The following is a 144,179-nucleotide window of genomic DNA, read 5'->3' as shown; positions in this document are numbered from 1 at the left end:
AAAGCCTGAAAACATCCCAGGTTTCTAAACTACAGCTTCTATCAGAGCTCTGTCTTGAAGCGACAGACCTTTGGATGTGGTTGTCTTTGCTCAGCCCTGCTTGCAGTGACAAGGCCAGTCCACTGTGTCCTGACTGGGTGGTGCCAAATTGAAGAGGTGGGGATACAGCATTTGCTAATTTGGGGTTGCATCTGAGGTAACTCTCTGCTTATTTTCCCTCTAAGGTGCTTGTGAAACATGCATTTGTGCAATATCTAAGCATCATACAGCTGTAATTATTTCTATTGGTTCCCCCTATCTCTTGCATTTAGTGCACTGGAATTTTCTCTTAATTTTGTCAGATATTTCTGGAAATTGCTTAGCTAAATTTGAATTCATTAAAGACAGCAATCATCATTATTTGATAAATAGCATCATTAAATCCATTACACAATAAAATATTGCAAATAAGAGTACAAGTAAATATTTGCAAGAGTATTCACACTGTATTTCCTCTCCTGGCATTCTGAAAAGCTCTTTTATTGTCTCACAACAGAATTGCCAAGTAGCTACAAATGCTCATGCATCATCTGCAAGCAAGGGAGAAAGAAGGCTGCTGTTTAATAAAATTTGATTCATCCAATCAGGGAAGGGGGGGAGAAACGTATGATGTGGAGAGCCAATTGGGTAGCATGTGCTCAGATGATTAACACCAGCCAATTTGTTAACGAGACACAAAGAATAATCTGTAATCAAAAATAATTCAAAGTGACTGAGGTGAATAAACACACTTACTTGAACTGTGACCTGTTCTTTACTTCATTGGCATGAAAAGAATGGGCTGAGGGTATTGGGTGAAGGACTCAGTCAGCTTGGTTTCTGGATATTTAGAAATTTGGAGAATGGCTGGGAAGCACCCCAGGAGAGGCAGGGTGATTCTGGGCAAGGAGGGGAAGAGCACCTGCCTGAGAGTCTTGGGGTCATATGGAGAGGACCTCATGGGACCCCACTGAGGTAGGTCCTCACCTCCAGAGTGCTCTTCTACTGCCAGCTCCCCACTGCCCCTCTGAAAAGGAAGCAGAGAAGATGAAAAGTGCCTGCACCTCCAAGGAGGGCTCAAGGACAGCAGTGGTTCCGTGGCCCTTTGTCCAGCTGCCCGTTTGTGGTGCCCCATACTCCATGTGCTCTGCTGCTGCTGCCCCAGGGGCACGCACCCACCTGCAGGGACATCCAGATGCCTGCAAAGAGAGGTGGGAAGGCAGTGTCAGGATTTTATAGCTTATTTCAGCCAAACAGCCACACTTTGGAGCTGAGGCACTAGTAACAGTGAGCAGCCAGGACACTTCCCTAACGCTTAACAAGTCAAGTTCCATGGCGCTGGAACCGAGTCAAGGAGGCAGGAACCATTTAATTAGACCAAAGCAACTGACAGCCACTGTGCTGTAAATCTTCCCTTGCTGCCTTTGAGGTGTCTGGTCCTCTGTGTCTTAATAGTAAATGATATCTCAGTGATGGGAGAGAAGGGAACAAACATGCCTCTGCCTGTTGCTCTGATGGAACAGGACAGCAGGACTTGCAAGGGATCAGCTCATAGGCCAGCGTAACAATGGGGGGCATCTACCCAGCTTTCCTGGGTAGCTATAAGATGATGCTCACAATAAAAAGAGTCAATTAGAGACTCAGCTGTGGTTTTGTGCATGAGGAGGAGGGAAAACACCTCTGCCAGCATGTTTGCAAACCTCTCTGCTGACCTGAACCAGTCTTTTGCATAGGCTGCTCCATCAGCACCAGTGCTGGCACCAAGCTGAAAGAGAAAAATTGTATTTGGGTAATAATGGCAGTCTGGAAAAGCATTGGTATCTGGCCTGATAGACATGTGGGATTTCTTTTCCCAGTCTATTTCCTCTGTGCCTGACAAAGAAATCAGGATAGGAGTACAAGTATGCTGATGAAATTTGGTGAATACTGATGTAAAGACTATTCTCCCCTACTACACTTCATCTGAGGTATATTAAAGCATATGTGTTCACCTAATTGCTTAAACAGTGAGCAATGGGCATTAATTACTTGCAAATGGCAATAAAATTGTGCCTACCCTAAGTCAGGAGTGGATCAGAGCTAATAGCCTCACAGGAAACAGGAAGTACTGACATCTCCAATAAACAGATCCCTGACTTGTCTTCTCTTCAGCAGCCAGCAGCTGCTCATTCCTTCAGATCCCATGTCCTATCTTCTTGCTGGGAGGCAGAGCAATTGTTAAATATTCACCAATCTACATTGCAGACTGAAGCTCTCCTCAAAAAGCAGCCTCATGGCTCACTCCTGGCCACTGCTGAGTGGTCTGGCTCCTCTTGGCACTCGTGTTTCCTGTGTTCCCAGAGCAGAAGGCTCTGCCTCGGCGTCATTTCCACCCGCTTGGTCCTTTCCATGCTATGCAAGTACCACGTGAGCATTCGAGGGATGGTTGCTCACTTTCCTTCCAGATCTCTTTCCATTCTATAGGGGCATTTTTCTTCATTGGTTCCCCTGAGTCCATATCTCCCCATGGCTGATAGCAGTGTAGATATCCCCTTGGGGTTGTCACTGTTCGGATCATCTCCTGGCTGTCTCCCATCTTGCCTTCTGGGGAAGCCTTGAGTGCTGAGCTGGGTAAGGCACCATCTTTTAGCAGTATTTGGGACCAATCAGCCTCTCACTTCTTGCCTGCTGACAGACTCCCATCTCTAGGTCAACTTCACTGAAATTTTTATTTCGAGATCAGGTACTGACTTCACAGGATATGTAAGGGCATTTCAAGATCTGCATCTCATCTGCTTTCCTTTTTTCTTATTCCTGATGTGACATTTTATGACAGCACCCAGACAGTGCTCAGAACACTGTGGTCCAAAGAGGTCCAATCCTGGGAGGGCATCACCTTCCCTGCCCCAAATCACTGATGCTGCAAACCACTGGCAAGGCAGTGAGCTGCAGTGGTGCCATTCCACTGCTCAAGAGATGCCCCATGTGTGGCTGCAGGCATGCCATGGCTCTGGTACTCTTGTTCCTGTCCTGCTTTTCCATGTGGCATTTCCACCCATACATTATGTGGATGCAACCAAGCCACTATACCTTTCATTGGGGAATATTTTCTTTTTGAGTCTCCTTCCACAGGCCAGCACTCTTCCTACACGTACTTCATTTCTGCTTGGCTCCTAAAGTCATTCTCCTGAATTTTAGGATCTCATGAGAGCTTATACCAACTGAGGACAGAAGGTATCTGCTCATCACCCACTGCCATGGCAGCTGGCATTCACCTACCCTTCAGCTCTTTCCCACAGTATCCTTTCAGCCCACAGAGCTTTCCAAGGGCTCCTCCCACCCTGCTGCCCTCAAAGCCCCTCCATCCCAGCCTTGGCCCCTTCCCTGCACCTCACCACCCTTCCCCACACCTCTGAGTCACACTCACTCCCACTCTAGTGCTGACCCATCCAGTATATCAAGAATTTCTCTGCAAGTCACTGAGTCACCATTTAAATCTGATATGAAATTTTCCTTTCAACCTTTAGCCAGTGCATTCCTTATTCCATAAAGCATTCAGTAGATACAGTGCATTCAGGCATATATATATATATATACATATATATATATATACACACACATATATATATATATGCATCGGAAGGAGGGGTGCAATGTTGCAATGCATAAACCATCACCTCTTGCCATGTCTCACTGCATTTTTTTCCTGTTTTTTCACCAGTGGCCTTATATAAAATGATTTGCAATCACCATGTGGGTTAAATTATAACCTTTCAAGGCAACCTTGCTGAGAAGGGTGCAGAAAGATCAAGCCCTCTGCCTTGTAATGGTCCCTTTTTGAATTCCTGAAGTAATATGTGCCTAATGCCACTATACCAAATCATGCAGAGGACATTACTCTAGTACCTGGCTGGAGGCACATGGGGAATTAGGAAAACTTGCCTTGTCCACTGCTGGAAAAACACAGCCTGAGCACTTACCTTGCCTGGGACTTTGGGTACTTCTGGCTGGCTTAGGTTAGCCCAGTCCCTAAGCTGCAGTGTTATGAAAAAAAAAGTATTGCAGGAAGGCAGGGAAATGGGGTGGAGGCAGCCAGGGGAAGGGCTTCCAGGATCTGGACCATTAAATGTGGTAGAGCAGCATCAATGGGGGCACTAGGCTTGTGCAAAGGGTAAGGCACAGGGACTTAGGGACTCCTTATGGGGTGATGCCTGCTGCTCCCCCATGACTTTATCCCATTTCCCTGCCATAAGGCATGGCAAAGCCCTAGAAAACAACTGAACAGCCCAGGACTGAGACCAGCTGTGTGGTGCAGACAGATTTTCTGGCGTGACAACTATTTGGCCCAGTCCTTCATTAAAATATCTTAAGTAAGGCAGCGGTGAGGGTGGCCTGCTGGTAAAATCACGACCAAAGACATTGCATCAAACTCATCAGAGAGAATGTTTCTTTTCAACAGTTTTCTACAGCTCCTCTCACACAGACACTTTACAGAAACAAATTATTTTCCCTGCAAATGTCTACACACAGCCAGGCTGCAAGTGCAGATAGACATCTTGCAGAGAAAGGCAGGGCTCTGCTAGGTCTGACCCAGCCAGGCAGTGCCAGGAGGTCACACCACAGCATCTTGGGTGGTTTCAGCCTTCTCGTGTTATCAAAATTTAATAGCCCAATAATCACAGGGGGCTGGCCAGACCACAGTGCTGGCAACCAGCATCAGCATTTCCCGGAGGTACAGCAGAAGATTGTCCAAGGAATTTCCCAACAGACAAGACATTTTGAGATGAATTTGGGAGGCAATGACCATGATTTCCAGACCTATTTTCTTTCAGGGTCAAGGAGGGAAACCTCCAGGTTTTTTCCCAGCTGTCCACTCCCCACTTAGCCCTCTGAAGGCTCAGGCATCTGTAGTTACTAATTTTTCCCTATGTGAGGGCACAAGGCATCCACACTTTGCCATGAAACTACATAGTCAAAGCATGGCTCCAGCAAGCATGAATTTTTATTTTTGGTGCTTACTCTCCCTAGGGGACCCGCAAGCCTCCCTCACTGTGGTACAGAAGGCAGTAAACAAGCAGGGAAAGCCTAGGCAAGCAGGTGTCCTTCTCTTGTCTGCTGATTTGAAATAGTATAGACAGCACTGGCATGTATCTGAAGCACAGTCATTATATTTCCATAACTTTATCTGCAGAGGACATAGGAGTTACAATGCAATCAGTGCTATACAGTTTAAAGTGTAGCTGAGATGTATTATAAAGTCAGCTGCAGCAAAGAACATATGGTACAGCTTGCCACCCCACTATAGTATTTCTTCAAAAGACATTTTTCTTACAAAAACTAAGACATTATCAGTCAAATTATAAGTAACCCATTTCCATTTATAGCATACAGTCTACCCTCTGAGTCACACACATGATCGGCAATAGCAGCTGTGAGACTTCTGAAAGTTCGGTTGGGGTTTTTTTTTCCCTTTTATTTTTATACTCTTGATTCTGAAAATGTTTCTGCTTGAGTGGTGAAGTCTTCCCTCACCTCCGTTGTGAAAGCCAAGCATTTCCACGGCTGTCCCTTGCCTTGCCCAGAGGGCACATGTGGCCCTGCTGCTCACAGTGCTTGGTGGTTTCAGCCATGGGATGTGCCTAAACTGGGGCACAGAGCAGTTACCTCGCTGCCTAGTGCAACTCAGGGATCATTTCTGCTGTGGCTGGGGGGATTTAGCACAAAAATCCCATCAGAGATTTGGGGGAAATTGCCTGAAACCACATATTATTTACCACTGTGTTATGGTTTACCCCCGGCCAGCAGCTGAGCACCACACAAGCATTCACTCCCTACCAGCAGGGTTGGGCAAAGAACTGGAAAGAAAAGGAAAACCTTGTGAGCTGAGATAAAGCCAGTTTAATAGGTAAAGAAAAAGTAAAGCAAAACAAAGGATGAGTTCACTGCTTCCCGTGGGCAAGCAGGTGTTCAGCCACCTCCAGGAAAACAGGTTTCCATCACATCTGACAGGGAGCTGGGAAGACAAATGCCATCATTCCAAACATACTCCCTTTCCTTCTTCTTCCCCTCCTTTATATGCTGAGCATTACTCCATATGGTATGGAATATCCTTTTGGTCAGTGTGGGTCAGCTATCCCAGCTGTGCTCCCTCCCAGCTTCTTATGCACTTCCAGCCCACTCACTGGTGTGAGAAGCAGAAAGGCCTTGACTCTGTGCAAGCACTGCTCAGCAATAACAAAAACATCCCTGAATTATCCATTCTGTGTTCAGCACAAATCCAAAACAGAGAGCCCCATAGCACCTATTGAAGAAAATTAGCTCTATCCCAGCCAAAACCAGCACAGCCTGTTACTAAATCCTTCCTACTACTGTTTGCATCACCTGCAAGAACAAAGTCTCCCTTTTCTCTAAGGAGCAGAAGTGCTCTTTGTCATACTTAGCAAGACTTCGGCACCTCTTGATATAGAACTGCTTTCATTCATAGCATGTTTGGTGTTTGCTCTTATTCCAATGAGAGCCACTCTTCCAATTTAGAGGCCACTCTTAAGGATTTCCCAGCAAAGAAAGAAGGTCAGGGTTATTTCCTTGGGGAAGGAGGGCAAGAGGAAGGTCAGAAAATTATTTAACAAAATAAATACCACACTGAATTGTCAGGAAAGTATTGAAGTGGAGCAGATGGGTTCTGTTTGCAAGCTCATTTGCATTATGAATACTTTGTCATCTCCCAGATTTTACATAAGCCTCCTCCTTAATATTTTGTTACTTTACAATCATCTGTGTGCTCCCTTACTCACAGACACACTTTTCAAAGAGACCGAATTCAGAACTAGTGAAAGATAATGCAACTACAGTAAAGAAAGATTATATGTTTAGGGGTCTGAAGTCAGGGTCTGTGACTGTCACATATAGCCCTAGAGCCATATCCTGCAGGGTCTATTAATGAGGGAACTTTTATACAAAACTTTCTTAAACCAGGAAAACTAGGACCTGAAACTTCAGTCCCACCTCGTTTGAAGGCGGGGGGGGGGGGGGGGCTCTCTATTGTTTCCACTGAAAAAAAACAGCAGTATTTCCTGTTTAAGATCTTGAAATTAAATTTGGCAGAAAAAAAGTGTTGTGGAGTCTATGATTGTGGAGATAAAGACCATGAAGAAGAATCTGAGAGATTTCAAGTCCACACTGCAACATTTTGCTGATTCCATCCTTCTCAGGTTGCATCAGCAGAATGAGGTTCCTGAATTATACTAGAGTGACCAAGGATGTGCATCCAAGACCTCCATGCTGCAAAGTTTGCCCTCATAAGTGTCATATTCTTCCATGATGGACAAATTGCTAAGCACACAGGGCTCAAGCTGGGGGACTGGGAGCAGGAGAGCCTTTGAGCACAGCATAGCAGCTTGAATGACAAATAACTGAGGAAAGAAGTGTGCAAGAAGGAAAGCAGGTGACCGTCAAAGTGCTTGGTGAGGTGAAAGGCAGATGTAAGAGTCCTTCATCACCTAATAACTCTGGGTTACTGCAGATAGACACTGATACTTTGGACTTTAATCCTCTCCTTGTTGTTGCTTCTTAGGTCCCACCAGACATAATCAGAGGTGAGCTCTACCAAGAGCTGCACACATTTACCAGCTAATCCACCACCATCTTAAAAAAAGCCTGCTTAAAACTAACTGGAAAGAGAAAGTATATTGAGCCACAGCCTTTCAGGGTGTTTGTGATGCCTATCTGCCTCTGGATAAGGGGAGCAGAGAAAGAAAAGCCCATGACTGCACATTGCAAGCTATGCCTGTGTTCATGCTTTACACTGCTGCAAGGCACATGGGTGGGGATCTGTGCCACCTGCTCTGCTCAAGAAGAATGACTGAACACATCCTGCTGCAGCCATTCATTTGTTTTCTGGTAAGAAAGTAGTCCATGGAAAACATATCTGATTTTCAGTACAAAAAACTTCATTGTCTGATTCACTGATTCAATAGACTTCCAAATAAAATGAGTCTTTCTATGCTGGGGAGGGAGGTGTCTGGTCTTCATCTTGGCAAGCTTTTGACTTCTCTGCATATAGCTGTGGATGAAGCTGAGGAATTATTTTTGCACTTGCTTATGAGAAGAACTGCATGGAGTTTAGGATAATCCCCTCACATGAGCTACTTTTGCCAAGAAAAAAATGATAGTTGGATGCAAAGTCATGTGTCCTGGGTTTAATAACTCAAGTCTCAATGAGATCATATTGGTTTAGTACAAATGAACCGGCACCTGAATTTGACTCCAAGGGAGGAGTCTAGGTGCAGAAGGTACCTAAGTTATGCACATGAACAGGTAAAGAAAATGGAGCTTAACCCAGAAGTTTCTTCCTTGCTCCCGCTTATGGCATCCTCAAGCAGCAGACCATGGAAAGTGACCTGAGGGTGCCAAAGCAAGGATCCAGGATGGTCCTTATAGACACACCTATCCAGGACAACTTTGTACCAACCCAGTGAATAATCTCTTCCACATTCTGGAGCACTGTAACCTCCCAGAAGGGTGGAGAAATTATCTGGGGTGGGTCCAGGGAGGGAAACTGGGCAGAAGCTTTTTACTCCTGGCGCACTGGTTTCCCTTCCTCTGCTTTCCACCCTGACTGTTTGCTTTGATAGCTCCAGCCATTGTCTCTCCTCACTGGAAGTGTAACCAGTGTATTTCTATTTGCAGGCTTCTGGATGCAAGTCCTTCACATGTCTGTTCCCAATTAGTTCTTCTCTTGCAAAGGAAGGGAGACAATATAATGAATACATCTATTTTGTGGAACACAATTTTAATTGAAATGTTTGCTGCTGTTGCCACCATTGGATTAAGAGAGCAGATCTTCGATAGTGAAGAGATTGTGTTAGTTTGTATCTGCAGAATGCAAGTGAGAGGAGTAATTGGAAACTATAAAGAGAGAAAAAAAGAGATCACAATTCCAGCATCGCAAATGGGGAGAAAGTGCTGCACTGCTATTGTCACAGGCTATTGTCACGTTGAATTAGATGCATAAAATAAAAGCAGCGCTCACTGTGAATGCTCCTGTCCTGCACTAAGGCTTGTATGTACACATTGTCCTCTGGTCTGGAAACAAGATCCACACTTGAAGAAAGCTCCTCTCCATATTGGAAAATTAAATTTGTGCTTAGACCTTCCAATGTTACTAACACAAAGCTAAAGTCACCTGCAAAAAACCCTGTTATGCCCTCGCCCAAAGTAAAAACTCCATCCTGGCTTCCATGGCTTGCCACCTTGTGACTAGTGTATGTTCCTTCAGCTGAATAGACTTTGGGGGATTTACACCACATGAGAACCTGATCCTGAGAGCTCGCCCTTGGTTGCAGCAATCACTGTAGGGAGGTGGGCTGGATTCCACTATGCAAAGGGTTTTGTAACTGGCTGTGATGCAATCGTGCAAAGGCTTGGCCACCACCTACAAAGCCAGGCTGTGCTGCCCTTCCTGAGCTGAAACCCAGGCTCAGAGGGGTCTGCCTTGCTCAGGCAGGACGTCTTTTCTTCTTTTTTCTTTGGTCTTTTTTTCTTCCCTTTAGCAGACAGAAGACTTGTTCATTTCCCATTCCTGCTTACTGAATTATTCATCAAAAATGTTCCACTGGTATCTTCTTTTCTGCCAGGGAGCTCATCATCCAACAATTCCTCTTCGGTCTTGACTTGTAATCAGAGCAATTAGCAACCCATTAAAGGTCTCAGCATGCCCATGTCTGTGGGGGTACAGAGTGCAACTCAGGAGCTGGTTCACCTTGACTCCAGAATTTGTGCAGGAGACCCACAGGATACAGTCTGTTGTGCAGAACAACAAACCTACACCAAGAGGAGGGGCTGGATGCTCAGAAAAGGAGTATTCAGTACACACAGTGAGATCACAGAAGCAGCACATCCATTTGGACTGATCTCAGTGGTGAGAATACAAGGTCCCAGGCTCTGCCTGAGAGGTGGGATATACTTCTCGTGTGGGCATTCAGCCTGCTCCAAACAAGGTTGTTCAGCTCCCAGGTGTATGGTATTTCCACCCCTTTTTTTGCTGGAAGGAGCCAAAGGGAACATGAAGGGCTGTCATCCATTTCCTCTGATGCTCTGAAAATGAGCAAAAATGGTAACCAGATGGCAGTGGAAAGCAGGATAGTAGGGCTGGGCTGTTCATCCCTGCAGTGCGCTGAGTGAGCCTGGTTTGGCAAAGTCCACAGTACCTTTGCAGGCATCTGATTGTTACTACTGCTCAGGACCAACACACTCTGGGGCTTCAGTACCACTCTTCTGCCTCTAGAAAAGCACTTTACCATGACTCAGGTTCCTCCCTGGTCACCATGAGCTCATCAGCTCACAGGGAAAGGAAGTTCTGAGCCAAGATCTCTCCCTACCTGCTCTGTGCACCAGTGATCAACTACCCAGCATGTAACAAGAAGTTGTGGATACCCTCAGTGGGAAAGGTCAATATAAGCACCATCCTTATAAAAGCTCCCTTTAGAAAATATGTGCAGGGATTTCCTCCTGTTCTGTCTTCCAGTCTGTGCCTGGGGCTTAATAGGTCAGGACCAGAGCAATTCATCACCTTTCCCCTCTGTCCTTTGCCTTCCTAACATACCAGAAATGCTCTTCTGCACTTCTGGGCTCTACCTCTTCTAATGTCTCTGGAAAGATAATCTGTTGAGAAAGAATGAGAGTTATTAAATCAATAAACACTGCTAACCTTTCAACTGTGCCCATCCAAGGAGATCTTCTCACCTCTGCAGCAATTGCTTGCTTTAACAGATTGAAAGCAAAGTGTTCTTAGTGCATATGTCAAATAAGACAGGAAAAAAACATGCTCTTTCTCTGTCAGGAAAGTGAAAGTGTCCATAGGGGCTCCCAGCATATTTCTCATAACTCTAAGACTGAAAGCCCTGTATGAAATTTCCTGTGCATGCCCAAATGTCTTTACTGGGGGAGAAGCAATCACACTTCAACACAACCAGGTCAAAATACCTGAATAATGCCTCAAATTATTTTAATGACTTTTGCCTGAGTTGTGATTCTTAAGCAGGAAACATCTGCATTTTTTTACCGAATACTCTTCTGGAAGTCAAAGTGCAGAACTGCAGCCTGTGCTTGAGCCTAAGCCTGCCAGGAGGTGCAGTGAGCTGCTGGGGCATCTTTCAGCTGCTCAGCAGTGTGGGGATGACTAAACATTTTGCTGTTCTCAGGAAGGCCAAGGTCTCCGATAAGCACATGGCGACTCGGCTTGTTATGAATATCAGCAGAAATTGCACGTGCTTATCTCATTTTACGGTTTTAGTGAGTTTGTTTCTTTGGTCTGCACAAGAAGTATCTGTTCTCAAAGCCAAATCTGCAACGTGGCTCTGCAGTAATGACTGGAGAGAAAGATTTTGCTCATTCAGGAAATTTCTCCCTCCTCCAAATATCAACAGGATTCCTCAGCTTCCTGAAAAACACATGAATGAACTGTTAATAGGTCTTGGCTCTTGTGTTAGAAAAACATGATATAAATTGCATTTGGGGATCATCCCTGTTTACATGCCTGCAGGAACTGAAATTGCTTTCCAGAAACTATTTCCAGATAATACTAGTATACATTCTCCTGACTTAAAAATAGCCAACTCACTGCTTAAAGTACAGGGTAAAAATCTTTCTATCTGTAAAACAGATGCCAGAAACTTCTTAAGTTGTCATGAGATCCTCCTAAAGCCTGTTGTATTTATGTTTATTATAGTAGAAATATGACTCTGAACCTCCTTTATCTTGCAGCAGGAATGGGCCAGGTTCCTGTGTTTTGTGTGTGTATGCTGTGTCAGTGAGCTTCCCAGAGACAGCAGGAGAGGGATTTTCAGGAACAGTATTGTCAAAGTTAATCCTTTAGGGGGAAAAGTACACTGAAATCCACTGCAGCTTTAAATGGCATAAGTTGTAACACAAGTGTTTAGGTTTGTTTTTTTTTTTTCTTCACACTTTCTGAGGAGCAAGCAACAAAAAAACCCAAAAACAAACAAATAAACAAACAAAAAACAACCACCAAAGAACAAAAAAAACCCTTCTGTGTGTTTTTTGGTTTTTTTGGTGGTTTTTTTTTTTTTGGTAAGAGTACCATGACAGTAACATGCACAGTGAACAACGGGGCAACACAAAACAGCATTTCCAGGGCATGAAGTCCTTTCCCAGCTTCTGTGGCTATGAGCTGCAATGCCCTACACTGACTCATTTCCCTCAGCTTGGCCTGGCTGCAGGAACACTTGTTGTGACTTAGCATCACAACTGCTCAAGGGGTCTCACTCAACACGGAAAGGATGCCCCAAGCCCTGAGTCACATCCTGCACACATCATCTGAGATCCACAGGCCAGCCAAAGAAGAAGTGATTTGTTAAATTAATGAAATAGCCAGTAAAACAGAATAGAGGTCCAGCTCTACTGAAAGCAAGCCAGATATCTCTCAGACTTGATGGAGACAAGCTATTGGAGCAAGCTGCATTGTGCCTGCACTCAGCCTTGGTGGGACTTGCCCAAGGCCAAGGACAGCTTCAACAAAGTGTCTTCCCCTTTTTCAAATGCAAGTGCATTTAACAATTGCATGATCCCACTGTCACCGTGCTCTTAAGCATTTTCCAAGCAGGGAGCAACACCCATATGCTCTCTCCTCTGTTCCTGAATCACATGTAGGAGACACTGCCCAGAGGCAGTGCCCACCTCAGTCCCTCCTGGGGCTGGAGGCAGAAACAGTGTACCCAGAAGAGCATCCTCTGCTGCCCTCTCCTCCCTCTGCCAGATTGCACACCCATTTTGGGGGTGATGGACGTCAGTGTCACAGCAGTGTCTGTCACAGGCACATCAGGGTGGGCTTCCCTGATGAACGAGGCACGTTTGCCACCAGAAGAGTTGCCAGTCAGTTGGCCTGGCAGTGTCTCACGGGGACAAGGGGAGGTACAGGCTAGCACAGCTCATGCTGAAACCTTTCCAGACCTGCTGCCAAGCAGAAGCACCTCCAGAGACTCCCCTTCAAACAGGAGATCCACGAGAGCTACGTGCCAAGCTGCAATAAGAAACGGAGGCTGCGAGTTGTGTAATATTTACATTTAATACAATCCACTGACATCTGACATTTTTCTGGTAAATTTTATGTGGGCCATAAACACTTCTGGATCGCTGAGTAAATTTTAACTCCTCTGAAGGTCTTTTGTGCTGGTGGTATCTGGAATGAAATATTTTTCTGCCTTTTCCCCCCAAACCTCATCCATCCTCATCATCTCTTTGAGCACTGGGATCTGCTGTGAGACTTCCTGTGCATCCTCGGTGCACCAGTGCTCAGAAGTATCCCTCCCTTTTTGTATTTTTGGTGTGATATTCCCTGCTATTGGTTTCCCTCCATGGTGGAAACAGCACGTGGCAAACCTAGCTTTCCTGCACCCCAGCCCTCAGAGCAAGCAGCATCATCCCTCAGTGGGGTTTGTACAAGCCTTCCCTTTGGTTCCACCAGTGCTACACTTTCACTTGGTGATTTGTGCACAGCAGCCCTGCAAAGTAACAGTGTCACAAAGAGACACCCTTTTAAAAGCAATAAAAAAATTCAAAAACAGGGAAAGAAAATTAATTGTTGAGCAGCCAGTCCACCTCTGGTAATGAAACAAAAAGTGGAGAGACAAGGAAAACCTGAGTCAAATGCAATGGCTCCAGACTCTGTCTCCAATCCCTTCCCCTCAGACCTTGGAAGGAGGCCAGCAGAGCATCCCGGTATCTGAAACAGTATCCGATGCTGAAGTTCAGATCAATTTGCGCTCTGCAGCCTATTAACTTTTTGTTAATCCCCCCCACATTGTTTTACATCTTGCCTTGCATCAAGGGACAAGGAGGGTCCATGGCAGTGCCAGGGTGACTAATGGCGAGTGCCCCCTTGGATCCGGGGATGTTCAAGTTACAGGCAGGTGCGGGGCTTAATGGGCTCTGGCCATGCTGCCAAGATGTAATTGCTGTAAATCAGCCTGAGCCTTGTGGAGACAGTTCCCTGTGTTTTGAAGTCCATTTGCCCTTATTGCTTGTTCAGCTCCTTAATGCATTAATGATAAGACAGCACGGGGAATACGCAGTACAGCCTCCTCTCCACCCACAAAAATCCTGAAGCAATGAATCAATACTACGCCTATCTGCTCTGACCGCGGAGGAGAGGAATGTAGACAATGCTGGATGCAGGGATGCAGGGAGATCTCTTTTTCCAAAGGTTTCTTTGCAGTCCCAGGGGAGGGTTAAGGATCTTTAAGGACCGCGGAGGCTGATTTGAAGAAATATCCCCCAGTTTTCCACAAGACTGCAGCACTTCTTCCCTTGCTACCTGTCTGCATGATTATATTTTTATTTGTGCCTGACAGTGCTGTTCAAATACTTTTTTGATTGAAATCTGCTGCATTAACAAAAAAATAAGGAGAGTACTACATAAGGACTGGAATGTTTTTTCTTATGTCTGGAAAGCTCAGTAAATCAGGTGTTAAGTGGTACTTCGTGGCAAATAACTTGTCTCTAAATGGGCCAAACGCTTAACCTGATCCCAGACAGGCAGAGGACAAATGTGGGCAGCTTAGAGAGCTGTCCTGATGCTCAGTGCCACCATCTCCTGCTGTTGGGGCACCCAGGGGTCATGGCATTGCTCATCAGCACAGGGCAACTGTGTGGGGACCAGGGAGGCAGGGAAACTGAGCCAGCCTGGGAAGCCAGGGCAGCCAAGGCTACCTCCTCAGTCCCTGGGAAGTTACTGGGTTTGCCTGGAAATGAAAGAGTCCCAGCGCTGTGCGCAAGCAGCAGCTCCCTTTGAGCTGGCTGAGTCTTGGCAGGGTTTTCTCCCCTCCACCCCCCTGATTAGTGCATTATAACTGCTTGACAAATTGCTGGTGCTCTATTGACACGTTTATACTGCTCCTTTCTTCCCAGCCAGTCAAGAGAATCCTGGCTGCTGGTAACAGGCGCTCCTGGGCATTGCAAACACCGACTGATGCAAGCACCACCCTGTAAGAATGAAAAATTGGACATCCATGCAGAGACTATAATCTTTTTGATGCTGACATTGTTTCCATTCTGCCCCATCTCCTCTTTTTCATGTAAAAAATTTAGAAGCAGGAAAACCAGACAGAAAGGGCAAAGAGGTAAAAAATCTCTGTCTGGCTGTTCTTCATTGCCTAGCACAGATTAAGGCAATGAACAGTTTCTACCCACAGAATAGTTAGAGCAGTGAGCTGCCTCTGCCTGTCTTAGTTTGATGGCACATCTTGTCCCTATCTTTGTCACCAGCACAAAGTAGGGGCTGGCCTGACCTGTACCAGAAAGCACAGCCCCAGAGGGAGAGCTGGGATGGTTCTCAGTGTGGGCACAGTCTAACTTGTCAGAGTAACCCCTACCCCAGCTCCTGCCCCCACCTAGTGGAATGTGTGGTGAGCTTGGGAACTGGCTGTTCCTCAGCTATCAGCTGTGAGGATGGCTCTGCACTGTCTCAGCTTGCCTGGGAGAAGGATGACCAGTTGAGCTCTGCTGAGCTGCCATCAAAGAAGCAGATGAATAAGGGGGTAAAGTCTGGGCCCCTGTATTGCATCTCTGATGCAAAAGGCAGCCTTGATATCCTTGTTCTTTTTTTACTTTGAAATATTTTTAATCCACTGCCTCTTGGAAAACTTTATGTCCTGGATCAATTTGTGTTCTGAGTATTACAATGTACCTAAAATGACTCTGCAATCTGGTGTCACAGGTAATAAAACTCATTTATTGACTATGCTATCCATTACTGAATTGCATGCATTAACTCCCCAAAACACTGTGGACCAGCTAGCTGGGTGGCTCCTTCCACAGAGGTCCATGTCTTTGGAAGTGAAGGTCAAGAGTTTTGTTCCTGCTGCTGCATACGTGCGACTGGCTGTGACCTAGGGCTGGCTCCACCAGCGTGTGCCAGCAGACCTCTAACTCTTCCACTGCCGCTGTGCCAGCAGAGCTATGTGGAATTCAAGAGGAGCTATACAATTAGCAAGTGACAATCCTTCTGGCAGGGTACAAAGCAGAGAAGTCTCATCACGGCGTGGCGTCGGCTCTCCTCGAGGCATGACTCAGCTCAGAGGATCTGCTGCATCAGAACATGGGGCTCAACAGGGCTTGGGCCACCAAAGATGCTGAGTGTAGAGGAACAAAGGGTTGCAGGCAGATGCCACAGAAGAGGGACAAATAGCCCAGCTTTGTTACAAACAAACAAACAAACAAACAAAATGGTACAGAGATACAGAAAAGGGTTATAACTTACCCAGTGAACCCACTGCAGATGCAGATTTGTGCCTTTTAGTACATTTTCGAGTGCTTTTCTAGCCTAGTGCTAAATAACCCAAGATTTTACTGGTCCCCTTAGGAGAGGATTTCATAGTTCATGAAATGTCTCCATAAGGAACCATTTCTCATGCCTCCACCTGAATTTTCATTTGTGCAGTTTCACCCCTTTCTCACCATTATAGAGCTCCCAGCCTTGCGTGGCCCTGGGGAATCTTCTCATTCCTTGGTGCCCAATCCTTCAAGTCCTTGGAGCCGACAATTACGTTCCCCTGAGATGTCATTTATCTGAGTGATGTGCGTTTAGTTACTTTAATCTTTGCCCATAAATCAGCTTGTTCAACTTTCTCTCTGTTTCTCATTTAAGAGTTTTTCCCTCTCTGCCATCTTTCCAGTATTACTGAGGCATCTAGAAGGGAATTTAGCATCATATTTTCTGCCTTCTGGGGGAGGACCATTATTTTCTTGAACAATCAGATGACATTTACTATAGGATAGGTATTTTCTAGGCTATACAACTCACCACTACCATACTTTTTATATCACTTATCACAGCTGGGTTTCTCTTTGCAGTACAGATTTCCCATTAATTACCCACCACCAGTGACTTCACTCCTTAAATTGGACAACAGCTTCTGGAAATGGTCCTAACTTGTTTTTGTGCATTACATCAGTCTAAATATTAGAGAAATATGTGAGCAGAAGATCATTAGACATCTGGTCATCTTGATTTTCTTATACTTTTCTTTGAGGTGACTAAAGTCAGCCTTGCCTAGTATCCCATCTCCAACAAGGCTGAACAATTTGGCAGTTCCTGTGATCTTAACTGAGATGACTCTTTTCACAGACAAATACACACTTCTATTATTTTTTTTTTCCCAAGTGCAGAACTGAGACTGCAAAAAGGTCCACAGGTCACCATTCTCCTCAGTTACAGGCAGCTGTAATAGCTTGAAATAGATGCTTAGTCTGGAAGAGTCCTGCAAGCTTCTAATATATATTTACACAGGACAAGGCTCACTCCATCACTGTTGCAAGCACAGGACTTGTAGCACAGAAGACCAAAAGCTACACAAATAGCAATATGCTTCAAGTAAAGAGCAACGAAGGACACTACCAATGTCCTAAATCCCCACACCAGTAAGAAATTTGTCAGCTGAAAATGTCCAAATGAAAGATGAATCTCCATCCTTACAGTATTTCTAACTGTTCTTCATTGTGTTTTGCCCAGATGACTTCAGTTATTTCATAAATCACTGCAGCTCCACAGAAGACAAGCAAGGCACCAAGACATGCCCTTGTTCTGAGATGAGCGATACTGAGTTGTCACTTGGCACAGAGGAAGAAGAAAAGACTTTTTTGATGCTCTGCTCAAGGTGGGAAGTCTAAAGTTATGTAGTCAAATATCTTCAAAGGCATCAGAATAAGTGGCCTATACTTACTCTGGGCATTTGCAACCCCACTTTTAGTTACCCTTATCTAGCAAAGCACATGAACACCTTATGCATGAGCACAGAGAAACAGAAGCAGGTTGATAAACATTGATAGCTCAGGGTTCGCTTCTCAAAATGTTGTTGTAATTTTTTTCCTTCACTTGCTACCCTGTATTTCATGTCTATGTATGTATTTCTTCTGATCTGAAATTCCGTACAGGACATCACCATTTATGCAGCAATAAAGTCAGATTTTAGGCCAAGTGCTTTACATTTTACACAAACCAAATAGCTGCAAACAAGTACGATGGAAAATGTAGATTATAATACAAAATTCTTGGGGCACAGACAAAAATGCAGCCCTTTCTGTGGAAACATGGAATCATGGTTTAATACTCATTGTATTCAAGAAGCCCAAAGGACATGGAATAACAACTTGTGTCCCTTCTTACAGAAACGACCGATTTCTTTCCACAGGAACGCAATCACTAGAACAATGAAAATAATTCATTAGATTAAAGTACTAATAAATCCTGTCCTGACAATTGGATGTTATCGTGCTCAATTTCAGCTTAATTATTTTTGTATTTAATTACAAAATGGTTAATTACTTCATTTTAATTATGTATCTCTTTTAATTAGATTGAGGCTTAAAAACACGATAAGGCTGCTGCCACCCCACAGCCCTTCCATTCTTCATTTTATCTCACACTGTACCAGATTTTTCCCCTTGCTTTGCTGTTAGTTTCCCGTGCCAGCTCTCTCCCAAATCCCATGCATTGTATTTACCTTCACTTCAGCAAAGCCCTGGCATACAAGCATTGTGGCAAGGACAGGAGCCTGCACAGCAGGACAGTGTGTCCATGCTTCCACGGAAGTGTCTGGCTTTGCTTTCCTCACACATTTTCTTCTGCTGTGTGAGAAGTTCAGGAATGCCTTTGTTTTTAGATGTTTGTTTTGGTGGTAGGCTGAGAGAAGTGTCGTTCCCCTTTCCCCATTCCCCTATCAGATATGTCCCAGACTGCCCATCCCACAAGGCTGAAGACCCCAAAGGGAAGTACCTAACCTTCTCTTCCGACTACAACCATCTCTGTCTTCCCTGCTCCCAGCTTTTGCATTTCCCACACTACTGGGGAATTAAGTCAACAGCTCTCTTTGCATCACTAAAACAATTAATAGGCCTTTGAAATCAATGGGAATGTTTAGTACAACACAAGAACTTGACCCACCCATGCAATCCCACCTGCCATTCCTGCAGTTCTGGTGCATACTCCACAAGCGGAGGCGATTTGATACAATGCAATTTGACGCATTGTGTTTGTCTGAGATTTTTTTTTCTCGGCCCATCTGGGTAATTCTAATATCAGAAGAATTGCTGAAATATTTATGCTTTGCTTTTGAAGAAAAGCAGCTTACATTTAAGAACTGGTCTGGCTGAGGTTTTTTCTGACTATTTAATATCCTGGCTTTTCTTTCACTTCCTGCTGTGGAAAAGGATGAGTTTCAGGGAGATGGCAATCTCCATGGAAAGTCTCTGATAGTGAAGTGTGTAGATGGGTTTGTGGCCATGGGAGAGCAGCAGTAGTGCTGCTCCCACCTCTTTCCTACAGCTGTTCCCACCTCTTTCCTACAGCTTCTCCTGTTCTCCACTCCAAGACAAAGCTAAACAGAGGCTGGCCTGGCCTGGCATCCGTGTCCTTGGGTCTTTCAGGTTCAGCAACTAAATCACAGATGAGGCTGGAATACTATTTAAGTAAAACTGTACCAGGCAGTTCACTTCTGCCTTGTGTTGGTACTGTCATGACAGCTGCACACAGAAGTGGTACCTAAGAAGCAGCCTGGTGGATTGGAAAGAAATATATATATATATATATATATATATATATATATATATATATATATATACACACACATATATATAACGTGTGTACTGCAATCTTCTTCAAAGGGTAGTGGATGATTGTAAAAGCATTCATGCTAGAGAGAGCCCACCTTTCTCACAGGGCACTCACCCTGTCCTTTGAAGCTGATAAAATAGTTTTCAGGTTTTAAGCAGAAACCCTTGCAATGTCACCAGTTAAAATTTTCAGGGAAGACCCTGGGCTGGGAAGGAGGAGAAGGGGAATTGTGGCACTGATGGTGGCAGCAGTAGCAGCAGCTCTGCTCCCTCTCAGCCTCTGGCAGAGCATCCCTGGGCTCCCTGCACACACAAGTGAACAACAGTGATCACGAAAGCCAGGCTTTAGCTAAAGTTGTACTTTTCTCTGCCAACTCCCCATCATCTTGCCAGACTAAGCAGAGGGTCTGACTAGCCCCTGCCCATCACTGCTGGTTTGGGTCAGCCCATTCTGTAAGACAAGGAAGGAGACAAAATTCCCAACTCCTTACAGATCAGGGCATTAAAATTCAAGATTCAACGTGACCTCCCTAGTGACTTAACCATCCTGTCTTGTGATATAAACCTTATGGCAACACCCAGCACAGCACAGGGTCAGGGACTGCAAAGCTGGTTTTGGGGATCAGAGGTCAGAGTTACCCAGAGCAGCTCCTTCCTGCTCAGCCTGAAACTGGCTGTGCTTAGCCACACCATGGCTGCAGCCAGGCTGGCATCACAAACAGCTGTAATCCAATTAATGGATGTGACTTGGGGGTGAAATGGAGAGAACAAGGGAATGTGGTGGTGTCGTGAGAGAGTTTGAGTGAAACACTTTTTAGCCACCCTTTCAAAGAGCTTCTATCAAGTGCTTTATTTTTAATGCTTCAATTTGCTTTCCTCTTCTTGATTGTAATACCCTTCTTGAACTTTGCAAATAAAATGTGCTCTCCCTTTTGATTTTTGTCATCATCTCCCTGGCAAATTATCAGACTTTTAATTCTAAGCCTCCATATCACTCCCCCCTCCACCTTGACTCCCAGCAGTGTGAGAAGTTAATAAAGTATTTCTCCTGGATTCCCTGCTCTCCAGTGAATCAGCACTCTGCTCACAGCCCTGGGCGAGGTATATTAGATGAGTTGTTCTGCTTTTTCTCTTCAGAAGAAGAGGAATGAGATGTTAACCAAGGTCTGGAACCAGATAAGTCTATTACAACCTGAATTGTACTAACTTCTCTGTCAAAAGTCTTCTTCAGTTGAAGCAAGGTCATAACCCTGTGTCTGCACTTGCAAAATGTTCCTTTTCTGCCAATATCTCAAATGACTGGAAGGAGAAGAGATGCCTCTGGAAGAAAAAAGGCAATGCTGGAAATGAATACACAGTCCTTAATGACAACCTAGGAGGAAGCTGTGCCTAGATGCTATCTATATAGAAACCACAAGCTAAATCAGAGCCAGCGGTGCTACTTTCAGGTTACTACAAAGAATTGCAAAAAGAAAGATGATCCAGAATAGACTGGCCAGCAGAGAAACAGGCACACTGAGCGGCTCTTCTCCAGTTGTGGTACAGAGAGCAGAATGGCTCTTCCTCAGGTCTCAGCCACTGTGCCTGCCCTGGGCAGACCCAGCCATCAGTGAGGATCCCTGCTCAGGATCCCTTAAAGCCATTTCTGAGATTATCACAACTACTTAACAAGAGTAAAAGAGCCACAGGGTTGTTTTACTGACTGGTTGTTACCCACTGGCTGCTGGGAAGGCTGGGTCAGAAGCTTAATTTGCTTGGTAGTGACGAAATTCAGACATGATATTGAGGATGGTGCAGGCACCTGGGACCCACATCTTCTGGGGTCAGCAAGAAATAGGAAATAATGACGCCACCACAGAACACATCAGCCAGACAACTTCATGGGGCAGAAAATGCAGCAAAGTTGGCCACATCCCTATAGACAGGTTCTCCGGGGCCAGGGAAATTGAACTTTTTTCCTCAGGAACATGAAGACATCTGTGAGGGCAGTTAATTGAACCAGTGTCACAGAAAATGATGTGGGTAATGACAGATAGTGTCAGCTCATGCTGCTGTTTCAGTTACTGGGAAAAAATGAGAAGAGGGCAGAAATAGAAACAAATGGAAGAGAAATTTCTAACAAAGGTCAGGGAGAAGGTTTTATTTTTATCTCTCCACCTTTCCTCGTTCAGAAAATAAGCAGCCTGTGCCACCAGAAGGACCCTGTCCAGATACACATCATTGCCTGGTTCTGTGCTGAGGTCCTAGAGGTCCTGGCATGGTGCGTTAAACGCCCACCATTGCTTTCCCAGAGCCTTCCTCTTCCTCTCATACCTATAAATGGGGAGCAAGCAGATGCCAAGCACGGGCTGCCTTGGCAGCACCCAGGGATCCCTCAGAGAAGCAGCACCCTTGGTATGCCTGCACAACACTCACATCTAGTGAAGAAAGTGAGGTGACATTTGATGTCTGCTGCAACTATTGGCTAACTTCCCCTGATTTCTGAAGGACCAGGGTTCCACTCTGGGAAAGTTGCATTTCCTTGGCTGACACTCCTTGCATCCGTGTTCCTTTGACAGTCATCTCCACGCCTTGAGAAGGGATGCTGAAGTCCAGGTGTTATCGCACTGTAACTCCACATGAAACACTAAATAAACAGAACACTAAAATCTGATGTTGTGAAACAATAGCACAGAAGTACAAACTACTGAGGATTCTGTCTCACTCTCACTCCCTGTCTGTGCTAGTCCTGGCAGCCAGCTCAAAGGAGGTGCAGCCTGGGTAGGAGCAGGATGCTCAGGCATGTTCCTGAGCTGCCTGGGACTAGAAACAGGGAGGTGCACAGGAACAAGAGAAAAGCCACTCTGCCCTGGGGTGGCTGCACTGTGCAGGGCAGAGGAAAAGCCAGACATCCATGGTGGATCTGGACCACAGCACAGCCTGCCCATGGGACAGTGCCCAGCAGCTACCACTGAGAGAGAGCAAGGGAGTGTGGAGAGCATCTGAGTGAAGGACCTCAGTGCTCTTAGCAGCGCTGAGGGTTAGCCTGTTTCTGGCTCATTCTGTGATAATGCAGCTTGTGTTTTGGATGCTTGCTTCCACTTAAGCCTTTTAATCACTTGTTCATTAAGAAAAGGTTTTCAGGACACCTTGCTGAGAGGCAGCATTTCACATACCTCTGAGGAGAAAAAAAAGCCCACTTAGTCAAACACTCAAACCACTCAGATCCTAATGATAGAATAGTAATGAGATTGAAGTGTATTATCAACTTAATGATAAACTAAGAGATTTGGCACACATAACATGGGTTGGCTCTTTAGGCCCCTTGGCTGGTTCCTGAAGGATATGTAAGATGCAACTGGTGGGGGCTGGAATTAGGTTATTTTTCTGGTGGGAAGTAGGCCAACAAAATTGCATTTGGTAAAAATGGTTTCATGATACATTGGAGGAGTGGTCCAAGGTGGTGAAAAAACCCCTAGACCTTCCTTCATGTCATGAGATTCATGACATGACAGTATCAGAAATTGGATTTATGGAGGGAAAAATCCTGATGGGGTGCATATTATTTCTTATTTACCTCTGTGCACATCAATCTTGGGGTGTAAATTGACATTCCTTAACTCGTGCTGGAAGAACCAGTAGTTTTGGGTCAAAAGGGAGGTAAAGTCAATGACTAAGCCCCAACTTGTCCACAGTTATCCTGGATTCCTTCTGAGGGTTTAACCCTTCCTTGAGAAGCCTCCTTTTGCCATTGCTAAATGCCACCACTGGCAAACCTGGAGAAAGCTCTCATATAAGAGTCAGACCACCATTGTAGTTGGGATAGATACCTTTTTTTCTTTTTCTGCAAAGCCATCAGAATTTGAATGTATCAGTCTTTTCCTGTGCTGTTCTTGGATCCTCACTGCTGAGCAGCCAAGATATGAGATTGCCAGTCCTGCACTTTCTGCAGACTTTTCTCTGGCTGTTGTGAAATGGGGAGAGATGGCCATGACACCACACCTACATGAATATTGCATTTGCTAGGAATTGATGCAGCTGTACATACTTATATACACAAACATATTGATTAGTCACATATAAAGCACAATCTAATGCAATGCCCACCTAAGCAATTTGCAATTGTTTTAAAGGATCCTTTTCTTACAGAGTGATTCATTTCTAATCCACACAGACACAGGCCACTTAGAGTGTTTTGCCTTTAAGAGTGCTCCTCAGCTTGGCCAAAAGGCAAACCAGCTCTGCTGGAGGCCCAGGGAGCCCAGAAATAGCTAGAAGTAAACCTGGGCTTTAAAATCTCCATCTCCTAAACATAATCCTATTTTTTGAGGTGAACTCATCTCAAGTACTTGGAGGTCTGGCCCAATAATTTCTGGTCCATCCAGGTGGATAACACACTGTGAAAGAACATGCTGGGGAAGCCACACAAGGGACAACTGAGGTGTAGGTGCCACATCAGCAGTGGCTGAAGTCTCTTGGTTTGTTCAGTGGAAATGGCATGAAGCTGAGCCAGGGCAGGTTTAGATTGGATATTAGGAAAAGGTGCTTCACTCAGAGAGTGCCTGGGCCCTGGAGCAGGCTCCCCAGGGAAGTGGTCACAGCACCAAGCCCAACAGAGTTCAAGAAGGGTTTGGACAGTGCTCTTGGGCACATGATGTGATTCTCAGGGTATCCTGTACAGGGCAGGAAAGTTGGAAAAGATGATCCTTGAGGGTTCCCTCCTGTTTAGGATATTCTGTGATTCTACAAAATCAAACTTGCATGAGGGCATAGGTGTCTGTTTAGGATGGAGGGTGATAGTCAGGAGGGGATAGATTCAATTGAAATTGAAAGACTCCCAGCACAAGTCTAAAATTCTTATCACAGCTCTAAAATGCTCAGATAACTGCATTTTCTCCAGAGAGGGTGTTTCATTTTTGCTTAGACTTTGTGGTTCCAGAGTCAAAACAGACATTATGGAAATTTTCTCACTAGGGGGAAGAAAACACATTTTGATCAATCCCTACAGAAAGAGGTGCCTTTGGAGCATCTAATTCAAAGCTGAGGAAGCCCAGGGAGCCAGAAGCATGGCTGTCATCCTGGCCAGGAGGTGCCCTGCAGGGCACCTGTGTCACTGGGCATCACCAGTGGGAGGGCAGGGGCTCAGCAGTAGCTGTCACATCAATTCTTGTCTCCTGAGACATCTTCCCAGAAATGTCACTGATGCCCCACACCACCCTGCCATCTCTCATCTGGGAGCTGCAGTTGCAAACCCCTGTCCTGTAGGAGGGGGATGATGTGTGTCCATGTGCTCTCCAGGCATCACAGGAGCCATTTCTCCAGGCAGCAGACACCTCCTTCTTGGGTGTGCTGGTGATTCCCAGCAGCTCCCAGCGCTCAAATTTAGTTCCAGGCCTTCAAACAGTAATAGCACAGTTCTGAGGCACCTCACTGCTTGTTTTGAAGGCCTGGAACTAAATTTGTCAGATAAACACAACATTATTGTCATTAGTAACGAATACAATGGACAATAATTTCACTCCTTGAAAATGAAAAGACATCAGCTTTTACTAAGATTATTTTTCCCCTCTCAATCTCTTACATGTCTAAATACAGACCTCTCAAAATCAGCTCTACCTGTTATGTAAATCACTTTAATAGAAGGGTTAAAAATGCTTCACACCATCATGCTGTATGGGCTAGGGTGCATTTCTCTCACATACCATGTTCAGCTTTGCACACTCTGAGGCTCAGAGGTCAGTAGCAGACATAGGCAACATTTTTAAAGAAAAATATAGGTCAATAAGAAGGGTAAGGATTTTATCAGTTTCTGTCCTACTTGCTCTGCCGTAATTACTGTTATTAAAGACTTTTAAACTACATGTTGTAGGATTCTTCTTTCTTATCTAGTGCAGATCTGGCACCCTGAAGGAGCCTGAGCCACCATGGTGGTTCCTCCTGCAGCAGTGGGATTGTTATTCCCAGCTCTGAACCAGGTGCCTGAACTGACACCATGCTCCTGCTGGTAACCTAAGGCACACTGTCTGCTTAAAAATTTGTATTAAAACTATCAGGTGTTATTATCCAGCCCCTTTGCTGGCATCAGGGTGTGTGCATGGAGAAGAGAGGACAGGGCACACTGCAGGAGCATGGGGAGCTCCTCAGACCACCCACTAGAGCAATCTCCAGCCTCCAAGTCCCCCTTTTCCAAGACCTCCTTCATAAATCACAGGACATGGAAAACCCACAGTGCACCTCCGCTTTACGGCTGATGTGTTGCTGCTCTCTTTTTCTACAAATAAATTAGTGGAGCAATAATTTATGGGAAAATAGCATGGTGAAATCTGGAGTGAAATCCCAGTTTAACTGAAGCCAGGGAGGTTTTTGCTTCCTGCATAGCAGGAGTCCACAGGTCAGAGGGAGACAAAATAGAAGATGAGGAAGCAGTTAATTATCCACGTGTTTTCCACTGGACTCCACTCCCATCTTCCCTTTTGCAGCCACATTCCTCCTTTGCTGCTGGAGTCCTGTCACGCTTACAGACAGGCAGACAAACCCCTAAGATGGGACCCTGCTGCTGGATGCTGCAGCCCAGCAAGGAATTTGTTTGTGAAGCAGATTGCTCAAACACCAGAGGAATTTTTACCTTCAGAGGCTGCTTTTCCATTTCTGGTCATCTGACACAAGATAACAGGAGAACAAGAGAAGGAAGAGCTGCAAGGTAGACGTGCCTGGCACTAGGCACTGCTCTGTGCTCTGAGTGTTGGTGTAGCAGGAGATACCCGCAGAGAATTCGTTCCCCCATCTGTTCCTCTGTAGATCACTTTAAAAATTAACTTACTCTATTAAAAAGAAAATGTGATTGTTACCGTTAAGTGGCTGCAGTGCTAGAGATAATTTATCCTACACCCCTCAAATTATATCCAAAAATGCACAATTAATAACGCATTAACTTAGACATGAGTGAAAATAAGTTAAAATTTTGTTATAAATACATTATATTTTGTGTAATAAACAGATTTTTTTTCCTGGCCTATAATGTTGTAGAAGAGATAATTCCTCCCTACAGCACATTTCACACTTACCCAGTTTCAGACAGATTAGCACAAATGACATTTCTTGCACAACTCATCTGATTTTAGAAAGCACTCCTCCATCAAGTTACACTACGTTCAGATAATTATTCTATAAATATATTCTTAAACTATTTGTATGAATGAAGCAAAAATACAGCACATCAGCTAGACACCTTTTCTGAGCCCAGCAGAGGATGCAGAGCACAGGGAGCTGCCAGGGTGCTTCCAGCAGTGGAGGGAGCAGACATCTGGCAAGGTCAGTATTTGTGCACAGTTCACAAATAAGAGAACAATCATTAAAATCAAGGGAATACAAATAAAAATAGGTTTTAATGTTTCAAAAAGCTCAAAGGAGACGTATAAATCCATGAATTTTTCATTAAGACTGAATCCATTGGAGCCCAGATCCTTCTTTCTAATAAATTCAGTTGTCAGACACAGAGGCCTTTACTGCAAATGCTGACAGTGCTCTATCTGTACCCAGGTTAGGGTCTGCTACAGCAGGATTGTCTTCCTTTGTATTTAAATTGATCATGCAATAAAACCTGCTGCTTGAGCAGTGGGTCTTGCATCAATTAAACCATTTAGTTTATCTTCTTTTTATTCCACAGCATATAAAAATAAAATGGCTACAGGTAGCATTTTGTTGTCTTCAGAGCTAATCTGGGATCAGTTCTCTTATGAGAAAAACACTGCCTGAAATGAGATGTGAGTTCTGCCTTGTTACACTCCAGAGCACAGAGCAGCATAGTAGCACTCCAGAGAGCCATTTTCCAAAACAGTTTCCTTGCAAGTATTACACTGATATCTTGGGCAAAGCAAAATGTAGAAACATCCTTGTGCAGTTATCAGTAAATTTGACCTTGGAACACTGAGTTCTGTCTCTGTTTCACAGGATGTTTTAACCACCTTTGGATAAATCCTACATGAAGTTTGCCAGTAATTCTTGTCCTGGCTGATGTTGTGTTAAATCCTTCTCTAAAAGCTTCTTTGCAAGAATGTCACTGGAGTTCTGAGTTTCTAACTTCTTTGATAGCATTGCTGAGATGCTAGGCCTGTTGCTATCGATCCTTGCCCTTCATTAGTCTCCAACCTAACTTTCTGCAAGTTAAAAGAGGTCATAAAATCATAGAATTATTTGGGTTGGAAGCGACCTTAAAAACCATCTAGTTCCAGTTCCCTTGCCGTGGTCAGGGACATCTCCCTGTAGATCAGGTTGCTCAGAGCCCCATCCAACCTGGCCTTGAACGCTTCCAGGGATGGGGCATCCACAGCTTTTATGGGCCACCTATGCCAGTGCCTCCCCAAGCTTGCAGAGAAGAATTTCTTCCTAATAATCTAACTCTACCCTCTCTGAGTCTGAAGCTATTCCCCCTTGTCCTGTTGCTACATGCTCTTGTAAGAAATTCTTCTACAGCTCTCCTGCAGCCCCTTTAGGTGTTGGAAGATGCTCTAAGGTCTCCCTGGAGCTTTCTCTTCTCCAGGCTGAGCAACAGCAACTCTCTGTCTTTGTATCAGCTCTGATCAGCAGCCATTAGCAGCCAGAACAGCATTTCATTCTCCAGGCTGTAAACAGCCAGGAGTTTGTGACCATTCCTTTTCTGTTTCATGACTGCACCTCCATGCCTGTGCATGGATTGCTGTCCTTCACTTGCTGGTTCACCTGGAATCCAGTTAGCTGGTTAAGAGGGTGCAGGACCTGGTGGTAGTGCCCTTTGCTTCAAGCAGTGTCTGTACTACAGAAAGGTGCAGTGGCTTCCTGGGTGGCTTCTGTGGTGAGAAACTTAACTTCAGGATCTCCTCACCACTGATTCAGCTTGGGCTGCACCTGGAAGTTCAGCCAGGGAAGATATTTGGGATCAAGTCTTCATCCCACCCCCTATTTGCAAAAGCAAAGCTCAATTAACTGCCTCAAAGGCACACTGGGGATCTGCAGTGAGACAGGCTTGGAGTCCACTTTCTTATATATTATAATACATTTGAAGAACAAAGTACAGCTATTCTAAAAGGTATGTGAAAATTATTAGTACTCAGCTGATTCAGAAAATGTATGGAGAATAATTCTAATAAAGTGTATGACAAATAAAGATGCGAGGGATAAAAATCCCTGTGAATTTTTAATCCAAGAAATAAAGAACGTAGTGTTAATACAGCATAATTGTTTCATTAAATATTTAAACTATACCTTCCACACTAAATTCGTATTTTAACAAATATCTATTGTGTTTATAAACTTGTAACACATTTTATGAATATTGCATACAGGCAGGAGAAACTTCCTCAATAAAAAGAACTTAATCCTTACATATTCAGCCTCTTGATCGAACATTTCCCTTTCATGTCAGGATACATTTGTATAATTCATTATAATTTATAAATTTTCTACTTAGAGATAATGCAATTACAAATGTTTCTTGCAAATCTTTCTTACTGGCCTTACATACCGTTTCATTTAAATATCATTCTGTTATTTACAATTGCTTCATTTTAATGAGAAAAGATGTTCACAACCAATTATTTAATTGCATGGTGCATCGCCACACACTATTCATCTCTTTCAAAACAATTTGCATTTTGTGTATTTGGAGCAGATATCAGAAAACATTATTGTAATTTTCTCAAATAACATTTTTGCAACGTGCCACCACTTGGGGCAAGAGCTGATACAACAATGGAAATCAGCGGTCTCAGCAGCCTTACCAAGCTTGTATCCTCCTTTACTAGATGGAATAAATATCTTACTGTAAGCAGAACTTTATCTGGCAACAACTTTAATCCCCTAAAAGCTGAGCTGAAAATGTTCATTTGGATGGGGCTTGTAAATGTGCCTTATTTTTCATGTTCCCAAAAGAATGGGCAAATCCACCAGAAACTCTTGCTGTGAAGGAAAGCTTCTCAGCCCCACCATATCTCAGCAAAGACATCCATACAGTGCTCCTTTTTGCTCTTTTTCTCTTTATTTTTTCCTTTTTTTCTTTTCATCTCTTTCATTTAATGAAAGTCCAGGTTGTTAGAGGAAAAGAAAAGGAGCTGAACAATGAAATAATCTGTAGGCAGACAGCATCTCTATAGCACAGCAACACCCTTCCACAGAGTTTTGGTGAGGGTTTTTTTTCACAGTGTGTTTTTGGGTTTTCCCCCATTTCCACATCATTAAAATTCATATGAAATAGTAGTTGCAGGAGGCCATCTAACATTGCCAGCAGAGGTGGTATTTGTGCCTTGATGCTCTTTGAAACACAAGCGTCAGTTTTTCATCTGGTATAAAAATATCAATATGGATGCAATCATATTTTCTTAGACCAAGGGGATGTGCTCAGACCTCACTTCTGCAAATACAAATAAGCAACTGGTGAATGGTATTACACAAGACCTCCTAAATGAATGTTTAATTTTGCATGGTTGTCTAAGCAATTGTTACCACTTCCTATGGGCACATGGGTTACAAAACATGTTTAATTACTTTACTATACGACTGAGGTTTTTTCCCACTTGACCCCTCCCTCACTAATTGCTCCTCAAAATCCTGCCTGTCCTCACCATCAGTGCATGACTGTCTTATTTATTGCACACTTTTCACACCCTGCTCTGAAAGCAGCATTTCACAAACATTGAACAGACTCTCACAATGCTTCTGGTGAGATGAATTATCAGTGGAGATGGTTATGCAGAGAGCCAAGACACACTGAGCAAACATTCCAAACTACCCACTAAGTCAGGATGGAGGGTTTGAAATGCCTAAGGCTTATCATTTCATAGTACATCATATTTTCTACAGCACTTTATAGGCTCAGAAAACAGCTTCTATTGATTTCAGATGCAACTGTGCATGCCAAGTACTCCTGCAAGACCAATCCTGAGATTTCGAGCTGGGTACCACAACATGCAAATTGCCATCTCTGAATAGCTTGGTTCAGGTGCCTTTCCACCATCACAAAGGGATTCTGTGGCAGAAAACAAGGCTAGGCTGAGATTCCAGGTGAGGATTCAGCTGTGCCATAGAACAGGCCCTTGTCTGCCCACAGAACATCTCCATGTGCAACCCATGTTCTGCTGCTGTGAGAAATGAAATGCAGAGAACCACTCAGCTGGTTTTGCAGCTCTGATCAATTCCAGAAGCAGATTCTTGGTGTAAACAGTGCTGATCTGTTGCACTCCAGTTGTCCTTTAGAGACCTCCGTTTTGCCCTAAGACACTGTAGATGTACCACAACAAAATGACAGTGGTCCAGGCTGTCTTAGCTTTGGCAGCTTTCAATGTTTGAGATATTTCCTTTATTAGATTTAACACAGTTACTTTTTCATGCAGTTTTCTGCCTCCTTTTTCTGAGAAAGATATTAAAAAATTAATCCCATGATTTAGCATCAGATAACATCCATGTGGCCAGCAGGATAAGTAGTTAATAAGCAGATGCATCCCACAATAAAGAGGGTTTTTCATATTTTTGTACTTTAAACAAGTCTGGGATAGGGGATGGTAAAAAGCATGTCCTGACACAAGGGCTTGGCCACAAAAAAATTTGTCAGCCCTCGTTGTGAAGCTTTCAAAATTCAGCTGAGAGATGTATGTTTTTCCTCAGTTTCTTTCTGAGAAAAAAATAATGAGCAGTAAACATCCAGCACAGAAAACAATATGCAAATATGCAATAATAAAGTAATGCAAATGCTTTTCTATGTACAGAAAGAAATATTTTATCACATAAAATACCAGCCAAAGGTAATGGACCCAATGTCTTCCGTAAGCAGAATAGCTTCTACACTCCTAAATGGTAATTTTAAATACTAATATTTTCCAAGGCTTTTTGATTGATTAAATAACAAGCAACGAGCAGGCATCTAGAAAGATCAATGAAATAGTTGTAATCTGTTTGATATGCAGTCCTGAGACTGTGGGCAGGTGAGTGTGGCCCTGTTTGGGAGGGGGAGGCCAATGCCTTCCAGGAGCATCACCTCCAAGTGACCACTGAAATTCTGTTAATCTAATATTTCATGTTACACCTTTCTTTATGCCCGTGGCCCTCTGACCAACAGCATTAGGATAGATTTCCTGTAGATGCATGGCATGGACAGATACTGGCTTCATTGACATGATCTGTCTTCCCTTCCTGGTCCTCTACTTTCATGCAGCTTTGTGGAACCCACCTGCAAAACCTCCTGCAGATTTTGCTGGGAAAGGTTCAAAATTTAAGCAGAGGGGGCAAATTGACATGATAAGGTCACAAGCATTTTTATGAAGGAGCTGGAGTTAGGAAGGTGTGTGCATACATGGTCACAGAAAGGCACTGTACACAGAGCACAGCTGGAACAGCTGGAGCCACGCCAGTTGACAGGAACAGAAGATTTGGCACATAATTTGCGTGGTGTGCGAATGGTTTCCTTTTCTTAAAGCAGTGCAACACTTGAAGTAGAGTTCTAGGGCATAATTGCTGTAGCTACTGCATGTATTTATTATCTTTGCACAATAACTGACTCCAAAGCTTAATAGAATGGGGTATCATTTCTTGCACAATAGTGATGTCTTGTTAAATTATTCACATTATTTATTTGACAGATACTAATAACCGTTATTTGGTATTCAAGAGGGAGACAAAAATGGCTATTTGTTACATTCCTCCATTATCTAATATTCATAAAACCTATGTGATGCAAAATGTCTCTGATGGATGGCCGTCTAGGATGTGTTTACATGTTTTATTTTATTAACAGAGAAAACAGCTACTGAAACTTATTTACAACTGTCTCCTGGTGCTCAGGACAGAAAAATTGATTTCTGATCACCAGTCCTCCTTCTTACACATTCAAAAAATATCCTGATTTGGACTATATCCCACTCTCACAACATTCCTCAGTCCTTCCCTTTGTGGCAGCCAGCCTGATCTCACATCTGCTAAAATGTGGGCATTGGATTCGTGTTCTGACCCCTCCACACAGGGCTGAGATCCCTCAGGAGGTCTCACTTATCCCAGAGGTAAATGATGTTGACATTTGCCTTCAGAGATGAAAACCTATTATATGAACATTGGCTATGCTTTCCAGCCCAGCCAATACCCCACCAAGAAACTGTACCACTCACAGGCTCGATTCATATGACAGAATGGGCTGCAGGCAGGATTTATTTTCCCATTGTCAGCTCCTATTGAGGCAAAGGGTATTTAAGTGTTTTAATAGACATTAGTCATGTAAATCCCCAGTTCATCAATGGGAAAAAAGGACTCTGAAAATGGTTAAATCTGATTTTCCACACTTAACCTGCTGCTTCTATCACAATTCTTCTTTTTGTTGTTGTTTTTAAGAATGTTATTTTGTTTATTCAGATATAATGACCTAAATATATTCAGTTATGCAGAACAATGAAGGGAAATCAAGTGTCCTCGATTCCCTGACATGCTCCGATGGAAATAACTGATTAAATTGTTCAAAGCAACAGATTTCCTCATCCTCCATTTTAATCATCACATTATATACCACTACTGTTCAAAGGCAAAACCAGAAATGTATTTTTAAATGCACATCCAGCAGCTCCTTTGTTTGATTTAATCTTTTAAACCCCACAAACAAGTTTATCAGCTGATTCTATAACCTCATGCAATGATCTTTCTCTCTAATTAGCAAAACAGGACCAAATAAATCCCAAAAGAGAAGAACCATTCCAGGTTTCCCTTCCAGTACACCCCAATCAGGGCACAGGAACCAGGCTGTCAGCTCCAAAATGGGAAATTCTCAGATTTCTTTGAATAGCTTAGATATTTGTTTTACTTGCAGATAAGATCAAACTAAATATGTTTACGAGCAGGCTGCAGGTTGAGATTAGCATTCAAAACCAACTTGGAAAACCTGGGATCTTTCTCTCTCCAGCAGAAGACACAACCCAATAAATACAAGAACAAGATAGGAATAATGCACTGTACAAGCAAAAGGGTGGTCAGGCAGCAGTGCTGCAGGGGAGGCTGTGGGCTTGAAAGGGTTTTTTGACCCAAACATTAGCCCTGGTGGTGTGCTCTGGAACAGCTGAGACATGAAACCATCCCTCACAGAAGAATCAAACCCAGTCTTGGATACTGTTTCTAAGCATCCACTGTATGTATTGTAGCTACAATATTTATGGGCAAGAACCCATTTTTTTCATTATTATTGCCTCTGTATATCACATACACTATGGGGTTTGTGTTAAGCTAAGGCACTCTGTCAGTGATGAAGAAGAAGATGATGATGATGATGATGATATTTACTGACTCCACATCCCCAGTAGGAGCTCCAAGACATAGTGAGGTTTGTCCAAGTGGGGCATGAGCCACAGGGCGGGTGACTCTCCTCTTCCTCAGGCCCTGCAGAGCTCAGTCCAGGTCACACACAAGGATGAGAGCAAAACTCAGTGCATATCATCAACACCACCACTACAGAGACACACATCTGTGTGCTTTCCTAAAAGATGAGCAGACACCTGGGTGACAGACCTGTCATCACCTTTTGGGGAAGCCAAATGAACTGTGACCAGGGAGTCATCCTCACCCACAGACCTACCAGTTCTTCTGAAGGGCTGTAACAGATCTTTGGTATCAATTCAACCTGTCTGTCTGGTCTTTTTTTTATCACACTGCCTGACAATTTGCTTGGAAGGGAAGGCAGACAGACAAGACTGTGGTTTCCCAAAGCTCCTTTTTTTTTTTAAAGAGAGTATCCTATTCACCACCTCCATTTCCTGGCACATGACTGATGGAAGGCAGGGGTTACACACTGTACTCAGTAGTTTGGCAGTCTTATAATTGAGTCTCCTTGGGAGCCCAGGCTGAACCCCAGCTGGACCCGGTGATCTGTTGCTACTCATTTCATCAACTTGTTCTAAAACCTCCTCTTCTGACAGTTCAATCTGAGGCTGTTTCTTGCTCATCTCCAGCTGGAAAAAGCTGTTGCATGGTAGGTCTCCTGAGGCTCCTCTCCAGCAAACACCCGCACAGAGCTATTGTCTGCATTTGCTCTTACGGTCCTGCCATCTTTAAGTGCTCCCATTACCCCACAGTCCTCTCTAGACCTTCTGTGTTGGCTGGCAAGTAGCCTCTGCCTGATGCATCTGAAAATGGTTTCATTGTTGGGTTTATGCCCAACAATGAAATTATTCCACAAAAATCCATTTTGGCTGCTTTTACGATGGGTTTCCACCTGTTTGCTCTTCTGCTTTCCCTGGTGTGGACACAACCTATGCTTCTTAAGGACATCTTTGACAGTCTATCCAGCTGCTTGTCTTCTGCCTGTTTTAATTTCCTTTTAAAACATTTTCTGATAACTGGAAATATCTTTACTGTAACCAGGTAGTAAGGTGCCTTTTGAGAGAACCTGCAAGCATTTTACCCTCCTGGCTGTTGCTTCTAGCTCCCTTACAACAAGCTGCACATCACCAGCTCCTTTTGAGCACCCAGCTGCTCTACAGGTGGCATTGCTGCTGCACCTGGTGGACACCTCGAGCAGACATGGAAACCCACCTATCTGCTAAACAGTCTGAGGATGGGCACCCCCACTTCCCACTGGCCTTCCTCCTTTGCTCTGCTCTGCCTGTAGTCCTTGGCAGGGAGCTGGGGAAGAAGGGAGAAGACTCTGTTTCTTGTTTACCTGCCCTACTCTAATCCATCTGGTATGAACCTGGGGAGTGAAGGACTCCTTTTTTTGGAGGTAGGGATGAAGACTCCTCTTGGCCTCTTCTCCATCACCTTGTCTCACTCAGACAAAGCAAGTGAAGTGGCCAAGGCTGCCCTGCAGTGCTGTCCTGCTCCTCCACAGCTCCACAGCACCATGGCCCAACAATGAATGAGACAACAAACTGCACTGCATGTGGAAACCAGCTCCATTGTGAAGTCTGTGGTCACAGCAAGCAATTACCTCTTCACAGCCTCTAATTCTGACTCCTATAAAGTCTTCTTTTATGATGCCTGCTCACTAAATATTAATCTTCAAATTACAATGGCTCATCTCTTAATATGCATGTGACTGGACTCATGCCTGTGTGCTTCCTGTGCATTTCACAATGCAATAAAAAACCTGCTCTCTGCTCTTAATGACTTTGTGATTTATTGACTTGCCCATCTTTCCTCACTTCAGCTCGCCAAGCTTTATTTATTCCTTTTGTACATCAGCAGAGGAAAATAAACAGCACACACCCCACCTTTGCTAGCAAACAAATGCCTGATGGTGATACAACAAAATCATCATTAAGAAAAGTCCCTCCTTGGAGGTATTCACATTCACTGCTTTTTTGGCTGCTTGCATAACCAGGCCTACTAAACACTGAGTAATTATCCCTGCTTGGGATTTCTCCCTAATGCCATTATCTCTAACAATATTGGCAAAGATTTTGCTTCATGTACAGCCTTCACTGATCATGGAATCACAAATATATTCACACAAATTGTCTCCTGCATGTTGGAAGAAATGTCTTGGTGCAAATTGCTGAAATTCAAAAAACTTTCAGCCCAAAATTTCTCACAACTTGTTCTCATTATCTCTTGTGGTTATCCACAAAGCAAACTATTCCTCTTTTCTTCAAAAGAGCTGTGCTTCCCATCTCTGATCCCAAACCACATTCCCATTTGTTCCCCCAGAGACCCAAGACCTAAACTGTCTCTGACTTCACAAGTCCTGCAAAGTCCCTCTAGATTTCTGGGAAACCTTGTTTGTTCAAAGTGATCCTTCCCTCATGTTGCAATGCTCTCTGTGCTCAATTTCTCTCTGGCTATTCCTGCACTTCATGTCTGCTGGTTAGTCTTGTGTGCATGAGAAAGGGAATCAATAAAAGCTGTTAATCTACGCCCCTAGCATCCCTTTGCTCTCACAATGTAACAGACACTAAAAAATAAAGGGCCAAGATTAAGCAAGTGCCAGGACAACTGACTGAATGGGACTCTCAGCAAAGAACAGGTCAGCCAGCTCCAAAACAGGAGGAGGAGGGATCTGTATCCTGAAAAATAAGCAGTGGCTGTGGGGACAAGCAGTGCAAGGTGAGGTGCAAATGCTCAATGCTTCTAGAAAAAAATGTCTGCAGGCTGGGATGGGTCCTTCAGAGAAATCCAGGGAACCCAAAGCCAAGGATGAAACAGCTATCTATTTAAAAAGAAAAAAAAATCACATCTGTATGCAGCACTGATGAAACTAAACTGGGAATACTGAGTGTATTTCTGACATCCATGTTACCAGAAGTCTTTGGAAAAAGTCAGCAAAGATGTAAAGAAGTGAGCTCCAAACCAACTGGACAACCAGGGAATGATTCTCTGGAGGAAGTCTGGGAGTTCAATCTGTCTAGCTCATCAGAAAGATGACTGAGGAATGATTTGATAGGCAGCAGCTTTTTCCACTATAAGGGAGGAAAAATATTGGGAATATAGGAACTCTTTTAACCTCATGGAGGAAAAGGACAGCAAATATCAAAGACTGGATGGTGAGATCAGACCTGCTTAATCGGAAATATGGCACACATTTTTAGCACTAGGGTTGATGGGCAGTGGGAGCAAACTGCCACAGAAAGTTATGGATTTCCTCACCCTTAATTATTTCAATGAATTATTAAAGTCCCTCTGAAATATGTGCTTCAGGCAAATATGAACATCCTGTGCTTCATACAGAGATTAAATGTGTTACACTGAGGGGCAGAGGAAACAAGAAGAAATGAGAGTAGCCTTCTGGCCTTGCACACAACCACCATGACCAACCTCCTTCATGCTCTTAGGGGCCCTGATGTCCTTTCAGAGGACAAAGACAGATTTTTCTGGGTGGCAGTGGTCAGATCTGGGGGCCTGTTTATTTCTTATACAGGGGGGCTCTGATGACTCTGCTCCTGGACTTCTCTGCCTGAAGACCTTTGGCAGCACTGCACAAGGCAGGAGAATATTGGTTTTGTTTGCATCTTGGTATTTGCAGAAATGTCTCATCAATTAGCCTTCCCTTCTGACATATGTCCAGTCAGCTGTCACTGATTTAATTATTGCCTTCTGGATTTTATTTCCTTTTTTTTTTCCTACTAAATAATCCATCTTGTATATCTGGTTCTGTAAAACTAGCATTGTTTCATAGGATTTTGCTGGCATTTTCCTGGTTTCTCTTGAAAACTCTCCTAACCACCAATATGTGTCAAAACTGGTGTCCCCAGGCTGCTGGCTGCTGTTGGATACACTCAACCAACACTAGCTGGCAGAACCACATTTCCAGCATGCATTGGCATATTAGCCTATAGAGTTATTCATACCAAAGTGTATTTCTGCTGCTTAGTTGAAATCCTATCATCTTTACCCTTGCAGGGATTTTCTTGGCTGAAGATGCAGTTATTTTTGTCGTTTCCTTGCCAGGCACAACACAAAGGCCTTATTGACTATTCTTGCTGGAGCCAAGGGAAGATACCAAGCAGAGTTTTGCTTACCTGATAGTCTTCAGCTCATAAAAGACTTAGGCTGATACCATTTTCAGCACAGTGGGAGCCAGGACTGCTGAGAGCCTGGGTTAGTCATACCAGTTTTTAATTTTTTATTATTGCACCTACTACAATTCATCCATTGATAAAAATAGTTCTTTGTACACACACTTTCTATCCTTTTTCCACATTTGAGCAGTTAGTGTCCACAACCCTGTGAACTGGGAATCATCTCTGGGAACACAGTTTTCCTCTTTTGAAAGGCTGAGAAAGCTGAAGCTGTTTCTCATCATGCAGAGAAGGAGCCTGGCAAAAGGTGTGCCAGAGTGGGGGCCCCAAGGGAGCAGACAGTCCATGGATGCTTTCTGGGATAAAACCCCTGAAAAGGCATCTCTCTTGCACAGGAGGAGATGCTTTGCTCATCCTGCAAGCTCACTTGGGGGTCCTTGCACTGCCTGGGCAGCTGACATGTGCTGGGGATGACCTCAGCTGCAGAGCTCTGCTCTTTCTCAGGTGCTGTCCTGTACAACCTCCTGATCTATACAGACAATGCCCTGGCTGAAGCTGGGTGGCGTTTCTGAGCCAGGCAAACTGCTCCAGCCAGGGCATCCACTTCCAGCTGAGCTGGTGAGGATGCAGGTCATAAGCATTTGCATTTTGCTGGTCCCTCAACACCTGCACAAGGATGGGTACGAGTCCTCTCCCACTGAAGGCAGGAGGGAAGAGGGAAGCTTAATGTAGGGCACTTGGGGCAATATATGCCATGTCCTTTGCTTTCTGGGATCTAGCAAAATGAAAATACTGTAACTTGGAGCTGGGAATTGTTGGTGTTGGCTCTGAACACAAGGACAGACACAACAGGTCAGAGGAAGGTGCCCATGGTTAATGGCAGAAGAGCAATGTAGGGAAGTGCCTCTCCTTTAGACACTCAGCCGCCAGACACCGACAGCTCAGAGGGCATCTGAGGCTCAGCTGCTGCCTTCATATTTAACAGCCTTTGTGGGGACCTCTTCCCATCAATCTACTTTGCAATCCATGTCATTTTGGAGGCACCATTAAAAATTTCTGCTGCTGCAAAAGCTACCACAGACATAACTCTTGCTTTGGAGGCAAACCATTCCACCAAGACTTTAAGCCGTGGTATAAATTACAGCAACCTTTGGTCCTTCCAACGCAGCAGGTGGCAGAGGAAGAGGAAATTGAGACTCGTCTCTGACAACCACCTTCATTCCCTTTGCTGAGCCGCCTCCAGCTTTGGCTGACAGTCAAGCTCTGCAGCACAAAAATTCTGAGACCTTGTTCGTGTAGCTCACGTGAGCAGCTCTTCCTCCAGAAAAAAGTCCCTTGTAAGCCAGGGAGCTGGCCCACAAACAGGTTTTCTTTTCATCAGAAAAGGTTGCAGGTTCAGGCTCTAATTTGTTTGATAATTTTTTTATTGTGCTGGCCAACATGCTAAAAAGAGATTTATTCATAAAAAGGACAATGTCAGCATCTATTCCCCGTGCAAACAGATGAGAAAAAAAATCTGTAAACAGCAAAAGTAAGACAGAAAGCACAAAGAGCAGCATACTAAATTACCCCTGCCATGTGGGTCACTTTGGAGCATGTTTTTATTTTATTAAACAGCTCCTGCACAAAGTGTGTTTTTGCTCAACTAAGGCATAGTACATTGAATATTAAAATGATGCTGAGGCTCTTAAGTGCTGGGTGCAGGGGGAGAGCGGATACGCCCCTTTTATTCCTGGAGTTATTGTTTCACAAACATAAGGTGCTGATGACACTGTGTGCACAACACAGATAGGGCATAAAAAAATCACTGCAGTGGCTTGATAGGGATGATCTGTAGCTGAAAACCCAGTAATGCAGAGAGTAGGTGAGGCAAATGTGCTGAAATGTCAGGATGTGGAATGCCAGGAGAACAACCCTTAAAATAGTTGCACCAAAAATAGCCTCTGTGGACAATAGGAGGGGGGTTCGCCTTCATTTATTTCTATTACCAGCTTCTTGACATGCTGTCCCTTGAGCACTTCTGGTCCCAGACAGTGCAGGAGGCACCCCTTTGTCCCACACATGTGCCACTGCTGCAGTTCCTGCAGGCATGAGAGCACCCACCAAAAAGCAAAGCCTGCTGGGGTTACCACTGCCAGGGGAGAGCCAGTCGGCTCCTGTGGCTGGCAAACACACCCGCTGAAACTACACCTCCCCAGAAGCTTCAGAGCAGCTCTCTGCAAACAGCAGCAAATCCTCTGACAGGGCCCAGAGGAAATAAACTGGATGGTGCCTTGTGAGCTGGCAGGGTCTGCACAAGAGCAGGGGACAAGCAGTGATGGTGCAGCTCTCACGGGTTAGCAGACTCCTACACCCCATCATGCTATCCAGTAACCTGAAAAAATCACCTCTTCCCAATGTATCTTCCCTACAAAGCTGGGCCAGCCATCAGGAACTGCAGGCGGTGCCCACACAGTCATCATTTCTCTGGGCAAGAACCTAGATGGTTCTGGAGGAAAAGCTAAATCGGCACACAACTTCAGGGTGACTCCAGAGATGCTGAACAGTACCAGTGTGACCTTAGCAAAGCTTAAAGGGAAGGACCTTTGTTTTCTTCAGGTAAAAAAGTTGAAAAACCAAGTGTGTAGCCAAGGACCAAGTCACCACGTGTCTGAGCATAGTGGTCTGAGGACTAGTTATGCCAGACTTAGCCCTCAGTAAGAGGCAGGACCCAAGGCAGGGAGGGGAAACCTCCAAGGAAAACAGAAACATAGGAGATACTCACATTTTGGCATGCAATGAAGTGCAGCTATGTCAGCAAAACTTGTTTTCCAATACATGCAATGAACATAGGTGGGAATTCAGTGCTGGATTTGCAGCCAGCAGCTTACAATTCAGTGTGATGACTCAGGACTTTCAGTTGCTCTGCAAGCAAAGGCTGCTCTGAACTTACTCAGACAGAATTTCCATTTTCCATGACAAGAGGCCATGTCTCACTCTCCTAGCTCTTTTCCTGATAAAGCTGATATTGCTAACTCACAGCATTTCAGAGATGTTGCATGCAGTCATCATAGCCCTGAAGTGTTGTAACCATTGTTTGTTGGCTTTATAGTCACCGTTTCTGTTCTTAAAAGTGATGTTGTCACACTTTTTCTGAAACCTATTATCTGATGCTGTGTCTGCCAGGTCTCTCTGGGATCAGAGGGTGAAACAGTCATTCATTTTGTCATTCCTCTCCCTTGGGATAAATTGTTAGAGGCGACTCCTACTCCTGATTTTGGTTTTGTAACAGGGTCGTGGTGTATTTCTATGTTCTCCCTGTGCAGCATCACCCTGTGCAAGTCTAAAGGGTCCAACTTTTCCTTGAAGCAGAGGGCTCCCAACACCTCCAGTGCTTTCCCTGCCTCCAGGTGACAGCAAAGATGGAGGTGAGATTTATTCCTAGGTCAGGGGTAATTAGGTAACACGGGGTTTGAAATAAATGAAGCATAAACAATTCAGGTGTTGGTAAGTATGACATGGAAGTAAATCTGAGTGAAGCTTTGACTCTTTCTAGAGTTGAGTGAACACAGACATTGAAGTGCTTGGGAAGGTACAGGAAGGAGGCAGATTGTAGCCTTTGGAAGCATAAATCATAGACTGTATCTATTTTCTCCAGTCATTAGGAAAAAAAGAATGAATGACAGAAAAAGAGAAAGGAGAGTAGGTCAACAGAGAAGGGTTAAAGGTTAATTTCCTGATTGCTGGAATATGAAAGGTAATGGCCCCAGATGCCTGTGAATTTCCTATTTCCTTTCAAAAGAGGCATCATCATTTAATGCACTCTTTTATTGCCCCTTTCACATCAGTTTCCTCGTATTCCAAAGCAGTCTTCTTCTGCTATTAAGCATTACATTTCACATACTGTGGACCTTGAGGGTTTTGATGTGCTAGGCAAGGGCAGTAAATCTCCTAGAAACATAACCTGCTCCTGTTGAAGGTGAGGGGAGCTCTGCCACTGGTGGCTGTGGCAATGCAGAAGGTCCACTTCTGATGACTAATGGCATTAGTCACATTTTTACTGGAACCCCTTGTTTATGAACAATTCCAAAGCATTTGTTCAGAGAGTTCAATTTAAATGCAAACATTGCAGCTTGTGTTCCATTTTATGACATCATGAGCTCCTGAACTCCGGTTTATGTCACCTGTAGTCTGCAGGCTGCCCACTGCTCTCATCTTAAGTGGGGGATTTGCATTTTGGAGGGCAGGTGGCATACAAAGGACTTTCTTACAAACACTGTATAGGAAATCACGAGAAGCAATCTATCTGTTAAACCAAAGTTTTACAAGATTGAAAGGTTACAAGGTGATAGTGGCAACTGTGATCCTCCCTGGTCATTTTCTACTGTTATATGAATTGGCAGGCCCATTGCAAATGATGAGCATTGACCCCCCAGATTCAGTCAATTCAACTCAGACATCCTTCAGTAATAAATTAATTTTTTTATGCCTCCTGCTATGGCCCAGCTCCATCATTCCCTGATAGAGGACTAAGGACATGACAAGGGATGTCCCCTGGGCCACTCTGCAGCTTTGTAGCCATGTGTGGAAATCTCCCCTAGGTCCTGTCCCATAGAGGGTTGCCAGACCCACATGTGCTGCAGAAGGGTCCAAAAAAAGTCCTTTCTGGAGTAGAGGGAAGGAAGCAGAGAAGGAAGCTGTCTCTTCCCCAATCCCCATGGGAAACTGGCAAGCCTCTGAAGGTCTGAGCTGCAGTCTGCTGCTTTTAGCACTTCTATTACTGCAAGTGTGGCCCCATGTGGGCACTAGATGGGCAAATCATTTTTGCTGGGCCTTGATCTCTCAGCTGAGTTCAGAGCCCCATTTTGTGTATGATTATTTTGTGGTCACTGGTGTCTAGGTCCTAAAGATGGCAGAGCAAGGCAATATTATCTCTCTATTGCAGGGAAAAGGGCTGGCAGCTGACAGGAGAGCAAGGCAATGGTACCCACAGATCAGGGCAAGAATAAAACCAGATCTACAAAGTATGCCCCCAACACAACCACAAGTGTCTTTTCAAGGCTTTTCAAGTAAAGCTCTGCTGCTCAGAGAGAAGAGCCCACAGGACTGTAATGGGTAAATGGGGTTTGCCAGCTCCTGACAGGGGTAATACAGCACCTACCCTGTTCTGATGTACTGCAAATAAATCAGGGTTCACCTGCTGCTTTTTGGAGAGGAGCTTGAAGTGTCTGGTAATCAGAAGGCAGCTCTGAACATGTCGTGAGGGTTGCCTGATGGCTGAACTACCACATCTGCCCCTAAAAGGATGCTAAATGATGACATACAGATCCAGAGCATGCAACTTACTTTTGTATCCTCCAACTATGCCAAAACAGCATTTTCACTCCAGCAGAGAGCTGGGATCTACGTAAACAGGCCACTAAATGGAGTTATGTGGCATTGGCATTTCCCAGAGCATCAGACACGGATATTGCCATTTTTTGAGACGTGGGATGTAAGATGAATAGATTTCATACCATGACTTCCAAGCCTCCATACTAGCACTTCTGATCAACTGCCCTATTCACTGTAGTTATGGAAGTTATTTATGTTAAATAGATTAAAGGCTGAGCAACTTAGATTTTCTCTGAGTGATTTGTTGTTTCAGCTTCTTTTATGTTAACATCTGTTTGCATTAGTGCGGAAATACCATTCTTGCCTTCCCTTGAGAAAAAAATTTGCTAGTGGACTCAAGTTTATCTACTTCTTGTTAGAGTAGCAATGTCTACTGGGGTGGGGCCAAACAGGCTGGTTCCTGGTGGCCATTACTCAACAAAGCCCTTAATTCTTTACACACCTGGTGAGGAAAAGTCTATGGCAGAAGCAATGGGAGAGGCTCCATCTTCTCCCACAGAAATCATTTTAACAGGTTTTTAGCCCACCTCTTTTCCCACTTAAGTCACCAGCCTAATTCCTAGAAATGTACCTTAAAAGCAATTTTATGCATTGTAAGTTGCAAGACTCAAATGTAATCAACTCCTTCTGCTATTTGCAGCTTTGCTATTCATTGGCATTAGAGGCAGACTCTTTGGAAACACTTCATAGCACTGTTTAAAGACTTTCAATTTTCTGTTTTGTGTAATGTAACCTAATGTATTCAAAAGTGACTCTGAAAGTATTCTTCTACCATAAGTATAATGGGATGATTACATTACTACGGAAATTTGGGAAATTTATACAAATATGATGACAAATTCTCTGTTTGACTCAGGCTGCTTGTGCATGTTTTCCCCCTCTCTCTCTGCCTGCCCCGCCTCTTGATCTGTGCTAGGGATGGATTCGTAGATTGGTTCTTATTTTGGAACAATTACCAAAACTTCTGTAGTGCCTCTTGTAAGAGTCTCTTAGGCAAGGAGGAAGAAGCTACAGGTGTCTCATACTCAAGCAGGGACAGAGCCCTTGCTCTTCAGTGCCTTTGCTGAGCTCTGCAGACCCGTCTCCCCACCATGGGCAAATGTTTAATTCCACTGGCTGTGCAGCCTGGCTGGGAACATCTGAGCCTGGGATGAGGCAAAGATGTGGCAAAGGGGTGTTTCAGGTGAAGGTGAGCTGAGGCTTAACCTGAGTACTGCTAGGAGCAGAAAAAAGCAGAGTTTTATTCTATACTTCTTTTGTAACCTGCTCCTCCCGAGCTTTGCTGTTTCTTAGTAGTGCTAAGGGTTTAGAGCATCTGTGCACCAGAAAGCTTTCCTAAATCAATAGTCTCCTGCAGCTACATAAATAGCTAACTGGAGCAAAGATGTTTATTTTTGAAGTGGGAGATGTTGCTCCTGCGACAATGTTTTATTATAATGATTTTGATCCTCAACCTGCAATCTTTACACCAAGACAAGACTCCCCTTGATTTCAGTGCAAGCTTTGTCTGACTAAGGATTTCAGAATTAGCTCTTTGCTTTTATTTTTACTGAAAAACAAGCCTGCACTTGACAAGGAAAAAACAGTAAGTGGATCATGTCAGAGAGACAAGTTCCTATGAGAAATTTCTAGCAGGAAAAACACAGCTTTTTGATTACATGGCAGGAAGCTGCAAGGTTAAAGCTTCAAGAGTTTTCTGGGAGAAAAAGATGCTAATGCACTAATGTGAAGGGTACCTATTCCATCAGGGAAAAAAGGTGCAACCCAGCATACACCTCTGCTTCCTCTCTGTCAGAGACTGCACAAATGAGTAAAGGTTGCAGCAATGAAATTAATAAAATATAAACATTGGAAAAATATTTCCACAAAAATTTAAAACATCCATGGAAATAGACACGTTTTGATCTAAGGATTTGATCTGAAGAATACACATCAGTCTAGACATATTTCATGGCACCAAAAGGGCCCTGATCCCAAGAAGGATATAATCCTACACAGGAGTGGCAGCTCTGCACCAGTGCACTTCCCTCCAGGAGAACCACCTAAAAACGTGCCATTTGCAGGGAGGAGCCACATGACAATCAAACCCTGCAAAGACGGGGAGCACATAAAGCTCTACAGCTAACAGTGATTGCAGAGACATGGAAATTGCAGCAGAGGGGCTGGGGTGTGCCTGCCCAGGGCGGGGGGCTGCCCACCAGCCCTGCTGTGTCGTGCAGACAGGCAAGAGGAACCAGGGAAGTGGGGTGGGTACAGCTCTGCAACACGGGGAATGGAACAGGTAAATGCACAGCTGGGGCTTCACTCGGGACTTGTCCCCTGCCCCTCACATCAGTGGACCCCCAAAAAAACCTAGGACAAGATGTCAGCAGGGCAGGGGCATCTACTGCCTGGTCTGGCAAACAGGAGCAAACAGAGAGTTTGGATGGTTTGGTGATTAGGGGTTTTTTGGAGAGGGGAGTGCAGCTTGGGAGTCATGGGGTTTTTTCCTGCTTTACACACAAAATTTCCCCTGGAAGCAGAGGGCTGTGAACGTGTCTCTCAGCCCGCAGCTGCTTGCTGAGCCCTGCTATGCGCTTCAGTGCCTGCTGATGCAGGTGGGTGCTCCCAGAAGTTCGTCCCAGCTCTCGTTTGTCCGAAAGTCTCGTTTGACACAAAATCGGGATGCAGGCACAGCCACAGCAAGGTGAAATGTGCGGGTGTATTCTCCAGAGGGGTGGGGGTGGTGAGATGCCACACTGAAGAGCAGCAGCCCCGTTGCCCAGAAGAAGGGTCAGGAGCCTGAATTAAGTAACTCGGTGTTCCCAGGCACCAGATTTCAGAGGTGGGGAGCAGTGCCAGCCAAGCCTGCTGCTTCTCCAGCTCTCGGCGTGGGCAGCAGGCAGGAGACAAGGACCCTGGCAGGGCGGGTGTTCCCCCGCAGAAGGCTGCACCAAACACTCATCTTCAGAAGCGCAGGTTCACCAGCATCGCGCTGTAAAAGCGAGCTGTCAGCTCACCCTTACCGCAAGCTGACAGCCCCTTTCAACGAGAACGTGCAGCCTTCTCGATCCTGCTTTTTCAACAGAAAACCCCGGGGTCAGTGTGTTTAATGAAACTCATCCCACCATAGGCGTGGAGCGCAGGCACTGTCCCCAGGCCAGCAGAGCGCGCGGTGCGGGGACACAGGCGGCTCCTCCCGCCGTGCCCCCCCGCACAACCCTCTGCCCACTTCGGAGCGGCCTGGCCACGCTGGCTCCCGCTCCCCACGCTCTCCCGAGCCGCGGCTACCTTCGCCACCGGGGAGCTCACTGCGGCGGCGCTACCCAGCGGTCGGTACCGACCCCCGGGGGAGGCAGGGCAGGGCAGGGCCCCCGCGGGAGCGGCACCTCCGACGGTGCGGCCGGCCCATGCCGCGCACGGGGTTCCCGGCCGGCCGGGATGGGCGGGCGTGGGGAAGGGGTGCCGGGGACCCGGCGCTCCAGAACGGAGCCGCTCCCGATCCGCTGCCGCTCCCTTCCCGCGGCATTCCGGAGCCCCGCACGTCCCGCCCGTGGCACGGCACGGCGTGGCGCGGTGCTCCCGCCGCCGCCCCCCCGGCCGCCGCCCGGCGGGTCCCGCCCGGCTCCGCAGTGTCGGGGGCTGCCCCGTCACCTGATCGTCGCCGTCGCCGCGCGCGCGCGCTCACCGCACCGCCCCCCCGCACCGACCGTCCCCCCCTCCCCGCGAACGGGGGCGGGGGTGCCTGGTATATACGGCCCCGCCGCCCCCGCCCCTGCCTGCCTCCTGCAGTACGGGAGGCTGCGAGCCGCCGCCGCCGCCGCCGCCGCCGCCGCCGTGCCGCGCCGGGCCGGGCCCCGGCAGGTGGGCGAGCCGTGCCGAGCCGGGGCTGCTGCGGGGTGAGTGCGCGGGCGGCGGGCGCGGGGCTCCGGCCCCCCCATCCCATCCCATCCCCTCCCCTCCCCGTGGGGGGCGGGGGAGCGGCTCTGCTGCCGCCGCCGCCGCCGTGGGAAGGTGCCGGGGGCGGCGGCCGCGGGGGCTCGCCCGGGGCGTACCTGTTGCGGGGCTCGGGGGGCCGGGGGCGTGGGCGGCGGCGGGGGTGCGGACTTCGTGGGGGGCGGCGGTGCGGCCCCGCGGACCCCCGGCGGTCCGGCCGGCCGGGATGCGGAGCGGAGCGCTCGTCCCACCCGCCCCGGGGTCGCGGTGCCGGTGCGGGCGGATGCTCGGCCGGGGCCGGGCACCTGCACTACGGCAGCCCGGGGGCGCAGTCCTGGCTCGCCCCGGGCGCTTCCCGGAAAGTTTCTAGAACTCCTTAAGATGGGAAGTGGCATTAACAAAACCCCGATCCCGGGGCCGGGCTGCTGCCGCCCGGTGAGGATGCTCGCCTTGGCGAGCTGCCCTTCCCGCACCGCCTCGGCCAGCTGCGGTGCGGGGCGGTGCGGGGCGATGCGGAGCCTGCTGCGGGCGCGGCGCAGTCGGGGCTGTACGACTAGGGGTTGCAGGACACGCGTCCCTGAGAGCAGCTGCGGGGAAAAGGACACTGCTGTAGCTCGGTTGTCGGGGTGTGTGTTTCTGGTGTCAGTTGGGTTTTGGGTTTTGTCGGGTTTTTTTTAGTTAAAATTTCTCCAAACTTAGGGGGCATCACATTCTAGCCACTATGTACCCCATAAGGAGCAAGCAAAAGCACAATTCATTACTTTAAGGTTTCGTTGGGAAATACAGTATATGAAAAAGCCCTCTTCTGATTGCTGGTGTGTCGGGAAGACCAGGCGCTTTCCAGGGGCGCGCTTTTGCCAGGCAGATTTTAGGATGCAGGCACTGGGCTGGCATGCGCAGGAAGGTTCCAGAATAGCGGTGCCGCCTGTTCCCCGGGCAAGGGAGCACCCCAGAGCACCCACCTCTCCCTAGGGACTGCGCGAGGGGAATGAGCAATCAGGCTTCCGCACCGACACAGCACATCTCGCTGTCACCCGGGAGGGGGGATGCCAAGGTACAGCCTGAGCGCTGCGAGTTTGGGATGAGGAGAGCTCGGCTGCCCTCGTGCAGTCGTGGTTTGGTGGCCAGGCTGGAGCTCGGTGCAGTCATTAGCGGGGAGGCACCGGGAAACGCCTTTGCTGTGCTGCTTCTCCTGACGTGGTTTTGAGAAATCCAGGTTGCCACAACCTGGAAGAAGTCTAAAATAGTCATAGTGGGTGATGCTCCCTTTTAGCAATAATGGCTTTTAGCAAGCCCTCTCCCTCTGCAGTAGGGCACTAGCTCTCCTGGTAGCATATGCTGCAGGATGGGTTCTTTTTGCTTTTTAGCAAACTAGACCAATTACACAAAATCAGCTGAGAGGAGTGACCTACTTGGAGGGAGAAGAGGGAAAAAAGTGTTTAAGAAGGAGACCTTGATTTTAAATGTCACCTTGTGTGTCCTACCGCTTGTCCTAACCAAGCAGGGTCGTTACCTCTGAAGGTGTGAACTGCATGGCTCAAGGGCTTGCTGCCCCCCTATCCCACCCCACCCAACCCCCCCGGCCTCCTTTCTGCTTCAGCAGGAAAAAAATAGTTACTCATGAAGAGACATTTCAGGTGTTTCTTAAACATTCTTGCATTACAGCTGTAGCATCAAGAGGTTAAAATACCTAGAACGTTTCTCCTTACCCTGTCTCTCACACACCACGTTTAAAATTAGAACATCATTAGTAAAATCGTAGGTGGCTCTGGGGAAGAAGGGGATGTTTTATGGCTGAAAGTCACAAAGCCATCAAATAACATCTTCACAAATACCTGGGTCTTGCAGGTCTTCAACATGGCTGCCGCTGACACAGCTACCTTCCTGCACGCGGCTCCGTGCAACGTGTAAGTACAAGAGATCTTTCCATGAATTTTGTGTGTGTGTGTGTGTGTGTGTGTGTGTGTATTTTAGTAGATTAATGGTCTCTTCCCCCCGCTTTAAATAGGTGGGTTGATTGCGACAAACGGGGAACGTAGCATATTGCAGATGTTTTTGGTTCTGGGGCATCATGGGTAATGTCTGAAAGGCTCTGCTTTTCATACAAAAAAAAAAAAGTAACTAGGAAAGAATTTACCTGTGTTTCCAGTGCTTGCATTATCAGCACCGATCCCCTGTTAAAGAATGAGATGAATTTCAAATAATTTGTGACAATGTTATGGCCTTGCTTGAACCATTAAAATGTTGGAAGGTAGGTACCCCAAGGATTCCATTAGTACCACTCAACAGTCAAGGAACAGATGAAAACTGAAAAGCAAAAGTAAGGTATTGTAACGAATCCAACTTATTTAATGTGGAAATAGTCTTTTTAATATAAAAAGAATGAAAACTGTCTTACCAGCATGAAACATCGACATATTAAATGTGCCTTCAGAAGGGAACAGTTGCCTGTATTTCACCACAGGTTAAGTAATTGTGGGTTCATAGGACTCTGTCAAATACATCCTGAGGAATATTAGCTCAAGAAGTAAGGTTTCTTCACAATATGCCTGCATTTTACCTTGAAAAGAAGTCCACAATTCTGAAAACTCTTGCTGCTGCATATAGGCATGATGGCTGCCTGGCTATGTGAGAGCGGTTTTTAAAAGATGCTATAGAGAGGAAAAATAATGGGTGCTCATAAGATCAGCTTTAAAAATAGAAGGGAGGGAAGAATTGGGCCTTCTTGTGAAAACTGTGTCCTACCTTACTATTTCCCCTTCAATCCATCAAGCTAAGAGGTGCTCCATTTTGACTTAGATTAGCATAATATTGTTGTTGGCCACTGTTAGAGAGGCTTGTGTTTTAAAAGATAGATGAGGGGTTTAGTTAAATCAAGAGTACATAAACCTGGGAAAATGTTCTATTTCTTTAAATTGTTTTGAAAACAGAAATTGTTTTCTGTACTCTAGCGGTGTCTTCAATATTCTCTCACAGTGTGTTCTTGGTATTTCATGATAAGGTATGGCTGCCTCAAATCACATAAATAGGGGTTAAGTAAATGTAACATTCTTTCATGATAAACTTGTCATTTACTGTTCTTATGAATGGTTAAATTAATGTGTTTATTGAAAATCTCATAATTTCACAAGCATAAAGGTTTTAACATTCTTTTCACATACTGTGCGTTTGCGTAGTGTCAATATATATGCATGGTGCAAGGAGAGAAAAGAGTATTATTTATTTCATCTTATTGCACCCATTGCATTTGATATGCCATATGCAGATAGAGTGAGGTTGATGCAGGATGTGTGCGTGGAAAAATCCTCGTTCTTGAAATATATTTAGAATAAGAAATTGACCAATATAGGCTTGCCTGGTTTTGGGGAGGAGTGGGTGCTTTGAAGAAGGGTTGGGTTTTTTTCCTTCCGGTAATTAATTTTTAAAGAAGTGGTTTCCTAGTTTAAGAAACCAGCAAGGGAGGGAGAGATGCAAGACGTTATTACAAGGAAAGGTCAGTACTATCCTGTTCCTTCATTGTTTCATTCATGGGTTTGGTTTTTTGGTTTTTTTTTTCTCCTCGTGTCTGACCTGCCAAAAGATTATTTAGGAGGGGAGGGAAAGAACAGAGTGTGTTTATAAGGTAGACACATGTATCAGAGTGAATGCTTAATTAGGAAATTGTGATACAGCCCTACAGCCTAATGGAGAAGATGACAATTCTCAGCCAGCTGGGTGGGGCACAATGCAGTGCTAACTGTAAGCCTTTTGTCTAATAAAAATGCCTGAAACAAAGTGGTTGACTGGCAGTCAGCATCCCACTTGACCTTTTTAAAACCAGGAAAACAAAGTTAATGAATGTATCTTTCAGTCGCCACCCTGTATATCGGGATTTTTGTGCATTACTGGAGAGCCACGACTCTGGCAGCTTTGGTTCTTATCGCAGCATGGCTATTCAGAGTTTGAAAGATGATTTGTGAAATTGTGCCTGTTGAAATTACTAAAGCCTCGAGCGAAAGAAAGCCCTGTATACAGCTGCTAAACTACTTTGCCTGACTGGTTTTGAGGTTTCTTTTCTTGTCAGTGCAATGAACTAACTTCACCAGAGTTTCACAGGACTGCTGGAAAATACAAATCTTCCTGTTCCTAAGCTGTGCTTTAAGTCTCCTGTATTACTGAATAGTTGGAATTACTACATAATTACAGCAAACCCAGTGCATTATGTAAGTTAAATGTAGACATTGTTTAAAACTTTATTTTAATGAGGTAAGGCATTCCTAAATGCTCTTGCTGGAAAAATGATCTTGAGCTTTTTTTTTTAAATGCTGAAAATGCTGCATGACTATTAAAGAATTTGTAGCATTTCTCAAGCAGAATACTGACAAGACGCTGTTGTTTTTTAATGCTCTAGAATGTAAAATCAAGTCTAATAGTCCCAGATATGTGTAAGCAGCTATTTATGTGTTGCTAAATTTGAAACAGTATAAATTGTATAGCTTGTGCAAAACTCTGGTAAGCCTGCATCTATTGAAAATGGTGTAGAAGAGTCTGTTCTGATGCAGATCATCAGCGTGAGGGGAATTTTATATGGTTGTGAGATACCTTGGAAACAGAACTAATATTTGTCCTGGTTTGTTAGTACATTAAATGCTTAATTACTTCCTTTGAACACGATTGAGGAGGTTGATTTACAAATTAATACTTGTTTTTAATGCTAGGTGACAGTATCGCCACTGAAAAGCAGAATTCTCCGTGGTTTACACTTTCTGTAGAGACAAACAATTTAATTTGCATGTATCAAAAAGAAAATGGTGGCTTCTTCATCTCTCGGTGAAGACTGAATAGAAAACTGATGTGGTGATGTCTTAACACCGGGGCACTGTTTTGCAGAGAATAATGTATGCGCTGAACTGTCATCATAAAATTAGACAAACTTTTTAATGAGCAGTGAACGTTTTAAGATGCAGTTCCTTTCTGCTGCACTTAATGTCTGAATGTTATAACGGGTGTCTGCGTTAATAGAACACACTCAGGCTCATGTATTGTGTTATAGATAAAACAGGGAAGGCTGGAGAGGGGAAATGTAAGTGCTATCCAGGAACTGATTTTTCTTAGGCTTGCTGTAGAATATTCAATAAGATGAAAAAGTATAAATGGTAAATGGTACATATTTATCATCTGAGCATTATTGATCTAGATGAAAAGAAAACAAGTAAAAATCAGCATTTTAAACAGAACTTAAAAATGAATCTCTAAGACTTTGAAACCTGTAATCAATGTAAATTGGAGGGGAGGAGAAGGAAGGGATTGGGGGAACAGTTGCAGGCATTGAGCACATGTTCTACTTCTTCAGCTTTGTCAAGGAAATAGGTGTCGTGATGAAGAAGATAAAGCAACCACCTAAATTTACTGGATTTCAAATCAACTAGTAGCACTTGTGAATTTTGCGGGGTATTGCTGCAAATCAGCGTGTTGTGTCTGTGCTTTGTTGGAGCAGCAGACCTATTTGCAAAGCTGTTTGTCACTCTGTCGTTTTTATTATAATAAGGCTTATATGGAAATACTCCTGCAATGCATCTAAAGAAAAGACGAATGGCAGCATTTATGGGAGGTGGCAGATTATACCACGGTGCCTGCCTGCGTGGGGAGGAGGGCGTTGGTGGCATTTGTCCCAGCCCCCTTACTAAAGAGGGATTGACATCACTTTGTTTAATTGTGAGGCACGTTGCGCTGGACTAATGTAAAGATTAACACAATGGGCCCTTAACCTGGTTAAGGAGTCGGGGTCCTGCCCCAAGGTAAATAATGAATACGAGTTTGTTTGCCCAGTGGGTCTTACTGGGTGCAAAAATGGCTGGGAGTCTGCTCCTTTTTCTTTTTAACTGTTTATCTAGCATATAAATCAATTAAAATTAGGAGTGTTTTGGAAGAAGGTTGGCCTTTCTAAGCAAACCAAGAGACTGGGATTTTGTTGTTTTATTTCCACTGAAGGGTCTGATCCCATTTTAATACTTTTGAACTTTAAAAGCAAACCCATCTATTTCAAGATAAAGAAAAATAAATGGTGACCGCTTTAGCTGATATAAAGCCACAGCTGCCCTTGTGGACTCGTGCTGTTCATCCTCTCTACTGATTGTGGTCTTCTGTAATGCAGCAATATGATGTTAATTCTTGCAAATTTGGAATTTAATTTTTCTTGACGCATCAAAGAGACAAATCTGAGCAGGGAGGTAGAGATGAGGAAAAAATGTGGATTTTCTTTTTGTGAAAGGCTGCTTTCCCTGCTGAATAGATTTAATTTCTCTGTCTTACTTATGTGAAGGATGTAAGTCCTGAAGGAACATGCAGGCTTTATGTGCGGGAAGTTGCAAAGCTGGACTCAAGTTCCTTGGCATTCTGATGGGTCACACTTCCCCCTGTGGACCTCACCTGGGATGGATAGCTTTGGCTGAGTTTTTGGCTGTTCTTGGTTCTGCTGAAAACCTATGTTTGTCTTGGAGGCTGACAGATAAGAAATCATTAATTTTAAGGATTTACTAAAGTGTGAGCCTGAATTAGAATGCTTCTGAAAACAGATCTAGTCTAGATTTAGGCTACAACTGGGGGGAAAAAAAGATTGCAAATTATTATTTTGGTTAACTATCAAGGCAACGATGCCGCAGACAATTTTGGAGCACACTGCAGGAATATGGCTGCCTTCGTTTTTCTTGGCTGGGCTCACAGCAGTGAGCTCTGCCCCAGGTCATCGCTGCTGGCTCGTGGTCCCTCTAGCTCAGCTGAGGTGCACCTTGCACTCCTGGCATCCTCTGTTAGCACACGCTCCGTGCTCTCACTCACACTGCCGGCAGGCTGTGGACTTTCATCCTTGACTCATCAAGACCTCTTAAAGCAAATATTAGCAAGGCAGGGGCCAAAAGCACTGCAGGGGGAATATGCTATTGACTGCAGTTGAGCCGAGGTGTGCCCTGCTGGTGGCCACATCTTGACTCTGCATCCCCTTCCCCTGGCACAGCGTCCTCCCAGAGAGGAGGGTCTGCAAAAGGCACCAGGAAAGAGTCTCTTACCACCTGCCTTCCAACTCAGAGTTAGCCAGCTTATCAGAGCAGGGTAGTCTAGCCTAATGAAAGAAAAATCTAGCCCTCAGTGACTGATGCCACATGTGTCACTGGTGATCATCAGCCTCACTGTGCCAGAGCAGGTACCAGTCTTTGGCACTAGCTCTGCTTGCAAGACACCATTAAGGGCTTGCAGGTCCATTGGAAGGCAATGGAAATGCTTTTGGCATGCTGTGGTACATATGGTATTGGTAAAGATGCTGGTGGCTGTCCCTTTACATCTCTGCTCTTGGCTGATGTCCGGGTCCAAGGGAGCCAAGGAAAGACCAGACAGAAGACTGGACAAAACCCCACACTCCTAGTGTGGGTTGTGCCCTGCTTTCCCCAAATCCCAGTCTGGTATGTTACCGGTTCTGGGAGCTATTAAGGATGGGCACAGCCTGAGGAGCTTGGAGCTGGTTACTGGCAGGGAAAAGCTTGCTCCCAAAAGGGAGGATAGTGTTGCAGCTGATTTCAGAAGTATAACCTCTTCAGGTCTTCCAGTGGGTTTCCAGCTAGGCTGTAAAAGTTTTTTCTTTTCCTTCAGTGCTTCTTCCTTAAAAGTCAAAGGCACTGCCTGGTGTCTAATTCTAGGATTGAAGGCTGAATGTGCAGGGACTTAAGGTGGCTCAATATGTCACAGATGCCAAGCCTGACCATGGACGCACAGATAAGCTTCCCTCTAGCATTGCTTTTACAGCAAAGACTTGGGTGAGGTGGCAGAAATGATGTTTATCGACATCTTCCAAGCATGCTGTGAGGTCTAATATTTGTAAAGATGTTTGTGGTTCTTTGGGAAGAAGGGCAGTCTGCTTCTGGCTGGCGCTCCTGCTTCCTAACCCACTTTGGTTAGGAGTGAGGTGGGAAGCATGGTTTGAATCTCCACTCCTCCTACTCACCAGGGGCTCCTTCAGCAAACAGGGACAGATTTCCTGGATAAAGGGTTTGATCCCCAGAGTGCTTGAATGCATTATCCAGCTGGCTGTCAATATCAGAGCTGCTGCAGTGGGGAGTGTACAGGGTTGCGTGCAGTCTTCTTTTGGATAACAGAAGATGCTTTTTTCCTTGTTTTGTGTTTTAAGTGAAAACAAAGTCTGCTGGCAGAAGAAGACTCAGAAGCACAGTGTGCTCTGTAGCCTGCAAAGGGGGCTTTGACACTGCTTGGAGCTGAGCAGCCAGAGTGAGGATGGGATTTACTGCTGTGAGTGATGTGCTCTCTTTCCTCTGTGGTGTTCTCAGTGGGAAGGCTCCATATCTGCCTGTGACTTTTGCCCCTGGACAGCAGCACTTGGTGGATTATGGAGGCTGTCATTTATCATCACCGTCTCTGACTGTAAAAGACAGTCCACCGCTCCTGACAAAGTGATGGGAGGATTGGGTATGGTCAAGAAACAGCTTGCAGGGTTTTTAAATAAAAGGGATTTCAGAGGAGGTAAAGGAGGTTGGGAGAGAGGTAAAGACTCCCAAAGACCTACAGGAACAACTTTTCAACCTTGCACAGAGGGTTGAAATCTGCGTGAAGAATGGAAAGTGGAAAAAATAAGCGTGCCTAGCCACAACTGGAGATAGGGATTATTTAAGAAAATAAAGACCAGAAGAACTTGTATTCAGAAAGGTCAGAAGGATTAGGATTCCTTCAAGGGAAAGCCAGTGGGAGGTGAGTTCTCTGGGAGGGAAGATGCAGCATGAGAAAAGGGAACTGGTGTATCACCCAGATGCTGCAGGGGACTCATCAGGGGTTGTGGGTGCACCAAGTACAGGGAACCTGGGAGCATCTTCCTGCTGTCCATGTGCCAGGAGGCTGGTGTCCAGCTGGGCAACAAATAACCTGTTTGAGGGGTGCAGAGGTTGAATGGCAATGTAATCCACTTGTAATCCAAAAACTAACAAGTCCTGGTACTTGTTAGTAAAATTAAAATCTGGTGCTATTTTTCCTTTGGTCTCAGCAGGTACAACTACTATGCCAAAAAGTGGATAAACTGTCCAAGTTCAACATGAGCATCTCTAAGAAAGGTGCTGAGTATTCACATACCTGTTTATATTGAGAGCTGTGGTGCTCTGTAGTGCTTTTTTTATTTTAGGGCTTGTTATCTATTAATGCAGGGTCAGTACTCTGGAGGTCTCCTGGTTTTCCTTCAGACATGTTTTCAGTGACATAACAGTGACTGTGTAAAACCCATTTGCCTAAGTCCCAAGCAGGGATGATTAGTTTAAAAGATAATCCAACAGTGTTAGGAAAACAAGTTGAAGGTTCCACAAAAATTCAGCAGACACTTCCATCTGACTGCAAATGGGCACCAAGCAGGGTGCAGTGTGCTGTGCAGATGACTGCACCAGGAAAGTTCTGCTGCTGTCTGGTGGCTGTACTGCCCCAGAGATACAGGCAGGACCTCTGGTCACTGCTACCAGGTGGGGGGAGAGAAGCTGCTGATTTTGTGCCATTTGTGTCCACTGCGTGTCAAATCCTGGTGAGGCTCGAGGGAACAGTGTAGCAACTCACAGTGGAGCAAGCCTGTGGAATTAGGGTGAGTCCCTCCTCCCATACTCCCACACTGTGATGCCTTCATCAGCAAGGTGCCTTAAAAGCCACTAATCTGCTCTCTTGTGGAAAGTGGGGTTTTTCATGGCGACTGACAGATCCTGCCCAGTCCTATCAGTGTCACAGACTCTGCTGCCTGCCTGTATCTGTGGCCATCCCAGTCTTGGTGACCTCCCTTCATGGCTCATCCTGTTCCTCCCTGGCTGCCGCTGTGCCTGCAGCAGGTCTGGGTGCTGTCACAGGCTGGCATCCCCATGCAGCGGTGATGCAAATAACAGATGGTGCAAGAAGCTCCCGTCTTCAATGCGTCCCAGCAGAGGCACAGATGCAAGTTCAGGCTTCTCCTTAGGAGAAGGGATTTCTGGAAACACCTACCCCATTAGCAGCAATGGTGGAAGTAGCAGTAGAAAGCTTTAGTAGGTACCTCCACCCACACCCTATTTCAAAATAGTAACGAGAACATTCAGCAGTTGGCAGTCTAATATGTCCAGGGATATACAGATTGTGGTTTGTTGTTTTTTTTTTTTTAAAGCTGTCTTTGCTGGTTATTCAACAGTCATGTGATCAAAAGTTAAAAGGGTTTCATTTTTCTGCATCTCGAAGGTTCAAGTGGCAACAGTTTCTTTGATTCTGCGTCAAAGGGTTTTCTGTTTGACGCAGAATTCAGCCACAGCCCGGGAGCACCGCGGCTTCCCTTCAGTGGTGCGTGGCTGGTGGGTGATAACATATCAAATACCAAGGAACAGCTGAACAAAAGTTCTTTTTTAAACAAACAAAAAAAGCCCTGCACCAAACCTCACAGAGGTCATAGCATTGCTCATTAAGCTGTTTTGGACAACTGGGCTAGGATTGGGAAGCACACTGGATGCATGTGCTGTGTCAGGGAAACAGAAAAAAGTAAGTACTCCCTCTCTACTCCTGCTTGCAAAGATAATCCAGGCTAAATCATATCATTCCTTAACTCCACCTGCCCTGAAACTTGGTGAAAGCCACCATTCCTGCTGCTTTTATTAAGTCAGAAGGTGTTACTTTGATGCCTCAGGAGATGCAGAGGGACAGGGCTGCATTGTTGACTCTAAAGATGCTTAGGACCTACCCGCTCACATGGAGCCACCAAAACCACAGCCAAGTTGTTGCTGCACCTCATGGTTGGTGGGGACAGTGTTAGAAGCTGTGGTGTTTGATTGCCTCCAGACTTTTTGGAAGAGATAATTGAGGTGATGCAGGAGATTTTTTCAGACAGGCAGGAAAAGCCTTTGAGGGTACCAGTTTTTGCATTGTCTGCATCTCGCTTTATATTGCTTGGTCATTTTGTAAATAGATCCAGTCAGGAATATGCCTGTTTATACAAATCTGCAAAAAACATGATAGGTTTTTGTGTGTTGTGTAGCCAGCCTACAAGGGATTTTGTTCTTGCATCTGATTCTGGAGACACCAGTGTGTGTGATTTGCAGTGCTAATGGGGATGTAGGCAAAAAATGAAAGGCAGAAGGGTCTTTGTGCGGAGCAGCAGACCAACCAGACCAGGAGGAGCTCAACCTTGCAAACTGCCAGCTATTAGAGGATTTGAAGAGGTGTGATAGGGAGCACATGATTTGGCAAAAAAGCTATTAGGGGTTAATGCCACCCAGAGCATTTCAACCTCACAGGCAGGTTCCTGAGGCTGGTGGGTAGGGGGGCCAGGCAAGAGGTTTCAAGGGGTTTCCCTCTTGTTGTACCATTAGGTTTTGGGGTTTTTTGGTTGGTTGGTTGGTTGGTTGGTTGTGGGTTTTTTAAATTTTTCTGCCTTCAAATGCTCTGGAGGCTATGCCCTATCTCTCCTATGACTGGGTAAGCAGGGTGAGGCCCCTCATCTGCCAGCAGCATCCCAAGCAGGGCAAGGGGAGCCAGGTTGTGGGATGCTGAGGCATCCCAGCTCAGGGACTCCCCACACTGTGGGGAATGCAGCAGCACCCGCAATCCTCCTTGGTCCCTTAAAAGTAAACCCACAGGGGATTCAAAAAATGGTGAAACCCAGGGTAGTAATTCTAGAGAATGGCTATTATTTTATTATTGGGAAGAAATCGTCACTATGTGTGGGAAGGAAAAAGGAAAATGTGAGAAAGAGTGTATTCTGTAAGGACGCAGGGTGTGGCTCAAGCATCAGTAACAAATGCTGGAAGAAAAAATGCTCTTTGTTCTGCAGTCAGGTGGGTTGACAACTATTCTCACCCATCCCTGGCATGCATAACACCCAATGCAATTAAAAGATCGAGGAAGGCTTGACGTGCTGAAACTGCTGCAAGTGCAGCAAGCAGAGAGATTCAGCCCGGAATCTGCTTCTTTTTTTGCTTTCCGAACAGTTAAGTTCTGAAGGTTGTCGCTATCAAAATCAGTGTGTTTGTTTCATACTGCTGCATTGTTTCAATGCCCACATTTTGTGTGTTTAATGCTTCAAATGGTACGTTAAAGCTCTCTAGCACTAAAATTTGTACTGGCCTACATGTGACTAGAATTGGACCAAAGTGTGCATGACAGTGTATTAAAAAAGTGTACATCCATATACGCGTGCGGTACAGCAAATTGACTTGTAATGACAGTCTTGCTAATTGGAAAATAATTTCAAAGCTATTCCTTTTAAACTACCCTTGTTTGTCTCGAAGGTTTAACACTTTTTATTTTCCATTTATTTAACTAAAAAGAAAAATTACATTCACAGTTGCTTTTAGATTGCTACAGGCTAAAACAGTACCTTGAGCTTAAAAAAAACCCTACTATTCGGGTTTTTTATGCTTTGTTCATTCTACTGTGGGTTGGTTTGATTCAGTAACTAAAATGCTGCTGTCTTTTCTCCCCCTAAGCATCAGAACTAAAACTTGGTCTCATTGCAGTTGCTGGCAAGAAGTGAAAATCTTGTGCAAGTGAAATACTGTATGAACTTGTTCATACACAGGCAAGTGGGACTAACTGTGTAAAGCAATAAAAAGAAGATGTGACGAATATACATCTTCTCTCTTTCAATTTTAAATAAATTCTTCTAAGTTTGGGGTCAGGAATTTGGGCGGTTACTTATTTTCTGTGTCTTTATAAATATATATATATATATTTATATATTTATATATTCTAAAAATGTCTTATTTCTTTTTCTGGGAGGATGAGAAATCTACTTGCAGATTTACATCTTGTGACATTTCCTTACAACTGCACGCTGGCATATGTACTGCTAGAGGCCAGCCCATCATTTCTTGGTAAAAAGAACCTTTCAGCTCGGTTACCTCCTGTAGAGAGCTAATTTTCCAGCAGTCAGGCTTGATCTGGATAAATAATTAGAGAGCGCGAGAGAGAGATGAAGATGATCACATCAGCGCTGTCTGTAATTCAGTTAATACAGGCAGACCCTGTGATTTTGTGTCTGCAGCGTACTTGCGTGGTCTCAAAAGCCACAGAGGCGAGCAGGCAACAAAGCCAATCGGTTACATTTGTCTTGGAAGAATTAGCGGCACTTTTCATTCATTTGTGGGAAGCCAGCAAACAGCTGCAGCATGCATCTGCAGCACAAGAAGGTGATGCTTGACACGTTCGCTCTCTCCAGCCTGCCCCCGCATACGCGAAAAATTTCATCGTGCAATTAATGCTTGGGGTATTTCCATCCTTAAGGATGGCTTTTGCTTTTCCTCTGCGGTTTGAGACGTTGAGGTGGGTTTTTTTATTTGAGTTCAAATAGGTATCTTGTGTAGCGGAGTAAAAGCCGTCTTGGGGAAGCCTACTGTTTTGGCATTTCTGGATTTTTAGTTTTTTGGTTTTCCTTTTTTTTTTTTTAAGCTCAAAATTATCTGACAGCAATGCTAAAGTGCAGAGATGTGTGCCCGGCTCTCTGAGAAGCAGTAGCATTTCACATGACTCTTAACACCAGTGGAAGAGATCCAGTTAAAGCAAACTGCATTCTCGTGCAGTCTTTGAGGGTATGTTTGTTATTGATGTGCATTTGTTCCTCCCGCGTGCAGTGCTATAAAAGGGTTAAAAATACATCTTTGGTTCACTTTATTCCCAGTGGTAGCTCCATTGCATTTATACATGAATCAGATTAAAATAGGTCAATATCTTTTGTGGAAGGTCTTTTGACACTTTGGTGCATGACTGCAGTACACCTACCTTGAGGATGAATGGACCCGGAGGAAATCCAGGCATTAACAAAACACAGCCTAGGGATACTTTAGGATCACATTCCTTTATTCATCAACTAAATCAAAGGCTTGACAGAAGATACTTTATTGTCGAGTCAGTCTAAATAATACTTTCTGAGGTGACAGATAACTTCTGCTGAAGAAATAAACTAGGTGTTTTGGTAAGAAAAATCTGGATGGTGTGGGATTATGCTTTTCTTTATACTGCATAATTTGCATGGAGATAAATGTATGTGCTCTAGCGGAAAAATTTCAGAACCTTATTAAAAAGAAAATTGTGCATTCAGGAGTTGCCTTATGGCAGGAAGTCTTTGTCTGCCTGTTTGCTTTATTGCAGTTGTTTGCTGCTTTGAATCGATTTTGTCTACCAAATCAGTATATTGAGGATGACTGGGGAAGGCAGGGTGAAGGGAGAGGGTGCAGCTCTGCAGTTTGCAGGACCAAGAAGCTCTTTGCTGCCTCATGGTGTGTAGGGGTTTTTGCTTCTTTCTTTTTTTTTTTTTTAATTAAAAAAACACAAACAAACCTAAGTTGGAATTTAGGAATTTTCATAATATAAAGAGGAAGAGGCTTCTTTTCGATATAATGGCACCATTAACATCTATTAATAATGCAGACAGGGTAAGTAGCTGGAGTTGGAGCTCCCTGGGGGCCTCGTAAAACAGATGTGCACTATATCTTCCCGGATTTGATAGCGGCTGGGGTCGAGGGGGTCGCTGTGGTTCCCGTTTATTTCCTCTGGCAGCGGTTTTCTAATTTAAGCACCTCTGTCTCCTGGCTACAGTTGCCTGCTGTGCCGGGGAGGGGGTGTTCGCGCATTGTCATGCCTGCTGCCGGGAAAGGGGGCACGGCCACAGCGCCCCTGCCTCGCTCGCTGCTGCTGCTGCTGCTGCCTCTCGGCTCCTCTCGCTCTCGCCAGCGTATTCTCATGGTCCCTTTGCTGTTCAAGGTGCTGGAGCCGGGCTCTTCTGTTGATATTTTTTTAAAATTATTATTATTTTTCTCCAAAATGAAATTAAGGTAAGTGTTTCCTCCTCTGCGGATTATTTTTTGTCACGGGAAGGAAGAAATCTTGCACCTTGCAAGAGCATGTAGTGTATCACTTGAGGTGAGGTCTGGCTCCTGGTGGGAAATGCAGTTGCCGTATCCCCCTTTTCAAGATGATGCTTCGCAGTTTTAATTGAATGCATTCACGGTGCTGCCTCTGAATAGATAGCTCTGCGTGTTCTTTCTCTAGCTGTCAGCATTTAACTCTAGGGGTGGGTTATACCAGAAGGACTCAAAAATGTTTCATTCTTTATGCTATCTCTTTAATTGCAGATTACTCTGCAAAAGTAGCGATAAAATATTAGTGGTCACAGTGTATGGCAAAAAGTCTTTACAATTGGTTCTGTATCAGATGTATTCCTATCATAAAGGTTCAGGTTTGCCTCCAGTCCAGTCTGAGATGTGAACATCTGTCCTTGTGTGCACTTCCTTTGCAACGCAGTCTTCCTATTTGTATTTAAATGTAGAGGTGTGCACTTTTGCTAGCTTGTCACAGACGTGTGGGGAGGAAAAATCCTGGTATTGGATCCAGATAATTTTCAGCTGCTTCCACCCTCTTCATTATTCCAGCTGAAAGTTTAGAAATGTGCAGAAAGGTAGTGTAACTCCTTGGAAAGAAAGAGACAGAGCAGTTACTTCCGTGCCTTTTTTATTCTTCCATTACTATATATGCAAATGACCAACAGCATCTGACTGCGAGGAACACCATATTATATAGGGAAGCATGATGTCTGCTGTATACACTATAGCAAGCCCCTCAGCTGAGAATCAGGTTGCATCTGTTTTTTCAGCAAGCCAAGGGTACATCAGGTAGAAGGAAACAGCAGAGGTGTGTGCAGGTTGTTTTTGGAAGTGCTGCGTAAGCCAGCTCATGGCATTTGAGCAGGCAGCCTTCTGAGTAGGATGGATGGACCTTACTCTTCCCCCACATTCATTGAAACCTTAAAATACAGTTTTCCTCTGATTTTTCCATGCTTAAAACCCCCTGTATTGCTTTCTTCTCTCCTCCATGCCGAGGCAGTGTCCTTGGCAATGTGCACTGACAGACCAGTGCCTCACTTGAAGTGGCACCGCGTGGTTTCGACCAGACCCGTGTCAAACTGGGGTGTGAATGGACTTGCTAATAACTTCACTACCTGGCATCATTTAAAAGCATAACATTTATTCCTCAAATGTTTTCTTTCTCTAATAGTGTCCAAAGCTAAGAGGTAGAAATTAAATTATTTTTAAATGTATGTGAGACTGGAAGTAAATTTACAAGCAAAACTGCACTTTATATAAAACTTTAGGTTTTTTCCCTTTTATTAGTCCAGGCTGTATTTGCAGATAGTTGGTTTTTTTTTAATATATTGATTGTTCTTATTTTTCTGATAGAATTGCAGTGTAATGCTAATATCATTTAGACTTCAAATGTAAATGCGCAGATTTTACTAGTTTAATGGGTTTTATTTTTAAATATGAGCACATTTGCAAATAACTTTTAAAAACAGAGCCATTTTTCTTGGGGAAATTTGCTGTCTATTACTTCTGGTAATTTTGTTTGCTGAATAACACAGAACATTTGCCCCCTCATTACAGAAAAGGTCAATAAGGCTCATAACTGACAGGTTCAAAAGAACAATAAAATGCTCTGTGTTTTTAATCAGATACTTGAGTCAATGGTTTTTATTGATATTTTGCTAACTTATAGTCTGTTCAGTAAATTCTGTTATGAATGTATACAATATTTGTATCGTTGAGACCTTTCTTTGTGAAATTGGTGTGTGAAGCTATGATTGCTGTTAGTGCTCAGTGAATCCTTTTCTCCTGACTCTGTGAAACAATCCCTTCAGAATTAATTGAAGACCTAAACATTAACCAGCATAAGGAGAGATGGTAGGACCAAGCTTTGTGTTTTATAATTTATACACAAAACCAACAAACCTAAACCCTTTTTTTTTTTGTTTGTGGCATGCGTGGTTTATTTGGGCCCCTTTTGGATTAGCAGTGACAAATTTAACATCGGAAATGCTGTTCAGATGCATATTTGGTGGCTTAATATTTAATGACTGATTATGATTGAGTTTATATATAATTCTCCTTTGCCCTGGTAAGACTTTCTCCATGAAATGAAGTCAGACTATATGGATTTTGAGCCGTTGCTGTACATTTTCCTCTTATTTTTCTACAAGGGGAAAATACACACACAGATACAATCAGTAATAGGAAATAAAAAATTTAATTACTTTTATAGTACAATTGCTGTCTGGATAATCAAAGCATTGGTTTTTTTTAAGGTAGAATAATAAACAAAGCTAGAAGCAAAATTGTCCGCTTAGGGAACTTCGCTGAATATAAAAATACATTGCCAGAATTCAGGCTTCCGCATTCTTTGGGAAACAAAGGAAAGATCCTCTTTCCTTTGTTAATGGTATTTATCATCTTTAACTCATTAGTTGCTGAAGGCAGAGATGAAATGTTGGAGGGACTGGAAATGATCCACTGATAAAATTCACACAAGTTCTTTGAGGAATGCCTGTGTGCTGGTATTTTGCAGTTAAAATACACGCAAAAGTGCATAAGCTGCTGGCATTGCTCCTCTTTAATGCTCCTTAAAGAAGATAGAAATTTTATCTTGTGTTGATGCGTGTTTCATGCCTTCTAAATAAAGCACAATTGCAGGATTCCTCTTTATCTGAACTTTGGGTGCGCCCTTGTGTAAAATGGAAGTGCTTTGTGAGGCATCCACGAGAAGGGAACAAAGTAGAAGGTAATATGGGGCTGCTTTACATCACAAGCTGTGATTTGGCCTCTGCTGAAAAAATATCATTTCATTTTTGTCTGAACCCTCTTAATTTCTTGAGAAGTTAACCTTCTGTAAGTGACTGTCTACAAAGCAAGGTCAATCATGGGTTGATATAGAGGTGTATATACAAATATATATAAGTATATAGATCTCTTTCTTTTAAAATTATCTTGGTTTTCCTTTTTAATTTACATGTTAAGAGAAATTATATATCCGAAATGTGAGGGATATTTTTTCCTTTACGTGAGTGTAGCACTTCCACATAACACATATTCTTTGCTTTTTCCAAGTCCATTGAGTTGTCCTCTAAATTAATTGTAAAGAATGGTGTTTAGTGGATGCTTCACTACATTGTCTTGCTTACATAAAGCTTATAAAACCACAAAGAATTTGCACCTTTTTTTTGTTTATTTATTCCCAGTAAATCATATGTACATTTTCCTTAAACTTTCTGTCACTGGGAAAAATAATTCCTCCATCTAGCAACCCTTACATTTTTGTGTGAGATTTTGCAAATCTCTAACCAGGATCTGTACTGTAGCTGCTTATGATAACTGCCAGCATATTGATGTGAGGGGAGGAGCAGAAATCTTAACAGCTCACACTCCAGACTCCCACACTGATTGCAATAGAGGAAACTCTGCAGCAGCAAAACAGAATAGTAAATACAGAGTAAGAAATCGTGAAAATGTGGCAAGTTATAATTACAAAGAGGGCACTTACATCACGCTGAATACTTTTTTTTTTCTGTGTATGATACAAGTGAGATTTTTTGCATGGGGAAAATCCCCAGATTTGTCTGTTGTATTTTTTGTAATTGCATGATTTGTGTCTCCTGACTTCTAATTGAGCGACCTCAGAAGGAGAGCTGCTTGTTCTCTGGATTGTGACTTGTTTCCTACTCCTGAGACTCAGGATCAGGTACAAAAAGAGGCAGCATTGGTGGTGAGAGTTGAAGAGCAGCAGTGATTCCCTGAGGATACAATTTTCCCCTTCTTTTGCTTTTGCTCTAGTCAGATATACAGAGTGTTACATATATATTTCTGTATGTATACATGGCAGAGTGGCAGTGGATGCACCTTGGGGTCTGCAGGAATTCAATGTCCAGGTACCAAGGATGCACAAGGACAGCGCTTCCAATGTCCCTTTTGGGTTTCCACACATGGCAATTTGAATTATTTCACCCAGGTTGTTCCACAGGGATAAGGTTATTTGGATTGCAGAAGGAGATAAATCAGTTATCGAATGTGCCTGGGAAGATGGGAGGCTGCATTGTGTACAGAATAGGAGACAAGTACTGATTAATTATGCTGTAAAGCACACATAGCTTATAAATGTGCGCATGATAAATGTCTGTATCATACACCCTTGTCCACTTTATCCATGGACAACCCATTTGTCTCCCTGAGGACTGCTGCAAATATTCAAAACACCCACCCCTTTTAAAATAAAACCGACCAATGTAGTGAGTTTTTTGTTCCTCCTCATTGAAATAGTGAATTCACCCCTGTTTGTTGCTCATAAAAAGTTTGGAAATGAATGGCGTGTTGTAAGCAGCCTGACCTGAGGGAGTGGGAGCAGGGACCTCCAGGCTGGCAGTGGGGCACAGCCTTTGCCTCTGCAGGAGAAATGAGCACTGGGCTCTGTGTGAGAAAGGGTTGGAGACAGTGCTTTGGGTAGAGCCTCTGGTGTCCCTTCCTTCCAAGACCTCTGCTCTTGATGCTGTAACAGGAAAGCGAAGCGCTGCCTTTTGAGGTTGAAGGAATTAAGAAAATGTGACTTTGCACCAATTTGCCTTTCGTCTGCCTTTACAAAATTGCATTTTACTAAAAGGCAAAGCCACTTTCCTGATGCTAGCTGGTTTTGCTCTGACCTTCCCCCAAGGGCACCTGTTATCACAAAGGTATGGCTTACTTCCTTGGGGAAATAGCATCGCTGTCCCTCCCTCCTGCCTGTTTTATGCCCCAACAATTAATTTTTGTGAGAATCAATGTATCTTCTTTGTGTGTTTAGACCACGAACACTGCGTAGGGAGATTAAACTGCTGTGCATGACAATTAGGTGTACATGAAACTCTTCATTAGCCTCCGTACTAAAGAAAGGAGAAAATAGATGTCACAGAAAAATTTCTGCCCAGTTCTGCTTCCTCAGCAGATGAGTGGGAGTGTTGAAGTACCTCTTCTGACTCTGGAGCGGCAGCGTGCAGGTTTCCAGGCAAACCTCATCCCCAGGGATAGATGAACTGCAGTGTGGGAATGTAGACAGGGACTGCAGCGTGCTACCAGGTGGTCCTGGTCATGTGGCTGAACAAGCAGCTGGGGCACCTATTGAGTGAGGGAGGTGCCTCTGTCTCTGGGCATTTCCATCCATCTGCATCACTTTGTCCGTGAGCCTTTGCCGCCTCTGAAATGAAGGAGCAGATGCCAATCCTTGATGAGACCGTGGCCCCCAGCAGAGGGGCTGGAAGGGCTCAGGGTGTGGTGAGAGAGCTGTTCGTGTTGAGTCACTGCTGAAAGTCCACTGTGGCTGGTAAAGTGACGCATCATTTTCTGCTTGAACAGTGGAGAGGTTTTTCTCAACACCTTGCGCGCTCCTCGCTCTGTTGGAGTTGAGCTTCGAACTGGTTTAAATTCATAAAACATCAAGGAATATGCAGATTTTTGTATCAAAAGTCAGATCCAAGAGGCTATTAAATACTATAAGTACTCTATAATTGGCTCGATTAGTCTAATATTAACTCTAAGTGACACTTAAGTGACATCAACTGTGACAACAGAAGTGACATTTTTGAATTGCCTTATTTTTAGGGAGAATGTTGATCATGGCTTTTTCAATTGTCACTGTGGCATAATGCTCATAGACCAACATATTTCTGGCAAGCGTGACATGTCCCTTTTCTCTGGTGTCAGGGGTGTGGACAGTGAGCCTTGCTGCTGCTCAGTAGGGTTCCTGCATTGACAATATGCATTTGTGTCAAGAGGAAACCATGGATATGGTTTTCTAACCATATTCTGAATGAAAAGATTTCTTGAGAAATATTTTTTGATTCGCTAACAGTAATCTTTACTGAGGCAAGGAGGAAGGAAAAGATCACCTTTGTTAATGGCAAAGCCTAGGAGGCAATGGCTTCAGCAATCTGAGTGCGTGATAAAAGAGCATCTAGACTGCAGCATCCTTTCTTTTTCCTCCTGGTCAGTACACTCCACGTTCTTGATTCTGTTGTAGCTTTCTGAGAGTAACAGTTCCAAGTACTTGGCATCTAGAGAGGGGCAGTTTTCACCACTGTCTATATCCTTGGTTCTGGTGCTCTGGTTCCCAGCCTGATACCAGATATAGAGAGTGACCTTCTCCGCCTTTGCTAAGCCCTGCTTTAGATCTTGAAGCTTGTGTCAGCCTCAATCATATGGGCCACTACTATTCTTTGAGCTTACGTCCTGGCAGGCTTAAATCCCAACAGTCTAAGAAAGCAACCTCGAAAAGTGTTTGTCCCTTAATCAAGACCAGTGACTGTAGGCAATGTCTTTATTGAGGGTAAATAACAATAGTTCCAGTGAAATTTGACTTTTTCCTAATGATTGTTTCACCTACATTTATAATCATGTGGAAGATGATAGATGCAGAATAATTCTAATAATGAAAAAGGTAGTTTAGCTAACTTCCAGTCTTGGTGGATTTCTGTGATTTTGGTGACTGTTTCCCAAAAGATTCAATGCAGAGTCTCTGGTTGGTTTGTCCTGTAGGAAGTGCAACATGGATTGTAGATAAGCAGATTGAGGACTGTCATTGTCTCTTCTGATTGACTAGAAATAGCCACATCCACTGTTTTATTACTCTGTTCTTTTCGCCTAATAACTCTTAACTTAAAAGGCCTTTGAGATAGAGGCTTGCACTTTTTCAGTCTGTTTCCCGGACAATGGAGCCTTGGTCAGTTTGGCCAATAAATTCTGCTGTAATATATGTCATAAGCCTGGGTAGGAACCTAATTAAATCTGCCTGTGCTTCCCTTTTGCTTCTTCCCTTCTTACAGTCATTGATTGGACTTCTATCCAATATCTCCCATACAGCTTGAAGGAGTGCAGCTGTCTGTGCAGAACCTGTGCTGCAGTACAGCACAGATCCAACTTTTCTTAGTGTTCCCAGCCATGCATGCGATAACTTTGCTTCATATCCAGATTTTAAATACACTTTCTTGTTTGATATATTTTACATGAAGAACATTTACAAACTAATAATTTTTTTCTATATGTTCCTGTTGTATTTATTTTCCAGTGGGCTCCCTGAAATTAAGCCGGTCATTTCAAAAAATTGGAAATTCTTGTCTGTTGTTCTTATGATTACATGAGATAAAATCTATTAAAGATATATTTACTACATATTTGGTTTAATCTAATTAGTTGGTTTATAAAAATTAGGCTTTTTAAAATTTCTTGGGATTTGTGGTCTTAAATTCTGACATAAAACATTGCCTCCTTCACTGCCATTGCTGATGGCAAAGTGTTTTATTCATAATTTAATATTTTCCATATAAGCATTCCAAAGGCCTTTTCCTCAGTGTTTTGGATATGACAGGGTGGAATCTCATGTGATTAACAAGGGCAGTATGTGTTGTTGTATGCCTCTCCACTGACATTCTCTTCATTCATCTCACGTGTTACAGCTCAAAGGCTGATTATCCAAGAGTCACAGTCACGGTCAGTCTGCTTGAGTGTGATGTGAAGTCTGTCCATTCCTGCTGCATGATATTCCAGAAGACAACTTACTGCGATAACTTTGTAATTTCAAAATTGTTCCATGGCTGCATACAGGTGAAACACAGCTGTGCTGTGTGTCCTGATTTATTTGAAATGTTTTTCTTGCCTAATCAGTGACTTTATTCCATATGCTAATGTAAGACTCTTCTCTCCAGTTTCCACCACAGAATTGTGAAGCTTGAAACATCATTACAACTGGAAGGATTGTTTTTATTTGCTAATTCCTGGAAATCTGTCTGTTATCCTCAAGTCAAGGGAATGCAGTTCATGAAGGAAGAACCAAGGTCAAGAAGGTTTTCATGGGTTTAACACCACAGTGGATCATGAGTGTTTAGTTTAGTTGAGTGTTGTTAGGTAGACATGGTATGTTCGTCATTTGAGATCTTAAAGGACTTTGCATATGGCTCTGTTTGTGTTCCCAGCAAATATCATTAGGAAATAGCAAAGTTCATGTGTTGGATTGTCGGAGCACCTAGAGGTGACTACCAAGCCAGAAGAAGACTCTTGTGAATTCTGAATAAGATTTGAGTTCCTATTTTCAGGACTGATCTGTGTTAGGATAATGAAGGCTGTTGCTGGCTGAGTGACCGACAGGCATAAGCTCTGTACTGTGTGTCCCTTTTAACGTAATTTTAAAATCTCTTTTAAGCACTACCACCAAAGATCCTGCTTAATTGTTTCTTTGGGGTTTTTTGGCTATATATAAAAAGAAGAAAGATAGGTCTGTTTCTCTTTGAAATGACACCAAGAAAGAGAGAGAGAAGCACATGGATTAACGGTTACCTGGACTGGAACATCTGCTAGGTGTTCAAATGAAGTCCTTGTCTAGTTATTTCTATTGATCAGGCCTCACAGAAGGTTTTCTGTCCCAGAAGTAAGTCTGTAAGACCTCTTACCATGCATATGATCTTCTTAATGTATCTCATCAGTTGTCCTGGTTTTGCTTATATCTGAGAAAAGCCTGCAGGAAACAGTGGTAGAGATGGGCTGCACGGTCACACCCTAATACCTCACTTGCCGAACAAAGCAAACCCTTAATTACAAACTCAACCACATTAAAAAAATTGTTGGAGGCTGACATTTCTGCATGAATTAAATGTGTGATGCGTTTGTTGTGGAGGCATGAGGTTGTAATTAGGGTTTTATAGGATATTGTAAAAGGAGATTAATGTATAGTGTGTTTCCTTATCAGCAGGAAGCAGGAACCAGTTCCCTGTGACAGCACGGAGACAGTCCCTGTCCCCAGACGTGTGCCATGCAGGCACAGGCTGTAGGAGCCTGTCTAAAGGGTTTCCATTAAACAGAGTTTAAAAACGCTGGGGTTGGTAAGATGGGAGTTGAGTGCTTTTTGAGGTTAGTTCTACGATTTCCTAATTAGCTAGAGCAGCAAAATGCCGCCTGTCTGACCATCATATGGTACCTGGCAGTGGCAAGGAGGTCTAGCTGGCTCTTGGGCCAGGTGGCAGCTCCATGAGGAAGCTGCACAGGGACACAACTGGGCAATTTCTAGAGAAGTCCACCTGTCTTTTTTTTGGCTGTGGTTCCCAGGTTTTGCTGCACTGCAGAGTTTATTACAGAAATTCCAGTTTCAGCCCTAACCCATCACCAGCTGATTTTTCAAAGCAATTTGCTTGTACAGCTATCTACCCCTTCCCACGCCTACACAAAAGTTTTAAAAAATGTTTCCTTCTTGCTGCCTTCTCCCAGCTTCTCCCTGTACGAACTGAGCCACACAGCAAAGGTGATTATGAAATCCTTTGCATATGGGCAGGATTGATGTTTTTGACATCTGTCCTCCACTGAGTTAAAATTATGTTTTTAACTTCATCTACGAGTCTTACTTTTTATGTCCAGCACAATGGGTAGGACAGGCCCAGCACTCTGCATGCACTCTCTCCTGTTCTTTCTCTCCTTCCACGGGAAGCCCCCTGTTTCCCCTTCGTGGTGACATAATTTCAGGATTCTTTAAAGCCACCCACGTGCGTACGTAAGCGGTGTGCTGAGCCCTGCATAATGTGGTCACTTGAATGCTTCTGGAATGCCTAGGTATCATGTGAAGATAATGATCCATATAAATGCATTTCATAGCAAGACACTCATCTATGGATGGTGTGCGTGTAGGTTGCCTTAAGCATTGGAGCTGCTTTTGCGTTTTGTTCCTCTCTCCGCTCACTCAGCCTTAGATCCCTTTTTTCAGCTTTGTATCTTTAAAAAGCTTTGCTTTTGTTAGCTGCACTAGTGATATTAATTGTGCTCACAGAAAGCCACAGTTAGGTGCATATATATCAAAAGCCACTGTGCTCTTCATCTGGAGGAAAATTGCAGTTTGTTTTTTTTTAGTGATTTGAGTGGTTGGTAGCTGCTCAGTGGGAGAAGAAAGTAGGACTGGTTTTCATACAATTTCTACATTCTTTCCTTTTTGTGTGTTTGAGGAAAATGTCACGTTTTCCACACATGGTTCATCCTGGGTCTGCAGCCTTCCAGAAAAGTTCTGTTCCTAAGGATTGAAGAAACAAAACAAAAAAAAAAAGTAGATTTGCAAAACTGTTATTAAAATCAGCTCCAAAATTCATTTTGCTCTTTCTTTCTCAGTGAGACAGCTAAGACACTTGACAGTTTTAGGTGTTGGCTGGTGAGGGGTGGAACTTCCTGTTCCTGTCTGTATGTATAAAAACACAGCTTGTCTTTGATGTGCCAAAGCCTCATGGTCGAGTCATCCCCACGGCCCTCAGTCTTCTCACTCACTTTTGCATCATCTTTCCTCCTGCTGCCAGGAGGAGCACGACAGCCCCGTCATTTCCTGCTGACACTGTGAATCATGCCCTTCAGATGCCTGAAGCTGGAGAGCAAATCTCTGCAATTAGTGAGCACAGAAAGTAATCCTGCCCTTGCTGTGGCCTTATGAAGACTGCAGTCTGATGTCATGAGCCAGTTCTCTGGTTAACAGGGACTGTGGATACTACCAGTGTGGTCTTGTTAGGACTTCTTTGATGCTTAATGTGAGATAGACCCATCTCAAACACATTTTCGGTGTTTTCTTATTTTAGTCTCCATATTGAACTCCTGTGAAGCCTGTCTTGACTTGTGCCTGTAACCCTGTTTGCTCATGAAGGCTGAGAGTTGCTATCTTCAAATGCCACATCGCTGGCATTGCGTGAGAACATGTTGGCTACCAGGCATGCTGATGGGTCATGAGGTGTCATTAGTCTGGAAGTGCTTAATTTGAAGCATATAGCAAAAAAAGAACTCCAAAACTGAACTAGCTCTTGGTTGGGAAATTGTCACTGTCATATTTTCTGAAAAATCTCTTTGCCCAGAATTCTTCTCCTGGGAAGATGAGAAGCCTCAGAGAAAAATGAAAGCAATAATTATCTGATTAGCTTCTCCTGTGTTTTGCTGCTTTGGAATGTGTTTGGACATTGTTTACCAACAGGTAGTTGTTTCATTGGTTTCATGTGAATTGTTTTCACTCATTGGCCAATCAGTGCCAAGCTGTGTCGAGGAAAGAGTCACAAGTCTTCTTTATTATCCTTTAGCCTTCTGTAAGTATCCTTTTAGTATTCTTTAGTATAGTTTAGTATAGCATTCTTTTATATAATATAGCATCATAAAATAATAAATTAGCCTTCTAAGAATATGGAGTCAGATTCATCATTCCTCCCTTTGTCTGGGAATCCTGCAAATGCAATAGGAAATCCATGTATCCTCTGACCTCATGTCAACAGGAGAGTTCAGTGGCTTCTCACCTGTGTGTTCTAAGAAAACCTCACTACAGAACATGTGAACTGGAGAATAGGATAAGATTTAAAATATTCTCTAAAAGATATTTTCTCAGTTAAAGAGGAAATTAAGTGATTTTTGACTCCGATAATCTTGCCTTCATTTTGAAAAAACACAGCCTATGAAAGTAAACCTGCTAGTCACAAAATAATGCTTTCATAAAAGTTTAAATTAAAAAGAAAAAGAACCCCACTATTAGCATAAATATGATCAGAAATGTGAACAATAACTCAATTTAGAACACCATGTTAACATTATTAATCAAAATACTGAAGACAGACTGCTGACAACACTGATCTGTGTGCAGCATACTAGGGAAACAAGGAATAAGGCTTGTATTCTGAGATCATCTATATACTGCAAAGCCAGGATGTATCCATCATGTCACTAAATGTCATTTATTATCCATTGTAGAATAAACTCCTGAGTTAACACTTCTTCACTGCAGGCTGCCAGGAAAAGCAAGAAAGCTTCTTAATGCTGTTCAGATTTGAAAGCATTCATAATTTGGGATGAAGTTAAAAGTACTGATAGAGCATCCCTATCAGAGTCTGTGAATGAAGAGGATGCATCCCGAGAGAGTCCCTGCTACACAGCAGATTGTTGGTTTTCAGGAGAGTAAATGGATAAGCTTTTCTCATAGCCAAATAACTACCAAGGCATTCCTCCTGGGCCTGAAGTGGCAGTGGCACGAAATCAGTTTGTAAATCACATTGTGTATCACAATGCTACCTCTAATGATTATATGTATTCTAACTTTCAAATAATTTCTTCTCCAGAGTCTTCAAATATTGCCTTACCTAGTCAAGCAAAACCTTTATTAATGATGCACTCAGTGAAAGGAAAGCTGTGACAGGGTTCTGTGGCTCCTGAGCCAGTGGTTTTCCTTCTACCAGCTGACCCAGGAACACCAAGCTGCTGAAACACCCAACTTTTCCTGCCTGGCAAACCCTGACTAGAACAAACTGTTTGTTCCAGTGCTGCAACATCAAATTTATAGCTTCTCCTTGGAAATAAATGCAGCACTGGAAAAAGGTGCCTGCCAGAGAGCAGTAGCAGCATTTTGGTATCTTCCCTACTGAGGAGACAGGGAAGCCATGCCAGCTTCTGCTAGCTTGTCATGCTCTAAAGAGACTGAAAGAGCAAGAATTCAAACAAGCAGGTTTTGGCTTCCCCGCCAAGGTTGCCACTGGTTTTAAGAGCAGGGCACCTAACACCTGCAAGTGCAGTAATCATCCTGCTGCATATAGTGAACCACCAAAGAGCTGCTGTGTACTAGTGACTTCTGGGTTCATATCTGTGCAAGAATTGTGCCTTGCTAGGTAAAAGATGCTAAGTTGTCATCACAGTTTTTTTCTTTTACCAGTTCTGTATGACTCTTTTTAACATAATCTGTGTGAAAGCTAATAGCTTTTGTCCTTCTTCTGTCTTAGGCAAGTATATTTATTATATCATTATTTATGTCATCAAACATGATCCTCATTTTCATTTTGGTCTGTGAATTCAGAACAGATTTCTGTGTCTTTTTGGATTTGCTACTAATTCCTTTAATGTACAAGTAAGACCACAAAATTCCCAATAGATGTTATCTATGAACACTTGAAGGAAAACTTAAAATACTTCCTTTCAGAGCACCTTCGGAATCCCTGTAAAAGACATAGTATTTTGTACAGATATACAGATGTTATTCAAATTGCTGATAAAGTACATTAGTGAAGAATTCCTACCTGGTTCATCACATCCCCTGCAGTTTCCAGGTGTGTTTGCAAGGTCTGTCACGACCATACCTGGCACTCCATACCTTTGTTTGACTGTCTGGTTTAGCACTTGCCGTGGCAGGGACTTCCACAAACCAGAGGTGGGAAACAAATGGCACAAGAAGCCCTGTGCACCAGTCAGTGTTTGATTGCAGCCAGAATATCTTTATAAGTTCAATATTTTATACACTTAATTAAGCAAACGGATCTTTCCCATTAAGCAGATTCTGAGTCTGTATCCACTGCTGTTGAAGTGGGTTGGCCTTGGGGGCTGTGTCAGAAGAGATGAATGTGATGCAAAAGAGAGTGCCTGGGTTTACAGGGGAAAAACCTTGACATTAGCATTATCCCTAGAGTTAAAGCATGAGCAGTAATTTCTGTCCATTATTGTCACTGCTGAAGAAATCCCCAATGATGCAGTGGTTACCCAAAAGTATGATACCTGGCTTCTTTGTAGTACGTGTTGCGGTCCTAAATTCTTTAGATGGCTTTAAATTTGGGTTGAAATACTACTTTGCACTAGGACAAATATTTTAAATCTTGTTTTCACTTTAGTTACACGTTGCTGAGCTAGGATTCAATGTCCCTTTTTACAGCCAGCCTCATCAATGTCACTTAGGTCAGAACCCAGACATATGGCCCCAATATTACCTAGGTGTGACATAATTTTCAGTTGCTAAAGAAATGCAGACTCTGAAATGGAGGAGAAGGTGGAAGGGAGGCAGTTATAGACTACTGCAGGCTGTAGTCTATAATTGGGAATCTTTACTTTTATTAAAAAATGTCTTAGCAGAAGCTTTGTTGTTCATCTTTCCATATAAGTGGATATATTCTCATTGTCTCCTGTTAAGAGGAGTATTTTTAACAGCTATTGAAAGGTCCTTGGGGTACATGTGTGTAATAATATTTTTTTACTTTTAAAGGAAATCATCTGTAAATCCCATTAGTTATCATTTTTCAATTTTCATCTTTCTAAGTGTGATTTAACTTCAAGTGTTGCAGTTCTTAAATCTAATTAAAGAATCGCCTTTAGTTCCCATCAGAAAGTCGACCTACTGATTGAACGTTGGAGATGAGCAAATTAAAGGCTGTACTCATTCTGGTATGAAAGAACTGTGGGGACATTCCTGGGATGTGGGACAGGGCTGAATGTGGCTGCTCTCCCACGGGAAGTGTAGATCTGATCTCACACCAGTGGGGTGCAGGAGGACCCAGTGGGGCTGCAGTGGGTGGGTGGAAGAGACACCATTCTCTTGATGCCTTCCTGGGAGGAGATCCCTGCCGAGGGGAGAGGGCCACAGAGCCAGTCCCTGCCCCTTCAGCCAGGGTCCTGGTGGGCAGCAGTGATCCCTTTCCCCATCAGCACAGTGTGTGGCCTCCCCCTGCTGCTGCAGCCCCACTTTGTGCTCTGCAATATCCGATAGCAGCAACCATGGAAACCGCTGCTGACGGTGGCTTACAAAAGAATTTGTTAATTAAAACATGTTTAAAATTATAATAAACTCACTATCTTAAATCCACTGGGGATATTGCAAACGGTATGCCACTCTGCCATCACTCTCCAACGCTGAAATGCAGCTGGGGATGAAATGCCCCTTTGCATCCAGTTCTCATCTCCTGTTATCTTAGCACACAGTCAGAAGGCATATATTAGTATTAAATTTTTAGAGCTGCAGCAATGAGGGCTTGACCCAGCCCTGTGGCTGCCCATAAACTCTTACCTGTCCCCCAGTTTAGCAGTGCAGGTTTGTCCCAGCCCTTGCTGGAGGAGGTTCTGCATTGGAGACTTTCTCAAGAGAACAGGGAAGATAAAGGGAGCAAGCAAGCAGACAATGAGCTGAATAGGCTGGAAAACAAGGCAGAACCACTGCAAAGAGAATGTGAGACTAAAGATCAGACTTCACACTGACTGAAGGGAAGTAAGAAGCTAAAACCTCATTGAAACTTGTGGGTGATTGAGCTGAGGCAATGCTGCATGTTCTGAGTCCAGTGGGATCTCACAGGAAATAACCAAGCTGTCTTTGTGGGCTGGATCCATGCTACATGTGAATCCAACCATGGTTTGCTGCCTTGGCATGCAGGAATCACACGGTGCAGGAGGGCTGTCAACCTGAGAACCCAGCAGTCTTTGCTAAAAAAAGCTCTGAGCATTACTGAATGAGCACCTAGATGTTGTTCTTTAAAAGATGATGGTTTTTGCCACATGGGACAAAAGCAGGGAAGAGTAGAAGCCAGTAAGGAATACTCTTTGAGGCAGAAGGGTTAATGGAGTTTGAGTGTGAGTCTCTTGACTGATCTCTTTCCTAGGGCAGTTAAAGGTGAGCCTGTGAGTAGATGGGCAGAAGCACCAGCACTTCTGCAGGAGCTCTCTTCCAGCAGGGTTTGTGGCATGCAAGACTCTGTAAACTGAGGAAAGTGTATTTGGCATTCTTATGTACACATGGGCAGATGAGTTCAAACCCTGCTCTATTTTAAGGCATCCAGAATAGAGAACATTAATTTATTAGTGTTTTCTGTTCATCAAGACAATGAAAATTGCCTTTTTAAAAAATTATTATTAGTTTCCTTTATAAAAGACTATAAAATAAAGGCTGTATTTAAATTTTTCAAGGAAATATTAACTTACACTAAGGTCAAAATTTCTCCAAGTCTTATCCCTGTCATTTATTTATAATTCTTATCACAAATTGATCTTTTCTCCCAGTAGAAATAATTGGTTCTGGTCAATAACAAACCTCATCTCAATTTCATTGGCTTGTATCTCAGGCAACACAAGAGACATTCTCTAATGCCTCAAAATACCCCTACTGGATAATGTAGACCACCAAATTAGTTCTATTAAACTTTTTAACCTTTAAATTTTAAAACCCATGAATTTGAACACTGCCCACAAACAAAACTAAACACGCTGAAATCTTTTTGCTTTATGTAATTTTTCCATGTTATCATTCACTTAAACAAAAATGCAGTGATCTCTATAGGTTGTTTCTGTTTACTACTATCACCAATAATTAATTTTGTGGGTAAAATAAATGTATTAAAATAGAGAACTGCATTCCAGCAACATACCACAGTTAAACAGTGTTACACCTCTGTGTGTTGATGATTCAAACCAGTCAATTTGTAATTTGCTTCCTAACCTCCAGGAGGAACAAAAATGAACTGTGCATAGAAAGAAAAAGGACAGAAATTGTATTGGCCTGTCTTGCTGAGTAAAGTGATGGATAAAAAGTAATTCTGTGAACATCATAACTTGTTTTCTTGTGGAATGAAACAACATGCTTAGAAAATGGTTGCTTCCCTCTCTGACGTGGTTGTTCCACATCTGACACCAGTAGTGCCCCTCACAAAAGTGCTAAAGGCAGCTAAAAGTTGCATTAAGGAAAGCATTTCAAGCTGACTCATTTCAATAGGTGAACAAAATCTCAGGATCATCTGACAATGGCATGTAAAAACTACATGTTTGTGTTTTTCCTTTGCTAACAACGGTGAAGTAGAGGTACCTCGGGTTTTTTTCAAACCTTTTCCATCCTCTTTTATTTAATGGGGTTGGTGAGTGATGGAAAAGAGCAGGGAGCTCCATAGTAAGGCCCCTGTCATTCAGACTGCAAGAAGACAAGAGGCTGCAGTCTGCCTCTTGTCTTTTTCTCTGTAGAAATGAGACTCTCCATCACTGATACAATAATCTCCAAAAGTGTGAAAACTGTAAAATGCCTGTTTCTATCAGGTACAGATGTATGTTGCTTTGACTTGATTTCATGAAACTTAACAGAGTTTTTGATTACTTTTTCTAGCATGTCATGTTACTCAAGTGCTGTTTCAGATAGGAGGTGCAGCAGAGAGCTGTCTGTGTTGCCACAGGCTCCAGCCAGAGGAGATTCCCTCGGCTCTGTGGCCTGGAGAAGAGTTTGCATTTCAAATTCACTGTAAAAATCTAATGCAAGTCAGAAGTGGGGAGGGAAGGAAAAACCCACAACCCAGAAAAAAGAAAAATCCTTTTAGCCAGCCATCAAGATGGTGTTTTGGGAAGAGCCACCCCTAAGCCCTCCACAGAGCTTCTTCCTCAAGCAGAGACCAAATTGCAGAGGCGTCATTTTCAGGTTCCTGGAGAGATGCTGAGCTGTTTGATGGGAAGCAGGTGCTGTTGGGGACATTTGCTGGGTTGTTTCATATCAATGGTTGGGGTCAGGTGTTGTGGTTTGCCTTCCAGCTGTGCTTGCAGATGGGCACCAAGGATGGTGTGAGAGGCTGGTGGTGAAAGGTGGAGCTCAGCCCTTCTTCAGAGCAGTCCCTGTGGGGAGGTGGCTGTACCAGTCTTTCTGTGGTCCACTGGCAGACCATGCTCTTGTGGAGGGTAAAATTCCATGAGGCAGAGGGCAGTGTTCAGGCTGTCCAATTCACTGTCCAGGCAGGGGATGACTCCTGAGGGATGTCTTTCTGTAGTCTGAAAACTAGGTGGTAGTTGACAGTGACATACTTCAGCAAGATGACAGCTTGCTGGACATGAACAGTGTTGCATGTACAATACATGGATTCATCTTCTAAGGTAGCTCATCCTGAGAAGGACTCAGCTGGGGCATTTGTGTTCTGCTTTGGGGCACAACCCTTCAAGGAAAATACAGGGAAGGGCAAAGGTTAAACAAGAACGACAACATATTTAGGAAATAGGATGTGGGACAGCAAGTTGAAATAATGGAAGCTCTCATCGGGTCTCTTGGCTGGGCTGTGTGACCCTGGAAGGTGTAAATGACTGCTGGAGAGAAGGAATGGCCTGTGATCTGTCTGCTGTGAGTTGGATAAAGAGCAGTAAGTTGCAGCAAGAAAAATGTAGGTCAGATTTTACTAAAAACTTTGCAGCAGAGAAGGGAGAGCAGCACCAGAGAGCCTGCTTGCAGCATTCCTGCACCAGGGGAGTTTGAGAGAGCTGGATAAATGCTGGTCAGGAAGGGTTTAGTTCACTGGTACTGCTGACAAGAGATGGGAGGAGGTTTCTTTGAGCCATGTGTTTCCCTCATTCTCATTTTATGATAGTTAGCACTGGAAAATTACCACTGCAACCATGAAAAGTGGGAACCTGCCTTATGTCTGGCAGCTGATGGGCTCTATGTCCACACATGAGGGTGGAGGTGAGCCATGTGGGAAGGCAGCTCTCCCAACCTGCTCATCCCATCACAGCCATTGCAGATTGCTGCATTAGTGGGTAGCTCTGCTCCTCTCAGAGATATCCCCTTCTTTGCATATAAATAATTTCTTAAACCTTTCCAACCCTTTTGGTTCTGGGATTTTTACTGGTGGCTAAGTAGTGGGTTTGTATCTGATGTCTGCTGAATAGAAATAATATCAGTGCATCTTCCAGCCTGGATTCTGCATTGCCTCGTTGGGGCTTTTTGTCATGTGTCAGGTCACTAACATCACTTCAGTAGGGTTTTCTAATTGCATTTAATATGTCACTTACTATGCACGCCTCATCTGATTTCTATGGCACTAATGAGATAATTTATCTTTGCTGGGTAGCAGTCAGTTGTGTGTTGATAAGGCATTTAATTTTACCAAGTTATAAAATCTTGGCTGATTTTAGAGAAGGGTCAAAGCCAAGATAATTTTGTATTTTAAAATACTTATCAACTTCAAGTCCTTCATGTTAGCTTTCTTTTTGTCTATTCAGCTAGGGAAGCTCCAGCCTGAATTTTATTCAGAGAATTCATAAAACTTCTTTTGTCATTTGAGTGATAAAGGAAACCATGAGAAATTCTGTGCTAATATTTATTAGCTGTTTAGGGCTCATTTGGGGAGAGGGAAGATGGCAGGGAGATAGAGCCAGTTTTCCAACTACCAAAGCAATAAGACTTCTTACTGTGCAGCAGTGAAAGCCCAGCAAGCAAATTAGTGTGTGGGAGGAATATCTTCCACTAGTTAAATTTTTTTATTTTGTTTTAATTTTCAGGAGTATCTGAAGCTGTGTTCTGTCATTTTAGCCTGATTAAGGGATATCATTTGTAGGAAGAATTTTTGATTTGAGCCACTTTTTCAAGTACTGTATTTCACTCCTGCAAAACAGTTTTCTTGCAAAGTTAATTGCTCTTTTATTTTACAGCAATGCTGACTGTGTTTCATATCTGAAGAAAAACGACATTTGGGTTTTCTAATTTAGAAGCACAAAAGGGGTTGATAGAGGCGGTGTCAGTACCTGATTCACATGCCAGGAAAAGGTGCTTGTGTTAAATTACAGCCTGCTGAAGCTGGGGCCAAAGATAACCTTATTAGACTTTTGGAATAAATGCCATTAATGGGACCATGGGGCTATCATATGGGTCACCTCTTATGTAGATACCAGATTAATTTTCATGATAGAATTTCATCATTTAAATCAGGTATATGCATGTGTGTATTTTTTTTAAGCTTTCTTGGTTTTCCCACATTTGGAGATTTTAAGTGTCTAAAAATGTTCATGTTTTCTTAAGTCCACTCTGGCAGAATTTTGGAAAAGGAGACATCTCTGCTCGTGCATTGTCTCTTCCTCTAGGTAAGATCTGTGAGATTCAGAATACAAGTTACATTTTGTAATGGAAAAAAACCCTCTCCTGAGATATGAAAAGAGTAGTCAATTAGAGAATGCTACCATGTTTTTTAAGGCTATGAAAAGGTAGGATAAAATGAGCACTCTGGCTCGTGCTGAGCTCCTTGGGAACAGCTGCTGTGCAGGATTCCTCCTGAAAACCTTGTCCAAACAAATCATCTTTTAAATACAGAGTTGTCACTTTACCAAAGCCTCACTCTTGCAAGATCTTTCACGTCTGTGTTTGAGATGGATGTATTGTAGTAGGGGAGCCTCAATGCTTATTTCTGTAGTCTCTTTAGCTCTGTTTGGTACGAGGTGAATCAAAGCATAGGGCACCACTCAGCTCCTGATCACTCCTGTTTCCCAGTGGCTCAGGGTTTGTCAAACCTGTGCAGAAATCTGGGGTACAGCAATGATGCTTCTTCCCCTTGCACTGCCTCTCCAAGAATGGATACAGATTGTATAATTGCCCCACTATTTTTAAGACTGGGATAAAGGAAAAAATATCCTATCACAAAACCTAGAGGTTTTTTTTAACCTCTTAAATGCACAGACATGGTAGATACTGGGTGGACTGTGGTATCAGTGTGATGGATTGGCACAGTTTCCACGTCTCCCATGGGGCCAGCAGAAGCATGTATTATTCTGACATGCTATTTTGAGAGGGAAAAAAAAATCATTCAGATCCTTAAATCATCTTTTGTGAGCAAAGATCAGAAAAAAATTACTCCAGTGGCAGACACAGATGTATCAGGTTTTTGAGCCCCTCAAAACATTGCAGTGTGCTTTGTTCCCCACTTCACTGCCTCGACTTTAGTCTGCAGGACAGGGTGCTGTGGATTCCTTGAGTGTGTCTGATTTTGCACCAGCCCCCATCACATTTGTGTTTTGAAAATCAGTGTGTCTGTCATGTTTCCCCTGGGAAACAGCTGATTTCTTTGTTTTGGCAAACCAAAATAAAAGCTGAGAACAGTATAAGCCCTTTCTTCAAACAGTGGTAGGACCTGATATGCTGAGAGTTTTTGTTTATTCTGATGTCTCTGACCGAGATGTTAATCGCCATCTCAGAAGTGTAAATCAGTTAAAATGGCAAAAAAGAGATTTGGCCTATCTGAAGGATGAAATACTGATTTTTTTAAAATTTTTTTTAGGGTCTGGAAAACCCCTAGCTGTTAGCAAGATAATATAATTTGAAAAGCTTCCTAATATTTAACAAATGACCAAAAGCATTTAGGGTACTTTTTCGCTTTTTTTAGGGGAAAAAATGCCTTTTAAGCCTATGGACTTGAAATATTTTCTGCTTGTAACTACCTGCAGGTGGTAATTGTGTGTGGCTGAGTTCTAGCAATAGTTTGAGATGAAGGGAGGTGGACATCCATCCTGCTTGGAGTTCCTCTCCAGATTGCTATCACCCATGAGTTTGTGAGTTGGGGTTTCACAGGGAACAGGGACAAAGGCAGTTGTTCTTGGGTAATGTGCAAAGTGTTCTTTGCATTTGCAAACCTCATTGGGGATTTTACCAAAATTGCTTTATTCTGGTATTGAGATTGCTGCCCAGTGCCATTTCATCCACCAGTCAGCAGAGCTGTGTTTTTTCACCAGACAGTTTTTGCTGAGGTAGTACATTAAAACCCTAAATGTTGGTCCCTTTCTCAGCCCCTCTTGTGCAGAGAATAAATAGGAAGTGCAGTTCCCCAATGCAACATCTTATCTCCATCATCTAAGGATGGATGAAGTGTGTTTGAAGGCATTGGCTCCCTCTATTACCTCTGTTTGAAGTTGGTTTCCCTGCTGCAAAGCTGGCTGCCTTCCCCTTGGCTAAAATACAGTGCCTATTCAGGAACTGAGTTTGTAAAACCAGTTTTAATCTCTGCATGGGGTGTGAAACTGCTGTTAACCTCAGGAAGGGTCTGTCCCAAGAAGCACAGCAGATTGTAGTCCATTCTCTAGCATGTGCTGTCTTCTAGGCTCTCGCTTTTTAAGGCAACAAAGCTGAACTTAAACACGAAGCAGGAACAGCTTGGCTTTTTGATCCCTATGCTGAAAGACATCCTCATTTCAGGATCAAGGCAGCTCTGGAAATTCCTACATCTTGAGCAGTTAAATGATGTCAAAAGCTCCAAAATGAATATACATGTGTGCAAAAGAATTACTGAAGTGCTGAAAGCAGCATAACTGTGTCAGTCAATGCCAGAGCCCAAGTGAATAAACCCAGGCCCTGGATTCTTCCTGGTGGATCTGAACTGGCTGATGAGCGGGTCTTGCTGTGGCCATGCCGCTCACCCTCACGGGTCTGGCAGAGCTGGGGCCTGGGAGTCTGCACTACAGGCCTTGCTGAGCCAAGAGAGATGTGGGCTCTGATTTACATCTGATATTTGAAGGCACTGTCTGCGGGGAAGCCCTTCAGAGAAACACCAGGGCTGGTCACATCTATTTCTACTCTCTGCTCTGCAGCGTAAAGTGGCTCTCCACTGATGGATGTGATGCTTAATGGCAGTGGTGAATGCATACATATTTCCCAGGTTCTCACTAGAGGGGGGAAAAAATCTAAAATGTAGTACTGTATCTTCAAAAGAATGTGGCCTCTGTGCTTTTTACTGACACAAATGTGGGCTTAGAAGGGAAACCTGCCGGGTATTTCTCATCCCAGATACTAAGGTAGTCCTGTACCAGTAACAGAAAAAGGCTCAGATAACTCTTCACAGAGTCTCTCTGTATTTGGTATTAGACCCTGTTCTTCCTTTTTTTTTTTTTTTTTTTTTTTTTAAAGCAAGTGAATATTTTTATTAAACATCTTGATATTTCCTTATATTAGCTGGGTGAGTAGGTATTTGCATCTGGCTGGTCTGTGGCCGGTTTAAGAAGTGTCATCACATAAAGAATTTATCTGGGAACCACATTTAGCTCTTGAGTTGATAAATATAGAAGAATGTATGAATTTCCTGAAAACTGGTGCATGAAGAAATTAAGAGAACAGGAGGAAGTTCAGTTTTCATTTCTGGCAGGTCAGGGCACAGAATTACTTACTTGTATGTGTCTTGTTTTGCAGCATCAAAGACACACAAATATTTTTCCTTATCTAGTATTCCGGTTGAATTATCGGCTTGGGAATGAGATGTGCATTGAATTTTGACACCAGGGAGAGTCCAAGGAAAGGACTGGTATCATTTTGGTACCAGGTGACATGGCTGTACCATAGCTTAGCAGCTGGCTTAGTGATCTCCAGGGTACAGATTTCTTCCACTTCATTGCCAGCATCCTCTTCCGAGGAGAGCAGCGCGGGCTCTTGCAAATAGCTTTGTCCTCTCTCCGACTGACTGTGCTCTTAATAATCAAAACGAGTTGCAGGCATTCCATTAATTGTCCAGATAATTAGCTTTAGGCAATCTGGCATTTCATCTTTGTCTCTGACTTAATCTCAGCTAGTTTTTGTTCAATCGCTGGCATGTGTAATTCCTCATCTATTTTGACATTTCTCTGTCACATTACCATTTGTCAAATTTCAATTCCTCCGGACTCAAGCAAGCTTTGATCAGTCGTGCTGGTCTGCAGCTTCCTTATGCTACATAAAACTCAGATAGTTGTAACTTTTTGTGCCCGCTGATTTGATAAATGTGCATTTGCTGCTCCTGACACATGCTTGCAGCCTTAGCTGGCTTGCCTTGTCCGTCCCGTGGCGCCTCCACGCAGGTTGTTAAACCTTCTGTAAGAGTTCTCATTCCCTGGGTGTTTTAAACCTAATTTTATTTTTCTTTTATTAATCCCTAGAAGGATGCCAGATGGCGAAAGGCGAGGATACGTGCTAGGGCTGCGTGTGCACACACACACACACGTTTTATTTCTCCGTGTGTGAACGCACAGGGTGATTCAGTGTGATGGAAGGTTTTATTAGATAATAAAGCCTGCTTTTTTAAGTTATTCAGGTCACTTTACGTGAGGGCTAAAAAAACTCAATTTATTTGGCTTTATGCAGCGTATGACTTTATAGAAAAGCTGTTTTAAAATGCCCGCTACTGCTGTTTGGGAGCACTTACATTACTGTTCCCCAGAAGTTGGATGCCTTCTGCTGCTGGGTCCAGATGAGAAAGGAAAAGCTGTTATTCTGTGTTCATTTGGAAAACTGTGAACCTCCCAGTTAGTCACATTGGTCCCAAAGTGCTAGTCTGAAATGCTGCATGGGCATCAGGGGCTAGCTCTTAAATCTGTCACTGGTTCCCTGGGCATTGCACACTTTACATCTGGAGCCAGTAACGAGGTGGAAAGATTTAGCAGTAAAAAAAAGAGGAAAACATCTTTCTGCTAAGTAGATTTTTTTTTTTAATTAGGTTTGAAACTGCTGAGAAATTCAAAATATTAGATCAATGTCAGGAGGAGAGGTGTTGCATGTGCAGAAGAAAACCAGAAGTGTGTTTGCTGTTTGAAAACTGAGGAAGACATTTGTTCTATGCTTTACTGAATTTCCTATCTTTTAAAGGGAATACACTGGGCTTCTTCCCCTGAGGACAGAAAACATTTCCATTTGTTTTGTCTTTGTTTTGTTGGGCTTTTTTTTCCTTTATAAGAGCAGCAGCTATCAGGCAGAGAAAACTTTTCCAAGATACAAGGGCTTTGAAGATCTGTATATGCTGAAAGTGCTGTGCTTGGACCAAGCACTGCACATCCCAATATTGCACAGCTCCTCAGAGATCAGAAGGCATTTTTCTCAATGATATCTCCAAGTCTTGTGTCCATTTCTGTGTGGGAAAAATGCCCAGGGCTGCTTGTCTTTGAGAGAAAAGTCCAGGAGACTTCAGAGCTGTTTTTTGGCTGTGAAATGCAGGGCTGTGGCTCAGCACTTCGCCTTCAGAGACACGGGCTTCTCAGGAGAGGTGTCATGTGCAAACACCAGTTTGGGGGAGAATAACTTATGGGGAACTTATTCTAAATGTAAAGGACAGACAGCTAAATTTCTGTCTTTGTGCACACAAGTCATCCTGCTTAAATACATTGTCAAGTGGAAATCATGAAATCCATTACTTCATTTATAACTAGCTGCTGTGTAAGTCCTCCAACTGGACTTTAAGTGCAGTTAGACTTTTTTCAATGTTCTAGTTCCCTTTGGACTGAGTTGAACAGCATGCAGCATCTTCTTTCTTTGGTTTTTTCAGGCTGAACCTGATATGGTCTCTGCAGGGATTACAGGATGCTGTGTAATGGCTGGATTTTTCATGTTTAGGGCTCAGTTTCTGAAACACTGTGCTAAATTAGGTATTTTTAGCTTATAGTAGAGTTAATTGAGTTCATACTCTGTTCCTTATTATATACAATTTCCTCTTCAAATATAATAGTGTTTTATGGCAAGAAGCATTATTTTTCATAGTCCTTTAGAGCTTAGTACAAACTCATCAAAAGTTGCAGGTTCTGAGATTTTACCAAAATTCATCTTTTTCACAATGACAAATTTCTCACATGCTGGTTTACGTGGGGCTGTGGCCGACTGGTTTTTAAAAGCCCTGTTTATCGAGGCCAAGCTTACCCTTCTCTTGGTAAAAAGATTTACCACCTGTGATGCAATAGGTAGGTAGAGTTTAAAGCCAGAAAAGGCAGTTAAATTATTTTGTTGATGTGACACAAGCTATAAAATGTGATTTAAACTGGGCAGTTTCTGTAGTGAATCCCCCAAGCTGAAGGGGAAGCTGTTTCAACCTCCTTGGCTTGGAAGGGGTATGGAAAAGCATGATCTTGGTCTGCTCTGGAGGAGCTGGAGCTCTCCCTGCGATGACTGAAGGAAGGGAGACAGCTGAGTTTGCTTGTGCACTGTTTTGGTAAATACAGTTTGTTTTTAATAAGGACAGCTTTAAGAGGTGTGAATCCTTGTAGTTATGGGTGACTCTTTCTCAGCCTCTTCACACATTTTGCAGCCGTGGGAGGAAGTATTTGAACACAAACATGATTTGGGATTTATGGAGACTGCTTGTGTGAGTGGAGTTATTCATTTGCAATGCTATTTGCCTGACTAAGCTCGTGCATTACACTTTGCCTTTTATTTTCCCTCCACGGACCCACCACCACCCTTCACTGATGAGCTTGCAGGGAAGAGCACACAGCGGGATTTGGGTTCAAGCTCCAGCTTCAGCCAGGCTGCTGTGCTCTTCCCTTTCAACCCCTGGGCTAAGAGCTTTTCTCTGATTTACTGCAGGTGTTTCTGAAGTAAGAGGTGAGCCACTGCATCCCTGCCACATGTGCTGGCTGGAGATAGGCGCTTGTGCGAGATTTCCTGGGAAATGGGTTAGGGAAACTTTAAAGCCGACAGCGCTAATCAGCATCCTGCATGCCCGCTTTATCAGCACATCAGATCCAAGGGAAGGACAGAAAACCGTGCAGGAAATGAGGGTCAGGAGTGACAGGTGGGGAGGAGGGAGAGAGACGGTTACCAACCAGCCAGCAAGAAAATGGAAAGAGTCAGTAATGCATTTGCTGTGGCTGCCAAAAATCAGAAGCTGATGCATGCTTATAAAAGAAACCATTTTTTGCTTTAAGATTTCAAATTCTAGATTGCTGCTCTTCATTCTGCAGTGGTTGGGCAGAATGTAGCACACTGAGGTCCCAGGCTGTGGTTCTTTGGTTGTCAGCTTTGTGGTACTCTCCTAAATTAAAGTAGCAAATGTAATAGATTAGAGTAATAAGATACAATGCTGCGTTTTTTTCTGGGTGTGACAACAACAATTTACCATTAATCAAGAAGTTATGTCCTCCTGGAATTTAATTTATAGGCTGTTTCCTAAAATTAGGAGCTTAGAATATTTCCTGTCAGTCTTATTCTGCACGATTTCTCCTAAATTATTTAAAGGTATTAAAAATGCATAGCACATATACTGTACCAAGTCTAATGAAAGAAAGGATTGATCCTGACTTTACATTGAATTACACATTAGCTGTTATTTATTGTTGCACTTTATTTCATTTTGGAAACAGAATTAACTCAGATGAATACTTTCTGATGGACACTACTCAGTAATCCCCCCATGTTATTTAATGGATTTTGTAGATCTACACATAAATGTATGCAAAGAAAACTCATTTTCCATTTAAACTGAAATGGGCAAAGTCACCCCTTTACTTTACAAGAATTCACCGTGTTAAAATCTTGTGTCTGTTCCAGTCTCCAGTAAGGGAAGAAGGAGTCAAATAAAAATTTAAGACAAGTCCCTTCTTTCTTGCCTCTCTCTGCCATTCTCCTTTGCAATATATTTACCTTTTAAGGGTGTTGTGGTTTGCCTTGAAATAGTAGAAGAATGTCATGAGGAACCTGCAACCTTGTTAAAATACTATGAAATTAAATGAGTCTCATATAAATGGTTAGCTATTGTATGAGATTTGTCTGACAGTTGGAACCCTCCTTTGACTGGAGAGTCTAACAGGTTGGTAAATAGTGAAGCAATTCCACTGCTAATTGCACATGTATTAGCCTGTCTTGATACTGAAATACATTCTTGGAAAAGCATATATATCACTTACAGAGAGACATAATATTTCTCTCCTGATGTCATCCATGCAGATTGAGGCAAAAGCTGGCAACGCTGGGGACTGTGGCTGAAGGCCTCTGAGTCATGGCTGAGCTCAGGGTTGTGCATCACAGTGGTGTGAAAAGTATTTCCTGGCTGTGTCCTTCTACATCCAGCGCTTGTTCAACAGAAAAATAAATAATTTAAACAACAAGTTCACAACAAGGGAGTAGCTTTGTTCCTTAGGAGAAGGATCTGTCTACAGTTGCCCAGATCTCTCTTTCAGGCTTGTGAGATGCCCATTTGTCAAGGGGCATCTTATGTCAAGCTTTTTTTCAACCTGTGACTAGGAGTGAGATGGTCCCTCACCCAGCCTGCAGACCATCCAAAGCCCAGTGAGTTCCCACATATCTCACTCAGCATCTTCTGATGGTTGCTTGATTTGAGGGCTCATATCCCCAGTTGCCGTGGGATTCACCTCCTGCCTGCCTGACATCCTATTGTGTTCTCAGGCAGCTGAAGAAATGGTCTGTCTTGTGGCAAGGCATCCCCAGCCAACACTGATGGTCTCCACCAAGAAAATCTCGGCCAAAGCAAGGAGTGACCTTGTCAATCAGGCCGGGTGCGGTAATTATGCTCATTTGCATAAATGCCGCTAACATGTGCCATTGCTTCTAGATAAGCGGGTCCTCACTTAACAGTAGCACAGCCCTAAGCCATTAATTACAGGAGTCAGAGGAGAGGTACAGCTGCAGATCTGCCCCATCAGGATTTATCAGGCTCCATTTTATAATCAATGCTTTATTTATTAAACCATCACAAACGGTGCATACGCTCTAGCCATGGCTGGCTGCGGCTCGGCGTGGATATTTCATTGGAATCAATGGAAGCAATCACCTTCTTTACATCAGGTATTGAACCTGTGCAGGTCCTTGAGTGACAAATGACTTTATTGTCTGGCTGGAATTGACTGGAGCTCATGCTTAAAGCTGGGGATGGGGGAGAGGTGATGAAAACACTGAATTCCTCCATAACTGGTGCTTTTGTCCTTTTTTTTTTTCCTTTTTGCTTTTTTTTTTTTCCCTCTCTCTCTCTAGCTCCTGAAAAACAATTCAGAGTCTTTATCTCCGTGTGGCTGAGATTGGTGCAATGAGGGAAGAGGCTAGTGATCTTGGGGTGAGAGGGAAGCTACTGGAAAGCAAAAGGGAAGGCGATTTGTCCTGCTTTGGATGTGTTAAAATTCAAGAGAACAACCAGAAGCAGTGGCCACTGCACTGGTCTTGGCTCTGACCCGTTTGGAGCACACATCGCACACAAATGGTCCCAATGTGCTTTGGGGATGCTGTGGGGCCCTTTGGCTTTTAAGGGCTGCTGCCAAAAAAAGGCAAATCAAGCAAAATTGCATTTGAAGCAAAGCAGTGTCCAAACCCCTGAAAATCCCCCCTCAGCCCTTCTCATTAACATTGACCAGGCAGGGAGTTGACACTAAAGCTGTATGATTTGCATGTTGCATGGGGTCTGTTATTGACATAATGAGGTTTTATTGGATTAAAGGCCTTGCTGCCAGAACTAATTGTTCAACAGAATATACAGGTTTTTATAAACCTCCAAAACTAGCCTTTGTAAGATCTGCATTAATATATTTCACACCCATGCTAGCAGTAATTCAGACATACTGTTCCTATGTACAGCAAGGTAGAGGATTGACAGGGAGACTTGTCTCCATGTAAGATGGTGGCATCCCACAATGTTATACAAAGAAAGGCTTGTTCCAGTGTGCTATAAAAATTCTGTATTAAATAAGTACAACCTGGATTTGCTAAATTATATCCATGACACTTTGTACACAGTCAGTTTGCCTGAATGTAGAAAGGGGTGGGGGAGTAATTTTGGTTTCACCTGGGAATAATGTGATCTTTTGCCTTTTCAAAACAGTAAAGACTGAGTAGACTTCTGTATGGCCTAGTGGTGGTGTTTAGAAGAAAACACAAGGCATTGAATACTCCAGTGTATTCCTCACCATGCACTCATTTTCAGAAGTGTATGCCAAAATTTAAACTAGCAAACGTAGCTACAGTCTACCATGTGGAACCCAGGCTTATATTTCCAGTTCTGCTGCTGGCTGCCATTTGACATTGAGCAAGAGATTTAACACCAGTCTGGATGTCTTCCCTTTTTGGGGGCTTGTTTGGTGATGCAACTAAGCTCTAAACTTAAAATGGCGAGTGGCAACTTCCCTGAGTGGGAAGAAGCAGGGAAGAGAATTAATTTCCCACTGGAGCTCTCAGTTGATGCTGCATGATGGGGTGACCAGGGACTGGGAGATAGATAGATAGATAGATAGATAGATAGATAGATAGATAGATAGATTAGATAGATAATGTGGCCATCTGGCAGCCCCAGCCCACTCCCTACATTTCTCTACAGCTTCCTCAGAAGTGCTGCCTGGACCATATGAACTTGACTTACAGAGTGGGAGACAAGGGTAGTTACATACTAAACCACACAGAGAGATAAATATTCACCTGTCATCTTGGGCAGCTGTTCCAAAAACCTGCTCCCAAAGGGCAGTGTTTTCAAGGATTTGTACAGACAAAGGAAAAAATAAACAAACAAACACCCAAATGTTTATCCAAGCAGCAAGTGTCAGCATAGGAACAGAAAAGCACAAATTTTCCTTTTCCTAAAGACTTGCTTCTGCCCATCAGTGAGAGGTCTGTTCTGGGGGAACACCAGTGTAGTTTGTGCAAAAACAGGTCTGTTCCTGCTGGCACAAGGCTTTTGGGGTGTGTCCCTGAGAGCTGCAGCCTGAATATGCATTTGCTCCTGACTGAACAGTCCCCTGGGAGCAGCTGAGGACCACATCACCATCAATTAATGCCAGTGCCACCCCAGCAGGTGACATCCAACCAAGGAAGCTTTCCCACAGCAGCCTCAGTCATCACGATGCTTTCTGCTCTTACACTCTCCAAAATGTTCACAGCTGAAATTCAGCTCAAAGTCACGCTATCTGATTTATAAAAGGCAGAGCTGCTATTTTTCACTGGAAATGTACATCCCAGTCATTTCTGGTGGTGTGTTATAGTGAGAAGTTGTGTACACAATGGAGTTCCCAACTGGTGACTAACACAGTGAGACCTTTCGCGTGTATGTTTACTCTTGATGTTTTCCCCTCCAGTACTACTAGCAATAAAAACTTGGTGAATATAGGAAATGTGTAGAGCTGCAGATGTTATATCTTCTTTTCATTGACCTATTTTCTGTATAAAAGAGGTCAAATCACATTAGGTTTTCACTGTTGAGATCCCAGGGCTTCATGAAAACATGAAAATTAAACTAATGTATGTTTATTTAACTGCACTAAAACCTGCACTGATACATTTTCTTTTTTCTTTTTTTTTCATTAGAGAAGTTAATTATCTCAGCATAAAAGTGCTTGGTGAAAGATCATAAATAGAAAATTAATCCTCTTTTAAGCATTTTATTTGACAGTAAGGTAGGCAAAAAGGATGGATTGTTGCTTCAGAGTTACTGTCTTGCTCCTCACTTTGGTATTAAATGCATTCAAATTTATCCTAGCCAGTTCTTTGCTTTGCAATTTGTGTGCATGTTGATAGGGTTTCAAAAAGTGGTGGATTGTTGTTTTTTTAACCCTCCGGGGACTTTTTATGTGCAAGCCAAGTGTTTCTGCACGCATGATAGAGCAATTTCTTCGCTCTGGAAAGTGCTACTAGATAGAAATACGATAGCAGAGCAAACATCGACTTCCTCAGAATTGTTACTTGTTCAAATAGGAATACCATAGCAGAATCTTACATGGGGTCAAAAGTGCTCGTCCCTGTACTGATGAAATCTCTCCCAACAATTTTTGGTAGGTTTCCAAACAGAGAGCATAGTTTATTGCAAGTTGACACACAGTGTAAGTTATATTCCACATCAGAAGGATGTGGAATATAACTTAATTTAAACTTCGAATAAATTACTAAGTACTTTTATAATTATTTAGGGTTTGTTCCCTAGCTAGAATAGATTGGTAGGGTTTGATTTTGGTCAGACGACTCGTACTGATTAACCCACTTGAGAAATCTGAATCTTGATGGAGATGTTTTGGCAGATTTTTTTTTTTTTTTTTTTTTTTTTGAAACAACTTCATCTTACTGGAATTGTTTAATGCAGTGCCAGCAGAGCCTGGAGAGTAAAGGTGCACATGTACAGATATATGCAAACACACCAGGCATCCTTATAAGAAGAGGGGATTAATACAGGCTACTGTTGCACAGAAGTCTATCATGAAAACCTGAACCCAAGCTAAGCCTATGTGCATATATGTAAAGCTCATTTCAAGAGCATATACACAGCACAAACTTATTTTAAGGAGATTAATAATCTATGAATAATACATATCCAAGATGAACAGCAGCAATGTGGGTTTGGAAATGGAAAAACTTCTGTGAGTTTTGGTGGAGGCTGTGTCCACACTGAAAATGGACTTATTGGGGCACATCTTCTAACAGTAGAAACCAGCTCCAGGTCTGCTGGCTTTGGAAAATGAATACTGATATAAAACAATGGAGCACCTAGTTCAATCTGTCTAGCCTACAGATCTATTACCATTGCATATAAGTAACAATTTCATACTAGCATTTTAAATTACTACTCCCTTCTTAAACCGTATGCTAATTTTCTTAAAGAGAAGTCTAATTGCTCTCTTTATATGCAACTCCAAGTCAAAAGCTTAATTTATCCCTCCAGTTGGATAATTAAATCATACAATGTTCATCTCTTGTGACTCTTCCTGTCCCAGAAATCTTAAATTCTTCTTCTCTAGCTGTCTTCCACAGAGCACAGCTCCTGACAAAGCTTTCACCTTCAATTTACTTGTGCCAGGAAGACAGCCGTTTGTCCCGATTCAGAAGCGAGGCTTCATTTTCCTTTACTTGAGTTTCCCTGTGTATTTCTTTTCCTAGAAAAGAAACCCCATCTCTCCCACATGTACCTTCTCCAGGCATTGCAAAACAGGATTTTTTTTTTCCCCTCCCTGTGACCTGGTTTTGCAAACCTGCAAGTATTCCCATTTAATCAGCAGCCTGACTTATGTGGTTGTGGTTTGGGAAGTGGAAAGAGTGCAGTTTGAGTGCCTGTGTAGTGTAGTTTGAGTATTACTGCTGGTGGGCAGTCAGAGCTCAAGCTGCAAGGGTGAAGCAGATGATGACAATTCCCTGCTGTGGGGAAGTCCTAGAAGTCACTGGTGCATTGCACCCCAAAGGAGAAGCTGCAGGAGTATAGGCTTGTATTGGAAAATAAATTGAAGGTATAAAAGTTCATGCTTGGTGAGGCATTTCTATTAGAATTCCTTCCTTTGTAAGGTTCAACCTCCTTGCTTCATTTCTTTTCTTCAAAATTAAGGAGTGTTTTGAAAGCTCAGCTGTAGATTAGGTAGACCTGGAAGTGAGCAGCCCTGCTGAAGTCAGGAGGACCATGCACATGTCAAAAATGAAGACCTCCAAGCAGCTTTGCTCCAAGATTTTGCAGGATTGCATCTGATAAAAGGGATCTCAGAAGAATTTTCTTATTGTGCCCTTGTGGCATTATAAGAAATGGTATGACATGTAGTTTGCAGAACGGCAATTCTGGTGTTGAAACATTGGTTCTGATAGTATTTCTGCCTATACCTGAAATCGTGTTAGCTTTTCTCAGCCATTGTGCTCTGGGTGGAACTGCTGTGTCACTGCACGTTAAGGCAAAGGGTTGGTGAAGCATGAGAAGCTGACCCTAAAAAAGCTAACTAAAGGACTGCCTTTGTGCTTTGCTTTGTGTTAGGGTCCTGGTGTGCTTCCACAGCGTAGCGTGCGTAGCAGCACTGCTGACTGTCCTTTACTGGAACTGCAGATCAGCATCTCATCCCTCCCCACTGATTTTTAAATGTTTCGTGTTTTCCAGTACATTTCGTTCATGTCACTGCTCAACACTGGTCTTTAAACATCATTTAAAACGACACCACTGGTTTGGTAGGGGCTGAGACACTGTTCACCCTCCTCCATCTCCCCCAGCATCAACCCCATAGGATCCTCTGCATCTGCTGTCCTCCTCACGGCTGACTCAGGATGATACCCCAGGAATTCCTGATGGAAAAGCTGAGACATTCCTAGAATTTAAATTAAATGTGCTTTGCACCCAAATGTACGCAAAGTACATTTATTTTGAGTCATGCAGCAGCCTGTCTTGTGGTGCAGTATCTGGTTGAAAAAAAGCATCACTGCTCCTGATGGCATTTGTACTGTTGGCTCTCACTGGTAAAGCTCTGCCTGCTTTGGGCTTAAATAGGAGCACAGAAGTGATCGAAATTCCACTCTCCCTGCAGCTGGCCAGAGAACAGAGGTGGGAGTTGTCACAGCTATGGATTTTTCTTCCCTTCCCTTTGATTCTGAAATAACTCATTTGTCAGATTGCAGGCTTGTGCAAAGGCTGTGGGTCCTAAAGCAAGCAGGTTTGAGTGCAGATGTGCTGCAGAAGGTGGGTTCATTTCTTGTCTTGCAGTCCAGTTGGACCTACACAGGCATCACTAATGGTTCTTTTCAAGTGTTGTTTTAAAACTTATAGAAGAGTGATGCTTAAAGAATAGCCTGCAGCTGAAAGAAGGCACTGAATTGCCTGAACTACTTTCCAGAATAGTGCAGTACATGCTGTGGGTCAGCCTTAGTACCCACAAGCAGATTTTTGTGTGTGTGTGCATATTAACCTTGAGACAGCAAGGAGCCACACAGGGGACAGCACTGTGATATGAGGGCAGTGATTTTGTCAGAGGTCTTGTGTGCATCTTGAAGGGTCTGGTCCTGAGATTATCCAGATTGCTGAAGTTGCACAGAGATGTGGACAAGGAATCCCTTTGAACACTGACCTTTTGCTTTTCCCTTTTTAGTGATAAAATATTCAAGGGAACAGAAAGTGACCCATTTTGTGCTCTGCCTGTCAAGCCAAGCAGAGGAAGGAGAGTACAGTGAGGGCCCAGGTGGAACCCAGTGGATGCAAATGATTTATGGAGTAGCTGCTTTAAGCATTTCAAATTACTTCTAGCATCATCCAGTAGAGTCTATTGATGTGTATGAGCTTAAACACATTGCCCAGAACAAGCTGATGGCAGAGGCAGCTGTGAGACTGATACACACTCCAGCACCTCTCTTTGTCCCTCTGCTCACCAGGTATTCCCTAGGGCTTTGCAGAGGGAAGAGATGCCCTGCTTGGCAACCCCTTCACATGAGCTTGGCTTTTCCTCACTGCACCTCAACTAAGCAAGCCAAGTTAGGTACTCGGTGCACTCTGAGCTCAGAAATGTTTTGCCAGGTTTCTTTCTTGGATGCTGCAATGAAAGGCAGCTCACCTGACCAAGCTGCAGAAGAGCAGGGAAGATCTTTGCTGTGGCAGCTGGGCACACAAGTGTGTGTTCTCCATGTCTGACGCAGAAGCATCTGTGGGGTCTGCACCTTTGGGATCCACAGCCACACCACACCCTCAGTGTATAAACATGGCAATCAGCTGGCTCAGAAAGAGAGGAGGCTGAGTTGTCTAGCACGGTCTTTAATTTCAGAAAGGGTTCCAGGGTGTGTCTGGTGGTACACATTTTGCCAAGGACTGTTTTAGAGTAACTTTATGTAAAAGCTAGCATATCACTCCTTCTAGCTGACAGAGGTTTCATCTGGGGTTAAGCAAACAAGCAAGAACACGGGGATCAACCATCAAACCACCACCAGCTCCACATTTTACACTGTTTAAGTTTGTGAAGTTGAACAGCTTGGTGCACCATGGAGCTTTTATAGGGCTTCAGCATCAGTAAGCAGCACGCTTCATAGTCCTGGGAGGCCTGAAGTACTTTTTCCACCCTAGTATGACTGTGTGAAGAACATATGAACTTACAACTAATGCCAACAAATCAGCTAAAGGTAGAACTTTTGGGTGTGCTTTAAAGGATGTTGCCAGTATTCCGCCTCTGTGACAGAATTCTTGTCCATTCTCACTCCAAAAGAGAGCTATTTCAGGGCATCTTCCTTATATTCCCTGCCGGTTTTTACCTTTTTTTTTTTTCCTTTTTATTAAGCTGTGTCCTATTTCTGTTTAATGCACCAAAGAGCATTACACTGATGATATACCTCCAATTCCTTAGCGGCGTCTCTAGGAAATGAAAAGTGATCAAATTCCCTTGTCAAGTAGGACACTGACTTGGAGATTCTTCTTTTCTTAAAAATCTCACCTAGACATAAAACTTCTAAAAAACTTTAGAAGTTAGATAGTAATTACATACATTTGAAAGGTAAGCTGGGACAGTCCATCACACAAAACCATTCAAATAGTCCCCAAAAAACACGATTCTATCTTTTCTTCACCAGCATTTAGGTCCTATACAGTAACCAATTTTATGAAATACAGTATGTCTGTTAACCAAGAGAACTGAACACTTCAGTTGCTTAGTAACTAATCCAATCCAAGGAGGAAATAAAAATAGCATACATAATTTTAGAACCTTTAGGATCTTTGCCAAGCAAAATATTCTCACCAACAGCAGCCAGGTTTGTGATTTGAATGGGTTATCTTAATAGGGTAGATTCTATTTGTTTTATGTAGATAGATGGTCCTTGCTTTTCAAATCTGATTAATTACATATCCGGGCCATTAGGTTTTGTAGCTTCTGTACTCTTCCACAACTTTATTTAACTAAAAATACAACATAACTAAATATAATACAAATAAAAAAGGAAAAATGTTTTAGTTGCTGGCTTCTTTTTCAGCCTTAATCTGGTTAAAAAGCCAAAGACTGCAGTATAACTAAATAAATCACATTATATGGCCAGGAGGAATGTCATAAGCATCTGCTTAATTCAACTGTGGTTTTTTTTCCTATACTCATCTGTAAAGCTTGTTGAGGGGAAAAAGGATATTATTTTTATAAAAAGATATTATTACCACCATTGGTGGAAATTGCCATATGGTACCATAGCGTATTCAAGCAAGGTAGGAACAGTTTCTCTAAAATTATGTTTTAGCTGACAAAATATGATTCCTGTTTTAAAATACGTCTTCAAAAATTCAGCATTTGCCTACATTTTTAGAGGCTTGCTCTGTTCATGCACATTGCCCGTGCATTTGACAAGTTTCCTACACCAGCCTTTTGCAAATTATGGCGAGGATCTGCATTTTTTTTCCCCACATTTTTATCAGCCTCGCCACTGGATGAAGGATCTGCAGGACTAAATTATAATGTGTGTGAATAGCATTGCTGAGGTTGGGTCTCTTGCCCTTATTCCTGAAGGAGGACGGCAGTTTGGGATCTGATGTTCGTGTAATGCCTGTGTCCTGCAGCGGCCATGGAGCTTTGGGTTATCAAAACAGATCGAGTGCTCCTTTCACAGAACAATTTGCATACCAACTTCCGACTACATGAATTCTGATTTAATTCCCTGCTCCTCTGAAACATGCATTTGGGAAGGTCTCAGGTTTTCCTTAATCTCCCTCAGTTCAGTAAGTATTTTAATCTAGGGTGAAAAGCACTCAGATTCAGTGTTACATGGCTGGTACATTTTGCTGGAAGAAGAATACCTTTTTTTAGATGCAGTGATTCAGCACATTTTTCCTTCCACTTTAGGATTATCATCCTGTAGGGTAAAAAAGCTAAATATAGCAAATATGTGCCTTGCATGGTAGTTTTAATACTTTTTTTCTTACTTTTTTTTTTTTTTTGCCAGTGGAGTTTCAGACACTGCTATTCTTATTTTTGGTGTTTTAATTTATTAATACAGCTGATGGGATTGTCTGAAGGAAATTAAGATTGTTCATCATTGTGTGCTGAAAGAATTGTGTGCCAAATCCAAGAGGAAGTTTCCTCTGGAACATCATTCTAATTAGTTTAAAGGAGAGATGCAGGAGGTACATCTGTGACAGAAGCAGAGCCACAGGAGTTATCCTGCAAGCCCATTGCTTGGCCCATGGAGCTGCCCAGAGGGAAATTTCTGAGCACGGCAGCAGGAGACATGGTGTGCTCCTCTGTTGGAATTTGGGGTGAAATCCACAGGAAGGGAGTTCTTGCATGGAGCCAGTGTCCATTTTCTGCTGAGAGCTCCTGCTCATTGCTGCCCTGGCTGCTTGTATGACCTTAGAGATCTGCTTTAATGTTTGCATTTCATTGACGATAAAAAAAAAAAATACGAGAGCTGTGGTGAAAAGCAACTTGATACATGACTGATGTTTTTCCCTAAAGAAGTTCAGAAAACATTGCCTTAATACCAGGATTTCTGGCCAAAATATATTATGGAGTTAATTCAAGTAAATTGCAGTTACTCTGTAGCAAATAATTACCACCTGTTTCACATCTGTCTGAAATCCGCTCAAAATACAGCAATCTAGTCATCATTCTTGTATTATTTATGTCATTTTATTATTTGCTGTTAGACTTCTATTTACTTACCCGATTCACAACAATTTTTTTCATGCCTTCTGCACACAGAATGATGAATTTAATAACCTCCTTTGGATTTGTTTATAAAACCTTTCAAAATATGTTTGCAATGCATGACAGGGCTCCTGAAAAGCCGCAGGCACCCGGTGGCCGGTTTCATCATGAGCTGCGGCTGGGAGCGTGCCACTTGCTGCCCTTGGACCTCAGCGCCTCCGTTTCACCTTCAAAAAAAGTCCACATTAACCTGTCACACATGTGATCTCACGAGCATTTCAGTCACATTTTGCTCTGTTAATCTGGGAGCTTCTGGAGTGCTTGCTTAGAGCATTGGTGTGCTTTGATGTTGGATGGACAGTGAGGCAAATGAGGGGATTTTAGCAAGAATGATCACCTCCTGCCAGGATGCCCAGGTACAAAAGAAATCCAAAGGAAGGATGGGGACAAAAGCCAAATGTAGGCTGCTTTAAAGTACTCAAAACAGTCTGCAAGTAGGGCTTGGGCTTTTTGTGCTTTGCGCTGATCATTCTCACGCACAGCGAGACACGTTGTCGTAGTGGTTTCTATCGATATTACACTTCACAAGAAAATGGCATGTGCAGGAAGGAGGGCGAGGGGTTAATTCCTTGCAGCACATCTAGGCCATCCCCTGAAATCACAGGAGCAAAACCAGCTGAGCAGTGAATCAGGCCACCCTGCCTCTCCAGGACAGGAATAGCAAGAATCAGAAATCTTGCCCTCAGCTGTGCTGGCTTGCAGGGATGCAGAGGGAAGGCATGGGGAAATACAGCCAGTCACTTGCCTCTGAGTTTCATGGTCTTTTCCATATACACCCAACTGCTATACATGGTTTTGCAGCTCCCAGTAGTGAGAGCAAAACATGGTCCCCCATATACTTTCAGCCTGAGTTAGGGTGATTGGCCTCCCAAGATGTGTTGCTGTGTTAACACCCCATCTCACCCTGGATTTTTCACCTTAACTCCTTTTCATTTCTGTAGTAGTTTCTTCACATTAACCTCTCTCACGACAGGAGCAGTGTTCTCCTCCACTAGAACAAATCCTGCTCAGTTGTGATGCAGTGCCTGTGCCCAGCATGTGCAGATGAGGGAAATCTGGGTGCATGTTCTAACACACTTCCTTGGGAGGGAAGGGCAGCAATGGGCTGGGTTCTCCAAATAATCAATGGAGGTGGAAAAAAAAAATTACAGCTAAAATAAAAGTTAAGCTTGGAAGATTCCAAGGGAATGAGTTACAAACTCAGCAGCACTATTGCATGTCTTTATGATACCTCTCAAAACTGCCTGTCAAAATCTCCCATTAAGGAGCATCGCAGATTAGTAATTATGCGCATCTATTAACTAAGCATCCATTCTTTCTCTCAAATGCTTTGTAGCAATATCTCTCCAAAGAAGCACATATCTCATCTAGGTGTCTGCTAGATGGCCATAACCCCTCCCCAAGGGAGATGCCTCTGATAATACTATATTAAAGACAGGGCTTGGTTTTGTCTCTTAAACCGCTATCACACAAGCCAGTGCACAAGGAAAGACACCTATTATGATTTTATAGACAAATGCTAACAAAAGCTGCCTGCACACATGCACACACAGAAAAATTTCATGTTAGCATTGCAGGAGGCTGTGGTGATGACAGGAGTACTTTTATTGTCAGCTCTGCTGGGGAAGGAAAAAAATCCCTCTTATTTGTGCAAATAACTCCAGCTTAGCTTTATTCCCAAGCATCCTATTTGCACATATGAGTATGTTTTGTCAGCCATGTCTTTAGGTACAGGTTTTCATCTTCAGCTGCTTATGCTTGTTTGTGTTAAACAAATTAGTGCCATAATAACACCCACCCCCATAGAGACGTGAATATTATAGAGTAAGAATCCGAAATACACAGTGGTCCTGCTTTTTCTTGTTGTGGGTTTGTCGTTCTGGTCTGTTTAGGCTTCTAACCCCTCCTCCCAGAAAAAAAAAAAGAAAAAAAAAAGCTTAATTAAACTCTTTTATGCTTCATTTTCCTGATTATATTTTGTTCATTAATAGAGAGCAAATATGAAAAGAACTAAAAGCAAAACTGGAGGCAGAGGATAATAAAATCTATTGCTATTAATTAAACGGAAATCCTCAAACATGCCTCCTTCCAGCTTGCTCTCTTCCAGATCTTCGATTGCTTTACTCTTTCAGTGAATACTGCTAGACAGACACATCCTGTTCTGATGAAGGAGACCAGCTGGATTTAGGACTGTGACTTTGTGTGTGTGGTACAACTGACCATATGTGATTCTCTGTCAAGTTTGCAGCTTTAATGGGAAATCTCTGAAGTATTTCCACTTTGATTCATATTTTCTCACTGGTTCAATAACAAAAGAGGGGTTGGCTTTGTGCAGCTGGCTTGCACTAACATAGGTTGTATTGTGACTCTGCTAAGGAAAGGGAAGCTTTTGCATACTTATCCTTAGGAGTTGCTTTGAGCTGTTCCATTTGTTTGTTTGTTTGTTTGTTTTGGGGGATTTTTTTAGGATTTTGGGGGGGTTGGAGTTTGGTTAGCTGGTTTTGTTTGGTTGTTTGTTTGGGGGTTTTATTTAGGAAAAAATATCTGGGATCAGAAACTAAATTTCATTAGGGATATAATTTTGAATTCTTATGCAGATCGTGGTTTTTATCTGGCTTCAACAGAACTGAATAATTCTGTTAATTGTTATTGTCTTCCTGCCGGCTTTGAGAAATGTGTGTCTCCAGCCTCTCTAGGTCTGGCAACAGAAGGGTAGCTAGTTGTGAAAAAAGAGAAACAAATAGCATATAGAATTTAAAGGAGTTTGGGATCTTCTTTTCCTGAAGAATGATTTGCATTTACTGGTCTTCCAGACCTGAGAGCAGTATATGTAAGGGCAAAGGACCATGATGGTCATATGGATATGGAGGAAATGGGAATAGGAAAATTCCCTTCCTTTTGCAGTCTATGAAAGTTTTACTTAGAAGATGCAGTGAATTATCATTATCATTTGTAGTGGGTTACTTTCACCTGCATTCTCAGTCTGCTCCTCAGCTCTCTGGGCTTCAGGCAGAAAAGTCAAACGCCACAGGAAAATCTCATCTTCTAAGATCTGCAGCCTCAAGGCAACTGGCGAGGCATCAAAACTTCCAAGTCAGCCAAGTGTCTGAAGTCTCCTGTTAAAGAGAAGGCAAAGGTTAACACTCAGTACCCAGCCCTGGGCTCACCATGTGTCCTTTAGTCGAGTATGTACCACTTTTGTATTTCACACTGCCAGTGGGCTGTGACCAGACTGTATCTTCTTTGCACCTTATCAAACACTGCAGGTTTGAACAGTGCCTTAATTATAGTGATCAGTGTTTGCAAACAGCATCCTCACACTTTTCATCCAGATTTTTTTGGTAAAGGAGGGGCAGAGAGGAGACATCCTAAGAGTCACTCACATGTCTGAGCCTCTGCTCACCTCACAGCTGTGGAAATCTCCTTGCTGGTGGTGAGGGAAGATGCCCTTTGCTGCGGCTGGGAGGGAGGCAGAGTCAAGGTGCTGGCCACTCAAACGCTCTTCCTGAAGTGTCCATCATTTCAGGTTAGATGCCAGCACCCCTGGTCCAAGGGCTGTCCCTCTGTCGTGCAGGGAACAGATAAATAGAGGTAGGAGGATTCAGAGCAATGATTTGTAACTTGGTTTTGCTGGCTGTTACTATAAACAGTGAATGGGCAAGCTGGCAATGGGCTATAGATTTCCCAGATGAAAGCCTGCTTGTTACCACATAGATGTATTTTCCAAAAAAGAAATTCTAAAATGGATGTGTTGGCATCCAATTCTTTATTAAAATCATATATATATATATATATATATCCAAGTGAAGTGCATAATTTGAGTCCACTGAAAGAAAATGGTACACTTTTGTGGATGTTTGAGGTATCTTTTCCTTTGAGGCAAAACTTCCATTTTTTGTGGAGATAAAGGATGTTTAAATTAGAAAGGAGCAGTACAAAATAAAAATGCTCAGTCCTGAAAGAGGCTGTACTACAGCAGAGCATTTATCAAGGACTGCATTGTTACCTGATGCAATAGTGGGATGCTGATGGGAAGAAGGATGCTTCCAGATCTTCACAGGCCTTGCAGATGAGGCTGCAGTGTTGGAAGTCAAGGAGATAATACCACACCTGCATTTTATTTTAAAGTGTGATTATACAGATGCTGTTCTCCATTGCTGTAAATCAGTTTCCTAAAATATATGGATGTTTTTCTCTCAGACATGTACAATTCAATATTTCTAAATATTTGATCATGTAAGCATTAGACCCTGTGAAGCAGCTTGTGTGTAGCACCACGGAGTGAGTTCTGTCATGAATGGCAGCAGTTCTGTCCTGCTGCTGTTTGTCTAATGGGGAAGAGGGTGCTGACTTGTCTCAATATTGCACTCAGCAAGTGAATCTTCATATTATTCCTTTAAATCAAAATGGGCAGCAGCACCCTAGACTAGTATGGTGCCTATCAGAAGTGTACATTTCATCTGAACATGTCTTGGAGAGTGTTTATTTTCTCATTATAAAGAATATTCTGGCCCAGTGTAAATGTCAGTGAGCTCAGAGCACTTTGTGCAATGAAACAGACAGATCTAAAACAGTAGAAAGAGGCAGGCCTGGTCCTTGGAACTGCTGGAAAGCACTTACCCTTTTTTGTTTTTTAAACATTGTGCATTTGATTCCCTCTGCCTACTAATTTGTGTCTTGGTCGGCCTCAGAAGGGCAGTAACTTTGCACATAATCTTTCTCTGAGAGGGCAGGAAATTATTCTTCATTAAGAGGATGATCTAGCAGGTTGTGATGTGGGGGTGTTTGTTGGTTTCTTAATAAATATTTCCTTAGTTTGGATTTTAAACATCCCCATACACAGTAAGGAAAATGTGAACGAGACATTGTTTGTGACCAGATGTGTTGGTGGGAAGGAGTCTCCTATAAGCAAACCAGGCAGTGAACACAGTGACTGTGTGGTGTTCACTTTGGTTATCTGCAATCAGTAACACTTAGCAAGAGACAATAAAGCATCTGGAAGATTATTTTGAAGTACAGATGTATTGTTTCAGTGAAAACATCAGAAAAAAAGCCAGAAAATCCTTTTGAATTTTGTTGTGATCAAACCGAGTCCCACCATCAGGACATCCAAAGGCAATCCTGCAGTCCTCAATGTTAATGATCAACATTGATTACAAGGTGATTTTTCCAACAGAGAATCAGCTCACCTAAAAAAGCATCTTGCTGTGCATATATAGCATGTACCAGCCTTTATTAGAAATAAGCTGATTATTATTCTGCTACTGGCTTTTATTTTCTTCTACTCCCTCCCTTGCAGGAAGGCTGCATACAAATATAACAATCGATTGAGAGGAGATGTTCTTCCTTCACGAGATTAATTACAAACACAGGGATGCTGTGTCTGGCCCGTGTGTGTATGATTGATCTTGTAGGAGGAAATGCAATAGGAAACTAATGCTTCCTTTTATCCAGTAAGCAAAGTTCAGAGATGTTTGCATTCTGCTAGGTAAGCACAGCTGTCCAAAGATGTGAAGACGGATGGACTGTCCTGTCAGCACAAATTCATGCCGAGGTAACAGGCTATGCTGTCTCTGCGGACCTCTCTCTCTGGCCAGCGGGCTGTAGGGCCAGAATCGTTCATTTAGCAAACAGCTTAATTGTTTCACATTTTAATTAGTGGGGAGATCCAGACACTGTCAGTGTACTGCGAGGGGCAGCAAGGGGAAGGTGTTGGTGAACCTTGCTGCCGGGGCCGGGGGTGAGGAGGAAGGCTCCCAGCGACACCGAGCATGGGGCAGCAGTCACAGGGCAGCTGCTCAGAAATTGCAAGGGACTGTTCTCTAAAACCTGGCTGGTGTAAGGAGAGATCTGCGTATCCACTCACTGCGTGTAGCTGTGGAAGCATCTGCAGAAAGTGGAGCATTTTGCTGCCCTTGTTTCTATTTGTATATAAATATAATCTTAAACCTCTGCATTTGGCTCAGGGTACTTCTGCAAAGGTTCGTTCTGTTCTTGGGCACAGGCTAGCACTTGTATTTAGGCTGAGAAGCAGTGTCAGAGGTGACAGATCCAGCTTAGTGTGACTCAGCTTTCTTCCTCAGAGTATTTTAAATAATGGATGTGCTACTGCTGGCATTTAACTCCTGCCAGAGCTGCTGAAATATATGGTGTCTTTAAAATACTGCTACAACATCGAATCTCTGCACAGGCAGGGGAGGAGATCTCCACCTGGGATTGGTTTTCTCAAAAGGAAAAAGAAATTTGAGGAAGAGGGGAAGGGAGGAGGAAAAAGCCTGAGCCATAATATCCTGTAACTGTGAGAATGCCCTTCACCTGAGGCAGTGAAGCAGTCAGCTCTAGCAGCGTGCTGATGGAGAATCCTGAAATCGATGCTGCAGTCTGCGTTATATTTATACAAGCATATGCACTGCGCTGATGACGAGGGAGAGAAAGGGCTGTTCCCTGCGTTAAAATAATTAGTGTAATAAATACAGCCTGGCAAGCGCCAGAGGAAGTAGGCATCCCTTTGTTCACATCTCGCCACTTAGAGCTGGGTAAGCAAGTCTTGTGGAGTTAACCTCAGAATTTACTCACGCTTTTATTCTCTGTCTAGAGGTCTCAAGCAGGACGTGCTGCTGATGCCAGACTTAACAAGCGACACTGGATCTCTCCTGCTTTACAGTGATGTTGAGGATTTTATGGGGTTCTTTTCTTTTTCTTCTTTCTGTCCATGCAAATCCTGACTGGTAAACGAGGATCTGTTTGCTGTTTAGCAGTCAGTTTTGCTTGGCTTGACAAAGGTTATTGCAATAATTGATGTTCCTCTTCTAATAATTAATGTTAATGAGTCCACTAAACAGTAAACAAGACAACAAAGAACTGTTAATGAGACAGTCTTTACTCATTTGTTTAATCTTTTACTAAGATAATGGGCGATAAATATGTCGCTATTCAGCCATCTTCAAGTCCTTAATGCATGGGGAGTGTTTTAAAAGGAGATTTGAGCTGATTTTTTACACTTGCATTTAGTAAATTCAGCTGACTGGGTAGGTGGGGCGCCTGAAAGAATTGGGAGACCTATATAATTAAGTGCCTTGACATTCTGCTTCTGAAGGACATTGGCAGATATCCAAATGCTATGTTCTGCTCTCAAACTATTTAATTGAAACCATACAAAAGGGAGGGGAGTGGAGGGGCAAAAGAGAGGGAGATCTTGGCAAAAACCTTATGTGCGGTTTTTCGCTATTGGATTGACCAGACAAGGCAACAAAGCTGATAAAACAGGATTAGCAAAATTGCATTGTTGGATATTATATGCTGTGTGACATGTACTACAGCAAGGGAATTTGGCAGGATTAACCTGCAGAGGATAAAGATGTACCAGACAAGAGGGCTGAATTAATAGACTGCTGTGACCAAAGCAAGAAAATCTATTTGCATGGGATATTAGGGCCGATAATAACCTTTCAGGGTGGGGTTGCAGTTAATGCCCCAAGTCTAGTGCTGACCCCATGCCCAAGTCCTGCTCACCGCCTGCAACTCAGTGTACAAAAACCAGCTCATTGGCACAGCTTCTTATTACTCTTTCCTGTTTCTAAATATATATATATAAATGTATACACACACACACAAAAATGCTAATTCCTAAGCAGGATTGTCTGTGTTACCGGGTGGGTTTGTGTTGGTGGATTTTTTCCTCCCCCCAAACTGAGAAGTTTATTTTTCTATTTATAGGAGATGACTTTCTTCTCCGAATGCACTAGTGTTATCCTAAAATAAATATTTGGGTTTGGTGGTTTTCCTCAGGGCTTCTGGACCCAGCTGGCCATGGGGGAATGTGGTTCCCTCACTGTGTATTACTCAGCTGTTCAGGAGATTCTACACTTCCCTGCGTGCAATCGAGCTGAAATCGTAAAAAAAGCTTTCAGACCGTGTAGTGCCAAAGAACCTGAATGCTATTGCCAGTAGATGACTAATAAAATCATATAAAGTAAAAATGGGAGAATATTAAAATTTAAAAATTTTAGATGTCCACAAAGACTATTTGACCATTGGACTATACATTGGACTATTTGACCATGGGGATAAAGAAGCAGAAAACCAGCCTCTGTCTCTGGTGTGTTAAGGGGAGAGAAAGTAGATTAAGCATTCATTTCTTATTTGTACAACATATAATTCTGGTTTTTCACTTGAAAAGTCCTTTAAATTTGTTTCTTCTAGACTACAAGCATTACATATATGGTAGTGTGCTTTTTTAAAGTAATCTGATATGCTTCAGCACAGATTGTATTCAAGGATTCAGAAGGATTTCAGCAACCTTGAAAAATGCTCATATAATTTGCTTTCCCTTTTCCCACCCACAGTACTAGTGGCAGACTTTAGTGTTCCCAGGGAACAGAGAATGTACTAAAAGTATTTGGCATTGCTCTGTGTGTGACACAGTGTGGTTCACTGAGTGTGCTCAGTGCCACCACAGACAGTGAAAGATCTGCCCTGGTGAGATGATTCCCCTTCATCCAGCATTAGCATGTCACCATTGATCAGCACCAGCCACAACACAAGTTCAGCTTTCTGGTTCTTCCTTTCAGAGTTGAAGGCTGGTGGGAATATTAGATACACATAAAATGTAAATACTCCTTTTTTTCGTTTGTTTCAACATGTTAAAATTTTGAAAACTGCTCTTTAAATAAAAGCTCTGTTAATACAACATTACTGGGACTTTACAAGTATGCACACATGCACAAGTGTCAAGAAATTTATTTCCATTTCCTACAGCAACTAGATTGCATAACCTGTCTCTCTGGAATATTTTTTGCTACTGCATCTGTTACTCACTTCTCTGCCCAGGGACTATACACATCTCCCTTTTTTGCAGGGGCATGAAGTTTCCCTTGGATTAAATTGGGCAGTGGGCATAGAGGAAGGGATGCTTCCTGTGCCTCCAAATCCAACCCATTTCAGGAGAACTATTAAAAAACAGCACTTCTTGGAGGTGTGCTAGGCTGTATATCACTTTCTTTCTATCCAATGTGCTTAAGGACTGAGTCATCATCCCAGGGATAGTCCTGAACTAATTCACAGAAAACTTTCCCTTCTTCTGGAGGTTGGTTGCTGAGGAAGGTCTCCAATACACAAGATCACGTTTATTATTTGCTTGTTTTTCACAAGAGCCTAGATTAATTAACCCAATAAGGAGTTGTTGGTAACCCCTTAAGAATGACCCAGCTCTGACAAGTGAGTTATTGTACCACTAGTGCAGCATTTTGAAGGGAATCAGGAAGAACCACATGTCTGTTTCCACCTCTTTTTGTCTGCTTGAAAAGCTTCAGGACCACCTGGAGCTGTGCTCTCCCCAGTTCTGTAGTGGTGCAGCACTGCAGCCCTGGGCCCTTGTGCTGCTCGAGAGAAGCTGTGTGCATGCTGTGATGGCTGCCATGCTCACCAGTGTCAGTCCTGCACAGGGAGGGAGATTTCCTTTTCCCTTGAGTCCCAGAATCCATAATTCCCCTGTGATTTTACAAGAAGCTCCTTTTTCCTGGTCAGCAGTGGGTTGTGTCCCTCAGCTTCTGAGAGCTCCTGAGGGATGGGTGCCTTGGAGGGGAATGAAGGGCCTGCAGGCTGGGACATTTGTGGGGTGGGGAGTACATTCCTGCATGCCAGTGTGTTGGGAAGCTTCTGGGAATGGACCACACAGGTGCTGGTGTCTCTCCCACCTCAGAGGAGCAGACAGGGTGCAGGCATGAAGGTTCATGGCCATGGTGCACTCAGGAAGTGAAGCGGTCCCTCGGGCCCTGCTCTCCTTTCAGCAACATCCTGGGATCTGTGAAAAAGCAGCTCCCATGTCTCTGAGGGCTTGGCTGAGTTTCTAGGTTGCTTCCTCTGCCTTCCAGCCTCTGGCTCTCATGAGACGAGTGCAGGGAATGAGTTGCAGGAGTGCAGTACTGTACATGTTTGCAGTACTGTGCTGCAATGGCCACCTCTGCAAAGCCTTAGATCTTGAGTGCCAAGCGAGTTTGCCACTTCTATTTCTTCCTTTTTTTTTTTTCTTGGAGGCATTCACCCTTGACACGTTTGTATTTCAAACAGACAGGGGTATATAACTGCTGGGGTCGATGGATCTAACCCTGTCATTTTGCTTTCCAGCTCTCGTCGGCGTAGAAGATGGACTGCAGAGGAGAAGGACAGAGCACAGAGGAGCCCAGGAGCAGGGAGCCTGGCCAGGGGCCCCCTCAGGTGCTGTGCAGCAGCTGGTGTTGTGAATCAGGCCGTCACCAGTCGGAGAACGGCTACTTCACAACACCAGGGTCGCACCGCACCACGCTTCCACTGCCGGCTGGAGAAGAGCAGCGTATCCTGTGGGAGGGCAAGGGACGTGGAGCACCTCCTGGCTGCTTCCACACAAGCCCAGACCTGCAAAGGTAATCAGGTGCTCAACTCCTATTTAGGCACCAGCCTCCCACTGAAGTCTGAAATAGAAGTTAGGCCCCTAAATATCTCTGTGGGTCTGGCCCCGAAACCCTGCATCGCTGTGCAGTGCAGAGCTTCAGCAGGCACAGGGCAGCACTGTCAGCAGCACGGTCACTGCCTGTTCACATGCCACATGAATATTAAGGAACAGGAAGCTTTTATTAAGCTGTGGAAAACAGTAAAAAAAACCCCTCTGCATGCTCCATGTGTGGTTCTCCCTGACAGTCACATCTGTGGTCCTTGCCTGTGATTTGTTCTGATCCCTTCCCTACCTCGACACCCAAGCACATAGTCTCTGTAAAAGGTCATGTACATACCAGGAAAAAGTTGGGCTCCTTGCTATTGATACTAAACCTGGTCGGCCTCTGCCAATGTGCCTCTATCTAAACCAGCCCTAGGTGTGTTGTGATGAATGAAAAAATAAATGGTGGCATCATCCAGAAGTGGTACCAACAACTGCAGTCCTTAAAATAGAGAAAACGTTGCTAAAGCAGTGCCTCATAAATTCCTAGGTGTAGAGGGACAGTGAGACAGTGAGCACACTCAAACCAAGTGACCCTGTAACACGTGCTGTGCACTTCAGATTTTAAAAACAGGCTCTTCTCTCCCTCCTCCTTTGTACCACACCACCAGTGTGATATTAGTTTGAGAGGAGTGGGTTACAGAAGAGTGCTTTCCATCCAAATCTGGGTTATGTACAGGGAGGTTGGCACACATCTGATGGCCAGGGTATACAATCCCTTAAACTGAACTGCTGTTCAGTTTTGATCTCAGAAAGCAGGTATGTGGTCTTGGTCTCAGGATGGGGTTTTCTTTGGTGGGTTTTCCCTTCCTCCCACCCCTCAGGATGGCTCTATGTTCTCTGGTGTGTCTGGCTGTTCCCTTGTATGATATAAACCACTAGATATGTCTAAAGCAAAGAGTGGAGAAGTGCAGAGAGAAATTACTCAGATAACATAGAACCAATGATGGTTTTTGTGAAAGTTTTCTTCATTTTCCTAACTCATCTGACTGAAGATGGCAGTAAAAATTATTTTACATTCCATTCTGGATGTATTATTGCTGGCAGGGAGATAGATGTAGGGGAGAGTCAGGATATGCACAATATCTGAAATAGTATGGGACAGCCTGGAAATGCAAATCAAAGGTGACAATGGTGGTTTCATTGGATTCATCTAATCCTTCTGTTCAGGTGGACTCTCTGCACAAGTAGCCCTGAATTCCTTTTATTGCAAAAAGTCAAATACCTTGAACAATGTAAGAGGTGTATGGGAGGCTCATTCATACATTAGAAGGGCAACCTGTGGGTTTTGTCAATAATGAGAGGAAAAACTAGATCGTGTTTCTTGTTCATGCACTATGAATTTGTGAATCCAACATGCAAGAACACTGTTTAATAAACTTGTTCTCTGCTAACACAAACTGTTTGCTCTGTGTAGTAAACTCATTGTTTGTTATAACCTTGTCATAAAGCTTGAAACTTTTCTCTGCAGAGTTTGCTTCTTGAGACAATGCACAAAATTCTTTAGAAACAGGAGGCATCAAGGAAATAGTCCCAACAACCCTTGCATGCACACACACTGATTTATGTGAGCAGCTACTCATACAAGGAACTAAACACCATTTCATCTTTTATTGTGAGCCAGAAACATGTTTGACATATTCAGTTTCTGTCAGTAAATACACATAACATTTGAAATACATTAATGCTTAATATCTGCTGTCAGGTGACCTGATAGACTATCTCCATACTTCTCCAACTATCATATGTAGAGACAGGTCATTTTCAGCTCCTTTTGTTAAAGAATTTCATGGGAAGAGCCCACTTCAGAGGTACCTTTGAGGCATTTATTCTACTACAACTCTAACTCGAATGCATCACCCTTTATGCTCTTCTAAAGGGATTTCCTAGCAAATTAATGCAGGCCATAATGCAGCTCTGCTACTGCTGAAAATCAAGCACTCCTGCTTGTCATCAAGCAGCCTAATCATGTCATCTCATGAGGAGGATTGCTGGTTGAAAACCTGACTGTCAGCTTCAGGTGATGGAACCAATTTCTGCTTGCTCCCTTCAGCAGCTGGCACGTGCTGCAGTGAAAGGTGAATGCACAAAATAAATAGTTCAGAATGGGTTTTTAATTTGTGGAGTGTTATTCTTAACTAGCACCTACAGTTCATCTTCATGTCAATCCCAGTCCTGGGTGCTGAGGTGGAAAAATAGGTGCTCACCAGGTTTCTGGACAGCTCCCCAAAAGAGAGGCAGGCCCCTGCAGCGTGGGTACACTCAGAGAGTTTTCTGGTGCTTTACAGATCCTTTCTCCTACTTGTGTATTATCATAAAAAAAAAAAGTGGAAATTTACCCTGCAAAAACACCCCATTAGAATTGTTGAAAGGCTTGATTTTACAACCTTAATAAAACACCGTGCTCAGCAATGAGGAGTAGAGAAAAGAGCAAAGTCTATCAAACCTGAAATGCTGGGCTGTAGTCTCTCGTGAGATATTTTTTATGGGGTTGTTATTCCAAAAGTGGTTCTTATATCTAAGCAAATAGTATTTAATTTCACCCTTGAACCCTTTGAAATTTGAATGTGATGGGTTTTTTTCCCAGAACATCCACGCTGTTCTTCAGTTGTTTTGAATCGGTTTTTTGTTTCCTCCCCGAGCTCACCAGCAGCTCATATACCACTTCAGAGAGCAGCAGCCTTGTAAATTTTGTTCTCTTTTTCCCTGCACACAACAGCCAAGCTGACAGGCACAGTAGGGCTCACCATCTCTCACTTTCTGTGTTCGCATGCACGCTGCTTTGTTACTGTGGTGTTCCTCATGAAAAGTGCCATTAACAGATTTCTTCGTCTCTTTAATTGGGCTTCCTCTTTGGCAAGCAACTAATGTGAAATTAAAATGATATTTCAGGCAGCATTGCAAAGCAAACAGTAGGTGGGGCTGAATTTTGGTACCCACAAACCTGAGTCAGGTTTTATTTCAGTTTCAGCTATAAAAGCTTCACAGGGGAAAAATACAGGAACAGTCTTCAGGCATCTTAACATGGTGAGCAAGAGGTGACATTAAGGAGGAGGAAGAGAGGCTTGTTCACAGCTACGGTTTTAAACACAGCATATTAGGTATATTAGATAGGTATTTTTAGAAAAATCAAGAGTCCTCACAGTCTATAGTCAGGCCTCAAATGTGCACATAAAAGGGTCAGGAACATCCCCATTGTGCAGTGAAGTGGCACCACAAAGAGCATAAAAATCACCAGGCTAAATAATCAAGGCTAAATAACTTTCACTCAAAGGTTGATGTAAACAACAGAAAGGAGCAAGCAGTCTCTGAAGATCACATAAACTACTTGGAGAAGTTTTATATCCTCTAAGGAGATTCTCTCTACTTAAAAGCCAAAGCAGCAGAGACTTTGCTGTGTCATACTCTTTGTCTTTATGTATATGGGAAATTCCAAAAGTTATGATGCTTCTTTGACAAACAGTTGCCTCCTTCCTTAACAAGACTAACTACCTGTGCCTCAATAAATGAGTTTTTAACATTGCATTTGATTAGACCTAGTTCTCCAACCATGCATTAGCAGGAAAGTGCTGCCCACGCATGCAAGCTTAATGCACGCAGCTCTTGCTGTCAAAGACCATTTTGGAAAAGATGATGTGCAAAGCAGTCCAGCCAGCTGCACTCTGATACCCACTTCATGCCAGGAAAACTCCTCTTCTCACAGGGATGTGGTCTTGGTGTCAGGAGGGAAGCTGGCACCAGGTGGCCCCCTTTGTACCACTGCAGCTTTGTCCCTGCTGCTGCTCTGTCTGCAAAGTCTGAGGCAAGGGCTTGGGATGGTCTGGTTCATTCCAGGTCTGGAATAGCACAAAAAAAGCAGGGCTGGGAAGATGTATGAGGTCTATATTAGTACTTTGAGTGTATGGCATCTCCATGATTCAGCTAAAAATTTTGGCAGTTTGGGAAGAAAAGCTCAATTTTAGAGAATTCTGGAGTATGTCAAAAACTCAACTCAATCCCAATACGTTGCCTATGTGCCTTTAGTGAAGTGGTTATTAAGATAACGAAACCTTAATTCCTTCCCTTGCACAGGGGTGTCATGCCCTGAACTCTTTCTGCCCTGGTCTCTCTGCCACTGGGGATGTGTAGCTGTGGCAGCATGTGTCCCTGGGCTCTTCAGGAAAGCCAGCAGCCTCTCTGTGTGAATAGCAGCCGTGGACTGAAACAGCTGCAAACTCTGAAAATGGTCTTTCATTTCTAAATCTCCAGTGGAATCTCACCACTGCAGATGCAAGATCTGGTGGAGGTCTGAGGAGGCAGAGCTCTGTGCTGGGTTTTTTAGGTGCCCACCACCCTCAGCTGATACCAAGCAGGACAGTCTTCTGGAAAAGGTGCTGCTATCCCCATACACCTGGCAGTCCTATTCCTTGGTAAATGGCAAAAGGCTTAAGCCTTTTTTAGGGGGTTTACATGACAATTTTTTACTGTGTTAGAATAATGGTTTCCATAGTAACAGCCATGTGGGTCAGCACATACCCCAGCTCTGAAGATATGTTGTGGAAGAGCCTTGGAGATTAAAAATCCCCAAATGCCTGGAGAACCACTGCACACGCACAGGGTGTCACCAGGGAGAGTACTCCTGCACTCCATAACCTCTCCCTATGCTGGATTTCAACACATCTAGTTTACTGTTTTATTGTTCCAAATAAACTTCTTGTTCGACTGTGGGACCTCCAGAGAGACCTGTCACACAATGACAGCATCTCCCATGTCAGCTGCAGTGTGTGATAAGTCTCTGGTGAGAAGCAGCAGCTCTTTTCCTCCAGGAATGGGTTTTGATCTCTTCCCACTTTCTGCTAGTCTAAACCCAAAAGTATTGAATCACATTCTGGAAGCTGTGTTGCTGTAAGAGCCCTTCTAGTTTTATCACTCAAATTAAAATCATACTGGCTTCGAGCCTTGAATTCAAAATGGCAATGTCTCTGCTGTTTAATGACAAGGTAAGGGAAGCAGAGCTGGGGACTGCTCCCAACAGCACATGCAGAGGGAACAGCATCACTCATCCTGTCATGGGGGAGATGTGTCTGCTGTCAGGAAAAAGAAATGTAGAAATCCTCTGTGCCCACAGCAATGCAGCAGCGAGCATGCAGGCAGCTGCCTGCGTGGGAGGTGGTGCATACCCCAGGGCCAGGGCAGCCACAGCGGCTCAGTCCTGGGCAGCTTTGGGTGGAGTTGGCTTGTTTTAACCTGTGTGAAAGACAACCCACATGGCTGGGGTTGGTTTTTTCCTTTAAGAGTTAAATTTGTGCTGGGGAAAAGGAAGACATTCACCAAAAAGCCCCCCTGTCCCTGCCAGGATGAGTAAGCAGATTCCCAATGGCTAAATACCATTAATACTGATGCCTCCATAATGATGAAGCTGAGCTTCCCCCTCAATCCCTGTCCTTGCCTGCCCGTGTCCCAGGCACATCACAAATTCAGGCACCTTCAGCAGGGCTGCAGCTTCTTTCACAAGAAGCTGAAGATTTATTCTTTCCAAGACAAGACCCCCAAAAAATACCAGATTGCAAAACACAGATGTTTATAGTGACTGAAATACTCAGTGACCAAGAAAACCCTTACATGAGCTTTCTTTTTTAATAAAGCAAACTGCTCTGCCTTGTCATGTGAATTAATATCCCCGCAGCATGGCTTTGTCTATTTATTCCTTGCTGATGTTTTTTTTGATCACTACTAGATGAAAATGAAATCTTGGATGCTTTGGGGCTGCTCTTAGGACAGATTCAATGAGATGAAAACGCATTTCAGGAAATATCACTGAAGCCAGTTTTTGTTTTAATTTCCAGGGACACACAGGGCTCCAATTCCCTGGAGCCAGGAGGAATTGCAATTGAAGAAAGGCACACTGAAAACACTCTGGAAGTGTGTCCTTCCAATCCTCCACGGCAAATGTCACCTAGAGGCATTGCTGTTACGCCTCTCAATCACAAACTCTTCTTTTGAAGGCAACACTTTGGCAGTCCAAGTCCCTTTCTTCACAGGCTTTTTGAATATTAAATGCTTCCTGGGCACAGACAGGGGCCAGGGCTGTAGCACCCTGCCACACTTTCTACTCACTGGACCCACAGCTTCTGTCCTGTCCATCAGTCTGTCCCATCAATTCTGTCACCAGGTTACTCAAAGCCCCATTTCAGCTGCTGTTTCTCTGGCTTGCTCGTGGCCTCGCAGGCAGTCCCGAGCTGAAGAGGAGCATGGGGACTTTACCCTGCACTTCACCCAGTGCTCTTCTGGCTCTGTTATGGGGTAGCCTCTTTTCTCTTCTTGAGTTGGTGTCCCCACATCTCCAGCTGGGAGGTGTACCTGGCTGGAGAGGGGTATGAACATCAGGTAACTTTCTGTAACTCAACACTTGTCATTGCACAACCAGCCTAAGGCAAATAGTGCCAGACCAGATGATTTGCACTGCGTAAATCACTGTATTTCACAATCTGTTTGGTTCAAACCCAAGACAAATCTGACTCTGATCTGAAGTCTCTGAATTTAAGCACATGACTGGTGTCCACCAAGTCTCATAGCTACATTTGATCAAGGAAAAAAAAAAGTACTTTTCCCCATATGTTTATAAAAGGAAAAATCCATATTTGGAAACAGTTTGATAGAAAAAGTCAGACACTCTGTTATTGAATATAACCCAGATTAACGGTGACAGACTCTGGGATTTTCTTAGAGGAAAATAAAAATCAAAACCATTTTTAAATTACATTTTTCTGACAAAAATAAACATTAAGGCAGAGAGCAAAACTTTTGCCCACACTGACCTTGCTCTGCAGTGCAGTGGCAAGGGTCTGGGTGCCCCAAGTCACCTCCATGAGGGAGCAGAGCGGACAAGCATGGATCTCCCCTTCTGCCACTCCTGCTGCCAAGGGAGCTTAAAAGGCCAAGAAATTTGTCCCCTTTCAGATTTCCTTTCAGCATTTCCACAGCTTTCACTGTATACAAGTAGCACACAACACAGCAGGGTTATGACCCACAGCAGGGTTTTTTTAAACACTCACACAAGTGATAATAAAAAGCCCAGGCCATCCCCATCTGGGTGTCTCACAGAAATGGATTTAAAGACCTGTGGTCTTTCAATAGTGTGTGCTACAGGCAGGACAGAGCCTACAGAGAGGCTGACCAAGTCCCATCACTGCAAGCTGGGGAGGAGACCTATGATGCTCTACAGCCCAAAACTGCCCCTCAGCCACCTGCTTCAGCGTTTTGGCCCAGTTTAACTCTTGATGCCTACACCTCTCCAAAGACTTCCAGATTAGAGAAACAAACAAATTAAGTTTGCTGCCACATCACCCCAAAAAACTCAAGGGCCAAGCAAGGAAATGGTGCTTGGCCCTGACATTCTTAGCAAAACCCAGTGAAGCTGCCCACCATAGGCTTGAGGTTGTCTTTTTGTGAGGCTTGTTGGGTTGTCTTTTTGTGTGCAGATCAGCATCAATTATCTGCAGTGTAAATACAGTGATGTAAACATATCAGTGAAGTGATTCAGTACCTATGGAATGAGGAAACTTACACCTCCCTCCCATCCAAAACTGTAGGTTGGGAGTGGAGGAGATAGCTGAGTACCTTTGGGAAGCAAAAATATTTGTATGGTGTTCATTTCAATTACCCTGTGAGGGAGCACAGCAGCCTGGGTGAGTCTCCTGCTATCCCACAGCACAGAGTTGTTTCAGCATAGTAAAGTACAGCAGAACAAATACCAGCCCCCACATGGGAGTTTCTGAAACTCTCCATCAAGACTTTCCTCTTTCCCCAGATAACCCAAGCTCTCCTACATGGCCACAGCAATTTCACCTTCATTTAGAACAGAAGATACTGAAATGGAAACTTGGGCGGGGGGGAGAAAACCCTTCCAGACTCAAATCAAAACAAATCACTTTTTTGCATATTAATAAGTCTCCTGATTGAAAGTGTTCTGGCTGTTCAAGGAGGAATATCAACAGTAGATGCTGCTAATTTAAGCCTGGCTAATTAAAAGCAAAACGAAAAAAAATTACTCCCGTAGAAACAGCCACATGCAAAACGAACTCACCCAGCACATTTCATCAAGCTCTGCTCATTATATCTGGATTTAGGGAAACAATCCCATTACTTTTTTACTCTCTTTCTGGGTTGGGTTTTCCCACTACAGATTGCCTCCAGCACTATGCTCCTCTGCAGAGTCAGCAGCAGCAACCAGCAGGACTTGCAGGACATCCGCAGCTGTGACCGGTGTGGGGCTTTGACCAGGCTGTCACCAGTGGTGTGGGGCATTGAGTCAGGAATATCCCTGCCTGTAAGAACTGACACCTGCCAGAGTGCCATCAGGAACTTGCCATGGGTGTGCTCTGCCCCCTTATCCAGCTCACCAGTAGGGACATTAAACGGTAGCAGCCCCAGAAATGATCCCCTAACCACATCTCACCAGTTTGGCTACAAGGGTAGTGTGGGCTATTGTGGCAAATGCTACAGCAGGGACAATGGCATTCACCACCATTCCCCACTGCCTAGAGACCAAGGTGCAAGGGATCTGGTCAGGCACAATCCTGTTTCCCCCCAAAACTGAATACAAACCACTAATAGAATCCTAGAGGCACTAAGGTTGGGAAAGAACTCCAAGACTGAGTCCAGCCTTTGGTGGAACACCACCATGTCCACTAAACCATAGCACTAAGCGCCTCCCTCAGCTGTTTCTTGAACACTTCCAGGGATGGTGACTCCTCCACCACTTCCCTGGGCAGCCCATTCCAATGTTTAATCACTTTTTCTGTGAAAAAATTTTTTCTGATGTCCTAAACCTCCCCTGGCACAGCTTGAGGACATTTTACCTTGTCCTGGTTCTTGTTACCTGAGAGTAAAAGGCCAACCTCCACCTTGCTGCAACTCCTTTCAGGTAGTTCTAGGGAACAATAAGGTCTCACCAGACCCCTCTCTTGTCCAGGCTAAACAATCCCAGCTCCCTCAGCTGCTCCTCACAGGACTCATGTCCCAGGCCCTTCTACAGCTCCATTGCCCTTCTCTGGACTCACTCCAGCACCTCAATGTATTTCTTGTTGTGAGTGGCTCAGAACTGGACACAGGATCTGAGGTGTGGCCTCACCAGTGCCAAGTACAGAAGGACAATCACTGCCCTGGTCCTGCTGGCCACACTATTTTTAATGGAAGCCAGGATGCCATTGGCCTTCTTGGCCACCTGGGCACACTCTGGCTCATGCTCAGCTAGCTGTCAACCAGCACACCCAGGTACTTTTCCACTGGGCTACTTTCCAGCCACTCTTCCCCCAGCCAGTAGCAATTTCATTTGACAACAGCACGTACAAATTATGTAAAAACTCTGCAAAAAAAAAAAAAAAAAAAGAATGCAGACACAGTGTAGGAGGAAAGAAGGCTGTATCCCTCACTCCAGAGCACTGGCAGTGTCCAGCAGGAGTCAGGAGAGTGGGTGGTAGTGAAATGCTGCTTTACACAAGCAGCAGTTTTCAAACAGAGCTATTGCAGGAAAAACTGCTGCTGGGCTCTCAAAAACCCACCAAGAGCTTTACTTTAACAGCCTGGGAGTGTAAAGCTTGGGCAGCATTGCCAGTTATGTTCACTGGTTTGAAATAGATGAGGGGAAGAGTCTGGTCCAGAACTATGGGCTCTACACACACAGGGAGTTCCTGCAGTCAGGCAGTGCCCATCCACAGCTGCTCTTCTCCCTGAACAGGGTGTGTCCTCTGCAGTCCAAGCAGGGAGGAGAAATGTCTCCATGAGTCTGGTGTCAATCAGCATGTTCCCACTGAAATGAGAAATGGGGTTCGTTCTCCTTCTTTCCCTTTTTATTTTTCTTTTACAGTTATTTATTGTGTCTCTCTGAATTTGCATCCCAAGGGCTCTTGTATGACAGAATGTAATAGTATTAGTCACCGTTACACACATTAGAGAACATAATATTTAGCGTTCATAACAATTTCTAGCTTAAAAGTGCCACACAAACATTAAATATACTGTATTTTTTTCTGTGTTTTTAAGGGATAGCTTGTTCTTGCCTGAAGCTATACAACTTCTCTTTTTATCATCCCTCAGGAGAAGTGGGGTGTTTCTGTCACCACCTCTGTCACATAAGAGAATGCCAGTTTCATGGCCCCCTCCCTCACAGCAGCTCTGAACAAAAGGAACTTCCCTGGCTCCTTCTTCTCCTCACCCATTCACAGTTCCCACACACCTGCCATATTCCCAGCTCCTGAAATCCAAGTCCAGCATTAGACAGCAACAGCAGCAGTCAGTCATTCTTTTCTTTGGCAGCTTGTCCTGCTGCCTGTATGATAGAAACTACAAGGTATTAGATTTCTTTTTCCTTTTCTGCTGATGCTTTGCTCATGCTGCCAATAAGCTCATTCTCTGTCGGGCACTAGAGATGTGCAACCCACATTACAGCCCTGTGGTTTGAGGCATGACAGGGACCAGGAGCTTGCAGCTGGTACAGTGGAGGTCTGCAGAGCTCCTTGAGGTAATGGTGAGGCTGCCCTGCATCATTCTGGGGATGAAAAAGACCTTATCCAATAAATCTGTTCTCTGAGAGGAATGCTGAATGCATCTAATGAAAAAGCAGTATCTATCATGTTTATGTGGCAATATCCAACTTGTGATACTGTCTCATAAATTTTACTTGTGTATTTTGGAGACCAGAAGAAATAAAATTTATATAATTAGTGACATAATGTTTTACATGCTATAGTATTATATGACTCCTTAGTCCCATAGAGCAGCATATGAAAAGGGGTTAAGAATTTAAAATCTGTCCTCTTTGCATCAGTAATTTTTCTACCTGCAAGAATCTGAAGTTTTTCAGGATCTATAAAGCTCCTCCAAGTGTTCTGCAAAAGAGGACTAAGATAAATGAGCTTGTCATTTGTCAGTACATGTCTGCATATATTACCTTTCCAAAGCACCTCTGCTTTTGGGAACCCCAAATCAAAAAACACCTCTTAATGTTATGCCTCAAAAAACATTTTTTGATCCTGTACTTAGCAGGACTTAATCTTGCCTTCAATTTCGCTGCCTTTAGACAACCGAGAAAGGAAGATTAAAAATACTGTCTCAGTTGGAGACATCACACAGGATTTGTATTCATTCCCCAACTGTGATTTGTAGTATGATGAATTCTCAAGAAATATCATAGCTTGGCAACTGTATTCCTGAAAAAGAATGATTTAAGCTGGATAGAATCTCTCCTGGGTCATCTAGCCTGCTGCCCAGTAGTGATGGCCATGCTATGGCCTTCGCTGTGCTGGAAGGTCCTCCATGAAAGAAAAAACAGCAAAAAGTCTGTCATGGTATGTATGTCACACACACACACACTAGATTTGACAAACCAAAAATCCCAAATCTAAGAACAATGAAGCATATAAATATGCCAATTCAGGAGTCATAACAATCCACAGTTTCCACAAATTGCACACATTTTTCTTCTACCAGCCCCAGCCTTACACGCCTCATGCATTTTAATGCACACTTGCAATGCAAATGAGTTTCCAATAATTCCTGTTTGTCAGTTGAACAAAAACCAAAAGTCTCAACCAGAAAAAGTTTCTTCAGCCTCAACAGATGATCAGCTGTGCCTTCAGCCTCAGCCTCTGCAGGTGAGTCAGTGACTGGCTGGGACACTGGTCCTCAGGCATGCTGCTTCAGGAAGGGTGGGAAACTTGAAACCAAAGACTTTTAATCTCAAATTAAATTTCTTATCAATGTGCAACTGCCAGGTAAAATGAGTTCTGTTGGCCACTTTGAAGTGGAATTAAAAAACCATGCTGCCTTTTGAACCACCAGTGAAGCACCCGTAGTTTCTACAGTATTCAGTGAGCTTGTAGACATCTCAGCTGAATAGGAACCAGGGACCAGGGCTCATACAGCCCATGGGACCCTGGGCCTTCAGCTCCTTCCTTCGTGCAGGCAGCCAGTGGACAGGTCCTTCCCTGATGGGGAATCCCTGATGGAATCCCTTCCCTATTTCATCTGATGTCTTCTGCTACTCCCTTAATGTAGAATTTGCAGGCAACCCCAACAAGGGAAGAAATGAGAACCTTGACTTCATGTTTCAGAAGGCTGATTTATTATTTTATTATATATATTATATTAAAAGAAAATTATATACTAAAACTACACTAAAGAATAGAAGAAAATTATTTCATCAGAAGGCTAGCAAAGGAATAGAAAAGAATAGAATGGAATGATAATAAAATCTTGTGACTGACCAGAGAGTCCGAGACAGCTGGACTGTGATTGCCCATTAATTAAAAACAACCACATGAGACCAATCAAAGATGCACCTGTTGCATTCCACAGCAGCAGATAATTATTGTTTACATTTAGCTTCTGAGGCCTCTCAGCTTCTCAGGAGAAAAATCCTAGCAAAAGTATTTTTCATAAAATATGTCTGTGACACCTTAATCTTATTTCATGATGAGTGGGGGAAAAAAACCATCACGGCTTATATTTCACCAAGGGCTTCATAAAATCACTCATTTGCAACAGAGGATGGATGGATCCAGCACAGCTTCTCAGCCATACATGAAAATCTCCCCAGTCTGATTGTGGAGGCACCAAGTCTCATACATACATGTGCACATCTCTCTTCTTTTCCTGGTTGTCTGCAGGGACAGAGCCCTGTAACACGTTGCCACTACCCTCCTGCATCTCCAGAGCTCAGCTACAGGCCAGAAGGTGCCTGCAATTTAGCCCTTGTAAGGCTGGTACCCTCTCTCAAACTCTCTGCTCTCCTGTCAGATTTAAGTGTCTTGTAAAATTAATATTTGTGTATTTGATCACCTCAAGGGGAAAATATGGGGATAGGAAGGAAAAGACACCTCTAAGTTAGTTTTGATTGACTATCATGAAGAGATGTCAGTGTGCACTGGTGTAAGAAACAGGAGCACCAATCCAGGGTGCAAACCAGCTGTGTTCAGGGTCTTCATGGGGCTCTGCCTCTAAACCTGCACAGTTTGAAGCTCTGTTTTGCAAGATAATTGAGCCTAGACCATAGGACAAGTTGAGCTCGATGAGCCTGACATGCTTGAGCAGGGAAACCGGACTTGGTGACCTACAGTGGTTCCTTCAAACCTTACCCATTCTGTGACATTGTGATATAAAAATGGTTTAGCGCAAATGATGCACTGTAGTCTCCCTGTTTAAACTAGATTTTATCACAACCCCTACTACATAGCTGTCTCCAGCCTAACCAGTGGTCTTTGCTCCCAGGCTGGAGGAGATGTGGAAGCAAACTCTCTCTGTGCAAGCATAATTTCTAAACTCTTCCTAAGCCTTTATCTTTGCTCCAGTCACCCAGGAAGCTCCCAGGAGGCAATGTTCACTTCTTCAGCAAATAAAAAAGAGTACAGCCACATCCCATTGCTGTGAGAGTGTAGAGGACCTCTGTGGAGAGGACCTCTGGAGCTGGGATATATGGGATCAGGTCCACCCATATGTGTGCCATGAAAGGATCAGCTGCACGAACCATTCTCATCTTTGGTTACATCTACCAAGTCTGTGGAGTATGGACTTCACCAAGGGAACCAAAGGCCTGTCACAAGGTCACAGTTTTGAACACTCTTACCAGCTGTGCTTGCAAAGTCCTCTCCCAAAGCAGTCATGGTGTCCCTAAGATTTTGCAGGGATAGACAGAACTTGCTGATACTTAGTTGTGTCATAGTTTAACCCCAGATGGCAACCAAGCACCACTCAGCCCTTCACTCATGTCCTCAGTCCCAGTGGGACAGGGAGGAGAATTGGAGAAAAGTAAAAACTCATGGGTTGACATAGTAATAATTGAAATTAATAGGAATTGAAACAAAGTAAAATATAACAATAACAATAATAATGGCAGTGGTGATGTTGATGTTTGTTATTATTATTGTTACTATTTAATGAAAGCAGAAAAACAACCCCAAGAAAAATAAATCCCAAGTAAAACAAGTGATATTTGATACACTACAGTTGTTCACCACCCGCTGACTGATGTCCAGCCCTTCACTAAGCAGAAATTGGTACCTTTTGGCCAGCTTCCCCCAGTTTATATACTGGGCATGATGTTTTGTGGTATGGAATATCCCTCTGTCCACTTCTGAGCAACGGTCCAGGCAGGCTATGCTCCTTCCCAGCTTCTTGTGCACCTCCTCACCAGCAGAGAATGGAAACTGAAAAGTCCTTGACTTAGTGTAAGCACTGCTCAGCACCAACCCAAACATCAGCGTGTTATCAACTTTATTCTCATACTGAGTTCAAAACACAGCAATGTACCAGCTACGAAGAAGAAAATGAACTCTGCTGAAACCAGGACAAGCTGGAGATGTTTAATGTATTTATTTCTTTGCAAAAGGTCGTAATTTCAATAGGGAACAAAATGTAAGACTTCTCCAGCTTTGGGACAGACATTTTCTAAAGGCTTACCTGGATGCCCGTACCCCCTGGGGACCCACCACTCTCCATATTAACATTTGCAAATGATGCTTTGAGGAATTTCAGATATTTTCAGGCAGAGAGGTTTCTCTGAAAGGCAAACCAAGTAGGCTGTGATACCCTGCTCTGTCTCCTCCCTCAGCAGCTCTGCAGAACCTGGATATTACACTGACAGGCAGCTGTCTGAACTGCAGGCAGTAAGAACAGACAGTTTTGAAGTTGCTGATTCTTGTATGCAAAAAGTGGGTACATGGAGGCAGCTAAGATCTAATAAGAGGTTAAAACCAGGTCCTGACCTTGTGCAGGCACACAGCAGAAGCAGGTAATTCATGGGTTATTGTCAGGAGGCTTTGCTCCAGTGACACACTTAGAAAGCAGCTGTGAGCAGCTCTCCAGTGCAACACAGCATCAGGGCTGTTCAAGTTTACACTGTACCTCAAAAAGAGATGGTAGAAACTGCTCAATTTCTGTTACTCTGCCCAACCCACAAACCTAAAATAGACTCTACAAAAAGCCACAGCCTCGTGACCCCCCCTTGTGCAGACTGAATTAAAGATATAATTGAAGGTGCCCTATTGGCAAAGCTCAATGTCTATACATACTGTGTTTGGACAATGCAAAGAACTCATAAAAGGCACTGAATGGCTTTAAAATTATAGATACCTCCCACCTAAAGAAGGAGGCATTCAACCAGAGCCTGTTCATTCCCTGTGACCCAAAAACCAGATGCAGGCTACTAACTGAGCAAACCAAACAGGAGAAGTAGGCAACAAAGAGAATTTGGAGTGACTGAAGATCAGAATGGGTAGAGAGGTCATAAAATAAATAAGGAGATAAGGACCAGACATGAAACAGAGACATCATGCAGAGCATCAAAATGAGCAATTGCCAGTGGGCAGCGCATCCATCACAAAGACATAGCATGCCACAGGGATCTCACAGGTGACATGGGGAAGCAGAAGAAAGCCCTGCACTGTTACAGGACTTGCTCCAGGCAAGGGGTTGTCACTCCTCCAGCAGAAAATAGGACTATAGGCGAGGAAAACAGGGCCATAGGTGAGTATGGGCGGTCTCAGGCTGTTTCTGGGAGACAGTTCATTTAATGCTGCTCACAGCATTACTGCAGCAAGAATGCAGAATTTCAAGTGTCAAGTAAGTAAATTTGTATTAAAGTAACTGCAATTATACACAGCCTGCAGTCACTCCCACGGGAGGCTGTGGCAGGTTTGTGATGGACTTCACTGAGAGCAGAATTAGGATGATAATCAATACAAGCACAGCCATCATTTTGCATTTTCTTGTAGCTGCCAAAGCCTACCACAGTAAAAGCAAAGGGCTTTTTAGATTACAGAGCAAAGGCCTGCAGAGATTTCAGCTAGTCTCTGAATAATGGCATGTGATCAAGTCCTTTTGTGAACAAAAAAAAAGAGAATTTCCCAATACGTGAATGCAATTCCAATGCTGTGATACGTTATTTGTTTCACCGCTGGTTAGATCACTGCACAGCGTTCAGTGGCACAGAAGGTTTTGGTCAATCAATGCATTTTTCATTTCTCACCTCTCATCTAAATACTGATTTGTTCCTTAACTGTGTTAGTGGCACATGTATCTCTGGTCTAACAAAAGAAAAACTAATTTTAGTCCTGTGAATAACCCACCGTGCTCAAAAATTAACCACTTCCTTCAATTACACAAACAACCAGGTAACTGAAAAAGTAATTCAATTTATTACTAATCTGATTGCTTTTTGAGATTTAAAAATAAAAAGGTAATAAGAGAAAGAACTCATCCAAACGGCAGGGGGCCAAAGGGAATTAATGGGAGGCAACCAGGGTTGCAGGTGGATACCAAGCTGGGTCAGAAGAGAAAGGTTTGCTGAGCACCACTACCACCAAAAAGCTGAGGCTGTGAGACTGAAGGCATGATTACACCTGTGAGTGGCCAAAATATAACCATACCTTCCCAGATAACTGCAGTGTATCCCATACTTCTGACCTGAAGACTATGCAGAAAATCCCCATTTGACTGCTGTGCCTGAAGAAATAGACTAACCTGAAGAAATAACAAGTTCTCTAAACAGGATTTATTTTCCAAGTAACTACCTTGACCTGCTGCAGGATGAGCCCGTGTTTGCCAGGGGGAGCAATACACAGGACATGCTTGCTCCAGGAGGAGCGGAAAGACCTGAAGGAGCTTGAAATGGAGAAGAGGCTCTATCCAGCATCAGGGCATGCAGAGACCTGGCCCCAGGCAGGGCTGAACTCCCTTTTGCACCGTGCTGAAATTATAAAAATATTCGCACACAAGAAGTGTCTCTTGTAGTGCCTAATGTAGAGATTGGCCAGGAGCACGGGAAGACAGGGAGAGGACAGTGACAAAGAAAATCTTTACCTTAAACTGCTATTTGCAAACTGTTCAAAAAGAAGAGAAGGAAGATAATGATGATGACATGAGACTTTAGGCTGGGGAGTTAGCAGATTTTTTACCTCTGCTGTATGTTGAAGCTCAAGGGAGCAGCTAACCCACTGAGTGAACACGGGTGAGAAATCAGGGCGCGGACCTTCATGGTGGCTGTTCATGACCACAGGGAGGGAAGACAGAAAAGGGCATCAGCTCCCTAGTTTCTTACTGGTCCCAAGGCAAGCACCCTGCTCTGTAGCAAGCAAAATCCTTTCAACAAGAGCTCTCAGGATTTCTGCAGTTTTCACAATCTTTGGGTTCCCTCTATAGTCTTGGGGAGATACTGTCTCCTTTTTCCTAAGCTAACGTCTTCACTGCAAAGTCTCCTTCTCCATCGACTCTAGAGCAAACCGTTCCTTTTTTCCCTGCATCCCTAGTTAGAGGGGCTCCTTGGTTCCAGGGGGCAGAACAGGATATGCCCTCCCTTGCTTCTTCACCTTCTAGAATTTCTCCCAGGAAGACAGAGATGAGCAGAAAGAGCTGTTCAGGCTCACTTATTCTCTGACCGTGTGAGGATGTGACACTGAGATGAAGGGCTGAGACACTTCCAAATTGTCCTGGACTTTGCTCCTCTACCAAAAAAATGCCAGTGCCTGGAAAGGTGCAGTTTTCTCCCCTCCCCACCTGCAAGCAGTCAGGAGGAAGGATATGGCTGAAAAATGGTTGCACAGTTCTCTTGGTAGGAAGCCCTGCTAATATGCAAATTGATCATTTGGATTAAAAGTGTTTCAATTCCCAGCACTTTCCTCTGTATACACTCTCTTTTGACAACATGATGTCCTATTGAAGCTATTCTGCAAATCTTTTTGCTCTTCACGTGGGAGGTGGGATGGGCAGATTTGGCTCTTGCATTATGCCCTCAGATAGGGCACAGGGATAAGGGGGGTCATTGGTTGATCTCTGCCTCCCACTGGTTGCCCTAGGGTCAGCCAGATTAATGTTTGCATTTTGTTTGATTCATTCACCATGCTATCAGGGTAACCCAAGACAACACGGGTGACATTTATTGTGAGCTGGCCCCTTTTTCATTAAGACTTGGCCTAAATCCACACACATTTAATGGTAATTGCTAGGCAGGCAGCACAGAGCAAATACCTTTTATTTCAAATCCAAGACAAGTCAGTGCTGGCTGATAGTTTGTTGGCGCTTTCCTACATTAATTAAGTACCTCTCATCTAATATTACATGCAGTCTTTCTGAAAACCTCTAGTGAAAAGTCTATTTGTTAAAAGTGCCAGTTGAAGTCAAAACAACATCCAATATTGCAAATTAGGATTCCAGATTCCAGGAAGAGATCTATTAGTCTTTCCCTGCTTAACTAATTAAAAACATGGAGGGACAAAATTTGTTTTGTCATTCTTCCGTCCGTAGGAGTCCTTACAGTAACTAAGAAAAGAAAACAAAATTCCCCTTCATTTATCTTAAGATATCGGCTGGCTTACCCATCTGTGAGCAAAGAATGTTTTTGCTTAGCTTGCTTAGCTAAATGAATCTTGGTTCACTTGCTTGCAGCTGAAGACAAATTAGGCTGATTATCCACGAAAGGGCATACAGTACATCTAGGAATTAAACTGCGACTGGGTATTTAGGATGAATGAAATGAATAGGCTGCAACAGCTTTGCGTGGCTCTGAACAATCAGCAGTCCCCTTCTCTTGCAATCTTTTTAAAGCACTTTCAAAATAATCCTCGGTGTTATTCTTGTTGTTATTCATACTTGCTTTGCAAGTATGGATTTTTAAAGAAACAAACAAAAAAAAAATCCCCATGCAAACTTTTCCCCCTTTGGAACGGGAAGCATTGCCGAGCTCAGCAGCTTGCTGCGATGCTGCCTTTCCCACTCAGCGGAGGAATTCCTGACATGCCACGCTGCCGGGCTGCTCCGTGCACAGATCGTAGAGGCAAGCAACAGCATCGCCCCCTCCAGCAGTTTTATTTCCCACATCTCTTACCCCGTAGGACACTGCAGGATGTGTGCTGTATCTGCTGCAAGTGCTTGACAGGTGGTATTTCACATTCACTGCTCTCGCTGCTATCGGGAGCAGGCTGAAATACTGAGTTCTTCACGTGTCGGTGGTTTTCAGTAATTAGCATATTTCAGCCCAAATCACAAACATCCTCCCTTGAAAAGAATGATAATTGGTGACAAAATCCATGGCATGCAGTTACATCAAATGCAAATTTGAGCTAGTAAGATAGATGCTGGACTGCACTAGGAGAATTAAAAGCATCACTGTTAGCAAAAATAATTTTTGCTAACGTTTTGGGCACGATGATTTTTGAGAAGACATTTCTAATTTTAGTGTTTATGTGATAAAAGTGGGGATTTGGAATACACAGATAAAAAAAGTCTTATTGGCCTGTTCTTGTGGCATATCACTGACCATTCCCTGTATGACTGCTTCTCAGTATGACCATGAAAGATCAATAAATCTTAAACAAAATGGAGATCTAGATGTTCAGCTCCTCTTTGAAATACACATCCTCATTTGTTCTATTCCAGATACTTGCTGACATGCAGTAATTCCAGTTTTGTGCTCTCTTCCCTCACTGTGCATGTAAAAGGGAGGTTGGAGAGTGTCTTTGGTTTGGTTTTTTTTTGAGCCAGCACGGGCTTAGGTTCATGCTAGCTCCTTTGCATTGCTGGTTTTCCAGCTCTGTGACCCGAGCAAGGGTTCATGAACATATTTGATACTGTGATTGGTGTCAACAGGGGAAAGAAAAGCAATCCCTCTAGCAAGAGAAAACATACATTTCTTGAATAGTGGGTGTTGCCCATCTACCGAAATCAGATGAAAACTGAAAGGCAAATATTTGTACCCAGATAGGACAAATCTGTCTTTTGACAGCAACAGACAGCTCCTGGGAAAAGTGGTAGAGGCTTGAACTCTGCAGAACCCCAGCAAGGAAATTCCTTCAAACAAAGAACACTACTAAGCTGTTTGGAGCTTGCTGACCAGAAGGTTTTCTACATTATGATCATCTTAGCCTTGAGAAGCTCCTTGGATGCACATGGGTGACTGAAAGACAGAAATACTGCACTGGTTTTACCCACTATGACACAGGGAGCCCTGGCCAAAGTAAATAGTGAACCCGGGTCCTGGGGGTCTCGCTCACAGTTACAGCCAAAGCCAGCTTTTCTTCCCATCTCTTGTTTCCAGAGTGCGACTGTTCTTTCCATCCATATTTGCTTTCCTGCAGCTTGGCCATCCTGTCTCCCCAGCCATCCCCTCCTGTACTGCCACGGCCATCTTCCCTCCCCAGCATGCCAGGACTCAGTGCAATGGGTGTGATACCTAAAGCCTCCAACACCTGCTATGTTTCCTACACTCCCCTTCAGCAGCATGGACAGTCATGGTAGGCTGACTCTCTGTCTTCTCATCTCAGCTTCCCTATATCAAGGCTCTGGAGATGCAAGAGAGCACTTTCCAGACCACAGGCACAAAAAAATACCCAAAATTACAGCAGCACCTGCAGACCCAACCACTCCCTGATGACAGAAATGTGATTCCCATCTCAGTAAGAAAACAGAACAAAAGTTTTCTTTCAAAGACTTTCTGATTACAAAATCATGGGAAGCAAATATAACAAATCAAATCCCCAGGCTGAGATAGCATTGTCAACACAAGGCAGGATATGGCATTTGGTGTGAACTCGATGCTATTTTATTAAAAGCTGATAGGTGCTCATGAATATAAGTTAGCAGTTTACTTTTATCTAACAGGGTTTTTTTTCTCTGAAATGACAGGTTCCTATTTTAGTATATAAACTTGCTTTTGATGTATTGATGTAACCTAGAACTTATCAATTGTGGAGAAAACAAGACAAACCATGGTAATATTGGGGGGGTTGTAACACAATTATTGAGCTTTCATGATATAAGCATCATAGCAAAATGATTAACTACATTCAGGAGTGATATCCAGCTTGATTTTGAAAAATCACATTTCAAACACACAGACACACAGACACACAGACACACAGACACACACACACACATATATTTCTATAACAGCCATATAAATAGACATTCAGTCATATCCTAACTTACAAAACATACACTACTGACAATAGGTGTGATAAACCCTTGTCTAACACTGAACAGCTTTGTCTCTTCTCTCTCTACAATTCTCTACCATGCTGAAAACAATTCTGCATGTGCTGCTGAATCCAGGCTCTGAAATCTGAAGACTGTTAGACCACCATGCTGTACAATCACCAAATGCAAGATTAAAGTGTACAGAGGCACCATATTACTCCATTATCAGCAAAGCACAAAAACATCTTCTTTCAGTTATTATTTATACAGTTTTAAGAAGCTGAATTTCTTTCCAGAAAAGAATGTTTGAGAATTTCCATCCTTATAACATAGTAATGTTATGGATATCTAAAGGAAAAAAAAAATATATGTAAATGCAGCAATTCGTTTTATACATATTTTGTATATAATTCTTAGCTTTTTAAATTTAAGTTACACCCATCAGATATGTGAACAATTTGTAAAACAACAGTGCTTTTTCGGTGTCATGAAACACTTTGAAATTTAATTTAAATCTTACATTACTGCTGAAGTGCATTTAATGTAACAACAAAAAGAAAAATAGCAATGTTAATAGCTGGCTTGCTTTAAAAGCCATCAGTAACTGATCCTCACAATGACTTCATGTGGCACTGAAAGCTGCAGTATCCCCAGAAGTCTACACACAGGGAAATCTTAAAAAGCAGTCACACAGAGAGAGAGAAACTAGGATCAGAACAGAAGTAATCGCAGAAGCTCCATTTCTTTTCCAGCCCTAGAGACATGCCAGTCCTCTCATCTTCAGCATCAATGCCATGTCAGTGAGAGCCTGGCAGCCCGGGGAGCCAATGCTCCTGGGGCTCGGCGTGTGTTAGGAAATTCCTCCTCTTTTCTGCTGGCAGGGCTGCAGCAGCTGCACTGGCAGTAGGAGCAGCTCAGGGAAGGGAGGAGGGCGATGTGCTGCAGGGACCTGGGGAGGTGGGAAGCAGCTGGGAATAACCCAAGCCACACTGGCCTTCTGCCTCAGATGTTTGTGGGAGTTTCTGTGGGGAAATCCAATATACAGACAAAACAGGGAGTGGCTGTTTTCTACGACATGTAAAACCAGGCTGCATGGCATACATGTGAAATGAAACCAGCCTACTCATGATGGAACTGCAGCCTCAGTTCAGCTGCGTCATTTTCCATTGCTGTTGTATAAAGAATAGTATTTAAAACCTGACATCAGCCCTTTCAGTCATACAGAGCTTCCCCAGACAGATGACTAAATAATCACCCAGGTAAGAGGTTTAATGAACACTCTAAAGGCTATCATCATCTAGAAAAGACCCCTATGCAAATATATATAAGCTCTGGCCAGAATTTTAAGTGATTCTTAAAAGGCTGGTTGTTAATAATCTAAGATCTCTCATACAGGGTCTTCTCCTCCACTGGAAAACACAAAGGCATTTATAAATTTTTTTTTTTTAAAAGGTTGAAAATTGTGGAGTTGGCATCACTGAGATGTGCCAACGATCAGCAGGGCAGGTCATTGTTATTAGCCAGAAGCACTGGCTGCACCTACTGCTTTCACCATCCCAACCAGTGGGTAACTGGAAAGCTTCCCTGGGAAACCAGCTCAGGGAGACACCAGCAGGTTCCTCGTGCAATGAACAGAAGAAGAACAAAGACAGAATATGGGCTTATTTTGACTAACATTTACCTGCATGTCCTACATTCAGACATGAAGGGACACCAAACCCCTCCTGAGCCCAGCATTTGTGTGTCCCTAATACTGAGCAGACACAACCTTGCTGATGTGTGAGCCACAAATGACAGCTTGTAAAGCCCACTGCAAGGAACAGCAAGCTCTCCTGAAAACTTTTCCCAGGATAAAACCGAGTTTCCTACTTTTCTGCAGTGATTTTTGGGTTTGTGCATGCTGGTTGGTATTTCCCTGCACATAAATCCTGGGTCTCTTCTGCAGAAGCAGGAAAGCACAGACTGCTCACAACACTCATGACTAAATTTGCAGACTCATTCTTTCCCCAAACCATTAAAAATACTGGGTTACTAATTCAAATCTAACCACCAAATCCTTCATCCAGGATTTCCTGGGAATAGCCAAGTGGTTTAGGATGCCCAGCAATCCTCTTTTCTAGGAGTTTCAAAAGCCAGGAAAAATAAATATATCAAACAAGGATTTTAAAGGAATAACTAAGGTGGTAGAAAACATGAGCCCAAAATGTTGGCTGTACCCACTATCCTCTAATATTTTCCCTTTCATATTATCAAAAGATCAAGTTCTTAAGCCTGCTGAACTCGGATGGCTAGGAAAACTGAGCTCAAACAGAAGCATTTCCTAAAGCTGCTTTAGCAGGTGCTTCCTGCTGGAATGGGGAGGGTCACGAATGGAAATCTCATTTGGAAAGTTTCTAACCCCGAGGATAATATTCAGTGGCGCTGCCACTCTCACTGCCATCTGCATTAGAAAGTGGTTCAGACTGAACTAGATAGCACTTGATCCCACTGAGTGAGCCCAATTGTTTGCATTCTTGCACAAATGTGTGAATGGCAGCCTTCCGGCGAAGCAAATGCTGGGTCTGCTCCCTTCAAAGCCTTTGCCAGTGATCCTTGCCCTGCTGGCTTCATCCTTAATTGGCCTACACGGTGGGGAGCAATTAAAAATAAATGGTAGCTTGCTGCGCTGCTATAAGGGGAAGTTTTGCGGCTCCAGGCATGAGTGCAGCTACCTTAGTCCATGGCGTATGCCATTCACAGGGAATGGCACAAGGGAAAGGGGAGAGACCTGGCTATTCTGAGTAAATGCCAAAGGAAAAAAAACCATCACACTGTAGTCTGCAATAAATCAGCATTAGTTTTAAAATTAAAGGTTTGATTGTCTGGGGCCAAAGCATGCTTTCCCTTGTGTGTCTGTGGAATGTGGGAATAGCATTTCCTATTATGCCTATCATCCAGAAATGGGATTTTTCATACCATCTTCACAAGCCCTCCTTCAGTCTCACCACAGAGAGAAGAAAGGCTCTTATCTGCTTGGGAAAAAATGAGGTTTCTTCAAATGAAATACCCGATACTAGAAGCTGTAGAACTAGTCTTTAATGAAAGACAACTAATCTCAAAGAAAAGCAGTGTCCCATAACTGTGTCATGAGGCTCTCTGAAACTTTAATCATAACGGGGGAATTTTGAACCACCAATTAACTTGCCACAGTCATCTGTATTAAGCAATGAAGATTCTTAGATAATTTCCTACTACTTATTAATGAAAGTCTGGTATAAGGATGAACTGAAGAACATGATCATTTATGGAATTAAAACTTGAATTATAAATACAGATTTTTGCAACCCATATTTCCATGACATTTAGAAGTGGATTAAAGCACACAAAAAAAAGGAGGAGCTGAGAGTCACTTGATTTTCCTTTACTCCCTGAAGATACTTGACACTGAAGGTGGTCAGCTTCACCCAGGTACTAACCACATAACTCATGTCAGCAACAGCCATTTTACAAACATGACATGTATGCCATTTCTTAAAGATGGGGTTGCACATCATTTTTTGCATCTTGCTGCTTTACTACAAAGCATCTCTGTGCTTCCTGTTTCATAAATGTGTGGTACCTTCAGGGATGCCTCTTCATTTTGTGGTGGAATAAAAAGGGATGAAGTCTGCCATAGGAAAATCTCCAGGATATCCTTTTCTTTTATCTCTCTTTGTTGATACTAAATAGAGGCTAACAAAAGGCTTTACTCAGCTGATACCCTGAAAAATTTGTGATGCAATATATAAGAGCTTAGCATCTCTGGAAAAAGCTACCACTCTTTTTAAGCAGATTCAGTAAGCATGAAATAGAGCTCGTGTAGGACACACACTTCTTGTTGCACTCATTTTTATGCCCAGTGTTTAGAAAGAAAATCTAGACATACATCTAAAAATTATTTCTCCCATAGCTAACGTGTGATGGTTGGAGTGGAACAGAATGGTTTATTGGCTATGGCAGGGGCACTGGGATTAGATGGCCTTTAAGGTCCATTCCAAGCCCTTAACATTTTAAGATTCTGTGATTCTATGCACCAGTGCAGTTCAAACTCTGTGATTATATAGATCTCACTCCTCCCAGGAAATGACCTAAAAGAAGTAACACAGAAGGATTTTTTTGTTGTTGTTGTTTCAGTAGATTTCATCCTCAGGGGGAAACAGGTTATATAAATTGGATTTCTGCACAGAAGTCTCTTGTTTCTTCTGCTGCAGTGTAGCAAACCACCTGAACTGCACTGACAGCATATGATCTACTCAGTTGCTGAACTAGGACATTTATGTGCAAGCACATACATTTGCTATATTGTTTGTAGGCACCTCCAAAACTCACCTTCTCCAAACCTGCAAAATTTCAACAGCAGCAAGATGCTGTGGGGGTGGCAGAGACACTTTTCATGTTCTCTCCATAGACAGCTGGAGAAGATAATGTAATTTCTAATTCTTCAACAAAGAAATGTCACTCATCCCAGGCACTTTCCTTTTAGTCCATTAATTCCTGATGCAGTTTCTAAAAGAGAAAAAGTTCAAAATTAGACATATCTCTCAAAACCAGATCTGAGCACAAGAACAGCGAGGGGCCAGTTGCTTAGTGATAATCACAAAGGCAAAGAAGAAAATACTGCAAGCCCTGCTATAGCCACATGATCAATGTGAGGAAAAGGCCATGGCCTTGCAAGGGAAAAAACATTGAGCTGGTTTGTTGCTTGTAAAGATTTCTTATATGCTCATTCTATCTGATTACATTCAACACTGACAATCAGTTTTTTTGACTCCAGAATTGATAAAAAATTACTACTAAATAGCACTAGGGTTCTAATATATTGTTACTATGACCTTTGTAGTAAGGTCTTTAAAAATCAAGTTGCATTCCAAAGCACGGAGTAATTCACAGCTTTTTTGCACATGCTTTTTCTTCCTCCCACATACTTCAAACACAGCATTTAAGCACTATGAAACATATTTAGATGAGGCACAAAAGATGCCAATCACATGAAGGCCATCCTAAAAAGTTTGTCTGTTCAGACTATTAGACAAAATCTGTAAGAAAACTTGAATACTAAAAAGCTACTTCTGCTAGGGCTGGTCTTATCAACCATGAGATCACTTATGAAGTCCCTTCTCCACTGCTCAGGACCTTTGACTCCCTATTTGTCACTACATGGGTCACAGGCAAATGGTCCTCCACATGGCAGGAAGGTATCTCCAAAATAATTTCTGACTGTTGCCAGTCTCTTCCTGTTCAGGAAGCATTAGCCAGTGCTAATTTCACTAGGCAGTGAAAACTCACCTTTTTTAGTGTTAATTCTTGATTACAGTACTTGTGGTTACAGTGGCAAAAATGTCATTTTTATAATGCAAACTATAAAAACTGCAGTTTTACTTACCTACAGGCTAAGCGCTTTTCACATTTACAAATCGCTCCAAAATAGAGAGAAGGAAGTGGGAGAATGATTTTTTTTTGTCTTTCTTTACCAAAAGGTTCTATAATCCTTGATTCAAGAATGAAAGAGGAGCACTGCCCTGACCCATCTAAGAGGACTGACAAAATGAAGGTGCACATAATTTCTAGCCTCAGAAGTAAGTTGTGAATTTATATAAATTATGCAAACCTTAAGGGAATACAATAAAAAGCCAAAACTGCAAATGAGCTAAAGAGTAAGAAAAACATAAGAAAACACCAGAAGGGGAAATTCAGATTGCACAGCACCTATGGGTACACAGGCCACTTCCACACTGCACAGTGGTGACTTCCAGCGTCCTCTGGATCCCTTTCCCTCAATAAACTTTGCATCTCGAGTTGCATCTCACAAAGGGCTGGAGGAGGGATGGTACTGGAACGAGCAGCTGTCAGTCCTGGACAAATCCCTCACTCGTGGCCACCAGTGCAGCACCATCTGCTGGGAACACAGACACTTTGGCTCCTTCCAGCACCAGTGTTTGTCCCCACCTGTCCTAAACATGACACACAGAGAAAATGTCCTCCTCCCTGCTTTTCTGCCCTTCTTTTCAGCAAATATGAAGTGATAAACCACCACAGGCTAATCAGACTATTGCTTGAGCTCTTGGCAGCTCAGAGAACTTTGCAGAAAGCAATAGGATACACAGGAAGCTGGCATTTTAAGGTCCTGTTCAAGAAGTAATTTCAATACAGTTACAGGTTAGTGATGCCAAAATGAAGCCAGGAACAAGAGGCAGGGCCCCGTGGACTGAGCAATGTTTTTCGGTGTCCAACTCTTGCAAGGAGATTGGCTTCAGACATTCAAAAGTGAGACAGAAAAGATAAGGGTTAATTCAGCTAAAGGAGCTACTAGGTGAGAGATGTAAGCTAGTGAGCATAGCACTTGCTGAGTTATTATGTCAGTGTTAAATCTGTGGGAAAATCAGTCACATTTCCACAGTCAAAGCTAAGCTTCATTATAAAGTAGGGCATCAACATCTTTATTAGCTATGAAAAACACCATGCGTCCTCCCTACATTACCAACAAGAACCAGCTGGAAAATTCTGGCAGGCTTTTATTTTTTCTCTCAGAAAAGCATTCATTGGAAGAGTCTGAACCTTGGATAGAAATTAGAAAACTTTTACCCTGAAAGGATACTGCAGGACAGAATTTCTGCAACCTCAGAAGGGCTGGTTAAGAGTATAGGCAACACACTGAGACAACCATACTGCTGTTGTTGTGGGGAATACCTCAATTTGTCTTTCCTCAGGAATTCTTGTTGAGTGGCACAGGCATGGCCAGAAGGACATTAATGAAATATGTCCAAACTTTTTTGCTTACAGAAGGAAATACAGAGTGATACTCCTGGAGGTTCTACAGTTTTGGGGTGGGACATTTTTGGCAAAACCTTAATTCTTGGATCTCCTTCAAAAGCAACCCAAAACCTCCAAAAGCCAAGGATCCCTTAGTACAATGTAGCTTAGAGTGAGTTGAACTAAATGGTATCATCTTAAGGTATAAACTTTACACTGAGTAAAAGAGAGGAAAGACGTCCAGGAATTCTTGGTGGAATGGTAGGCATTATTCAGTATCAGCTAAGCAGTTATGCATGCTGTAAAGTGGCAAAATATATCAGTTTTAAGGACCAGAGGCACTTGGAGAGCCAATTCATTTGGTTTGTTTAAAAAACTCTTCCACTTCTTTTGGTAACCCCATGGGCTGAGTTAGCACAGACAAGTCTGCTTGTGTGTTCAGACCTTTAGTGAGAATTAACTTTTTATTCACTGAGAATGTCGTCATGGATTAACAATCAAGAAAGGGTCATCCATCATGTTTTTCAAATAAATGCTCCCTGTTTATCAATTAATCCAAATATTACTAGGTTTTCATCACTACCTGGCCTCAGATTTGCAAAGTCACTACAGCACTGTGTCATTTGCTCCACAACTGAATTTGCAAGCAGGGCAGCCATTCATTCCTGAAAAATCCAATCCATTAGCCGTAGCTTATATTTCTCCTAAAACATTTTATAAATCTGGAAAACAATTTCTATCATGAGGATTTCATAAAATAGCAGGGAAAATTGAGCGTAGAAATCTATATAAATACCTAACTAGTAACAACCTCTGGCATTTTAATTCAACATAGTTTAGTTTTCTTCTTATAAAAATGGTTTCATTGCACAAAAGGTACATTTTAATATAGGAATTAACAGAGTTTAGATTATTAAATTATCCAAATGAATAATTTGGATTATCCAAATTCACAGTCCTGGCAGTCCTGATTAATTTCTTTTTCCAACTATATTTAGTAACAAAAAATGAACAGGAGGGAAGGTCACTGTGACCAGCAGCGTTCTCTGAATCCAGCAGGAGACTGCTCACAGCAGCTATGTACAGTTTCAGTAGACAAATCCACAAGCCCCAAAAATTTCTCAAATGCTAAATCAATTAGTCAGTATTTAAAGGCCATATACAACAAAATTCTTTGTTCAGTTGCCCCTGTGAATGTTACCACTGTTATCTCACATGCACAGGGCACAGCAGCAACTTGCACTCTCCATCAGCAGATGCCTCACTCCGAGACTCAACAACACTCAAAATAATTGTCCCTTACCTAAAAGCCTACAGTTTAAATGGCAAGCCTTCCCAAAAGGATGACATGAAGGGTTATCACGAAGAGGATAATAAAATTAATAGGTTGTGTGTCCTAGTGAATACTATTTCAGTGTGTAAAATTCCTTTTCAGAACAGAACCTCTGCATCTCCATTTGACTAATGAGGCATGCTGGTTTAGTTTGGTTTTTATAGCAAAATCAGGCTATATACTATAGCCTTTTTATAGGTTATGTACTAATTCATATTATATGGCTTGAGGCCTTCATGCACGGTGGAGCAGCAAGTAGACAAGGGAAAAGAAATGGTAGTGTCCTCACAGAGCATGCCAGGATTTCCCTATCTGTAGTCTCCTGCTTCTGCTGTTTCTTTTTCTTCTCCCAAAATTCAGAGGTCTGTACATGTGTGAAGCCTGGCTGTGGGGACAGAGCACACACTCCAGCTCATGGGGCCAGCACATGCTGGTCAAGCAGGTTTACCTGTCACCCTGAAAGTGAAAAATAGACACAAAACCAAGCTGAGAGTTCAAACATGGAAAAGGTGAGGTTATAGCATGGAGAGTTTTCTTGTTTGAATTCCAGTTCTCATTCACACTGGGGTGTGTCCTTAGCATCTACTCACACATTAAAGGGCAAGACCAAGAAAACCCATCACAGAGCTCTACACAGCCCCATGTGCAGCCTCCTGGCAGTGCAGTAGGTTCAGTGGCACCAACAAATTCCAAAGTGAATGTAAGGACTCGGTGCAGCCCCTGAGCTGTTTACAGTAACTTTCCCATCCCACTCCACAGAAAACATTTATTTAGAGAAAGAGGAGGATGAGGGTATCAGAAAACAGGTCTCTGAAAAAGCAAATGTTGTATATAGTGCCTCACTTTTTTAATGAGGCAGCAATTTGTTAATTCACCTTTCTGTTTTAATAAATACAGCCTGTAAAGTAAGGAAACATATTGTATTCACGGAAGCCTGTAACTACTCCAAAGAGAAAATGTTAGTTAAAAACATCCAAACAGATTCCTGATTGGAAATAACTCTTTGTCTTTGGCTATACATACTAATTTCCTCAGCAGACAGGAAAAACAAGCTAACAGCCCCCAGAAAGACCACAATGCAGATTTATGTGACAAACCACCACTACCTGAAGATGAAGTGTAAATGTTATGGGTGAGTGGGGAAAAGACAAGGTACTGAGTGTATCCTGCAGCACAGGCAGAGGTTTCAGTTCAGCATTCACCCAGCCCTGATCACCTGAATCTCTGCCAGCATCATTCTTAGCCCACATAAGGCAACTGACTGATTTCAGTTGTCTCTTTTCAGACTGCTGAGCATGTGAAATGAATACAAATACCTGGTTTCTTTCACGGTTCAAAACAGAGTAGGAAACTCAAACATAAGCTGCAAAGATAAATACCTATTTGCATGTCTACAAAAGCAACTTATATTAGTCTAATGTAAATAAATATATTGTTTACATTTATTTGAAATTTCACTACACAACATAAACTACATATATAAATTATTTTCCTTTAAATTCCTATGGACCAAGGAACAGCCCTGAAAAACATTCAGATATGCCATATAAGGAAACATATTATTCCACAGAGGGATTAATACTGATTTACAGCTTGTGTGCCCCAACTTTAGGAAGTTGTTCCCTCAGGGGCAACATTTAGGACCTTCTGGTCATAAAGCCCTGCCAACAATTTTAACTCCCGTGGAAGCTCTCTCCCCTCACAAGCAAGATGCCCCCCTGACACCCAGTCTTGCCTGAAACCCTGTTCAAGATCTTATAATCTGTAGCTTTGTAAGCAGTGGGACAAGACCTGATGTCTGACATCTCTCTTTTCTGTGGATTCATTAATATTTAAAAAAGGGTGAGCCTTTTTTTCCATGGATGATTTCTCCTCTACACGTATGTACATCTTCCTGAAATATGCAGGAACTTAACAACCCTGGTCTCTATCCCATGACAGTCAAATTTAGACAAAATTCCCCAATACTTACTCAGAGACCAGGAAGGAATGACTGACATAAGCAGGCACACAAATAGTGAACATAACACAACTGCTGCAGCCAAAAAAAGGAAATTGACTGCCTTGCAGTTCTGAATTCTGTTGGACTGTGACAACAACATTGCTATTCATTGAGAATTATCACTTATTGCCAGCCTTCTTACAGGTGAAAGAAATTACAGCATTTGAAAGAAAGGTTCCTGAGGTGCAAGGAAGGTACTTCTGCATAGATACTGTAACATCAGAGAAGACCTACTCTTCTTCATTTCTGTACCCTGTGCTGTGTGAATATGTAACCTCATTTCCTCATGATTAATGCAAAACACCCCAGTTTTCATCTCGAGCAACATGCCAAATGTTGTGAATGTGAAACTACAGTTTTAATTACCATCATGAATTAAAGTCTTTAAACCACCCGTGTACAGTCTCTGCTCAGAAAGTCTTCATATCTTCATGAAACTAGCACTGGAGATGGCTCATTCAGTTGTGCTCAGCTGACTGACCTGGGGACCAGGAATATAACTACTCACTTAAGAATTCTACCAACATAATAGTAATAGTAACAGGAATATTATGCAGAAAACCTACAGTGGAGTCGTGACTCATAATGGGATTTCAGAGCTGTTGTGTTATATTATTAAAGAATGTTTTCTCTATGTTGTGTTAAAGAAATTGCTCTAGAAAGTGACAAGACTGAAGGGCAGTCCAGCAAATAATTCCTCCTATCACAGTGAAGCATCTCATTTCTTCAGTAATTACGTATTTGTCTACACCAGCAAGCACAGTGACATTCTGATCAGCTCTCCACAGTAACAGAGCAGTTGCTTGCAGGGCAATGACTCCAGAAATCATACTTTCCACAACTACTGATGTGCTTAGTCTGACCCACCAAATGACAGCCAAGCCAAAGAGTGGACACTTTTGCAGTTAGCACAGCATGAAACTTGGGTCATCACAAACACGTCAACAATCCTCATGCTGATAAGAAAAATATTTATCTATGTGAAGAGGTGAAAAAGAACTTGTCTGTTCCCAAATGCTGTAGGACACACAGAAAAGAAGTATTTAGATTTTAAATGAAACTGTCTTCTCATACACAGAATGCAAATAGCTGAGATACCACTCAGAGGTTATGACCCAGCCACTCAGCCCACCAAAGTATGAAGATATGCAAGTGATGTCAATATTAAGCAAATAATCTATGCTGGATGCAACTCCATGTTGAATGGAGTTTACCTTGGTTTGCTAATAGCATCAACGAATTTTACCTCCAACCCTCACTACAGCACCTAGTATGTGCCTGCTTTATCTGAAGATCATTTTCTGTTGTTTTCAAAAGGCATAATTAATAACATGTGAAGAAGTAATCAGATGAATGCAAATGTAGTTAAATCTCTGATCTACTCTGCTCTTTCCTACAGAGCAAGCTGTTGCACTCCTGTATATGTGAACCAATAATGTCAGCTTTCATGCAACTCCTCCCATAGATTGCACTGGATATGTCAGTGGGAAAATGTGCAGTGGTAAAGTCAGTATACATTCCAAAATGGTTGCATGCTGCTTTAGTTAGGGAAGGTATATAATTAGTGCACTGCACAACAGTCAGCATGGTTTCATCAACTGCAGAAGGTACTTCCATTGCTACAAAGCAATACTGCCTTAAAAATTATAAATATATAAATAGCAGACATTTCCTAGATCTGCAGCTCTAAAAACACAGAGTAACTGCAAATATGCTCCTCAGTTTCAAAACTATGTATATAAACTATGGAACATACTGGGGGATGTGGAGCAACCTGATGCTTATGGATGGATCACCCAAGGATGGAAAGACACAGCAGGTTGTTCTGAGGCTTCACACTCAGTACATCAGCCACCTTGACACTGCTAAGCAAAGATGTAAGCTCATCCTTAATGGATGACCACGGCACCAGAAACTGAATGTAGGAGCCAGTCAGTTTCAATGCCTAACAGCAAGATGAATTAGGTCTCAGATTAGGGTCCAAGTCTGCGATTGATCACTGTCACTTCTCAAAGTTCAGGCTCTCTTTACTTTTCTTAGGAGCACTGCTAAAAACAGTCCCCCACTGTTTCTTCAGTAAGTCTAAACCACAGGAAAGTTTTCTATTACTGTGTTTAGTCTTCATCACTCCCTTCTGCTTTTAAAGAGCGATTTTCTGAAGCCATTTGGGGGTTTTTTTGTCTGTGTTCTGTCTAGCACTGTCTTCCCTGATTATTTACTGATTTACTGCATTCTATCTATACCTTACTGCACCACTACCATTTCTAATCCTATATTCACTCAACTTTAATTTCCTCTTTTCCTTTCTTTTTTAACTTTCTCATCTAGAAATCACTTTTTATAATCTTTTTTTGGCATCAAGATGGAGGTGTCACGTACTTGCTGGTGTGCAGATGCTTTCCTCCAAACTCCATCTTTTTCACCCAGCCACTAGAAGGTGTTGATTCTAAAGGCAGAGTTAGTGGTAGGTACATGGTATGTATTATCTATGTGAAAGCAAAGATATGTTTTATTTAGAGAATTTTAAAAATAAATTGAGACTGAATGTGTAGTCCTCTACTTGACTAGTTAATCCTCTATTGCTTCTGTATTTTTTAATTTCTAATTCCAGAAAGCTAGCTAGTTTATTCTTAAACTTCTGAAGATACATGAAGGAAAGGGAGTAAAACACAATACAAATTTTACATGGGAGTTCCCTTGTGGAACCTTAAAACTGATTATTGCACCTTCTGTAAGGTTCAGATCAGATGTGATCACCTGGAAAGTCAGTCTTCCAGAATAAATGTAAAGCAGCATAATTACAAAAAAAAAAAAAAAGGCAACTTATACAGATGACTTTCAAGGCTTGCAAAACCCAGTGTGAGAGGTCCTTTTCCCTCCTATG

General features: G+C 43.2%; 1 protein-coding gene across 1 annotated transcript; it reads left to right on the top strand.

Moving 5' to 3' along the window:
• Positions 1 to 45,699: 45,699 nt before the first annotated feature.
• On the top strand, positions 45,700 to 111,649 carry LOC143693603 (uncharacterized). Its single transcript, XM_077176070.1, has 5 exons — positions 45,700 to 45,708; positions 45,950 to 46,113; positions 46,540 to 47,305; positions 49,191 to 49,249; positions 109,904 to 111,649. Exons 1-5 carry the CDS (start codon positions 45,700 to 45,702, stop codon positions 110,475 to 110,477), a joined length of 1,572 nt encoding a protein of 523 aa, XP_077032185.1. The 3' UTR covers positions 110,478 to 111,649.
• Positions 111,650 to 144,179: the final 32,530 nt, after the last annotated feature.

The sequence above is a fragment of the Agelaius phoeniceus genome, chromosome 1 (assembly GCF_051311805.1).
Source record: "Agelaius phoeniceus isolate bAgePho1 chromosome 1, bAgePho1.hap1, whole genome shotgun sequence".
Lineage (NCBI taxonomy): Eukaryota > Metazoa > Chordata > Aves > Passeriformes > Icteridae > Agelaius > Agelaius phoeniceus.
The sequence above is the reverse complement of the archived record's forward strand: the minus strand, read 5'-3'. Positions and strand labels throughout refer to the sequence as shown.

Coding starts and splice junctions, on each gene's coding strand:
- LOC143693603 (XM_077176070.1), top strand. Junction 47,306..49,190: donor CGAGCCGGGGCTGCTGCGGG/GTGAGTGCGCGG, acceptor TGGGTCTTGCAG/GTCTTCAACATGGCTGCCGC. Junction 49,250..109,903: donor CACGCGGCTCCGTGCAACGT/GTAAGTACAAGA, acceptor TTTGCTTTCCAG/CTCTCGTCGGCGTAGAAGAT.